The sequence below is a fragment of the Coregonus clupeaformis genome, unplaced genomic scaffold (assembly GCF_020615455.1).
Source record: "Coregonus clupeaformis isolate EN_2021a unplaced genomic scaffold, ASM2061545v1 scaf1329, whole genome shotgun sequence".
Taxonomy (NCBI): Eukaryota; Metazoa; Chordata; class Actinopteri; order Salmoniformes; family Salmonidae; genus Coregonus; species Coregonus clupeaformis.
Genome location: NW_025534783.1, coordinates 33,140 through 153,057, shown reverse-complemented (window position 1 = coordinate 153,057; position 119,918 = coordinate 33,140). Strand labels below are relative to the sequence as shown.

General features: G+C 41.6%; 3 protein-coding genes across 4 annotated transcripts; all 3 read right to left on the bottom strand.

Annotated features, from left to right (window-relative positions):
- Positions 1–33,588: 33,588 nt before the first annotated feature.
- On the bottom strand, positions 33,589–55,653 carry LOC121569463 (insulin-like growth factor 2 mRNA-binding protein 1). 2 transcript variants are annotated; one of them, XM_045218050.1, is made up of 3 exons: positions 54,911–55,653; positions 53,600–53,660; positions 33,589–34,643 (listed from the first exon to the last, which is right to left on the bottom strand). In XM_045218050.1, the coding sequence occupies exons 1-3, from the start codon at positions 55,083–55,085 to the stop codon at positions 34,583–34,585; spliced, it is 297 nt and encodes a 98-aa protein (XP_045073985.1). In that variant the 5' UTR covers positions 55,086–55,653; the 3' UTR covers positions 33,589–34,582. The 2 variants fall into 2 exon arrangements, 1 of the variants encoding a protein (XP_045073985.1); XR_006659547.1 differs by lacking the exon at positions 33,589–34,643 and adding an exon at positions 44,349–44,384.
- Positions 55,654–71,224: 15,571 nt separating this feature from the next.
- On the bottom strand, positions 71,225–86,560 carry LOC121569462 (ubiquitin-conjugating enzyme E2 Z). Its single transcript, XM_041880439.2, has 7 exons — positions 85,789–86,560; positions 83,795–83,867; positions 82,984–83,171; positions 81,752–81,863; positions 81,242–81,354; positions 77,145–77,235; positions 71,225–74,860 (listed from the first exon to the last, which is right to left on the bottom strand). Exons 1-7 carry the CDS (start codon positions 86,223–86,225, stop codon positions 74,684–74,686), a joined length of 1,191 nt encoding a protein of 396 aa, XP_041736373.1. The 5' UTR covers positions 86,226–86,560; the 3' UTR covers positions 71,225–74,683.
- A 6,493-nt stretch (positions 86,561–93,053) lies between these two features.
- LOC121569461 (ATP synthase F(0) complex subunit C3, mitochondrial) lies at positions 93,054–97,505 on the bottom strand. The gene is made up of 5 exons (XM_041880438.2): positions 97,410–97,505; positions 95,821–95,868; positions 95,170–95,250; positions 93,646–93,824; positions 93,054–93,383 (listed from the first exon to the last, which is right to left on the bottom strand). The coding sequence occupies exons 2-5, from the start codon at positions 95,857–95,859 to the stop codon at positions 93,269–93,271; spliced, it is 414 nt and encodes a 137-aa protein (XP_041736372.1). The 5' UTR covers positions 95,860–95,868; positions 97,410–97,505; the 3' UTR covers positions 93,054–93,268.
- Between the last annotated feature and the right edge of the window lie 22,413 nt (positions 97,506–119,918).

Below are 119,918 nucleotides of genomic sequence, written 5' to 3'. Positions count from 1 at the left end.
GGAGAACAAGTATTTGATACACTGCCAATTTTGCAGGTTTTCCTACTTACAAAGCATGTAGAGGTCTGTAATTTTTATCATAGGTACACTTCAACTGTGAGAGACGGAATCTAAAACAAAAATCCAGAAAATCACATTGTATGATTTTTAAGTAATTAATTTTCATTTTATTGCATGACATAAGTATTTGATCACCTACCAACCAGTAAGAATTCCGGCTCTCACAGACCTGTTAGTTTTTCTTTAAGAAGCCCTCCTGTTCTCCACTCATTACCTGTATTAACTGCACCTGTTTGAACTCGTTACCTGTATAAAAGACACCTGTCCACACACTCAATCAAACAGACTCCAACCTCTCCACAATGGCCAAGACCAGAGAGCTGTGTAAGGACATCAGGGATAAAATTGTAGACCTGCACAAGGCTGGGATGGGCTACAGGACAATAGGCAAGCAGCTTGATGAGAAGGCAACAACTGTTGGCGCAATTATTAGAAAATTTAAGAAATTCAAGATGACGTTCAATCACCCTCGGTCTGGGGCTCCATGCAAGATCTCACCTTGTGGTGCATCAATGATCATGAGGAAAGTGAGGGATCAGCCCAGAACTACATGGCAGGACCTGGTCAATGACCTGAAGAGAGCTGGGACCACAGTCTCAAAGAAAACCATTAGTAACACACCACGCCGTCATGGATTAAAATCCTGCAGCGCACGCAAGGTCCCCCTGCTCAAGCCAGTGCATGTCCATGCCCGTCTGAAGTTTGCCAATAACCATCTGGATGATCCAGAGGAGGAATGGTAGTCTCCCGAGTGGCGCAGTGGTCTAAAGCACTGCATCGCAGTGCTAGCTGTGCCACTAGAGATCCTGGTTCGAATCCAGGCTCTGTCGTAGCCGGCCACGACCGGGAGACCCATGGGGCGGCGCACAATTGGCCCAGCGTCGTCCAGGGTAGGGGAGGGAATGGCCGGCAGGGATGTAGAGCATGGCCTTTGCAACGCCAGGGTTGTGGGTTCGATTCCCACGGGGCCAGTATTAAAAAGATAATGTAAGTCGCTCTGGATAAGAGCGTCTGCTAAATGACTAAAATGTAAATGAATGGAAGAAGGTAATGTGGTCTGATGAGACAAAAATATAGCTTTTTGGTCTAAACTCCACTCGCCGTGTTTGGAGGAAGAAGAAGGATGAGTACAACCCCAACAACACCATCCCAACCGTGAAGCATGGAGGTGGAAACATCATTCTTTGGGGATGCTTTTCTGCAAAGGGGACAGGACGACTGCACCGTATTGAGGGGAGGATGGATGGGGCCATGTATCACGAGATCTTGGCCAACAACCTCCTTCCCTCAGTAAGAGCATTGAAGATGGGTCGTGGCTGGGTCTTCCAGCATGACAATGACCCGAAACACACAGCCAGGGCAACTAAGGAGTGGCTCCGTAAAAAGCATCTCAAGGTCCTGGAGTGGCCTAGCCAGTCTCCAGACCTGAACCCAATAGAAAATCTTTGGAGGGAGCTGAAAGTCCGTATTGCCCAGCGACAACCCCGAAACCTGAAGGATCTGGAGGTCTGTATGGAGGAGTGGGCCAAAATCCCTGCTGCAGTGTGTGCAAACCTGGTCAAGACCTACAGGAAACGTATGATCTCTGTAATTGCAAACAAAGGTTTCTGTACCAAATATTAAGTTCTGCTTTTCTGATGTATCAAATACTTATGTCATGCAATAAAATGCAAATTAATTACTTAAAAATCATACAATGTGATTTTCTGAATTTTTGTTTTAGATTCCGTCTCTCACAGTTGAAGTGTACCTATGATAAAAATTACAGACCTCTACATGCTTTGTAAGTAGGAAAACCTGCAAAATCGGCAGTGTATCAAATACTTGTTCTCCCCACTGTATAACGGGGTGGTTCTAATCCTGAATGCTGATTGGTTAAAACCGCATTCCAGCTGGTGTCTATTCCACAAGTTACTACAGGCTAAATCTATGAAGTTAAAATGCCTATTTACTCTGTTCCATCTGACTGCGCAATCCACTGTCTCATCAGCCCAGCCAGGCAAGTTATTATTATAAACTTGATCTCCACTATAAAAAGCATCTAGACATTATCTCACATTTCTTTTAGACTAACATTTAGTTTTCAACAGCAGAGATTTGTATAAACCTTGCTGTCTGTCTCTCTGACATTTGCAACATTGTTTCAATATTCAAATTCTTTCTCCAGCTGTCCCATAGTAATGAACGTTTCTGGAGTCGGGACGAGACAGACAGACAGGCAGGCAGCCAGTCTAAATCATGAATCAGCTGGCATAATTTTTATGGTTATAAACAAATGTCAATTGTAAAACAAAAAGAAGTCCAGCTAGTTTGCAGTCTTTCCAGGTTCAGTTTGAAGTGATTGTGTTAGCTGTGTTGTTGTCTAGCTCAACAGCAGTGTCCTGACGAATGAGCACATTTTCTATGCAAGGCGAAATCGCGCCTCATTATCTCATTGCTATGGATGTCTCCAAATAACTGTCACTAGAAAACAGCTTAACAAATGCAAATGCAGTTACTTTGCTGTTATCTGGCTGCAATTTTTGACGTGACTGTAAGATAACCATAGTTGGCTAGCTAGCAAGCAAGGGATAAGAACGTTGCCAGCCAGTACAGCAATGGAACATTTAGATACAGATCAAAAAGGCTGAACGACTGTGTCACGTCTCTAGCAACCGAACCGCCGGCTTGCTTGGGTAGCAACCCTAGATTTGTGTCAGGACTATATCTTGTGGAAGGATGAAATTGTATGAATAAATAAATCAAAATAACGTTTTTAATGAAAATATGTAAATCATTATTTGAATATGTTGGTAACCCTTTGTAAAAAAGTGATAATGCCCTCAAAGCCGGTGTTTGGACGATATATTGGCACGGTTTGCCGGCCCTCAACGAATATATCCTCCAAACACCGGCTTCTCTGGCATTATCACTTAATTAACCATCCAATTCGGAAACGTTTTTACTGTAAACCTACATGAAAATTGACCAAACTGGGAGCAAAACAATTTTTTTTTGGGGGGTCATTCTTTATTTTATTGAATCAGCAGCATGATTGAGTTCTCTGGTTCGCAGTTCAGCATCATAAAATACCAGTGTATCTCACAGTTTGCCTGCAGTGACAGTGAGAGGAAAGAGCATCGGTGTCACCACTCCATATATTTTATACTAGTTCACAAGTACAATTCCAATACTTTGAGCCTCTCAACTGAGAAGTCTATGACCATAGAAAAACGATGAGCTCCATTGTACTGACCGCCAATGCACCATTGAAAGTTATGACAAGCTGTCAAGACAGATAGACATTTTTAATATTTTAGTCATTTAGCGGACGCTCTTATCCAGAGCGACTTACAGTTAGTGAGTGCATAAATTTTTCATACTGACAGACACACACACACACACACACACGGCTGGCAGTCTTGTGTTTCAGGTCTTAACATCCTGGTTCAGTACACATGAACGATGCTGAAAGTGTGTGTGTGTGTGTGTCTCAGCTCATCAGCATCTGCCAGCTTGCATATCCCGCTGCCTGTTGCTGGCCTGGACTCAGAGAGAGCGAGAGAGAGAGAGAGCTCACAGACATTGCTCCTGCATTTTTCACAAAAAATATAGATTTAGAGTTAGATAAAGTTGGATTTTTTGGCAGGGACATATACAGGATGCTACCCTCCACAACATAACCTTCATTCCAAACCAAAACTCCAAACCTACAACCTGATTTTGGACGGAATTACCTGGAATTACCTGGAAGGCTTTCTACTACCGAGGATTACTATTCCCAAACTATACAGCAAATGCTCTGGCAAACAAACAGAAACCTGAAAACACCATCCAACCTGGAACTGAGTGAGTAATGTTTAGTATGAAGCTATTTTTTACTTTCAAAAACCAAGAAGAAAAATACATTACAATGATATATTTTAATTTATAAGGACTGAATGCTAAGGCTACCAAGCTTGCTAGTACAAAGATGCTTCTGTGGTCCTCTGTAGCTCAGCGGTTAGAGCACGGCGCTTGTAACGCCAAGGTAGTGGGTTCGATCCCCGGGACCACCCATACACAAAAATGTATGCACGCATGACTGTAAGTCGCTTTGGATAAAAGCGTCTGCTAAATGGCATATTATATATTATATTATTATATACAATTTCAATTAGCACTGACGTGTGAAGTGAGAGGTGTCAAAGCCCTTGAGCCCAACAATGGCAGGAGAGTCGCACAGTCTACCCCAAACAAATGGAGAGGCCATAGAAGCACCCCCCCGCTGTTCAGAGGTCATTAAAATACAGTACCCTCTAAATGTAAATCAAATCAAATCAAATCAAATTTTATTGGTCACATGCGCCGAATACAACAGGTGCAGACATTACAGTGAAATGCTTACTTACAGCCCTTAACCAACAGTGCATTTATTTTAAACAAAAAAGTAAGAATAAAACAACAACAAAAAAGTGTTGAGAAAAAAAGAGCAGAAGTAAAAATAAAGTGACAGTAGGGAGGCTATATATACAATAGAATAAAGTGACAGTAGGGAGGCTATATATACAGGGGGGTACCGTTGCATAGTCAATGTGCGGGGGCACCGGCTAGTTGAGGTAGTTGAGGTAATATGTACATGTGGGTAGAGTTAAAGTGACTATGCATAAATACTTAACAGAGTAGCAGCAGCGTAAAAAGTATGGGGTGGGGGCAGTGCAAATAGTCCGGGTAGCCATGATTAGCTGTTCAGGAGTCTTATGGCTTGGGGGTAGAAGCTGTTGAGAAGTCTTTTGGACCTAGACTTGGCACTCCGGTACCGCTTGCCGTGCGGTAGCAGAGAGAACAGTCTATGACTAGGGTGACTGGAGTCTTTGACAATTTTGAGGGCCTTCCTCTGACACCGCCTGGTATAAAGGTCCTGGATGGCAGGGAGCTTTGCCCCTGTGATGTACTGGGCCGTACGCACTACCCTCTGTAGTGCCTTGTGGTCAGAGGCCAAGCAGTTGCCATACCAGGCGGTGATGCAACCAGTCAGGATGCTCTCGATGGTGCAGCTGTAGAATTTTTTGAGGATCTGAGGACCCATGCCAAATCTTTTTAGTCTCCTGAGGGGGAATAGGCTTTGTCGTGCCCTCTTCACGACTGTCTTGGTGTGTTTGGACCATGATAGTTCGTTGGTGATGTGGACACCAAGGAACTTGAAGCTCTCAACCTGTTCCACTACAGCCCCGTCGATGAGAATGGGGGCGTGCTCAGTCCTCTTTTTTTTCCTGTAGTCCACAATCATCTCCTTTGTCTTGGTCACGTTGAGGGAGAGGTTGTTGTCCTGGCACCACACGGCCAGATCTCTGACCTCCTCCCTATAGGCTGTCTCATCGTTGTCGGTGATCAGGCCTACCACTGTTGTGTCGTCGGCAAACTTAATGATGGTGTTGGAGTCGTGCCTGGCCATGCAGTCATGGGTGAACAGAGAGTACAGGAGGGGACTGAGCACGCACCCCTGAGGGGCCCCCGTGTTGAGGATCAGTGTGGCAGATGTGTTGTTACCTACCCTTACCACCTGGGGCGGCCCGTCAGGAAGTCCAGGATCCAGTTGCAGAGGGAGGTGTTTAGTCCCAGGATCCTTAGCTTAGTGATGAGCTTTGAGGGCACTATGGTGTTGAATGCTGAGCTGTAGTCAATGAATAGCATTCTCACGTAGGTGTTCCTCTTGTCCAGGTGGGAAAGGGCAGTGTGGAGTGCGATAGAGATTGCATCATCTGTGGATCTGTTGGGGCGGTATGCAAATTGGAGTGGGTCTAGGGTTTCTGGGATTATGCTGTTGATGTGAGCCATGACCAGTCTTTCAAAGCACTTCATGGCTACAGACGTCAGTGCCACGGGTCGGTAGTCATTTAGGCAGGTTATCTTAGAGTTCTTGGGCACGGGGACTATGGTGGTCTGCTTGAAACATGTTGGTATTACAGACTCAGTCAGGGACATGTTGAAAATGTCAGTGAAGACACTTGCCAGTTGGTCAGCACATGCTCGGAGTACACGTCCTGGTAATCCGTCTGGCCCTGCGGCCTTGTGAATGTTGACCTGCTTAAAAGTCTTACTCACATCGGCTACGGAGAGCGTGATCACATAGTCGTCCGGAACAGCTGGTGCTCTCATGCATGCTTCAGTGTTGCTTGCCTCAGGCGAGCATAGAAGTGGTTTAGCTCGTCTGGTAGGCTTGTGTCACTGGGCAGCTCGCGGCTGTGCTTCCCTTTGTAGTCTGTAATAGTTTTCAAGCCCTGCCACATCCGACGAGCGTCAGAGCCAGTGTAGTATGATTCAATCTTAGACCTGTATTGACTCTTTGCCTGTTTGATGGTTCGTCGGAGGTCATAGCAGGATTTCTTATAAGCGTCCGGGTTAGAGTCCCGTTCCTTGAAAGCGGCAGCTCTACCCTTTAGCTCAGTGCGGATGTTTCCTGTAATCCATGGCTTCTGGTTGGGGTATGTACGTACGGTCACTGTGGGGACGACATCATCGATGATAAGACACGAAAAGAGTACAAAATAAAACTCCTTATGGGAATCAGTAGACACTTTTTGCTGATTTTTATAAAAATGGGAACATAAGCAACCTTATCTTCCACACAGACCATCCCCTGGCATGGCACAGTGCGTGCTATACTAGCACACTACCCCTCTGTTAAGAGGGGGGGTGTTAGCGATGGGTGGAAACTCAGGATACTGGACAACGAGGACTCTGAGTTGTCTAATATAAATCTCTATAAATCTGGAACAGTTTTGGTTCAAGGCAACACCAAACAGTTCCAGCTGGACTTTCACCTAATCAAAGAAATAGCTCAGCAGGAGAAGCTCTCCCTTGAGAAACATACCCCCACCCCGAGCGGGTCAGACCAGACCTCTTCATTAAATAACCCCACAGAGCAACCCCAAGCGGAAAGTCAACTTCCCAGCACAGAGTACTACTCGCTCATTGAAATGAAGGATACATTCACCCAGCTGGAGGTAAGGCATGTGGAGCTGGAACAGCAGGTGAACACACTCCAGTCAGCACAGACCCAGACAACAGTCCAGCACAACAACACCCCCTTAACTAGACCTGGAGAGTTGGAGGTAGAGAGAGACATGTCTGCACTCTGGACTGTGATGAGACAACATCAACAGGAGAAAGAGCAGGAGCAGGAGAAGAACAGAGCACTAGAGGAGAGGATCAGAGTGCTGGAGGAAAAGGTGAGAACGATGACGGGTGACATAGAACAACCCATTAGAGAGCTGGCCACCCCCGCAGAGAAGCCAGCAGAACAGCCCACCTCAGATCCTGGCCAAAGTCACGACACCGCAGCAGAACATGACACCCTAGACCCTGACCATAGCCTTGACATCACAGCCAGACAAATAAATGAAGAACCCCAAGCCCTGGGGACCCCAACCCCTCTGAGCAACCCCCCTGTCAGACACCATGATAGCCCTCATGACGACCCTCCCACACCCACTGAGGACATACACAAGCCACAGATTGTACTCCTTATGGACTCAAATGGGAAATACATACAAGAAAATAAACTTTTTCCAAAACACACAGTGTCTAAACTCTGGTGTCCAAACACCCAGTAAGCCCTAGACCTTCTGCCTGAGGACCGACTAGGATCACCCAGCCACATAATAATACACACAGGCACAAACGACCTGAGAACACAGCAGGAAAGGGTGGCCACAGCACTCAAGGGAGTGATAGAAAAAGCTTCTTCTACTTTCTCCAACGCACAAGTGGTTATCTCAACCCTACTACCATGAAAAGACTTCCACCCTGCTACCATACAGCGGGGTAATGCAAGTATTTCCCGTGACTGTGTATCAAAACCAAATGTCTCCCTGGCCCACCACTCCACCCTTCATGACCAGGTCCACCTATACAAGGCACCAGTTCCCACCTTTGCCCGGACCCTAAAGGATATCGCCCTCAACCGCAGACCCAACACCTCACACAGGAGCAACAGGTCAACAGACACCCCGTCCAGACCAGCGAGACACTCTCCCAGACCTGTGGGACCCCCCCCAGGACCTACACATAGAGGACCCCCGCAGAGAGGACCTACATCCAGACCACAGCACCATCAGCCACATCTACACCCCCACCCCCACCCCCACCAATTATCACCCCCCCAAGTCAACCATGCCCACACCCCATTTAGGCCCCCTCAGATCAGACATATGCCCCTCCTACCCACCCCAAGCCCCCCCCACTCCCACAAAGAGGGCCTCAACATGAAAGTCACACATACGCCCAGGCCGTGAGCAGGCAAACAGGCCCAACACCCACTCTTACACTAGCCCAAGCCAATGGCATGTACCAAATGCTCAGCAGGCTCTGCTCACAATTACTGGCCTGAGGCCAAACCACACAACCAACAACATTAGACACTTTATGGAACACAAAGCCTTCACTATTTCATCCTGGAATATCCAAGGCCTGAGGTCATCGGCCTTTGGCCTAAAGAGCAGGAATCTGGATTTAATAATATAATAATAATATGCCATTTAGCAGACGCTTTTATCCAAAGCGACTTAATAGTCATGTGTGCATACAAAGAAATCAGAAATACAGACATTGTCATCCTACAAGAAACATGTTATAGAGGAGATGGACCCACTGGTTGCCCTCTAGGTTACAGAGAGCTGGTAGTCCCATCCACCAAACTACCAGGTGTGAAACAGGGAAGGGACTCAGGGGGTATCCCCATACTTTAATGAAGACAGCTTCTCCATCCTGGAGGGGGGAATCAATCATTTCCAGACCTAGGGACATGTACTAGTCTGTGGCGACCTAAATGCCAGAACTGGACAAGAACCTGACATCCTCAGCACACAGGGGGACAAACACCTACCTGGAGGTGACAGCATTCCCTCCCCCATATGCCCCCCTAGGCACAACTACGACAACATAACCAACAAAAACGGGTCACAACTCCTGCAGCTCTGTCGCACAATGGGTATGTACATAGTCAATGGTAGGCTTCAAGGGGACTCCTATGGTAGGTACACCTATAGCTCATCTCCTGGCAGTAGTACTGTAGACTACTTTATCACTGACCTCAACCCAGAGTCTCTCAGAGCGTTCACAGTCAGCCCACTGACACCCCTATCAGACCACAGCAAAATCACAGTCTACTTGAACAGAGCAATACTCAATCATGAGGCATCAAAGCCAAAGGAACTGAATAATATTAAGAAATGCTATAGATGGAAGGAAAGTAGTGTCGAAACCTACCAGAAAACTACAAATTCAATCCATTCTAGACAACTTCATGGACAAAACGTTCCACTGTAATAGTGAAGGTGTAAACTTGGCAGTAGAAAACCTAAACAGCATATTTGACCTCTCAGCTTCCCTATCAAATCAAAAAATCTCTAACAGAAAAACGAAGAAAAGTAATAACAGTGATAAATGGTTTGATGAAGAATGCAAAAACCTAAGAAAGAAATTGAGAAACCTATCCAACCAAAAACATAGAGACCCAGAAAACCTGAGCCTACGCCTTCACTATGGTGAATCACTAAAACAATACAGAAATACACTACGGAAAAAGAAGGAACAGCATGTCAGAAATCAGCTCAATGTAATTGAAGAATCCATAGACTCTAAACACTTCTGGGAAAATTGGAAAACACTAAACAAACAACAACACGAAGAGCTACAGTATCTATCCAAAACGGAGATGTATGGGTAAACCACTTCTCCAATATTTTTGGCCCTATAACAGAGAACAAATGCAAATCTTAGAATCAACTATTAAAGACTACCAGAACCTACTGGATTCTCCAATTACATTGAATGAACTACAGGACAAAATACAAACCTTCCAACCCCAAAAGGCCTGTGGTGTTGATGGTATCCTCAATGAAATGATAAAATATACAGACCACAAATTCCAATTAGCTATACTTAAACTCTTTAACATCATCCTTAGCTCTGGCATCTTCCCCAATAATTCCCCAATATTTGGAACCAAGGACTGATCACCCCAATCCACAAAAGTGGAGACAAATTTGACCCCAATAACTACTGTGGGATATGCGTCAACAGCAACCTTGGGAAAATCCTCTGCATTATCATTAACAGCAGACTAGTTAATTTCCTCAGTGAAAACAATGTCCTGAGCAAATGTCAAATTGGCTTTTTACCAAATTACCGTACGACAGATCACGTATTCACCCTGCACACCCTAATTGACAAACAAACAAACAAACAAACAAACCAAAACAAAGGCAAAGTCTTCTCATGCTTTGTTGATTTCAAAAAAGCTTTTGACTCAATTTGGCATGAGGGTCTGCTATACAAATTGAGGTAAAGTGGGGTTGGGGGAAAAACATACAACATTATAAAATCGGAAATGTAAATGTAAATAAAATCCATGTACACAAACAACAAGTGTGCGGTTAAAATTGGTAAAAAAAAACACACACATTTCTTTCCACTGGGCCGTGGGGTGAGACAGGGATGCAGTTTAAGCCCCACCCTCTTCAACATATTTATCAACGAATTGGCGAGGGCACTAGAACAGTCTGCAGCACCTGGCCTCACCCTACTAGAATCTGAAGTCAAATGTCTACTGTTTGCTGATGATCTAGTGCTTCTGTCACCAACCAAGGAGGGCCTACAGCTGCACCTAGATCTTCTGCACAGATTCTGTCAGACATGGGACCTGACAGTAAATCTCAGTAAGACAAAAATAATGGTGTTCCAAAAAAGGTCCAGTTGCCAGGACCACAAATACAAATTCCATCTAGACACCGTTGCCCTAGAGCACACCATTTTGTTTATATACCTCGGCCTAAACATCAGCACCACAGGTAACTTCCACAAAGCTGTGAACGATCTGAGAGACAAGGCAAGAAGGGCCTTCCTTCTATGCCATCAAAAGGAACATCAAATTTGACATACCAATTAGGATCTGGCTAAAAATACTTGAATCAGTTATAGAACCCATTGCCCTTTATGGTTGTGAGGTCTGGGGTCCGCTCACCAACCAAGAATTCACAAAATGTGACAAACACCAAATTGAGACTGCATGCAGAATTCTGCAAAAAATATCCTCTGTGTACAACGAAAAACACCTAATGCATGCAGAGCAGAATTAGGCCAATAGCCGCTAATTATCAAAATCCAGAAAAGAGCTGTTAAATTCTATAACCACTTAAAAGAAAGCGATTCCCAAACCTTCCATAACAAAGCCATCACCTACAAAGAGATGAACTTGGAGAAGAGTCCCCTAAGTAAGCTGGTCCTGGGGCTCTGTTCACAAACACAAACAGACCCCACAGAGCCCCAGGACAACAACAACATAATTAGACCCAACCAAATCATGAGAAAACAAAAAGAGAATTACTTGACACATTGGAAAGAACAAACAAAAAAACAGAGCAAACTTTAATGCTATTTGGCTCTAAACAGAGAATACACAGTGGCAGAATACCTGACCATTGTGACTGACCCAAACTTAAGGAAAGCTTTGACTATGTACAGACTCAGTGAGCATAGCCTTGCTATTGAGAAAGGCCGCCGTAGGCAGACCTGGCTCTCAAGAGAAGACAGGAAAACTGAGCTGCACTTCCTAACCTCCTGCCAAATGTATGACCATATTAGAGACACATATTTCCCTCAGATTACAGCGATCCACAAAGAATTCGAAAACAAACCCAATTTTGATAAACTCCCTTATCTACTGGGTGAAAAACCACAGTGTGCCATCACAGCTGCAAGATTTGTGACCTGTTGCCACAAGAAAAGGGCAACCAGTGAAGAACAAACACCATTGTAAATACAACCCATATTTATGTTTAAACCCATTTGTACTTTAACTATTGTTACAACACTGTATATATACATAATATGACATTTGAAATGTCTTTATTCTTTTGGAACTTCTGAGTGTAATGTTTACTGTTAATATTTATTGTTTATTTCACTTTTGTTTACTATCTACTTCACTTGCTTTGGCAATGTTAACATACATTTCCCATATTGAATTGAGAGAAGAGAGAGAGAGAGAGAGAGAGAGAGAGAGAGAGAGAGAGAGAGAGAGAGAGAGAGAGAGAGAGAGAGAGAGAGAGAGAGAGAGAGAGCGAGAGAGAGAGAGAGAGAGAGAGAGAGAGAGAGAGAGAGAGAGAGAGAGAGAGAGAGAGAGAGAGAGAGAGAGAGAGAGAGAAACCATGAGGGAGTAACCATGAGGGAGTATAGTAGAGGGGGAGAGCGTGTGAGGTTGGCATTAAGCGACAGAGTTGACTGCAGGGGAATGCATGCGAGAAAGGGACAGAGTGTGACAGAGTGCAAATAGGAGTGAGAGAGAAATAACTGGAGCAGGGGGAGGACAATCTCTATAACAACAACATCAAGGTTCTCCAAAATACAAGAATAAACAAACAAGCTGAATAACTTGTATATTGAACCACTCAGTACCAAAGTAGTACTCACAGATGTATTCAAAGATTTGGCCACAGAGAAGGCAAAGTGGAGGAGATCAGGGGAACATAGTGAGGAGAGAATAGAGGATAGGCAAAGGTAGCTGGTAGGTATTAGTAGCCTATCAAATCTTCCTGATTTAACCCCTTAGAATCTCTGGCTGGGAGTAGGATGACATCGCCCCTAGATGTACGGTCAGTTTTCGCATTTCCCACCAGATTTTAGAGGGTAAGCTGATGCTAGATCTGTATGCCTAAGGGCAACTGACACACAGAGCTGGGAATTGGTTGCCAGCGTCCTGATTGAAACTCTAGAGGGAGCTCTAATGATCTATGTGAGAGGTGAGGGGTTGTGTGTGTGTTGTGTGTGTGTGTGTAGAGGAGAGAATGGGCGCCAGGGGTCATAAGGGAGGGGCAGCTCACAACTCTGCTGGTTTGTAAAGGGTTAATATGTGGGAATCCCCTGGTGACCTCTGAACCCTAGTTTCCACACCCAGGAGAGACAAAACCCAATAAAAAATCCCTTGCCTCGCCTCTTGCGCCCTGCGCGACAAAACACATGGAAGGGCCAATCTAAGCTCATGGGCCTCAGGCAAACGGCATTCTATACATATATTACCATAAAGCAACCCAATGCAAACATGTCATGGGTTGTTTTCAAGAGCGGCAACATTCTGAAAGGTTCCAGGACATTTTGGAGATGAGGTTCCCGTTTCCTGTGCAACACTGTTAGATGGTAGTTCAGCAATATGTTGTATGTGCCGTAACAATTAAGGCACTAATTACTCTTTAGCCACATAGAACGATTCAGTCACTCGAAGGCCACCACAAAGTCTTGAAAACAAATCATTTTGGCCATTTTGGGGAAACGTGTGAAAGCCACCAAATCAACAGCCAACATCATGGCTGAGCTTCAGGCTTCAGCACCCACGGTTGGCTATTTGTGAGGGGAGCAAGTGAGGGGGATGGGTGGGCCTTTGAATTGGGGTTGAGATTTAGGCCTGGTTTGATGGGGGGTGTGCTGGTCTGGGGGGTTAGGGGAGAATGTGGGATGGTGCAGTGAGCAGAACTACCAAGGCCACCAAGCTCCTGGGACTTTTCCTCCTCGGCGAAAACCCTTCTTCATCCATCAAAGTCCCTGTCCCGCAAATCAATACATCAATAGACGTAACCATCCACCCAACCCCCACATCTACATCCCCTCCACCCAACACTTAACTCACATTTGCCCCTTCATCCCCCCTCAACCATCGGCCCCACACCCACACCAACTGTGAAATTAAATGAACCCAGACAACACTGACCGCCAACTCCCAGGCATCTCATTGGCTGACGCCATGACGACAGGGGAGGGGAGGATGGATGAGCGGTGAAGAGACAATATGGTTGCACCTGTTCATCTGTTGTTGGTCTTCCCTTCAGGGGTGGTCTTCCCTTCACATGCTCCCAACCTCACATAGCAAATACTCCAAAATGAACAAACATTTACAATTCTTGAAAAACGAAGCTCAGCTGAAGCTTAATGAATGTTTATGTCTGCGTTACGGACTTTGTCCTTGAGGTAGCATCTAACGTATCTAGCGTGTGTTGGTACCAACAGGACAATGGGAGAAAGAAGAGGGGCCTGGTCACTTAGAAGCCTCAAGCCCACAGCTGTGCGCTTGTGGGGTCAAAAGTGAAGGGCCTTTAGACTGATCAGGAGACTCTATTGGTCTGAAGGTGGGGGGGTGAGACCATAGCATTGTCTCATTGGAGGGGCTTGAAGGAGTTAATTTACCATGTGAAAGAATAGAATGGTCAGGGAATATAGGGTGGGGTGGGAGAAGCACAGCAGGTAGGAAGAATAGAGAGAGGGAGAGAGAGAGAGCACACCATAAAGGACAGACATCCCAAACATGGTTGAACATGAGGAAGAGTGAAAGTGTGAGGAAACACGTTTGCACAGACCTGTGAAGGAGAGTGAAGGTGTGTTTGGATGTACGTAAGTGTACACATGTTGTACAGACACTGGTTGGGAAAATGAACTTGCGGGAGGTTTCGAAAGGAGCTAACTGAATGGCTTGACTCTCTGTCCTCCACTATACTCATGTCATCAATTTTGGTTCCCGTGTACCACACCTTTGAAGATCTCTCCCGCAACATTTCACTCAAGGATAGGCCTCCACGGCAGGGGTCCCCAATTACATTCAGCCTTGGGCTGATTTTTCCTTAAGTGGATGGTCGGGGGCCGGAACAAATTGACCGCAAGAATCCTAAAGAGATATAGTATTTTACAAAAACGGAATAATTTCAAACCTTGATAACATTGGGATACGATCACATATGTCTATATTTATGCCTCGGAATACTTAGGAACAGATTTCCTCAATTATAATCACTTTGAACTCACTCTGGATAAGAGCGTCTGCTAAATTACTAAAATGTAAATGTCATTTCCTGGTATTTTATATCCAAGAACGAAAATTATATAGAAAAAAACAATTGCTGCGGATACTTGCTTCCATTCAGCCACAAGAGCATTAGTGATGTCGGGCACTGATGTTGGGCGATTAGGCCTAACTTGCAGTCGGCAAACCAATTAATCCCAAAGGTGTTCATGGTCGAATTGCTGCAAAGAAACCACTACTAAAGTACACCAATAAGAAGAAGAGACTTGGTTGGGCCAAGAAACACGAGCAATGGACATTAGACCGGTGGAAATCTGTCCTTTGGTCCGATGAGTCCAAATTTGAGATTTTGGGTTCCAAATACCGTGTCTTTGTGAGACGCAGAGTAGGTGAACGGTTGATCTCCGCATGTGTGGTTCCCACCGTGAAGCATGGAGGAGGAGGTGTGATGGTGTGGGGGTGCTTTGCTGGTGACACTGTCTGTGATTTATTTAGAATTCAAGGCACACTTAACCAGCATGGCTACCACAGCATTCTGCAGCGATACGCCATCCTGGTTTGCGCTTAGTGGGACTATCATTTGTTTTTCACCAGGACAATGACCCAAAACACACCTCCAGGCTGTGTAAGGGCGCAGTGGTCTAAGGCACTGCATCACAGTGCTAGCTGTGCCACTAGAGATCCTGGTTCGAGTCCAGGCTCTGTCGCAGCCGGCCGCGACCGGGAGACCCATGGGCGGCGCACAATTGGTCCAGCGTCGTCCAAGGTAGGGGAGGGTTTGGCCGGCAGGGCTGTGGGTTTGTTTCCCACGGGGGGCCAGTATGATTAAAAACACACAAAAAAAACATGTATGCATTCACTAACTGTAAGTCGCTCTGGATAAGAGCATCTGCTAAATGACTAAAATGTAAAAAATAAAAAATGTGTAAGGCCTATTTGACCAATGAGAGTGATGGAGTGCTGTATCAGATGAGATGACCTGGCCTCCACCATCACCCGACCTCAACCCAATTGAGATGGTTTGGGATGAGTGATGGAAAAGCAGCCATCAAGTACTCAGCATATGTGGGAACTCCTTCAAGACTGTTGGAAAAGCATTCCTGATGAAGCTGGTTGTGAGAATGCCAAGAGTGTGCAAAGCTGTCATCAAGGCAAAAGGTGGCTACTTTGAAGAATCTCAAATATAAAATATATTTTGATTTGTTTAACACTTTTTTGGTTACTACATGATTCCATGTGTTATTTCATAGTTTTGATGTCTTCACTATTATTCTACAATGTAGAAAATAGTAAAAATAAAGAAAAACCCTTGAATGAGTAGGTGTGTCCAAACCTTTGACTGGTACTGTATATATATTTGTTTATGTATTTTTATTTATTTTTGCTCAGAAAACTTGGGGAGCAAATAAAATCACCCGCGGGCCGCCTATTGGAGAACCCTGCTCTACAGTGTCATCTCACCATTTAATAAACAAAGACAACTACAATACTCAAATCTTTACATTCATACTCTAGCCATTACAAATAAGGAACCACAAATGTATCAAAAAAGCCCTTTCTGTGCCAAGATCAGGCTCAATTGCATAGCACAAACACCCTCAGGTCATTTTACATGGGGGTAAAATGTACACAACCTCACACACGCATACACAGAGGAGGAGCGATTTTCACAGTGAGCTGTTACACAGGCATGCATGTCGCCCTGGGAGGCTCACCTCCCCTTCCCATCATGCCGTCTGTTTAGCATTGGAAAGGTCCCTAGAGCGCCCCCACCGGTGGCTCACCGATGCATGATGGGCCAGTCTCAGCAGAGCTGGAAGACCCGGACGGCCTCCCGGTAGAAGGAAAAACAATGAAGAGCATTCCATAGCCCATAATCATAAACACACACCCAGACGCCCACACGGAGCCCCGCACATAACACACTAAGTCGCACACCCACCAAGCAGATTGAAAACAAACACACCCACTCATCCGCACATGTGCACATTTGAACATACATCAGAATGAGTATTGTAAAAATAAAGTAAATACATAAACACCCATACAGTCATTTAGGCTCCACACATTCACGTTTGAACACACACACACACTATGTGTGTTGAAAACACATACACACCCACAACACACGCATCAAGTGCATACAGACTTTATAGATGCCCCTTGATTTACAAAATACAATCAAAAACACACAAAGGTACACCATCAATTTAGGTCTGAACACACTGGCCAAAATAAAAGGGCACATTGATAAAATACTCATCATCATACTAACATACTGTAAACGCCAACCAACACAAATACACACATACAAACTGTGATTCTGTGATTCACTTTTAAACTTAAATCAGTGGGTGGCCTAAGTAACCCTTACTGTCCTTTTCATTTGAGAGTTTAAGTACAACAGATCATGGAGTTTTGAAAATGGAGGCCAAAATCAGTTTTAGGGAAGATGGCGTAGCCGTAGAATGGCGACAATTACATACCAGCATTACATATACAGTCTACTACGCAAAGGGGCCCACGACAACTTAACCCACTCAGCGGAATGAAAGAAAGAAGTACACACACATGCTAACACACACACACACACACACACACAATGCACCAGGGTAGCTGCAGACCTCCAAATCCCACCAAATGAACAATGTGTAGCCCATGGGCAAGGTGAAAGGTCAAGCAGGAAATGGAGCACACAGGAAGTCTCAGTCATGTAGCACCGCTTTGCTTTTTCTTTTTATCCAGAGCTACTTCCTGTCTAATTTCGCACACTCGTGGGCTTGGCCAATCAGCAACCAAGCTCAGAGAATGATGGGGGAGTGGGGAATGAAATGTATAGAGAGAGAGCGAGCGAGAGAGCGAGAGAGAGAGAGAGATAGAGAGAGAGATAGAGAGGGAGAGAGAGAAGAAAAAAAACCCCAATAGGCTTCAAAGACAGCAGCGCGCATTCTCTCAATTCAATTTTCAATTCAATTTCAATTCAATTTCAATTCCATTTCAATTCAATTTAAGGGCATTATTGGCATCATGGGAAATATATGTTTACATTGCCAAAGCAAGTGAAGTAGATAGTAAACAAAAGTGAAATAAATCTCTCTCCGAGCACTGCGCCCCTCCCCCACATGCACACCCCCCCACTCCCAGCTAACTTCCTCTCAATGCATGTGGAGAGCAGAGGAGAGGGGGGAGAGATGGAGGGGAAGAGAAAGGGCTACTGATTAACGGCTCCCATGTACACTCTTTTTGGTTCCTGGCAGAACTCTTTTGGGTTCCATGTAGAACCCTCTGGGGAAAGGGTTCTACCTGGAACCAAAAAGGTTTCTCAAATGGTTCTCCTATGGGGACAGCCAAATAACCCTTTTAGGTTCTAGATAGCAGCTTTTTTTTCTAAGAGTGTATAGAGCAGTAGGGTAACAAGATTAAGCACCGAACTGCCAAAGCCATGATATATGTTGGCACAGTACTACCGCTACAAAGCACTTCAGTCAAAATGCTCACGTCTTCTTCCTATAAGTTGAATGCACCAATTTGTAAGTCGCTCTGGATAAGAGCGTCTGCTAAATGATGTAAATGTAAAATGTATAGCTGTGATGGACCTTATGTGCGTAGACAACATAACGCATAGATTTTATCTGGTATTTACAGCTTGTTATCTGAAGCTTATTTCACTGCAACTATCCGGTGAATTTGACAATAAAACATTCTTGTTATTCTTATTATTTTATTTTTTATGAATTAATGTTTTGATTTCACATTAAAAAAGACCAGTCTGGCAACATTGACATTGAGAAATTATTTCAACACACATTTATTAAGGCTATACCCACAACCGGTGTGTGTTCGAACGGTGTATTCTACAAATGGTGCATTCAGAATGCCTAACGTTGCAATGTACGTATCAAACATTAAATTCAATACTGTTTTTGTTTTGAGAGATCATGCAACATTTCAGCCAAGCTGAATACACCTCACATCCCTACTAGCCATTCTCTGACGCCTACGCCCTTCAAAAGAGGTAGCAGTTTTTCACAGGGATGCAATGGAACTCTAGCCTGAATCTCAACCATAAAAGAAACCAAATCCACTTTCACCATACAAGGCTCAAAGGCTCCAGATAGTAACTGTTACAACATACAATAGCAAGGAATATAGCCTAGCAGCACCATAGCTTGTGCTCAGAGAGAACTATAGTGCTAATTGCGAATTGCAATCACTTAATTGAAAAGCTAATTCCCATAATTGACCTCAGTCATGGCGTCATGTTAGCTTGCCATACAACGTACACCCCAAAGCCCCACACTCATCTTTCAATTGTCCCAAATTACATCAATTTGGTTGGTAGACACAGTTGTTGCACCTTCATTATGAGATTTTTACACAAAAAGACCAACAACTTGTTAATAGTAATGGAATAGTATGACATGCAGATATTGCTTATTATACAGTCATGCCTTGATATTTGGTAGTATTGATAGTGATACAAACAAATATATCTTTTAAAAAATACTTCAAATCATTAATCTCTTATTTCAGCAAAATTAACAAAGTTTAACATGTTAAAGGAATGTTTTTCTTTTCATGCTGTTTCTCCAATTGATTTAGCAAGCCTCAGGAGAGCACTACAGATGTAGGATCTTAATTTGATCACCATGATGCAGGAGAACTTTCCTGCAATGCAGGACATTTTAAACTTGGAGTGTATTTGAGGTTTAAAAAGTATTCTAAAGTTTGTAATTTCCACTTTGAAATTTCAGACTTGATTTCCCCTTGAGAAAAATGCCGAATGAGAGAGACAGAAAGAGAGAGAGATTATGAGCGGGCTACTGAAGTAAATGAAAAGCCTAGTTAAGGAATTGGATCAGTGTCCACCTTGGTGTTGGTGAAGATGGGAAATGGAGAGCGACCCCACAAAAACAACCACCTTTACATATACGCACACACAGACACACACAGACACACGCACACACACACACACACACACAGAGAAACACACACACACACATCAGATCAAAGTTTATTGGTCGCTTACACTGATTTGCAGATGGTATCGCAGGTGCAGCGAAATTGTTGTATTTCTAGCTCCAACAGTGCAGTAATACCTAGCAATAAATAAAAAATACACACATAATCCCCCAAAATACAAAAAAATAAGTAATAGGATGAGCCATGACTAGAATACAGTATATACATATAAAGTGGGTAAAACAGTATGTAAACATTATTAAAGTGACAAGTGTTCAATGACTCTATGTACATAGGGCAACAGTCTCTTAGGTGTAGGGTAGAGTACTGGGTGGTAGCCGGCTAGAACAGTGACTAAGGTTCAGGGCAGGGTACTGGGCGGAGGCCGGCTAGTGGTGACTGTTTAACAGTCTGATGGCCTGGAGATAGAAGCTGTTTCTCATTCTCTCGGTCCCAGCTTTGATGCACCTGTACTCTCTCTGCCTACCAGATGGTAGCGGGTTGCAGTTGCGGTTGCGGATGGTGCTATTGCCGTACTAGGCGATGATACAGTCCGACAGGATGCTCTCAATGGTGCATCTGTAGAAGTTAGTGAGGGTCTTAGGGGCCAAGCCACATTTCTTCAGCCTCCTGAGGTTGAAGAGGCGCTGTTGCGCCTTCGTCACCATGCTGTCTGTGTGAAGGGACCATTTCAGGTTGTCAGTGATGTGCACGCTGAGGAACATGAAGCTTTTGACCCTCTCCACTGCGGCCCTGTCGATATGGATGGGGCGTGCTCTCGGCCGTCAAGAAGTCCAGCACCCAGTTGCACAAGGAGGGGTTTAGACCCAGGGCCCTGAGCTTAGTGATGAGTTTGAAGGCTGAGCTGTAGTTGATGAACACCATTCTTACATAGTTATTTATCTGGTCCAGGTGGGATAGGGCAGTGTGTGCAGTGCAATGGTGATTGCGACGTCCGTGGATCTGTTGGGGAGATATGCTAATTGTAGTGGGTCTTGGGTGTCGGGTAAGGTGGAAGTGATCTGCCTCTCAAAGCACTTCATGATGACAGAAGTGAGTGCTACGGGGTGAGTGCTACGGGGCGATAGTCATTTAGTACAGTTACCTTCGCTTTTTTCGGTACAAGAACAATGGTGGACATCTTGAAGCAAGTGGGGACAACAGACTGGGATATGGAGAGATTTAATATGTCGATAAACACTCGAGCCAGCTGGTCTGCACATGTTCTGAAATTGCAGCTTGGGAGGCCGTCTGGGCCGGCAGCCTTGCGAGGGTTAACACGCTTAAATGTTTTACTCACGTCAGCCACGGAGAACGAGAGAACACAGTCCTCGTGAGGCTTGATGTTGTTTTCCTCAAGCGGGCGAAAAAAGTGTTTAGCTCGTCTGAGAGTGGCTGGCTTTCCCTTTATAATCTGTTACTGTCTGGAGTCCCTGCCACATACGTCCCACCGCCTGAGCCACTGTGTTTCATTGTTGTCTGTGATGAGGCCGACTATGGTGGTGTCGTCAGCATATTTAAATGTGATGTAAACTGGTTTGTGAAGAGGGAGAAGAGCAGAGGGGACAGCATGCAACCTTGTGGTGCATCAGTACTGAGGGTCAGAGGGCGAGATGTCAGATTGTTTACCTTGACAGTGTGGCTTCTGTTCCTCAGGAAGTCCAGTATCCAGTGGCACATAGCTGGGTTGATGTTAATGTCCTGCAGCTTAGTGAATCGTTTGTGGGGGTTGATGGTATTGAAGGCCGAGCCAAAAGTATATGAACAAGAGGCGTAAGTAGTTGTTAGGTTTCTGCAAGTGTTGCAATGTGTGGTGGAATGCCAGGTTGACAGGGTCTTCAACAGGCCTATTAGATCTCTAGCAAACTGGAGTGGATCCATCAATGGGGATGTGCATGATGTTAAGTAGGCTAGGACATTTTCATGGTTTCATGGCCACAGATGTCAGGGCGACGGGTCTGAAGTGTTTGAGGCAGGGTATTTTGGGTGATTTGGGGACAAGAATGATGGTGGATACTTTGAAGCACTGTGTTACTGTACAATGGCATAAGGAAGTGTTAAAAATGTCAGTGAACACTGGAGCCAGTTGTTCCGCACAGTGTTGGAGCACAGATGTGGCAAGTTGATCCGGCCCTTCGGCTTTACTTATGTTTAGCTTTTTGAAACAGTTCTCACCTCATCTTCCTGTATGGTGAATGGTGGCAGGAGGGGGGGGGTTCCTGAAATGGGGGGGTTGAGTGTCTATGCGCTTGTTTCCTCAAAGCGCGCATAAAACCCATTGAGCTTGTCTGGGAGGTCAGGGTCCTCATTTGAAGGGGGGAGGATCGTTTTTATAATTAATAATTTGTCATCTCCTGTAAGCTTTTGCAGACTGATCTGGAGTCATTGGCAGTGAATTGGGCTTCCAGTTTTTTTTTGTGGGTTGTTTCGGCCTTCCTTATTGCAGAGCGCAGTTCATATTTGGCTGATTTGTATTTTGTTAATAATTAAACAAACCCCTCCGCCTTTCTTTTTCCCTGAGAGTTTTTTCTTCTTGGCCATGAGATGGACGGAGAACCCCAGCTGAATGGACGGGGACAATATATCCGGAGAGAGCCATGATTCTGTAAAACAGAGTATGTTACAGTCCCTGATGTCTCTCTGGAAGGAGATCCTCGCCCTGAGCTCGTCTACTTTATTGTCCAAGGACTGAATGTTAGCGAGTAATATACTCGGAAGCGGTGGATGGTATGCACACCGCCTGAGTCTGACTAGGGACCCACTCCTTCTACCTCTTCTCCAGCATCAGCGTTTTGGTGCAGCCCCCCCAAACAAAGGATCCAGGTCAGGGAAGTCTAATTTATTCTCGAATTTCTGGTGAGTGACCGCCGATCTAATGTCCAAAAGTTATTTCTGGCTGTAGGTAATAATACAAGAAACGTTCTGAGAAAATAATGTATGAAATAACACCAAAAAATATATATACTGCAAAGTTGTCTCGGAGCTAGAGACAGGGTGACCATGGCTGTCGGCGCCATCTTGGCGGAGATTCCATGAGGTCCATACCTGGATGTTGTTGGTGCCCATGACTCCAGGAAGGCATTTCACAAGAGCCATGGAGCTAACTACTCAGAAACAAGTACATTACATTCAGCATCACTCCGTCAAGGGAAATATATCCATGTAAACATGACAGTTTTGAAAACATAGCTAGTCCAAAAATGTGGTCTCTTGGCACAACTTACCCCGGGTATTGGGCGGCAGGACAGAGTAAGTTAAGCCGCCTACAAATTTCTGTACTGAATGAAATATTATCACTAACTTTTTAAAACCATTAAAATCTTTATTTCCCATACACAATTCAACACAATCACAATCACTTTTTTGTCTTTTAATCATTTTAAGCATCTTTTAACACAGGCTTAACACCTAACAAACACTTGGTACTTTTTTAAACACTTTTAACATAGGCCAGGCCCTGTTGTTACTTCATATCCCAGCGATAATGCCTTGCATTACGCCTGGGAAGAAAACACTTCAATTTGGTCAACTTGCCATTGGCTCAACCATTGGCTCACTTACCCAATGGCCATCGGCTCAACTTACCCCAAAGCAAGCATTTTGACTATATTAGCCCACACTGCTACAAGGATGCACTTTCATGCTAGGTTTATGACCTCATATTGAAGCTTATAGAGACCCCAACTGATGTATAGAACAATCTTTAAATTATCTACTTTGGTTTAGATACAAGCATCATGAAACCTATAACGCAATAAATTAATTTGAAATCGTAAATATCAATTTTTTTAAACTAACTTGCTTATCACTTTTTCCATGTGGTTTCTTCCTTCATAGACTCCATGAAATTATGATATCTTCCTAAATATTTGGTCAAATTATTAATTTTGTGTATGGTTTCCTAGAAACAAGGGTGGCTCAACTTATCCCTTTAGCTCAACTTAACCCACTCTCCCCTACACTGTATATTTACGACCCTCCCCCCCCACCTTCCCTTTTTTCCCCCCTCCTCTCTCCACTCCACTCCCTGCCCTTCAACAGGGTGAAAGGTCACTCCGCTAGCCAGGTAATCAGGAGGCGCCGATGCAACATTAACCCTAGACGCGCCATGGACACCGGTGGGGAAGAGCCACCACAAACACAAAGAGGAGGGCCTTTCTGCTGCTATAGCAGGCTGTCTATGTCACTGCCTACGCCTGCCTACCGCTCGTATTCACCTAAATCTACAGTAGAACCTCCTACTAGAATATAAAGCTCTACTCTTTTATTCACTCTTCTCTCTTTGTCCTCGCTCTAATGCAAGTTGCTGTGAGGGGGAAGAAATCTGTTCTTCCATTTTGTCATTTCTCAGAAATCATTCCTATAGCAAACTATAGGGATTTAGTGTCATATGGAAATGCAAAAACAAGACATGCTAACAAAAAACAAACACAGGGAGATCTTGCATAGGTAGAGTCTAATTAGATCAAGGCTGTTGCATGGAGAGAACAGAGAGCAGGTGGAAAGACTGCCACTGTCTATATGATTACAATCTTCACCTGGTTCATTACACTTCAAAAACAGCGGTCAGGAATAGAGGCTCCAAATTTGCCCTTGTGGAGAGAATTGCTGAACATCAAAAGGGGAGAAATAGCATGCAGTAGTCTTATTTTCTCAGAGTGCTCTAAAGGTACGTACATATAGAACGAAATTTGAAAAAAACTACAGAGTGTGGTCCTCTGTATCTCAGCTGGTAGAGCACGGTGCTTGTAACGCCAAGGTAGTGGGTTCGATCCCCGGGACCACCCATACACAAAAATGTATGCACGCATGACTGTAAGTCGCTTTGGATAAAAGCGTCTGCTAAATGGCATATTATTATTATTATTATTAAGACTTGTGGAAATGGTTATCATCCCAAATGCTACAACTGTGAACTGTAGTAGGCCTATTTGAATAAAAGAGACAGTTCCCACTGGGCACAAATTGGTTGAATCAACGTTGTTTCAGTGTAATTTGTCAACGTATTGTGACGTGGCATCTATGTGGAAAATACATAGAATTTGCAAAAAGTAATCAACTGTTGTTTTGAGGGAGAAATTTCAACCACAGAATATGTCATCATGGTAACCAATTTTCAACATTTTATGAAATATGTTGAATTTGTACCTTTGAAACAACATCAGATCTTCAACGTTATATCCACTATCTGTTCACAATGTTAACATCAGCAAACCGCTCGCCCACACGACACCATACACGTGGTCTGCGGTTGTGAGGCCAGTTGGACGTACTGCCAAATTCTCTCAAATGACGTTGGAGTCGGCTTATGATAGAGAAATTAACATTCAGTTCTCTGGCAACAGCTCTGGTGGACATTCCTGCAGTCAGCATGCCAATAGCACGCTCCCTCAAAACTTGAGACATCTGTGGCATTGTGTTATGTGACAAAACTGCACATATTAGAGTGGCCTTTTATTGTCCCCAGCACAAGGTGCACGTGTGTAATGATCTTGCTGTTTAATCAGCTTCTTGTTATGCCACACCTGTCAGGTGGATGGATTATCTTGGCAAAGGAGAAATGCTCACTAACAGGGATGTAAACAACTTTGTGCACACCATTATAGAGAAATAAGCTTTCTGTGGTTATGGAAAATGTCTGGGATCTTTTATTTCATCTCATGAAACATGGGACCAACACTACATGTTGCATTTATATTTTTGTTCAGTGTAGCATATGCGAAGTCATCAACAGCTATTATTTCCATTCAACCCAGGGTTCAGCTAAAAATAGACAATACATATATGACTAGGGTTTCAAGCTTTGGTTGATGTCAAATTTAATCTTCAAGTTAATAATGAATATGTTGGATTCTCGTCTCCATTTCAACCAAACATCTAAGTTAATGAATAGGACTAAATCAAATCAAACTTTATTTAAAGTGCCTTTCAAGTTTGATTTGATTTGATTTTTGGTTGAGATTGGAGACCTGAATCCATCATATCAATTATTAATTTGTAGACAAACTGGAATTAAAATCAGACCAAGTTAGTGGCACAAAATATACATCTCCTTCAAATGTTAAAATGTGGTTGTGTTGAAAACCAAACACAATTCAATACAGTAAATAGCCTATTAACTTGTCGACAAGTTAACAAATGACGTGTCTCCAAATAAACCAAAAATAAATGTTAAAGAATAGCATTAAGCCAGTGGCTCAGATTGAACTATCCAAGCATAACATATATCTCCTTTAAATGTTGATATTTGGTTGCGTTATCAACCTAACACAATTCGATATGACTTTTGTAATACAGTAAATAGCTTAAAGTTAAGGCTATCTTACAAACTAATGTAACAGTTTTTATTCAACCTTAAATGAGTAACTCATCCATGGCCACATTTTGAGGTTACTGTTACTATAAAAGTATTTATGTAATCACAGAAAGTGTGCATGTTCAAGATAGCATGCAAAGGTCGCAGGTCTGTGGAGATCTTCACAATCTGTGCAGAATCTCGAACAGCATTGATCACTTGCACTATGTACTTTTAATGTAACCTCAACTACAATCCAGGTCATTTGGTTTCGCTATTAGATGAAGCACAGTGATAACACATTAAGTTGTTGTATAAATAAAAAATATCTGACATTGTATTCCTATTTGAACTTTGTTGTGCTTTTAAATGGTTGAAAGTGCAGTGATAACACATTTAGATGACAACTAAACCAAAAATCAGACATTGTTTTTCCATTGGAATTTAGTTGTGCTTTTAGACGGTTGAGATGATAGTGATAATACATTGGGAATTCAACAAACTTATGGCTGTCTTTTTGAGTGGGTGAATAAAGGTTGAAATATCATTGATGAATGTCTCAACCAAAAATGTCCCATATTTCCACGTTGAAATGACGTGGTGTGCCCAGTGGGTTGTGTCAGTTCAAAATCACATTCTCTTCACACTATGCCCAAAAGGAAGGAGATGGACACTTTCCAGGTACGAATCTAAGAAAATGGGGAGCCAAATCGAAAGTCGGAAGCAAAACTGGGAAACCCAAAAATCGTCCATCATGTCTAGGCACTCAAACACAATAAATGGTTGGCTTTCACGTCATCACACCAGTCAGTTTCTATCTACAAGCCATCAGACTGCTGAACAGTCGAAGTGGACTGACCACCTGCTCTGATTCTTCGCACCTTAGCACACATGCACTCACTCATGCACACACCCACACAGACATACACACACATACATATACATTCATGCTACACACACGTCACAACTGCTGCTACCATACTCGTATTATACTGTGAAATGTATACACATGCCCCCCTTCCCCAATACACGTGTAAATGTTGGACTATAACTTGTTAACTTGTGCCGTCCTGTATTATACTTATTCTAAAATATTGCCATTTACTTTATGTTCGTATTCTTATATTTTATTATTTCTTATTGTTGTTGCATTTCGAGAAGGAACTTGCAAGTAAGCATTTCATTGGACGATGTATACCATGCGCTTCCTTACACAAAACTTGAAACTGAAACGGACTATTTGAAAGTCCTATTGAGGATGAAATCTCACATTCAAACAACGTTCAGAGCAAAACAATGACACTAAGAGATGATTGGAGCTCTGTGCTCATCAGTAACAGATAAGCTACATGAATGTCAGAGGAGCTGACAACTGTTTTGATTAATCACATTAATGCAATGCATAATTATTTGCATAACAAACAAGGGATTGTACACAAGCTAGATCACACTTCCAACATGGATCCACGGCAACGGCCTGACGTTGTTAACCGACTGAAAACTACACTTGCATGGATTGGTTATGCTCGTAGAAATGTTTCAATGTGCAAATCTTCACAAGGTGCCATAACAGCTTACCAAGACGCTCATTCACATTTTTCAAAGAGCAGAGAACAGAGTGAGGTAGGAAAGGAAAGAAAAAAGGAAGCTAGCAAGTTGACATTTTCCAAAAAATGAAAGACCCACACTGTCTACTATAGGAGCAGCTCTTACGTAGGAGAGAGAAGTAGATAAGTACATATTTAATCGGGACTATCAAGCAAGCATAAAATCAGAGATGAATATTTCATTGTTAATGGGAAGGTGCAAAGGCAACCAAATATCATAACACTGTACGCTGGTTCGACTGAACAAGCTGCTAGAGCCTGAAGTGCCAATATTCCTCAGTGTGTCATTCAAAGACAGACACATGAACCCTTCTGTGGATGTAATACTGTACTTCTTGCTTTAAATAGCTAGAGTGCGCAAGAGAGGGAGGGAGAGAGGGAGGGAGAGAGGGAGGGGGTGGCGAAAGAGAGAGGGAGTGGAGAAGAGCGCAACGTAAGTGGTAGGGGAGAAGAAGTAGGAGGCACAAGCACTTGGTGAGATTTCTTGAAGTCAACTGGCAGCATGCTGTCAACTGGCAGCATGCAGTCGTCAACTGGCAGCATGCAGTCGTCAACTGGCAGCATGGGTGACATGACATGACACGCTACCAGTGTGCACCTACCCAGATATGTATTATATAATGAAAAGACAATGAATTTACCTTACAAAGACACTACAGTAGCAAGAATAGCAGGGAGAGTTCAAAGACTCGGACAACCTCATTGGCCGAGAAAACCTGCTGAGAGGGATGAATCTCTTCCAATCAAAAATGTATTGATATGTCACAATACATTTCCTCTGTGGTCGAACAGTACCGGTGGATGGAGGTGGTCAATGGGTTTGGGAGAGAGAGGGGCTAACAGGGCTACTGTGAGGAGCAGTGGTTGAAGGTAGATGAGTGATTCCCCTGGCACTGACCTGGTCCTGCTCCCTTTCGCATATTAGTATTTCATGATTCATGATTAAAGACAGATCAAGAACAAACAAAACAATATATGAATAACTAATGCGAAATACAGTGCCTTGCAAAAGTATTCAAACCCCTTGGATTTAATTGTCACTTTTTTGTCAACAATCTGCACAAAATACTCTGTAATGTCAAATTGGAAGAAATATTATTTAAATTGTTTAAATTCAAAATAAAAGTAATGACACAAATATAGTTGATGCATAAGTATTCAGCCACTTTGTTTAGGCAAGCCTAAATTAGTTCAGGAGTAGGATTTGGCTTAAAAAATCACATAATAAGTTACATGGACTCACTCTATGTGAAATAATAGGGGTTGACATTATTTTTTAATGACTAACCCTTCCTCTCTCCACCATACATTCAACATTTGTAAGGTCCCTCAGTCAATTATTGAATTTCAAGCACAGATTCAACTACAAAGACCAGGGAGCTTTTTGAAAGCCTCAAAGAAGGGCAGTGATTGGTAGACGGGCAACAATAACAAATCAGACATTGAATATATCTTTAAGCATGGTCAAGTTAATAATTATGCTGTGGATTATATATTAAACCACCTAGACACATCAAAGATACAGTCGTCCTTCTGAACTGAGCTGCAGGACAGGAATGCAACTGCTCAGGGATGTTACCATGAGGCCATTGGTTATTTTAAAACAGCTACAGAGTTCTGTGATGGTAGAAAACGAAGGATGGATGAACAACATTGTAGAGACTCCCCAATAATGACATAAATGACAGAGTGAAAAGATGAATACAAATAAATATACAGAATATTCAAAAACTTGCATCTTGTATGCAACAAGGCACTAAAGTAATACTGCAAAAACAACAGGAATACACTTTTTGGCCTAAATGCAAAGCCGTATGTTTGGGGCAAATCTATCACAACACATCACTGAGTAACTGCCTACTTATTTTCAAGCATGTTGTTGCTGCATCATGGTATGGGTATGCTTGACATCGGCAAATACTGGGGAGGTTTTCAAGATTAAAAGTGTGATGTAGCTAAGCACAGGCAAAATCCTAGAGGAAAATTTGCTTCAGTCTGCTTTACACCAGAGACTGGGAGAGGAATTCACCTTTCAGCAGGACAATAACCTACAACCTACAACAACCTACAAAGCCAAATCTACACTGGAGTTGCTTACTAAGAAGACAGTGAATGCTCCTGATTGGCCAAGTTACAGTTTTGACTTAAATCTGCTTGAAAATCTACAGCAAGACTTGAAAACGCTGCCTAGCCATGATCCCCAACATTTTGACAGAGATTGAAGAATTGTGAAAAGAATACATTTACATTTTAGTCATTTAGCAGACGCTCTTATCCAGAGCGACTTACAGTTAGTCAGTGCATACATTTTTCATACTGGCCCCCCGTGGGAAACGAACCCACAACCCTGGCGTTGCAAGCGCCATGCTCTACCAACTGAGCTACACAGGAATATTAGGCAAATATTGCACAATCCAGGTGTGCAAAGCTCTTATAGACTTACCCAAGAAGACTCACAGCTTTAATCGATGCCAAAGGTGTTTCTAACATGTATTGACGCAGGGAGCTGAATACTTTTTTAAAAATTTAGAATTTTTCTTCCACTTTGACATTAGGCTACAGAGTATTTTGTGTAGATTGTTGACAATAAATTACAATTAAATACATTTTATTCCCACTTTGTAACAAAATAAAATGTGATGAAATCCAAGGGGTCTGAATACTTTTGCAAGGCACTGTAGCTTCCTCTTCTCTGGAGATCCCAAATATGTCATAGCATGATAAGATTTGTTTCTAATCACAATTTTATTGAAACAAAACTCAATCAATTCCAGAAAATGAGCAAATCTTACCTCAAGTAAAGGATGCTATTTTCTTTGCAATCAAGCGTCCATGGCATTCTAGTTTTTTTAATAGCATTGATTGACTGTGTTGATTTGCTCCAGTACAATACAAGACGTTCAATCTAATCAATCATTTTATCTTCGAGTCCCATATATTTCAGAATCATAAAAGCTCATCTTTGAAAACGCATCCATAATAATCAAATATGACTACCATATTTTTGACAATGCCATGAAAACCAAATTGACTAATAAAGCATTCCTAAAACATTCATAAGCACTACAGAAACATAGCAGTTACAGGGTTACATAATACACATATTATTACTCAGATACAGCATGAACATACTAGGCATTAAGGCATTAATACCCTAACACTTCATGACAAGGAAAATCATTAATGCCCAATGGTAGGTTTATAATGTTGCCTACATTATGATTAATATACTGTACATTACTGTTGAGGTAATTTATGTAATTGCTCACTTAACCATTAAATAATGTGTGTGTGTGTGTGTGTGTGTGTGTGTGTGTGTGTGTGTGTGTGTGTGTGTGTGTGTGTGTGTGTGTGAGGTGCGGTCAGTCCTGACAGTTTGAGGCCCCTTGGAGCCTCTGTGTTTATGGTCGCCATCTCTCTCACGCATCACCGTGCTGCACCACACACACATGGATGGACTGAGGAAGAAAAGATCTGCTCAGCTGAGGAATGTGGGGCTTCTGCCATGGCAACCAGCAGGGGAGGGAACACAGGTCCTCTCCTGCATTATCACGTTACGAGCTCCCCCTCCTCTCACTCACTCACTCCTCCCTCTCCCAGACGCCGAATTCCACAGTTCCCGAGCCCCAAAAAAATATGGGTAGGCTTTCGATCCTAGCTCATTCCATCGCAGCAATGGCGGATTGACCCGAACCATACACCGCAACCCTTGACCCCGGAGCGGTTCTGGAATGCTGTATAGTTTAAGAGTTTTGAAAGGGCCACAGGGCAGGCATAGGCAGGGGGTAGCACTAGCAGCAAACAATTGAACTGTGCAGCCGCCATAGCGGGGGATGGGCTTCCCCTGACTTAAAATAGGCTGTGCAGGGTATGTGAAACACTATCAGACAGTCAACTGCACACTACTGCTCATTTTACACAGAGCTTCCTCTGGCTCTCCTCTTACATGACATCATACATATTACTAGGCTACATAGGGATGTCATATGTGAGATTTTACGTAATTGCTTGAATCAAAATGCCACACAAAAACGACAAGTCAACCAACAACCGCACGAAAGCGGGAGATTGATAGCATCTGATATGCAGGCGTGTTGTTGCATTTTCAGAGCAGTTGAGTACCATTTGTGCGTTCGCCACCCTATTACAGAGTTGTGGCGTGCGTATGCTAAACCTATTCTATTGCAAAATGCTGAGGTACAGATGTAGGATTTGATCACTTTTTTGATGCTGAGAATTTTCCTGCATAGTAGGAAATGCAAACTTGTAGTATATTTGAGTTTCAAAAAGGCTCCTAAAGTTTGTAATTTCCACTTAGAAATTTCAGATTTGATTTGCCCTAACGAATAATGTATCAGCCCCTACAAAAATGTCCATTAATTATAATCCACATAATAATTAACATTTCCTGTTTCTGCTCAAATTAAGATCCTACGTCCGTAAATACACTGTGCATATGAATGAATGATGCGAATCGCAGCCAAGAACCCTCTCCTTCACTGTAGAAATGAGCCTCCTCCACAGGTCTGACCTACACAGTAGAGAGCGCATTCGCGCCATTGCCTGGAAGAGGTAGGGTGGTCGTTACGATGGCTGGTATAGGGAGAAGAAGCTGAACCTGCGACAATAACAACTTTGGAGTTCATTAGCAGTGGAGAAGGAGAGACGTTCCTTTAGTCTGGCTCAAAGTTAATGCTTATCTCTACAATGACCCGTTCGCCATGAGAAGATGGCAGCCGCAAGGTCTCCATTTTGTGTGGCACAGTAGCCTAACAGTGCGTAATCTCCACGTTGTAGGTGAGACATTGATTTCCATCAAGTACATTTAGCCAGTGTCACTTTATTAACACATAACTTAATATATATTTTTTGTCATACCATTCTGAGTACTGAAATACACTTATATAGCCTATATTTCCATTCTGATAAGAGCAAGGTTGCGAGAATCTAGCCATAGGCCTACGCATGCAGGGCGATGAGTGCCTTAATTTCATTCCAACATACGATATGGAATAATAAAGAAATATTTATGCATGGCAGTTGTTAATACTATTCCAATGCACGTTTTCTTTATACTGTAGATGTGCTACTGGAGTCTGGTCACTTTATGCCCTGTGCATATGGTTAGTCCCATAGCCTTGCAGTAGGCTATAGGTTGAGGGGTAAAACCGTGAACATAGACCACATTAGGAGAACAGAGAATGAACCTACGTAGTACCACTATGCCTTGATACTGCCTGCGCCCCTCGCTCACCACTCCCTCGTGCGCCATTTTGTGCGCAACAGTGGCCAACATTTTATGCACTTCATGGGTTCGAGAGAAATGCATGTCCACTTCACAGCATATAAAGTAAATTATTCTCCAGTTTTTATTAACTTTGATTGAAATGATTCCATATATTTATAATAGCTCAAGAATAGTCTATAGGCTACTCGTTTAATTACTTATAGTTTTATCATTAGGAAAAGTTGTCGCTCAGATTTGGGTTGAAGTTATTGAGAAGAGGAGGGTCAAATGTATTAATTTTGGTAGGAGCAGGTGGATGACCTTGCATGTGTTTCTCTTCCAAAACGATGATATTTCGTTGTCCCTTCCCCGGTAACCCACCCAATTTGACAGGCCCTATGCCCATATAGACCTATTGATTATATATTTTTATGCAATATTAATGCCCAAATAATTGCCAATTAATTTATATTGATCTAAAAATCAACAATAAACCCTGCAATACAGGTTTAAAACTAATATTCTTTCAACAGTTTATCCAATCAACTGATGGTCAAAAGACAAAAGTCTTTAGAAACCTTTATCCAGTTGTTGTATAGGCATAGGACTACTTATCGCCTAAAATAATCTCGACTGCCCAAAAGACAATAAAGAGAGAAGTAGGCTACTTAACTGAGGCCATAGGCCTCAACATTCCTCATACATTAGGCTATATGGACTATAACCTCATAATCAGAACCGAAGGCTATTTGCCTTATTTGCCTCTCCGTCCATATTCCATATTTGCCATGCAGAACCCAGCGTGTAAACATCTGAATCAGACAGATAAGAAAGCCATTCTTCAAATTAGAAGTAGTCTGGATTGGGATTAATTTGCGGTTAATGAGAATGCATTTGTTTAGAATATAAACAAAACCAAAACACTGCATGTAACTTGCGACGGTGGGAGTTAATAAACACTTACAGGGCTCTTACACACACACATGTCTGTAAAGCCGGATTTTCTAGTTCACTGCGAATGACACCACCCTAGATAAATCTGAACCATGTGAGGCCAGCAAGTAGGCAGCCATCTTTATTTGACAACGCCCAATTACCACAATGAAATACAGTCATGTGGCAGCGCAGAATATACCAGAACATGTAGAAACATCAGTGAGAGCACTATTCATCTGGGCATCACCTATTGAATAAATTGATATGGATGAGTGTCACAGTCAATCACCACGTTGAGAATTGTTGGCTAGGTTCCTGTATGGGCAAAACAAACGCTTATAAAGATAAGATATTATTCATAATTTACACTAAAAACCCTAAACAGCTGCCATTTTATCACTATTGTTTAAAGGTTAAACAATAGGCGTTATATAGGCTATGCAACCATAGTCAAAGAAATGCACAATATTGTAAATGTACATATTATGAATGGACGTCTGGCTATATTTCATTCGAAAGGAAGGACTGTTCATTACATTCTATTGAGAATGCAAACACTCTTGCTTCTCTCTCTGTCTGTCGGTGCGGTGGCTACACACCTCCCCCCATCGCTCAGCTGCTAGCGCTCGCTTTACAGCCTAGCGCTGCTGTTAGGAGGAAAACCTGCCTTCATTCATAAAGTCTGTAAACTACTCGAGAGTACTACAGCATCGTGGAAGAGGCGGTTCTCCGAGTAGCTGCACCGCCCACCTAGAGAAGAGAAAGGGAGGGGAGGGGGAGAAGATAGAAGCAGTCATTGGATAGAAGAAAGGAGGGAGCGTGTGGCTACAATGTATGCCAGAGAGCACGCCTGACGCATACAGTGGATATAGCAAGGCTTTGGCCATGCTGGTGATATCGGGCAGTGGCACATTTCTGATACATATACACTGTTTTCGAAGAGTGCCTTACTTCAGATTAATCATTGCTACAGTTCACGTGGACGATGTGTTTCCCGTCGCTGCACTGTTCAGGAGAAGTCAAGCCTCATAGCCTATAGAATAGAACCACGTAGGCTGCTTGCTATAACGTTTAACATGACTCATGGAACAGATACATAACCCCACATCCTTACATTCGCTTTTAATTTAATGTCGACGTCTGCGGGGTCTAATGAGATCGAGATTAAGGGAGTGTTCAAACGGTTAGGCTACATTTTATATGCATTATAGCCTATACATTAAATAGGATTTATTTTTAAACCATTCATTATCAAAGCCTCATGCGTCCTCATCAACGTGCAGAATGTATTTCTTAATTGCCCATAATACGTCCGAGAAAGAAAAACCAAATCCATTCGGTCACACAAAGTGTGTCAGTTTTAATCAAAGCATGGGAGGAGATAAAACACTGTTTATTCCAAATAGGTAAGAAGTGAGAGGCCTGACAAAACCCCACTAAAAGCTCTACTTGAAATGGATCTAATAACCGAGTTATTTGCGTTGATAGAGAGAAAATAAATATGTAAATGTAAGGATTAACTCACAACTACACTCAAGAGTTTAATGGCTATTGAAATCCCATTATCAAGCACTGAAAAACATCTTATTAAGTTTCATTGAAATCATAATGTAGCATAAAGATGACAACAATATGTTCCATCTGAATCCAAACGTTAGATCTATGTTGTCAAAAGTTAGAGCATTCATATGGGAATCTCATTCATTTCGCATACAAACCACATGCCAATGATTGCAAACAAATAATTCAATACTAAGGGAGAATGCCTACTAGATGAAAGAATTATAGTTAATATCAGTATTATATAAACCCAAATAAAATGCAAAATTCTCAAATGTATCCACATTGTTTTGCCAGAGTAACAACTTTAGTGTAGTCAACACATTGCTTTCCAATGTACACTATGAACAGAACTTCTAAATCTTTAAATTCTAAAATGAGAAATTTACATATTTCAAAACAAAATTCTTTAAGATAAACAATTCTTCCCACAAATAATATAAAGTATTACACCAAAGAAACAATTACATGAAACAAACACTGGTGAACATTTGTATTTTTGCATATCTGCTCATTCTCTTACAGCTCTATGCTCACTCTACCTAGTTGTATATAATGTATGGAAACTTTGTTTAAACTCCACTGTCTGTACTCTGTCTCTAAATGCTGTCTATCACTAGGAGCACCATGTGAACTTCTGAGTATGTGTAGATGTATTTGGCGAATGAAGGTGATTCTGATTCTGAAATAACTGCTATAGGCCTAGGCTTACTGCTATAAATCTGATCTCAATCACTGATAATTGTCTGAACTTAAATCTTAAAAAATTAACTTTGAAAACGGAATAACATTAAAGTTGGTGTAATGTCAAATGGTTATTTTGTTACTTTATTATATATCAAGATACATAATATTTTCAGTTTATCTCTGATGTAAAACAACTATCAAGAGGAACTTTAGGATGCACAGTAAATAAGGAGACAAATATTACTCCTAAATTAGAAAAATTAAAACATTATATTAAGCTAGTTGTCTTAAATCTGATAGTGTTAAAGCCCACATCCCAATGAAATAACAATGTTACCACTGCAATGTTCTGAATTCAATACAACTTGTCTACAAGGAAACATTTACAATTAATTAACATAACATACTTAACAAAGTTATAACATATCTTTTCACATAAATGAACATAATTGAATACCAAAATAATTTCCATAGAGTAATAACATACATTATATTGTATTATACTCAATTATACAGTACTATTTCCAGTTAAACTTATAGGACCCTCTCCAAATGGTCAGTATTGGGGTAAATGCCTGTCCTTTGCCAGATTTGAATGTACAAAAATAAAATTGTGGAAAGAATGTCATTTTCTATCAAGTACACGCCGTGTTAAATGACGTCCAATTGCTCAAAGAGTTTGGTTTTCCAGCACTACAATAGATACTGTTTTCTATTTTCAAAAACATCATTTTTGTTTCTAAATTCTCCAACCACAAAGTTCTATGCCATCAACACCATCATCTTTAGTTAACTATAAACTTGGTCCAAACAGAAGCCTTCTGTGAGTTCCTCTTTAGAAGAATAGAGAAGTTATTCTTCCAGTTTACCTTTAAAAAGGTAAATAAGGATTTGACTAAATAAGATTTTCCTAATTTTAGAGAATTTAGAGTCCTTGAACAAATTGGAACACTTCAAAAGTAACAAAGTGTGAGGTAATCATTCACTACAATGCTCATGTATAGATCTCTGTTTCCCCCAGTCACATATCAACAGATGAACACAAATAAACACTAAAACCTGCCTCTAAAAACAGCTACCAAAATATCCATATTCATCAATATGACCTGGAGGCTCCATTTTAACTGATTCAGAGTCAGAGCTGTGAGACTGAGGGAAAGAGCGAGAAGGAGCAATACAGGGGGAAATAATGGAGGGGAGAAAATGGGTCTTCACTGGGCTCTGTAAGGCCTCATAAGAGAAGAAGAAGAAGAAGAAGAAGAAGAAGAAGAAGAAAGAAGAAGAAGAAGAAGAAGAAGAAGAAGAAGAAGAAATATCATTTCTGTCAAGCATTTTGCTCAATACTTGAACATTGAAGCTAGGGCCCACTTCATCATAAGTCCATTGCATGGTTTCAGATTGCAATCTTTTTTAACATTTACTTGAGGTATCAGAAGTTCTTCTAAGAAATTAGCAAACTGCAGGGATTCTCTGTACAGGTGTGTTTTATCAACATTCAACAAATATATAAAATTTGCGGACTCAAAATATTGACATTTACATTTTAGTTATTCAGCAGATGCTCTTATCCAGAACAACTTACATTTAGTGCATTCATCTTAAGATAGCTAGGTGAGACAACCACATATCACAGTCATAGTAAGTACATTTTCCCTCAATAAAGAAGCTATCAGCAAAGCCTTATAACAGAAAAGTACATTTTCCCTCAATAAAGAAGCTATCAGCAAAGCCTTATAACAGAAGTATTACTAGAAGTGAAGAGCAATTGAAACACATTTAAACTCACTATGCAGAGATCAATCAACACCGTGGTCAATAAACCTACAGGTAACTGCCAAAATAAAGGAAACACCAATAAAGTGTCTCAATAGGGCGTTAGGCCACCACAAGTCACCAGATCAGCTTCAATGCACCTTGGCATAGTGTCTGGAACTCTATTGGAGGGATGCAACACCATTCTTCCACAAGAAATTCCATAATTTGGTGTTTTATTGATGGTGGTGGAAAACGCTGTCTCAGCTGCCGCTCCAGAATCTCCCATAAGTGTTCAATTGGGTTGAGATCTGGTGACTGACACGGCCATGGCATATGGTTTACATCATTTTCATGCTCATCAAACCAATCAGTGACCACTCGTGACCTGTGGATCGGGGCGTTGTCATCCTGGAAGAGGCCACTCCCATCAGGATAGAAATGCGCCACCACAGGTTGAAGGTGATCACACAGAATGGCTGGCTGTGTATTTATTGGCGTTTACCTTGCCTTCTAAGGGGATGAGTGGACCTAAACCATGCCAGGAAAAGGCACCCCACACCATAACAGAGCCGCCAGAACCCTCATTTACTCAAGTGTTTCCTTTATTTTGGCAGCTATCTGTATATGGATAATGAAGACAAGGATTACATGTTGACCCAATGGCATCCCATCATGTCAGTCATTTTAATTACATTTACATTTACATTTTAGTCATTTAGCAGACGCTCTTATCCAGAGCGACTTACAAATTGGTGCATTCACCCTATAGCCAGTGGGATAACCACTTTACAATTTTATTTTATATTTTTTTGGGGGGGGTAGAATGATTAATTTATCCTATCCCAGGTATTCCTTAAAGAGGTGGGGTTTCAAATGTCTCCGGAAGGTGGTGAGTGACTCCGCTGTCCTGGCGTCGTGAGGGAGCTTGTTCCACCATTGGGGTGCCAGAGCAGCGAACAGTTTTGACTGGGCTGAGCGGGAACTATGCTTCCGCAGAGGAAGGGGAGCCAGCAGGCCAGAGGTGGATGAACGCAATGCCCTCGTTTGGGTGTAGGGACCCTTAACTGAAAACCTGACCCTTCATTTAAAACAACATCAGTCAGTGTATTCAATCTCATCCTTTATGTGTGAGACTGAAATGGCGCCTGCAACCACAACCGTTTTCACAACAGTTGTACATTCTCAAATAACAAAGCAACCATCCATGTTTGGCTTTGCCTGCATGCTGGACAAAATAATATCAATATGAAACATATTTCAATAGATTTAGATCTCATCGCTCCTTGATCCATGTGCTCAGCAACTCAGTAAATAATCTTAATCCAGAAATCCAACACCACACTCACATCCATGTGAGCATGTATCCTGTGTGTGATAGGGAACACACTCCCAGTATGATGAAGTGACTAGTATGAGGGGGAGAGGTATGAGGTGGCTCACTCAGGGTATGGGGGAGGGGGGTTGAGCAAGGGTGGAGGCTTGTAAGCTGCCCTCGCTCCCTCTGCCTTGTAGTGTGTGTGTGTGTGTGCAAGGGGATAGCATGGCCATACCAGCACATGCCTGTTTGGCAGACATGTGACCTGGAGGCTCCATTTTAACTGATTCATAGTCAGAGCTATGAGACTGAGGGAAAGAACGAGAAGGAGCGATACAGGGGGAAATAATGGAGGGGAGAAAATGGGTCTTCACTGGGCTCTGTAAGGCCTCATAAGAGAAGAAGAAGAAGAAGAAGAAGAAGAAGAAGAAGAAGAAGGAGAAGAAGAAGAAGAAGAAGAAGAAGAAGAAGAAGAATTTGACACAACCACTTCTTACCACCTTATATCCACATTTGAATTGCAGCAGAGACGTGTCTACATCAAATTACCTAAACACATCTTCATACATCTAAAGTTATCATGCTCACTGATATTATACTATTTCTATATTTTTCCGTTAATGTTGCACTCTAATTATACACATTTTAAAGCTTGACATAGGCTTATTTCTTTATATATATTTGTGTATTTCCTTTATACTGCAGTGGGCTAAATCAGGGTCACACAGAGTGTTTCTTGGCAGTCTTAAACAAATCTACTTTGAAACAAAAGTATACACCTCACACACATGGTTATGGCTTTAAAAAGGAGAAGACACCTGTACAATGTCAGATATAGACTTGGAATGTATAACATTTTGAGTTTGCTTCCCAATATTATGACATAGAAACACTGAATTTTCGGCAGTTAAAAATAATAATATTTATTCATTATGAAGATATTAAAAATATTAATAACATTCCACCCATGAGGCCACTAGGTCATTTGACTGCAGAAAAGGGATACAAAAACCCTCAAACTGTCACCAAGGTCAATGGATCTGGTAAGGGAAACCCAATGAACACATCACTGTTAACAAATATTAAGCCATCCTTGCATGTGCCTCAGATACAACACAACCTTCTTAAATGTATGGGAAGGTTTACATGGAGTAGTCCAGTCCTTCAGTAACTAGTTGGGAAAATGGTGATGACTTCAAGGCACTGATAGAGCATGGTACTACCAAGAGTGTTGACCCATAAAGGCCAGAGCTATTTGGTCACTAAGACATACTTTAAAATACAGATAAATGACCTGTAAACCTATACTCTGTTCAGTCACAATTATTTTCAATCAATTGATCATTTTGGATGTCTAAAATAACAATGCTTTCTCACCTGTGATGCAACAAAATAATTAGTTTATAAACCATAGTTTATTAAGGTTCAGTAACACTTTTATGTGTGATGTCATATTACACACTTTAAAGACATACATTATTTTCCTTTTCAATTCAATACTATGAAAAATGTAAGTAAGATTTAATTCATTCATTTGAAGACAGTTTTCAAAAAGTACTAACAACTTCTCCATTGAGGCCGAACATGTTTACAGCATTAGAGAATTATTCATATGAAAACACTATTTCATAAATCAATATTTATTCATTACAAAAAGGTAAACATTCTGATTAGCGTCTAAGAACCCCATCGTAAGTTAATATAAGAACATAATACAATTATGAATCTTTGGCACACACAACTCCACAATCCTTAGATCATGGTGCTTGCCTACGGAGCTGTGAGGGGAACGGCACCTCCTTACCTTCAGGCTCTGATCAGACCCTACACCCAAAAGAGGGCACTACGTTCATCCACCTCTGACCTGCTAGCTCCCCTACCTCTACAGAAGCACAGTTCCCGCTCAGCCCAGTCAAAGCTATTTGCTGCTCTGGCACCACAATGTTGGAACAAGCTCCCCCACGACGCCATGACAGCGGAGTCACTGACCACCTTCCGGAGACACTTGAAACCCTACATCTTTAAGGAATACCTGGAATAGTATAAAGTAATCCTTCTACCCCCCCACCCCCCTCCCCCCCATAAAAAAATAAGAAAGAAAGTGGTTGTCCCACTTGCTATATCATAAGTTGAATGCACCAATTTGTAAGTCGCTCTGGATAAGAGCGTCTGCTGAATGATGTAAATGTAAATGTAAAAATGCTGCTACTGCTACTACCATGAATCGCATATCATTATGTTCACACTTCAAACTGTCTTTTCAGACAGAAACACTGCAGACAATCTTTCAATAATTTCATTGAACTATTTGAAATGTATTATGAAAATGGAACAAATGCTCAACAGTCCATTAACTTAGAAAACTTAGAAAGCAACTTGCCAAAGTACATGCCGTCTACAAAAGCTTTATCTTTCTCAGCGCTTTGATGACCTACAGTACATAAAATATGTGCACTGGAATTTCATCTGTTGCTTGTCCTTAAAAAGGTTTACAGCACCTATGCTTTCCACACCTGGGATCTGCAAACTCTCCCCCGCTTGTGTCAATGATGAGAGCAAGGCTCTGAGTAGGAATCCACTCATATGAAACAGGATTTGGATGTTGAAGACATGCAAACAATGATTTTTGTTGCTGTTGAAAATGTATAGAAATTGGCAGACAATTTAGAGCTCCGCTACTTTGGAACCCCTGGACTACATCACTGAAAAGTGGGCCAAGGTTTTCTGAAGACAAGCAAAAAATACCCTCTCTCTCCCGAACGAAACCTTCCCCATTCTGGCACTTTTAGGTGCCGAGCCCCACTGTGACACCCACAGAAAGGAGATGGGAAAACGGTCGCAAAATCCACATGAGGAGACACAACACCTCTTAAAGCAGAGCAGAACAGCAAGGGGACTGACTGGGGGAGCTCCGCCCACTAGGCTCTCTGCTCTTTGGTGTCCAAGTATACAGGGAGCACTCTGGAACAAAATCGCTGCTCTGGCTGATCAACCAGGTGGATGATGAAGCACATTCATGACAAGCAACATTTGGGTCCTTGATGAGAAGAGGTGATTAAATGCAACAGAGCTGGTGAAAAGTGACTATTTTACTGCTGTGAACTAACTCTAGGGAGAGAAATACTGTTGACACCACACACATTGTCAACATTGGTGGCTATGAAATGCAAATACATTCAAACGTATCTGTGAACTATGCAAGCAAAAAAATGACACAAATAGTCAACATCAGAATAGCTCAGTCACTTTGAAAGGAATAATCAACATCTTGGCATACAAGATTTAGCCACTCAAACTGTGAAGTCATTCATGTTCAATTTCAACTGTTAAATAACTTAAGAGCAAAGTTATGAGAAAATAAATGCTATGATTTCATTTCAACTTTCAAGAGAAACAAGTGTTTCTGTCTACAACGTGGTTCATAAACTTAATGTCAATTCCATGTGAAGTGTCTAAATGATATTCAGCAATCTTTTGATGATGCCTAAATGTAACTACATTAAAACTTTGTGCAGCACATAAAGTGGTAATAGGATGTTAACAAGATGCTCGTTTCTGAAAACATTACTTGAATATCCTTTGATGTAATAAATAGACTACAGAAATAAAGACCAGTCACACCTTTACAAAAATGTATCCAGTTGGAATTTCCACACAGTGAAATGAAACAAGACATTTAGCAGAAGGTGTAGCTTCTGATCGTCTATCACCCGTTTGTTCTAACGCCCTTCGATTTTCAATGAATCGGTATAGAGAACCAGTCATGTACTGTGACACCCTGGTCTTGCCTTTTGACCCACTGTGGCTTGACTGTGGCCAAAGGTGCTGAGAGACGCAGCATACCATCTAGAGCTGCAGCCCGGAGGCTTATCTTAGCTTCCTTTGGGTTTGCAGATGTAGAATACAGAGGCTCTGTCCTGTTCCCTCTGGCCTTGCTTTTCCATATCAATTCGGATACAAAGGAACAGGCGTGATAGACACAGCAGTGATAGACAATTTCATAACAAGCCGTAACAAGGCAACAAGACAAGCTTGTCTGCATTGAGTTTGGACAACAAAGTCAAGGAAAAATCCAATAAGGACCTCCAGACGGATTCAATTTGATGGGTCAAACTTGCAAAATGAAGAAGATGGCACAAGATGCACACCCATGATGTTATTCATCTTTTAACTTTCTACACATTTAGAGGGGAGATGATATTCAGTGTTAAAGGAGCCTTTGTCCTTGAATACATTTTTACAGTTCGGTCATTTAGCAGACGCACTTATCCAGAGAGACTTACAGTCAGTGCATTCAACTAGGGAAGACAATCACATATATTCCACAGACCACAGTAAACATACTGATAGTGTAATACATTTTAATACAAAGGTACTACATACAGGGATGTCAGTCGGATCTAGCTATTACTGTGTCAGGTTAACTTATTCACAAAAAGCTGCATCATATTGGAGCAGAAGCTATTTGTGACAACTTAAAGAGGGAAAATATCAAATCAAATCAAATTGTATTTGCCACATGCACCGAATACAACAGGTGTAGACCTTACAGTGAAATGCTTAGTTACAAGCCCTTAACCAACAATGCAGTTTTAAGGAAAAAAGTGTTAAGTAAAAAATAGATAAGTAAAACAAGCACTATACACTACCGGTCAAAAGTTTTAGAACACCTACTCATTCACAGGTTTTTCTTTATTTTTACTATTTTCTACATTGTAGAATACATTTACATTTGAGTCATTTAGCAGACACTCTTATCCAGAGCAACTTACAGTTAGTGATAGCATACATTTTTTTTCTTCATAAAAACTATGAAATAACACATATGGAATCATGTAGTAACCAAAAAAGTTTTAAACAAATCAAATATATTTTATATTTGAGATTCTTCAAATAGCCACCCTTTGCCTTGATGACAGCTTTGCACACTCTTGGCATTCTCTCAACCAGCTTCACCTGGAATGCTTTTCCAACAGTCTTGAAGGAGTTCCCACATATGCTGAGCACTTGTTGGCTGCTTTTACTTCACTCTGCGGTCCGACTCATCCCAAACCATCTCAATTTGGTTGAGGTCGGGGGATCGTGGAGGCCAGGTCATCTGATGCAGCACTCCATCACTCTCCTTCTTGGTAAAATAGCCCTTACACAGCCTGGAGGTGTGTTGGGTCATTGTCCTGTTGAAAAACAAATGATAGTCCCACTAAGCCCAAACCAGATGGGATGACGTATTGCTGCAGAATGCTGTGGTAGCCATGCTGGTTAAGTGTGCCTAGAATTGTAAATAAATCACGGACTGTGTCACCAGCAAAGCACCCCCACACCATAACACCTCCTCCTCCATCCTTTACGGTGGGAAATACACATGCGGAGGTCATCCATTCACCCACACCGCGTCTCACAAAGACACGGCGGTTGGAACCAAAAATCTCCAATTTGGACTCCAGACCAAAGGACACATTTCCACCAGTCTAATGTCAATTGCTCGTGTTTCTTGGCCCAAGCAAGTCTCTTCTTCTTATTGGTGTCCTTTAGTAGTGGTTTCATTGCAGCAATTCGACCATGAAGGCCTGATTCACACAGTCTCCTCTGAACAGTTGATGTTGAGATGTGTGAGTTACTTGAACTCTGTGAAACATTTATTTGGTCTGCAATTTCTGAGGCTGGTAACTCTAATGAATTTATCCTCTGCAACAGAGGTAACTCTGGGCCTTCCATTCCTGTGGCGGTCCTCATGAGAGCCAGTTTCATCATAGTGCTTGATCGTTTTTGCGACTGCACTTGAAGAAACTTTCAAAGTTCTTGAAATGTTTCGTATTGACTGACCTTCATGTCTTAAAGTAATGATGGACTGTCATTTCTCTTTGCTTATTTATAATATGGACTTGGTCTTTTGACAAATAGGGCTATCTTCTATATACCCTCCTACCTTGTCACAACACAACTGATTGGCTCAAACGCATTCCAGGTGACTACCTCATGAAGCTGGTTGAGAGAATGCCAAGAGTGTGCAAAGCTGTCATCAAGGCAAAGGATGGCTACTTGAAGAATCTCAAATCAAAATATAATTTTGATTTGTTTAACACTTTTTTGGTTACTGCATGATTCCATATGTGTTATTTCATAGTTTTGATATCTTCACTATTATTCTACAATGTAGAAAGTAGGTGTTCTAAAACCTTTGACTGGTAGTGTATATGTTTTTTGTTTTTTAGGTCCAAGGGGCAGTGCCTGCCATCCCCCTGCCCCTTCATGCACACACACCCCTCCCCTCCTCCCCTTTGCCCCGGGGGAAACTTTGGGAGTGTTTACTGTGTTCCTCACCCAACCGAGCGTCCAGAGAGGCCGGTTCACAAGGCACACAAAGAGAGGTCAGGGGTGAGGGGGGCGGGAGGCCCCTAACACAGGGAAGTAAAAACATTTTTTGGGGGGTGAAGACGTTCTGCTAGACTGAGCGAGGCTGAAGACTTTGTATTCCAGGAACAGTGAGGTAAGTAAGTAAACATCAGTGTGACACAGGGTAAATAAATGTGATAAATAAAAACAAATGAACAAACGCCCTTTAGTCGTGTAAGCTCTTCAGATTCAGGCCAGACATCACAAAAGGACCACTTACTTTCAGTTCTACTCCATTCATAAATGTTATATAAGGCATTTATTTAACCCTATGTTGATGTTTTTATTCAAACCAAATTGAACCATCTGTAAAATATCATAAAGGAGAGTAAAGGAACAGATTTAACTTAACAAAGTACTTTCAAAATGTATGGGCATAACCTAAAGCATGAATCACACCGAAAATCTCCCTGCCGATAGATTGCCGATATATATTTATCACAGTGGGAGGCCGTTCCTTCTCTTGCTAGAAGAAAACTGGTACCTGCTTCGTGCCGACCCAGTAGCAACAAATCTGCCGTTTCTACTTGTAGAATCGCAATGCTCGTCAGTGGCCAACAACTTGACTTTGAGCCAATCAGGGAGCTCAAACCCCCACGTGAGGAAGCCAACAGGAGTGAGAACAAAAATGAAAAAGATAGAGCATTTTACATCCACGGTTAAATGTCATGAGCCAGTCACACTTCATATGCAATGTAGTCTATGGGATGGTAGATAGCGAAGTGCACAGGTGCAATGCGCACAATACAAAATACTTCCTCCAAGCTAGCTAACTAGTATTGACACTATAATTCAATCACAATGGATTAGTTTACATGAAACAGCTGCCTGTGTTAGCTGCCGAGATAGCTGTGCTGTGCTAGCTAGAGAATACGCTAACGTTAGCTAGCTAAACGTTTGGCTATGGGGTGGCACTGGCTGTATGGGATTATGGAGAGTGAATTAAATTGTTTCTTCATCATCTTGCTAGGTAGTTATCTAGCTGTGGCCATCTGGCCAGTATCAACTATGGCTTTCTACAAAATAGCAACATTAGCGCAGCTAGCTATCTAGCTAGCTAACATTGGAATCTAGACCATAAAATAAGCAACACATGCGGACATGCATTGCCAAACAACTCTACTGCCACCTTCTGGTTTGGAGTATTTTAACAAGGCTGAGTGGCTGACGACTTCAAGGTCTTTGCTGGATGAACACAAAAGTGATTGACTGTCGACACTGTTCAGAGGTGCTAAGTACTGTCAGCAGGCAAATGTTTGACAAGCCTACCAGTGTGTCTAAGCTATAAGAAAGTGTTTCTCACACTTCAACTGTTCTTAGGAAACTATATTTAACTTTCAGAATGAATCTAGAGAAAGTTAAATCAAAAGTATATCTAAGATCATTTTGAGACATTGTACCATACACATTTTACAATGCAAGAGAATTGCATCTAGGTTCATAATCATCTAATTGTTTAGATTGTCTTGAATTCATCCACAATAACCTGTCTATTAATCATTGCAAAAAACTGTTAATTTTGTGCTTATCTGCCCCATCAACTGCCCTTTCTATCCAGCTGTTTGGTGCAGAGCCACCCCTGGACACATCCACTCTCCAGGAGGCTTCTTCTGGGTGACGTGCCCTTGGATGGGTGGGGTGGAGTGGAGTGGGATGGTGAGGCGAGCCTCCAAAATGGATGCCCCCCTTCCTCTCTGTCCCCCCACACAGGGACAACTCAACTCTACCCCAGGGCCTCCCTGCTATGTGTGTGTGTGTGTGTGTGTGTGTGTGTGTGTGTGTGTGTGTGTGTGTGTGTGTTTTGTGTGGGAAGGGTTGGTTTCCCTTGCATTTCAATTGCAGCTCGGAAAAGCCTGACTCTCACACATGGAGAGGAATCCATTTGGCCGCACATTGATCCCAGCCGAGTGGATCGCTCCTTTCCCTACTCCACCATCATATAGGCTCTCCCATTCAACACGAAACCCAAAGATCTCCTCTTTTCTTCTGTCCTCTCCCTCTCCTTTTTTTTTCTTTTCACCCTTGGCTTCTTCCAGGTCAACGGTTCACATTTTTACAAAAATTTATGAGACACGTTGCCAATCCCTCTGCATTTTTCCCACAGTATTCATGGTTGGTTGATGTGTGTGTTGGGAGGGGGACAGGGTTGGGGTGGATTTAGAGGTTAGTGGTGTCCATGGCAAGTCCAAAGCTGTGAGAAGATCTGAAGGGAGTGGGACTCAGCCCCTTTAAAAACAGGACAGATGGTTCAAACCAGAGAGGGGGAAGAACGCACATTAGCAAGGGGTTGGGGGTTTCTTAAAGAGACGGTGCACATTTCCCCCCAGCTAGCCCCCTCCAACAGATTCCCTTCACTCTCTCCAATCCATATACACAGAAATGGACACGTCTCTCTCGCCATCTCCACAACCCACACAACCCCCCACTAGATTTTATTTCCTTCTGAAAGCCCATAAGGAAGTCCTTCCATGCAACGCCCCTGCCTCTCCTCCCTCCACTATATTCTGCAACTGAAGCCCCGGAAAGAGAGAGAGCAGCTAATCATATGACCCTGTAGAGGAGCGCGTGTGCATGTTTGCGACGGCTCTCTTTCTTTCTCTCTCTCTTTTTCTCTTGCTTTCTCTCATTCACTCATTCACTCAGCCGCTCGCACGCACGCACACTCATTCTTTCCTCATTCTGCTGGGCTGGCAAAAAGTTATGTATCAGGAATGTAATAGAGCACAGAACATGCCTTTCTGCTGTGGGTGTGTGAGAGGTCGGGTGTGTGTGCCTGCTGTGAGTGGATGTGTGTGTGTGAGAAAGAGCGAGGGAGGGAGCGAGGGACTGCCTTTTTGTGTGCTGCAGCGTCAACGGCCTCTCGGCGCTGCACACAGGTGTTCCAGCCAGCTGATTGGTCGCACCCCCTCTCTCCCAACGCCCCCGCCCTCGCCTTTGGTAGTACAACAATTGTGAGAGGAAGAAACAGTGAGTTTGCTGGCTGCTAGCTTGAGACAGGCAATGGGAGTAATACTACAGCACTACTAGGGGCTTGATTAATGCAGATCAATGACTTTTCATATGTGCCACATATTTCAAGGCAGTTTGTTTGCAATGCGGGAAAGAAAAAAATATATAGGACCTGTTTTGCATACACATTTGGACTCCTTCTTTCAATGTACATTTCAAAGAAATTTCAAGCATTTTCAATGAAACTTTGTGAAACATTATTTGAATAATCATATACTGGGCTTTTCCCTCATAATAAAACCACACTTGTAACGTCCCTGCATCCCACTGGGCATAGACAAGTGGCCTGGCGGCCAGCAAACACTGGTCATGATGTCACAATAGGAAGCCAACCTTTCTTTTTTCATTTCAGGTTCTCTCAGGGTGGTATTGGGTGATACTAGAGGGTGATACTAGAGGGTGATACTAGAGGGTGATACTAGAGGGTGATACTAGAGGGTGATACTAGACGGTGATACTAGAGGGTGAAACTAGGGGGTGATACTAGAGTGTGATACTAGAGGGTGATACTAGAGGGTGATACTAGAGGGTGATACTAGACGGTGATACTAGAGGGTGATACTAGACAGTGATACTAGAGGGTGATACCAGACGGTGATACTAGAGGGTGATACTAGACGGTGATACTAGAGGGTGATACTAGAGGGTGAAACTAGACGGTGATACTAGACGGTGATACTAGAGGGTGATACTAGACGGTGATACTAGAGGGTGAAACTAGAGGGTGATACTAGAGGGGGGTGTGACATGCACCTGGCATTTAAGAGTGGGTCTGGAACTTCCCATTATTTCAACATCTCTCAGAAGTGTAGGCACATCAAAACAGGCCCAACACGGCATTGCAAACAGCCATACTCAAGCTAATTTGGCATTCCTCATTAAGCTTAAAGCAGTGAAGCAGGGCCAGGGGTTCCTGTGCAAGTGTGAGTGGAAGAGGTGTTGTACACACAAAAGCTGTACTCACCCACACCAACACACATATATTAAAAGAGTAGTTCACTATTGTACAACGTGATGTTAGACAGTTCCTCACCCTGAAAGTAGTCTATGGGCTAAGAGAAACTGTAATCCAGGGTTCAGCTTTCTTTAAACAGCCACAACAAACTTCAGCTAACCTTACCCACCACAAGCTAACAATCAATGGAAGTGATTGGGGCATAACATATGTCATTCAGCAGACGTGACTTACAGTCATGCGTGCATACATTTTACATATGGGTGGTGCCAGGAATTGAATCCACTATCCTGCCGTTGCAATCAGCATGCTCTACCAACTGAGCTACAGTGGACCATGTGAGCATGTTCTAAAAAAGTATGTCCAAATCACCTGAAATCAGTTCAAATCAACTCCATATTTGGGTTGATGTTACTTAAAGGTGATTTGGCCATTTTTAAAAGAAATGCTCACATGCTCCCATCACTTCCATTGATCATTAGCTTGTGGTGGCTAAAGTTAGCGGAACTTTGTAGAGGCTTTTTAATAAAGAGAACTGAACCATGGATTACAGTTTCTCCTGGCCCATAGACTACTTTCAGGGAGTGGAACCATCTAACATCAAATTGTAAAATAGTGCACTACTCCGTTAAATCAAAAACATTCACACACAAAAACATAATGTTCCACAGTTGCTTTTTAGAGTAGATAACATTTAAAGCTGCTATAAGTAACTTTTTGGGTGACCCCGCCAAATTCACATAGAAATGTGAGTAACAGATATTTCATTCTCATTGAAAGCAAGTCTAAGATGCGGTAGATCTGTTCTATGTGCGCTATTTCTATGCTTCCTGTTCTTAAGTTTCATTTTTGGATCTTTTACTTTCGGTTTTGTACACCAGCTTCAAGCAGTTGAAAATACAATATTTTTGGTTATGGAAAATATATTTCATAGCGGTTTAGATGGTACAAAGATTCTCTACACTTGCTTTTTTTTGTCACATAAACTGAAATCAGGTGAACTGTTAGAATTTTAGCAACCAGGAAATGCCAGAGCGATTTCTACATATTGCACAATGTCTCCCATTTTTTCTCAAAACATCAGACACAAACTAGGAGTTGTCACAACAGCTTAATTCTAATAGTAAGTAAACATTTAACTGTTAGTCTACACCTGTTGTTTACAAGCATGTGACAAATAGCATTTGATTTGATTTTGTAGGCCATTTCAATGCCCAGGGCCACATCAACAGATTACTTGCAGGGAGGGGTTCTATCCCCTCCCTGCATACATTTCTCATTTATAGTGTATGCACTTATGTCAGCAGGTACAGAGTTATGTCTGCAGATCCTTCCTCTCTCACCCCTCCCCCTCACCCCTCTCTATATCCTACACTAGGTTGTATGTCACTCACAGGCTTTAGCCCACCTCAATATTTAGGAAGCTGCAGAAAGGACACAACTTGTGAAGATATATATATATTTGTATTAATCAACAAGGGTGGCAATGTAAGCCAATACAAAGAAACAATTATAAATATACAATATAGTTTGAATATTGGAGAGTAGGCTAATTTAAGCACTAGTATGCAGAAAACAAACGAGATCAAGAGAAAATGCTGAAGTGATTTCAAATAGCCTACAGTGAGTGGAATGTAGCCTAGATTAGATATATGTTAAAATTAGTGCTTTTACAGTAGGCGAAATAAGATGGAACAATGAGTTGGTGTTGCACTCGAGTCACATGGTTTCTCTAGTAGAGGCATGAGCCAAAGGAGCAAGAGTTTGAACCATTTTCTAATACCTCATAAAATGACCACTTTCTTCAAATGATTTTTTTATTTATTAAACCATCTATGCCTGGGCTTCTCATCAAAATCAAATGAGGCTTTGCGTAGCATATTCATTGAAATCTAAAACAACACAACTCGGCATAGGCTACTGTGGTAGCGTTTACAGAATTCCCAAATAATTGATAGGCCTACTATTTCTATTTTCAGGTGACAACGAGAGAACTATAAAAATGTATTTATGTTAATTTTAATTCCTAATGCTGGTTTTAGCAGAATTTGGCCACTGCTAGTTGAATTGTTGCGGCCATTTTGAGTGTGAGCAAGATATTAGGCCTAGTAGAAACATTAATGTATAGCCTATTTTTAACTTCATGGTAAAGCCTATAAAGGCCTAAGATAAGCGGAAAACAAAACTTCAACAGCTTTGCTACATTAATAGAGAGGAATGAGGGCTTTGCAGCAGTGAATGAACGAAAGAAAAATAACACCCTTTGCCATTCATGATGAGGCTCGCCATTTTTCCCACTCAAGTGACGTTGGATGACTTCTCTCAGTGGGGGCGACCACGTGTTGTGTATTACCAAAGGTAGGCCTCTCCAGTAGCTCTGAAATGTAGGCTATTCCATGGGCGAAAACCTCAACGCAACTATATTTCTCTATGCCATTCAAGGTTGGTAATTTAGGACATATAGCCTCGTTCAAATTACCCATAGGCCTATGCATATCCGTGCATTTGTTATTCAGACAAAGGTTGTAAAAAGGCTTTATGCATCAATTGGTGTTATAATTGTTTTTCACAGTTAGGCATATAATCCATCAATGAATGGCACTTGAATGGTAGGCTACAAAACATATTTATATTATTATTGCAACACAGCCATGACTTTTCCTTGTTAGGGCTACCGTCTATTACAGACTTGTATGTAGTCTATACGCTTACATCAGCCTCCATACATAACACTTTTACAGATAGGGCCTAACATATGTTTGAATATATTTAGTAAGTCAAAATGAATTGCCTTTGATTCAATGTTTTCTTGACAAAAGGCTGGCAAAAATAAATAAAGAAAATACGCCTACACCTGAATTAAAAACTGTTAACCTAATCTCAAACCCGTCCTTTCATAGCCTAATAATTTCAAATAACCTACGTGTGTTAAAAGGTTAATGGTAATTAATATTTTTTAAACTAAGCTAAAATGTCGTAATATTTTTAACTGGGTCAACTGTAATGGAGGGAGGGCGCCATGTCCCCATTTTGTTATAGCGTGTAAATAGACAGGATAAATAACCTAGGCTACTCAAATTATTTTTGACGAACGGTCCATTGAATTGATGTGAGTATTGCATTACATTTCAGCACAATATGTGTTTACTGCCATACACACATACATATGTCTGTTTAATGACAATATACGAATTTCTACAGGCCTACTTCATGATTAATGACCAGAAACAGTATTTTTCACATTTCTAACCCAGAGACCAAATGTATTGCTTATTCAACATTATAAAACAACGCCCAGAAAACACCAAAACAACGTTCGTGTGCAATAAAAGCAAAAACGTAATTAAAAGGTTTCGCTCTTCATAATGAATAATCGCATTGCAACAAATTACTGAAGTTTCAGTAGTTGTCGTGACGTGAATTAAACACATTTCAATCCCACATATTGACATAGCACATCGATTGTCACTAGGCTGTGCATGAAAATATAGTGCCAACATACACGTAACTAATGCCACTAAACTTCATAACATGAAACTTCAAATGTGAAAAGTATCTATGGCCTACACATTTTTTTAAATAAATAAATAAATAATTCTGCACACAGGAAGGCCTAGGCCTATGACCAGGCCTTCGGGAGGTAAAATGAACATGTGGTATTTAAGTGATGACGTTGCAACCAATCTTCTCTTCAATGTGACAAATACGTGTCCCAATAATTAATGGACATCCATCATTTTCGTTTTAAGAGTAGCCTTTAGTGCACACGTAGACAAGACTCGTGACACCACATACTCCACACATGAGTAGGCCACATCGTTTACAGCAATGTAATTAAAGAGTAGCCTAAATACAAAAACTTCATTCAAATATTGGATTTGCGAGTCTTACTACTACATCCACACACCAGGCATATAATTCGACATCTAATGCGTGCATTAAAGTAAATAGCAACATGTCCCTTCTCCAGCAAAATCCAGACATTACCAGATGCAACAATTGAAGTGTTATTGGGGGAGGGGTGCTAAATACCTTTGCTTCTTAGGGACAGAGTGTTCGACCTCAATATGTTTCCCATGGAGCTCCACTTTACCTGTAAAATAAATGTTTATGTTGAAAAAAAAATGAGGCCATGTCCTCCATTACATTTACATTTTAGTCATTTAGCAGACGCTCTTATCCAGAGCCACTTACAGTTAGTGAGTGCATACACTTTTTTTTTCTTCCCCGTGGGAAACGAACCCACAACCCTGGCGTTGCAAGCGCCATGCTCTACCAACTGAGCTACAAGGACCCATTCAGAGTGTAGAAAATGTATTGTATTTATTTGCCATATGGAAATAATATTTACCATGTGACTGAGTTGTGTGTTCCTTAATTGTGTCTTATGTTGTCTTAATGCACTAATAAATGTTCAAGATAAGTAGTTAGGGCCTAATAACGGAATATGCCTGTCATTGAAAGATGAGGGGCAAGAAGTTACCTTCCTGGCTCAACTGGAAAGCCATTCAACAATTGCGTTGTGTATTAACTCATCAACTCCCTAGAGTTCTTAGTGATCTATTTCAGGCTTAACACACGAGCAGCATTGCGACCTTCGTGCTATATAGAACACACATCACATGCTACATATTTAGGAAATCATGAAAATACATTGAAGGAAATCAAGCCCGTTCGTGACTTGTGAGAAGAATGGGAGAGTAATTTGGCAATGTAATGGTCAAGGCAATCAAAGCCATTCATCTATGAAAGAATAGTGTCGATGTATGCTTTTAAACTACACATACAACGCATTTTTATCTTACCTATAGTGGCCTATTCGTCAAAAGGGGGAGGTGTGCGATTTGATTATATAGCTCTACCGAGTACACAGAACCTAGTAATACAAGGCACCAGAGAGCAAGGCTTCGGTAAGTGCAATAAAAGCGTGTGGCCACAAGGCCGAAATATAGGTATCTGGCTATCATATCCAGGACTAAACATGCGTTTAGTATATGTAAATAGACCTCAAATAGAATACGATTCGAGAAATCTGGATATCTTGATGTTCACATTCAAATAGGTAGGCCTATGTGATGGGCCCCCTCTCCCTGTAAAAGTTGAGTATCTTGTTGTTCGGCTAAGCACTTCATAAACCTCTCCTCGATTATTATAGGCCTATGGAATATATTTGCTACGAAGTGTCTCTTAATTCTATCATGTCTTCTACCGGACATGAACATTGGGACGCGTGAGGGAAGTGGGCAAGCCCTAATATATTTGAGCCTAGGTGGTTTCCCCATTGAATTAAATTACATAAAGGTAAGACGCTACTGAAGTGCTCATTTACGTTCAATTACTTACCAGAAAATGCTTCAATGGCTTTCATAGCCCATTGGTCGTCCGGACAATCAACAAACGCGTAGCCAGTTTTCATAAGAAACTGCCCAGAGTATGGAATCTTGTTGTCATCAAAGGTTTTAACCAAGTCCTCTGCGGTCACGTTTTCATTGAGATTTCCAATGTATAGCTTGTTCATGTTGAAAAATAGAGGTCCTCCAATTGAAATGAAAATATTAGAGAAACAAAACTTTTTTTTCTTTGAAAACGCAACAAGATAGATCTACACAGGATGATCACAGGTTGAAAACACTTACAAATGTCCACAAGCAGTAAAAGAAAACGAAATACATTTATTTTCAAAGGAAAACTAAAAGAAAAAGGAAAAAAAGTTCAAAGTAATGGTAATATTGTAGTTTGATTAAGTCCAATACTGAAGTGGAGACACCTTGACTGCAGCAACCCAAGCGAATGTATCGCACAATGTAGAAATTGATCAATTTGAATTAATTTGATGGTGGTTATGGTGGAATAGTGGTAGAAGTATGGCGGGATCTGGAGAAATGTTTTCCTCTCTCTGCCCCTCAACCTCGAGTTGTACCCTGCACTGTCACAGATCCTTCTGCCTGGCGATGGCACCGCCTCTAAACCGACTCGAATTCACTATTTTTTTTGTTTGCAAAGAGGAAACCACGTGGTATCGGAGTAGCTAGAGAAAGGGCCAGCCTCCTGGCCGCGTAGCTCACCAGATGAGTGTACGAAGCGAACCTTCGTGCTATGCCACCGTGCTGTGTGCGTATAGGCTTTATGCATACGTAGCCCACACATGCGCGAGTGTGCTTGGCTTGTGTGCGGAGCACACTCAGTCACCGGGAGGGGAGACTTCCTTCAAGATGCGGATGTGTGTTTTGTCCTTTAAAAAAATATATATAATTTGCAGGTTTTGGATAGGAACACAATGGATGACTATGGTGGCGGACGTGTGCGAGTTGTGATCTACTTAGTTTAATATACGGTTTTAGCTTAAATACCATTTGGTCATGACATTCTCTCTTCAGCCCAGCTCTTGAAGTCATCCCGCCTCTCCAATGAATATGCATTGTGATAAAGAATTTGGTTGCCAGGAGGATGTTACATTAATAAAAAATAATGAACTTCACGTCATTTTTGAAAGGCTCAAACAAAAGGTTGTGACATAGGCAACGAGGCCACCAGCAGTCAATCAATATACATTGTAACAAACTGCCGAGTGTGGAAGGAAATTGTTACATTGTATCATTGTTTAGGTTCAGATCATTGTAGCACTTGTAACATTGTTGCATTCGCCTGCAACTATGAAAAATGTATGCACTCACTAACTGTAAGTCGCTCTGGATAAGAGCGTCTGCTAAATGACTAAAATGTCAATGTAAAATGTAACTAGAAGGCCTCGCTGGAGCAACGAGTCCTTGGTTTGAAGTCATTCTTTGGCCATATAGCCAGCCTTACAAGTTTATTATCGATTTGTATCAATATTCAAGGGGTGAATGACAATAGTCATGGTATGCAATTACGCCCAAGCCTCTTGGGTTAACACAACTCGGCAAAATAGGCCATCAAAGCCAAAGAAGAGCTTGGTTTCTTCCGTTTTCATCATATTTCTGTATAGGGCTTTGGGGAAACTGACAGCTCGTTGCACATGGTGCACACTACTCTACCAGGCAAAAGACGCCCAATCCCCTGATTTAATTTTCAAAATGGAGGATCCAGTGGTGCAGGCCCCAAACGCGCAAAGAACAGCTTTTCATTGAAAGGGAAATGGTAGAGCTTCTGCTGCAGTCAGTTTTCGTAGTGTGCTCCACCGAAAGTCGTGTACTTCATCATGAACAGTCACGAACTTACGTTATAGTTAGTTAAGTGTGTTTAATATAATAATGCAATTATCTCTACAGACAGAACACTTTGTATAAATCATACGACAGTGAAGCTGCATTGAGCCATTCAGTTGACTACTGAGACAGCAGCATATACTGTATTCAACGTGGCATACAGGCAAACTGTATCGCTTAGTTGTAAAATGGCTCGCCTACCTACATTGGAGGGTTAAAAACTCAAAATACGGGATCTTCCAACAATTTCATTATCCATAACACATGGCAACGAATCACGTTATAACACATGTGTTATGGAACTCTTGATTTATTGCGAATTTATTAATTAAAATAACAATAATATCACAATAATCACAATAATGAATGCTATACGAAACATGCAAGTCGTGGGCTTGAGAACCAACAGCAAAATTATTTTTAGGCTAATTAAAAGTTTAACATTTTATCATTAATGACACATTAAGACAAAACCTTACAGTAGGCTAAGTTTCGCTTACATAAAGCTACTCTAGAACCTATTTGATATTAATAACAGAATCTATAGCCTATACCACTTCAGCTTCACACAGTAACTGCAGATAGAACAATGGCCGAATTGTACTGAAAGGAAACTGACCAAATTCTGTTTCAAATTAGCAAATAGTAAGCCTATAGAATAGGTACTGTGTAGGTACATAGTTATTATAACAAGAACTTGAAATTCCATGTAACCACATTATATCTGTTCACTATTTATCTTAAAAAAAACGTTTTGTGAACCCACATATGCACATAATAAAAGTAAGTTATAAGATAAAAAAACGTAAAATACAAAAATAACATACATTTTGAAAGTGCATATGGCCAAAACATACCATAACATTAGAAAAACAACATAGCAAACACTTACAATACATACAGTAATGCACAAAACAACTGAATAATGAACACATTGGGATAATTTAGTTGATCATGAGGACTTGGACTTCACACCAGGTTAAAAAGATTCACAAATACTAATGTAAGGAGGAACTGCCCCAGCCTTTGGCCCACTCTATATAATGTGTTAGTAACAGTGTAATAGTATATGCACTGTTTATGTTGAAGCTATGAACAATGGCACCAATCACTCCAAAAAACTAATGGTAGATGTCACTCAATATTGAGTCAACCCACAAATAACAAGTGCATGTTTTGTGTTGTATCATTGATGTCATTTGTTGGCTGCAAAATGTATTACAGTGCCTTGCAAAAGTATTTATCCCCCTTGGCATTTTCCTATTTTTTTGCAATACAACCTGTAATTTAAATAGATTTTTATTTGGATTTCATGTAATGGACATACACAACATAGTCCAAATTGGTGAAGTGAAATGAAAATTTTTTGTTTAAATTGTTTAAAAAAATTCTAAAAAATAAATTACGGAAAAGTAGTGCATGCATATGTATTTACCCCCTTTGCTATGAAGCCCCAAAATAAGATCTGGTGCAACCAATTACCTTCAGAAGTCACATAATTAGTTAAATAAAGTCCACCTGTGTGCAATCTAAGTGTCACATGATCTGTCACATGATCTCAGTATATATACACCTGTTCTGAAAGGCCCCAGAGTCTGCAACACCACTAAGCAAGGGGCACCACCAAGCAAGCGGCACCATGAAGACCAAGGAGCTCTCCAAACAGGTCAGGGACAAAGTTGTGGAGAAGGACAGATCAGGGTTGGGTTATAAAAAAATATCAGAAACTTTGAACATCCCACGGAGCACAATTAAATACATTATAAAAAAAATGAAAAGAATATGGCACCACAACAAACCTGCCAAGAGAGGGCCCCTCACCAAAACTCACGGATCAGGCAAGGAGGGCATTAATCAGAGACGCAACAAAGAGACCATAGATAACCCTGAAGGAGCTGCAAAGCTCCACAGCAGAGATTGGAGTATCTGTCCATAGGACCACTTTAAGCCGTACACTCCACAGAGCTGGGCTTTACGGAAGAGTGGCCAGAAAAAAACCATTGCTTAAAGAAAAAAATAATCAAACACGTTTGGTGTTCGCCAAAAGCCATGTGGGAGACTCCCCAAACATATGGAAGAAGGTACTCTTCAGATGAGACTAAAATTGAGCTTTTTGGCCATCAAGGAAAACGCTATGTCTGGCACAAACCCATCACCCCGAGAACACCATCCCCACAGTGAAGCATGGTGGTGGCAGCATCATGCTGTGGGGATGTTTTTCATTGGCAGGGACTGGGAAACTGGTCAGAATTGAAGGAATGATGGATGGCGCTAAATACAGGGAAATTCTTGAGGGAAACCTGTTTCAGTCTTCCAGAGATTTGAGACTGGGACAGAGGTTCACCTTCCAGCAGGACAATGACCCTATGCATACTGCTAAAGCAACAAACACTCAAGTGGTTTAAGGGGAAACATTTAAATGTCTTGGAATGGCCTAGTCAAAGCCCAGATCTCAATCCAATTGAGAATCTGTGGTATGACTTAAAGATTGCTGTACACCAGCGGAACCCATCCAACTTGAAGGAGCTGGAGTAGTTTTGCCTTGAAGAATGGGCAAAAATCCCAGTGGCTAGATGTTCCAAGCTTATAGAGACATACCCCAAGAGACGTGCAGCTGTAATTGCTGGGTGGCTCTACAAAGTATTGACTTTGGGGGGGGGGGGGGGGTGAATAGTTATGCACGCTCAAGTTTTCAGTTTTTTTGTCTTATTTCTTGTTTGCTTCACAGTGGTAGGCATGTTGTGTAAATCAAATGATACAAACCCCCCCCAAAATCCATTTTAATTCCAGGTTGTAAGGCAACAAAATAGGAAAAATGCCAAGGGGGGTGAATACTTTCGCAAGCCACTGTACATTCTAGAACAAACTGTCTGTTCAAAGCTTAATTGGTTCAGTGATTCCTATATTCTCATACTTAATGTAAACAGGCTATTCAGTCTGGCACAGTGTGGAAGTATTAGTCACTAGGGAATTGAAGTTGTAACCCGGGAGGTTGCTAGGTCAAATCACAAAACACTTAACATAAATTGCAGAAAATACCCTGAGGACAACAAAATAAATAACTTGAGCTACTTGTAATGGTCTAAATGGAAAGGTTGCAAAGTCATGTTTTTTGTGCTTAGGTCTTACAATGTGTTTTGTATCAATATGTTGCACTCACTAAAACGATCAATGCAGTTATTATGGAGATCCACACACAACTGTGCTTGATAGGGAACTAGTATGTACAGATGTAGGATCTTCATTTGATCACCCTGTTGCAGGAGAACTTTCCTGCAATGCGGAAAATGTCAAATGTGTAGTGTATTTGAGGTTTTAAAAGGCTTCTGAAGTTTGTAATTTCCACTGAAATTTCAGACTTGATTTTCCCTTAAGAAAAATGTATTAACCTCTATAAAAATGTCCATTAATTATAATCCACATAATAATTCAAATTTCCTGTCGTTGCATGATACTTTTTCTGCTGTACCAAACTGGCTCAAATTAAGATCCTACATCTGTATGGGATCACTGGTATGTAAAGCACACACTGGTAATGGAATAGATTGAACCTAGCTAAAAGGTTTGATAACTTAATGAAACAAATGAGGTTCTGATAACTTCATCATCAAATCAAATTTTATTTGTCACATGTGCCAAATACAACAGGTGTAGACTTTACCGTGAAATGCTTATTTACGAGATCTTTCCCAACAACGCAGAGTTAAAAAGTAAAAAAGAATTCTAATAATTAGCAAATAAGAAAAAAAGCAATAAAATAACAATAATGAGGCTGTATACAAGGAGTACCGGTACCGAGTCAATGTGCAGGGGTAGGAGGTCATTGAGGTAATATGTAGGGTAACGTGGCATAACTATCCCCCCAGGGTAGATGTAGTTCTCACAGAAACCACTTTGTCACCTATTATTTTATTTTTTAAACACCTTCCCAGGCTGCCACTACTGTTGCTTAACTAAAAATATTATCTGTCTCATCAAAAAAAGTTAAGTCATTTTAACAAAACGATTCTGAGGAAAATTATTATATATTTGTTTTGGGTCTGTAGGAAATTCTGAGGTAATTTGATCTAATATTTCATCATTTAGAAAAAGTTATATATATAATCTAATTAGGTTAGATCTATACACTTTTATATATACCATTAAGGGAGCCTAAAGATACATAATCCACTTGTTTAGAGATAAAATTGTAATCATCTTTTAATAAAGTAGTCCCCTGTAGCTCAGTTGGTAGAGCATGGCACTTGCAACGCCAGGGTTGTGGGTTCGTTTCCCATGGGGGGCCAGTATGAAAATGTATGCACTCACTAACTGTAAGTCGCTCTGGATAAGAGCGTCTGCTAAATGACTAAAATGTAATGTTAAGGTAAGTGTGTTGGGGCTAACGTCCCCCCACTCCAATGGGGCAACTTGTCCCCCCGGCAATCCAATGCAAGTCAATGGTACATAAATGTGCATTTTCCAAATCATTGATATGATTTGCCGCAAAAATTAAAAGAGGGACCTTACATCAAAACCTCACATCAAAACCTCATCATAGTGAGTATATTAATAGTGAGATGTGCAATGCCTACTTTGACTTTCACCAAATCAGCTCACCTCCCCTTCTTCACTGGTAGTGGTGGTTCTGTGTGTGTGTATGTTTTGGGGGAGGTGCAAAGAAGGAGGTCAAGAGGTTAGGATAAGCAGGGGTTAAATTGGGCGGGAATGCAGAAGTAGAAGAATGGTGTCTCACCACTTTTTGCATGACGGGAAAAACCTGGTAAACACTGGTGATGGAATACCAGACTACATTTTTAAATAGAGCCATTAGTTAGGTTGGGTGCTATACCCTCAAAATACCATGGAATGATTACGTTTATGTTTACGTCATTTAGCAGACGCTCTTATCCAGAGCGACTTACAAATTGGTGCATTCACCCTCTAGCTAGTGGGACAACCACTTTACAATGTTATTTTTTTTGGGGGGTAAGGGGGGGTAAGGGGGGGGGGTAGAAGGATTACTTTATCCTATCCCAGGTATTCCTTAAAGAGGTGGGGTTTCAAATGTCTCCGGAAGGTGATTAGGTGTACTATCCTCAAAATACCATGGAATGATAAGGTGTACTATCCTCAAAATACCATGGAAGGATTAGGTGTACTATCCTCAAAAGTCCATGGTGGAATACCCTCAAAATATCATGGAAATCCCTGTGAATAAGCAACACAAACTTAATATTGTTGAATTAAAAAAGGGTGAGACTCCCATTTCCAAGTTACATTGCCTAACACACAACATATTTGTAGGGAGAACTTTGTGGATGGAAAGAACACGGAAAGGCGATGAAAGAAAGCTCAACTGTATAGATCTAAAATGGTAGCTAGTTTCTTTTGAGTTTGAATTAACTTTATCCTTGTCACTCCACCTGTCTTGAAAAGTGATGTCCTCTCAACCCCTTTCTATGGACCCTTTTCTGATTTCTCTGTATTCTTCATTTTATATCTGAGGGATACAGACATCTAAGTAGGAAACTAAAACCCAAGCTGCATGAAACATATGCAGTGGGTCAGCAACGAGGAAGACTATATGGAGATCAGCAATCGTACAAGGTCTTATGGAGTTCCCACTCTTACACTGGTATAATGGCTGCATGGTACATGAGTAAGAATGTTTCTATTCAATGATTCAATGATGTTGGTGATATTCTATTTACCAAGATGTCCTCTCTTTTTCTTGATACATTCAATGAAAATGTAGCTTCACAAGCTACAGCATAAACCTTTGGGCTCACATAACATAGCCTCAGTGGTGTAAAGTACTTAAGTAAAAATACTTTAAAGTACTACTTAAGTCGTTTTTTGGGGTATCTGTACTTTACATTACTATTTATATTTTTTACAACTTTTACTCCACTACATTCCTAATCAAAATAATGTACTTGTTACTCCCATACATATTCCCTGACACCCAAAAGTACTCGTTACATTTCGAATGCTCAGGCAGGATAGGAACATGGTCCAATTCACACACCTATCAATATAACATGCCATCCCTACTGCCTCTGATCTGGCAGACTCACTAGACACAAATACTGGCTTTTGTAAATTATGTCTGAGTGTTGGAGTGTGCCCCTGGCTGTCTGTAAATTAAAAAAAACTAGAAAAATTATTAATATAAGAAATTTGATGTATAGCATTTTCTTTTACTTTTAATCAAGTATGACTATTGAGTACTTTTCCCACCACTGTACTTAAGTACATTTAAACCAGATCGTTTTATACTTTTACTCAAGTACTATTTTACTGGGTGACTTTCACTTTTACTTGAGTCATTTTCTATTAAGGTATCTTTACTTTTACTCAAGTAGGACAATTTAGTACTTTTCCCACCATTGCATAACCTCTGCATAAAATGGTTCAAAGTACCATTTTCACAGGCATCAAAACACGAGGTGATAGTAGTAGTAGATAAAGTTGAAAAAAGGATAGAATAGTTTAGTTATAAGCAATTCCAGTAAAATAATAGTAGTAATAATATATGTAATGTAGTGCCAGTGTAGTGTTTCCCTCAGTAAAAGCCGCTGCAGTTGATTAACCGGCTACTGATCAAGTTAGTTAAACAAAACACAGCTCAAGAGAATTCAAATGCAATTTTCTCAATGAAGATGAGAAATGAGACTGCATGCCAAACAACAACACTAGGCTACACTGCTGCTGCCGCAGCCAAAGAGGCAATACAGTACGGCCGCCCAAAACGGTTTGACAGTTTGTCTTTAGAGTGTGTTCTACACTTTTGTTTTAGTGGTATAATCATAACAAGAGATTGATACCTAGAAGGAGGAAAGAAACATGTAGTAAACATAGTGAAGCGTTATTGTAAATAGCCAAGAGGGACACCATGTTGACATGCAAGATGCAGTCAAGAGCAGGAAGGGAGGTGGCATACTGCTAACATGGTATTACTACATGTATACATACTATACTACATGGTATTACGTTTGAGAATGTACAATATAGTGTGTGATTTAGGCGGAACACCTGAGGGGAGAACATATTGGTTCTGCATCTATCCAATATTGTCACAGAACACATCATCTTGTATTTATTGTTTCCACCTTTGAAGAAGATACATGACACATCCAATGAGAATGTGCCATATCTACCATCATATTGATTGCTGTTTATGATACCGGTAGAGGTTGACTGACTGACTTTGGAGATGGAGTGTTTGCGTGATGGCATTGCCTACACAGCCAAACTATTCCAAGATAAAAAGACAACTTCATTCATACCGTCTTACTGGCATTGTTAGCTGGATAACTTGATATTGAACCATCTGAATACCCTGGATATTCATATCCACTCTCAACTACAATAGATACATAATACTACAGTATGTAAGGATTCCAAAGGTAGTTTAGACAATGATTGACTGTACACATCAGGTCTATGTCTGTGAATTGGTCCGACCTGCACAAGGTAATGAGGATGTTCATCACTCTCAGTGGGCGTCACAGTCTTGGGCTATGTCCCAAATATTCCCACATAGTGCACTACTTTTGACCAGAGCCATATGGGTCCTGGCCAAAAGTAGTGCACTATATAGGGATTAGGGTGCCATTTGGGATGTATCCTTGGGTTTCCCATAAGGCCAAGTGTATGAGCACCTTTCTGCTGTCTCTGCAGATACATGACATAATCTATTATACTGAGGACCCCCATCCTAATCCAGATGTACTTATCTCAGGGGACAGTAGGACACGTTAGAGTCCCAAAGTGTGCTACCTTTTCAGGGGCTTGTATAGGATATCAGTGGGTCAGGGTGCTGTTTGTTCAGTGTTTTTTTCTGTTTGTGTTTTCCCTCTGGTTGTCAGTCATTCTTACTTCTGCGGTTGTGTGGTACTACACACTTCCTAAAGGAAAGGTTGGCTACATGAATGTATTAGGAATACATGGTACTGTATATGAATGATAGTGTGCTTTCGACAACATTTTTAATGCAGTTTAAATTTCCAAGGTGACTTACCTTTCTACCCATTTAGAGAATTACAGGGTTAAATGAGAATGTGGACAGATTGTGTACATGGTATCTCTTTTCCCAAATTGATTGTAACACAATAAGTCAAATCAAACTGGAAGTGAGAATACTTGTCTAAAAAGTAATAAAACATCAGCTTTAATGTCTGGAAAACAAACTTGTAATGTTGTAAAGTAGTTATGGCTTAAAGGGTATACATTCCTGTTCTTCAATTAGCCTGCAGCAGCCATGGGTGTATAAACACAATTATTCAAAAGTTTGTCTTACTTGATACAGCTTTTGTGGAATTAAACATAAAACGATATATATTTTTGCAAGGCACATATTTAGGAAATTAAGTGCAAGAAGTTCACAGTAAATTCAGACAGAAGTTGAACAACAACAACAACAACAACATTATGAAGGTAAAGCTTCATGCTTGATACATTGATTCGTAGGCTATAAAACATTTACAACCAAATATTTGTGAAAATGTTTAATTCAACCTCAATTTCATGACAGGAAGAACTGTTAAAACTCTATCACCATTTCAGTCATATTGATCCATGTTTGTAACAAAAATACAGAAAAACAAATACTTATGTATGATACTTCATAATTCTGTTCATTACAGAAACAAAGAAAACTTTGGCAGATAAACAGTTACTAAAGAAGTTTTTAGAAACATTAAGGGATGTATTTTGTAATTGAATTGTAATCAAAACAATCATGTTAGAGACTTTACAGGTTATATACTGGATATTTATATTCACCAAATAAATTCTTACACAATTTATATAAATCAAAACATTATATGAGGTTATTGTATTCTCTATGAGAGATGTTAGTCAGTGATCAAAACATTGTTGTATGATCTTTGCGGTAGAAGGACAAGGTAGAAATTACTAGGTTTGCTCATATTAAGTCAAAGGCTACGAAACAGACCCGCGCCCAATTAAAGTAAATAAAAACGTTTCAAAAATTGTACTTATTGAAAATCTTAGTAATTCTTACCATTGACTTGTTCAGAAAATCCTCATGTGTCGTTCTCTGATACGATAGTTTCTGTTGTTTCAGTCAATGCTCAAAATGGAGAGAGAGAGAGAGAAAGAGGGAGGGAGGGAGGGAGAGGGAGAGAGAAGAGAGCGAAGTTATTTCCAACGAGAAAAGCGCCAACAGGAACAAAAAAAATACCACTGAAGAGGATACTGAGTTATTTCCTGAACGAATATTAAAAGAAATAAACGGTGTTAATTTTTTTTCAATATCCTTACGTTTTAGGTAGCCTAATTGCAATAGCCACTTTCAATCAATTATGAACTTGCCTTGCACAAAATGTTCAGGTTTACACGAATGTCTGAAATATTTCTTTGAAAAACACAAATATGATTTGGAATTTTACAGCATGTGATTTTGATTGCTACTTCATTGACCCATAACTTATTGTTTGTTTGTCATAGTATCTCGCAATATCAGTAAATCTGCCCAACATTTCGTTCACTAATGAACTGCTACAGAATATCTTTGAGAAGATAAACAGTTCTGTGTTCAGAATAATTATTGATTAAGAGGTGGTCCTAAATGACGTTTCACCCACCAAGATTGTTCTGCTCGTAGCTACCCCCACCAAGTGGACATGTTGAGATAACGCATCGCATGTGCACATACATGAACTAAAATGGTTCAGATGTATAATAGTTTTCATCAACTCACAACATAGCCCACCGTGAACATTATTTTTTATGTTGTATTATCCTTCATTCAACTGTAATCCGTTAAACAGGCCTGTAAGGGAAATTATAAAATGATCATAGAATGCAGCACTTTATCTTCAAATTAAGATGTGTTTTTTATACTGAATGCAGGCTACTGCAGCTCAGTAAACATTTGAAATATAATACTTTATTATAGCCTACCAAACAATACAAAATTAAACATATACAATACATGCACATATAGGCTACACTGTTAAGTATGCTGGCTAAAGCCAAACTATTCATTCTTCAGCATATCGAAGTAGCCTATATTTTATCAAACATGACAAGAGGCATGCCTGGTGACTACAATGACGTTAGCTTACTTTCACGGGAACATTTCACAACAAATTTGTGAATGAACTGTAGTGAGCTATCTGGTTAAATCCCTTTGTTTTTTAAATGGTAAATTATTCAATTTATTAGAAGAATTACAGAGAATCTTGTTTGAGTCATCGTCAATTATTGTGTAATAAAATTGTTAAATCATGTTTTGGAACGATAGAACAATTCTTCAAATTTCTCATCAAAAGTTGTACTGAAAGCACAAACGAAAAGCTATCGAAAAGGTATATAATTACAAATCAACGCTCACCTTAAACTAAATCAGAACATCACAAGGGCAAAACATTACATGAAATAGCTTTCCAGGTATAAATGTGAACATGTCATTGAATGCACCTTTGTTTTCCTTGATTTTATATTGTATAAATTGTGTAGTAATAATAATGATACTAATATGAATAATAGGATACAAATAATATTAATTATATCAATGAATAATAGGCTACAATAGACATCTGAATTGGTGTCAAGACTGCCTACTAACTATCGATGAATGTTTACAGAGTATATTCCGTTTAAAATCCAACACACATGCCATATGAATAATTACAAAACATCTCAAGAGACTTGATCAGTTACTAAATCGAAAAAAAACAAGGAACTGTATGGAGCGACCTTTGGAAGCCCATCAGAGTCATATTGAATCTTGTAAAAATTTTAAATGACAAAAATATACTGGATCCCTGTATCAAAAATGACTACATTCTTTCAATATACTGTATTTCATACCAATTCACTATGTTGTTGTCGGTTGTGTTGCAGCAACATGTTGAGTTGAAACAAAGCGTCTCCTGCAATAATAGGCTGTGTGTGAGGGAGGGTCGATTGAATTTTGTCCGTGTTCCATGGCATGCATGACAATGAAGTAGCAGCTTTTACTAAACTAACATTGTGACTATTGAACAAGAATACTGTAGAAAACGTATGTCAAAAAGTAGTTTAAAAAATGGATACATTATAAATAATACAAATACTGAGCTACTGTATATTGAATGCTAAAAAAAAGTGAAAATTATATTATTTTATACTAATACAAATGCTCAGATAAAGAGATTTTGTTTAAGAAGTCATATTTTTTATCTAAAAAAGATAGGGGTCAAAATTATTGGCACCCCTGTTTTTGGTACTTTTCAATACCTCACCTTGCGAGGATAAAGATACTGAGCTTTTAACATTTTTTAAAAATGAGATTGGAGAACACATTGGGAGGGAGCTTAGATCATTCCTCAATACAGAATCTTTCCAGATCATTGATATCCTTCTTCTGTGCTTATGGACTGCCCTCTTCAATTCAAACCACAGGTTTTCAATGGTGTTCAAGTCCGGAGACTAAGATGGCCATTGCACAATTAAGATTTTATGGTCAATTAACAATTTCTTGTGGATTTTGATGTGTCCTTGGGGTTATTGTGTTGCCGGAAGATCCACTTGCGGCTAAGTTTCAGCCTCCTGGCAGAGGCAACCAGGTTTTTGGTTAAAATGTCCTGGTACTGGGTAAAGTTCATGATGCCGTTGACCAAAGAAGGGCCCCAGGACTAGTGGAGACAAAATAGCCCCAAAACATCAAAGATCCACCACCATATTTTACAGTAGGTATGGGGTTCTTTTCTGATTATGCATACTTATTTAGATGCCAAACCTACCACTGGTGTGCGTGCAGAGTCCGAACTATACCGTATTTTTTTTACATACATTTTTTTCACGGGACCTCCTACATTTTTATGGGCCTAATAGTGAAAAGGTTAAGGGAAAGGGAAATGAGGATACCTAGTCAGTTGAACAACTAAATGGATTCAACCGAAATGTGACTTCCGCCTTTAACCCCTCGACATCCACGTCATTGGCGCCTGGGGAGCAGTTGTTGTTGGGGGTTAACTGCCTTGGTCAAGGGCAGAACTGCAGATTTTTTCCACCTTGCTGGCTCGGGGATTTGAACCAGCAACCTTTTTATTTGAAATGAAAACAACCAGTCATGATGTTTTCATCTTATTGTGAAACAAAAAGTGTAATGACATTCAGCAATTGTCATTGGGTCTTCAGTCTTGTAGCCTGAATTAATTGATTTGTCTTGCTGACAGAAGGACCTTTTTTGTAGAAAGAAAAGTTGGGACACCTGAAAAGGGGCTGAGATACGGGACTGTTCCGGGTGCAGCCACATGGGGAAAAGGGGCTGAGATACGGGACTGTTCCGGGTGCAGCCACATGGGGAAAACATTGTTTAAACCATGACACAGATGTGGGGGTGTTCATTTAATTTGGAATAAGCTTTTATTTTAATATTTATTTACTGTCGCAGTACAAATTACATTTGAAACAAATAGGAGAATGGTTAAATTAGCATTCATTATTTAGAGATCCCCCCCCCAAAGTTTTTTAGTTGAGTTTTTATCCCCTTTTTTTATCTTGTCTCATCACTGCAACTCCCCCAATGGGCTCAGAAGGCGAAGGTCGAGTCATGTGTCCTCCGAAACCGCGCTTCTTAACACCCGCCCACTTAACCCGGAAGCCAGCTTTACCAATGTGTCAGAGGAAACACCATTCAATTGACGACTGAAGTCAGCCTGCAGGCGCACAAGGAGTTGCTAGAGCAAGGAGTTGCTAGAGCGCGATGAGCCAAGTAAAGCCCCCCAGGCCAAACCCTCCCCTAACCCGGACGATGCTGGGCAAATGGTGCACTGCCCTATGGGACTCCTGATCACAGCCGGTTGTGACACAGCCTGGGATTGAACCTGGGTCTGTAGTGACGCATCAAGCACTGCGATGCAGTGCCTTAGACCGCTGCGCCACTTGGGAGGCCCAACCACCCCCCCAAATTTTGACTTTGTTTTATTTAGGGGGACTCATGTCTCATTCAGGGGTTCTGAGACTCCCTGGAACCCCATAATTCGCACTCTGTGTGCGTGGCCAAAGAGCTCTATCTTCATGTCATCCGCCTGGAGTTTGCTAAACGGCATTGGCACTTGGATTGGAACCGGTGCTATGGTCAGATGACATGAAAATAGAGCTCTTTGGCCATGCACACCAGTGGTGGGTTTGGCGTCGAAATTAGGATGCATAAGCAGGAAAGAACCACATACCTACTGTAAAATATGGTGGTGGATCTTTGATGTTATGGGGCTATTTTTCTTTCACTGGTCCTGGGGCCCTTGTTATGGTCAACGGCATCATTAACTTTACCCAGTACCAGGATATTTTAGCCAAAAACCTGGATGCCTCTTGCTTGATGACTCAAACTGAATTATTCCGCTGCTCTATGATCGCGAATCGTTCGTGGGCGTGGCTGGGCATTTGCCCAGAGCAATGTGGTTGGGTAGCCAGGCAAGGTTGCCTCTGCCAGGAGGCTGAAACTTGGCCGCAAGTGGATCTTCCAGCAAGCCAATAACCTCAAGCACGCATCAAAATCCACAAAGAAACGTTTAATTGACCACAAAATCAACATTATGCAATGTCTCCGGAGGGCAGTGCATAAGCGCAGATGAAAGATAATAAAGGATCTGGAAAGATTCTGTATAAAATCCCTCCCAATGTGTTCTCCAATCTCATAAAACATTCTAGAAATAGGCTCAATACTGTTATCCTTGCAAGGTGAGGTATTGAAAGGTATTTAAAACAGGGGTGCCAATCATTTTGACCCATATCTTTTTGAGAGGAAAAAATATTACTTTAAAAAAAAAAATCTCTTCATCTGAGAAATTGTATTAGTATAAAATGTAATTTGTATTATTTATTTTATAGTATTTTTTGCTAATCTTTATCAAGGGTGCCAACAATTTTGAAAATGATTGTATATGGGGCTTTTTTGTCGTTGTACTTTCACCCCTTTCCGTGATATACAATTTGTAGTTACAGTCTTGTCCCATCACTGCAACTCCCCTATGGACTCGGGAGAGGCGAAGGTCGAGAGCCATGCGTCCTCCGAAACACGACCCTGCCAAGCCGCACTGCTTCTTGACACACTGCTCGCTTAACCAGGAAGCCAGCCGCACCAATGTGTCGGAGGAAACACAGTCCAGCTGGCGACCAGCCTGCCACAAGGAGTCGCTAGAGCGTGTTGGGACAAGGAAGTCCCCCCTGCCAAACCCTCCCCTAACCCGGAAGACGCTGGGCCAATTGTGCACTGCCTCATGGGTCTCCCGGTCACGGCCATGACACAGACGGGGATCGAACCCGGGTCTGTAGAGACGCCACAAGCACTGCGATGCAGTGCCTTAAACCGCTGCGCCACTCGGGAGGCCGGGCTTATGGAACTTGTAGTCCTCCTTGCCATTACCAACGCAACGGTGGCTGGGCTGAAGCTCTCAACGGAATGCCTATAAAATTGTCACTATTAACAATATAACACTTGCACTAAAACAGAATGCCACAGATCAAAATAGCCATTGTTATATTTTATTAGTCTTTTTTTTTTACATAGATAATGAAAACAGAAATGAAGTCAGATGAAAATAGTCTTGCATAAACTTGGCAGTCAAAGTTTTGGGACTAATGCCTTGGCCTGGAACGTTGAATCAAGGCCTAAAATGGGTCCCACATCTTCTGTCAATTGAAACATGTAAACCATTCACTTACCATTAACTGAGACAGAGTGAATGGCCATTAGTGTTGAGAGCCCCTGTGGGAATGTACTGTAGAGCACTTGGTCCTGGGGGCCCCTCCCTGGGTGCACATTTAGCACTACACAGCTGATTCAAATAATCAAAGCTTGATGATGAGTTGGTTATTTGAATCAGCTGTGTAGTGCTAGGGCAAAAACCAAAACGTGCACCGAGGGGGGTGGGGTCACATTCTCATCGCATGAAAAATTACATAGATTGAAGGTCAGGACATACTATGAATGGGACTCAATACAAATGTTACTCATCTCATTGAGAAGGCTGACAGATGAGTTCTCCCTGTTTGTGTATATATATATATATTTTTTTTTACTATGCCATGGCCTTGCCAACATTTATTCTCGAAGTTTCTACGCTTTACATACTTCACTTCCTGAAAACACCTAAATGCAAATCCATACCATTATGGATTGAAGATGCCTTAATAAAAGCGATTCAGATAATACTCTGGGTTGGGGGCACAAACCCAAAATAAACCATCAGACAAGGGACACACTAGAAGGTTCACATCAGAATGCTACATGAATATACACACCAAACCAAAACAAGGCTTCAAACTATTGAGCATGAAGTGTCATCTCATACCTACTCCTTTGCAGCTGGCCAGGAGGATATTTGCTTTAAAGTTTCATTTGTAGTAGATTCATACATTTTAAATATTTTATTTTTCTTCAAACTTTGCAAACAAAGTTAGCAGTATTATCTCAAACATGAGATCTATTAAATCCAACATTATTTCCTGTGAGAGGAAGTCCCAGTCCCTGTCGACTGAGCAGAAATGCACCCAGATGGGAGGGAATAGAAAAACATGTCCATGAGAAGGAAAATAAGGGTGTGGTCGGGTCCTGTTTGGGTGCCACTCTGCACTGGAGCTTGCCTCCTTAATTAGACAGTAGATTGTGGTCCAGACAGGCCATTACAAAGCAAGAGGTTTTGCTGTATCCTGAGTGGGTAGTTTCAAAATGCAATAAGGACCAAAGACAGAAGAGTAGAATTATTCGTTGCTCCAAATGTCACATCTTGCTAGATAGGATTACAAACCAAGTGACATGGTAGAGGTGTTTAGCCCCCTCTACCTTTAAGCAGTTTGATAAAACCAGAAAGATGGAAAGCCTCTACTGAGGCCTCAGTACAGGTTCTTGGTGAGCTGCTCTGGCTGATAGGCACGATGTTTTGTGACACTTTGAAGAGGGACGATTCAAGAGACAAACAATTGTGCCTCGGGCAGAAGTCTCGAAGGGGCATCTGACTTAACGGCTGTCAAAGCAGGAATAACAACTCCACATCAATATGAAAAAAAATTACATCTACCTCTTACAGCAGACAAGACCACTGGTTATAATGGGGCATACAGTTTTTCGTACGTTTTTTAAATCCTCCTTGATCACTTGATGTCCATTTGAAGTTTGTGTTGTCAGTCTGACTGCCAGGTTAGGTTTATATAGAACCTGTACCTAAGACTGTGCCAACCTGTGGAACGCACTTCTGACACCATTTATGTAAGCCAATTTAGAACTTTTAGCGCCAAACCAACATAAAATCATTCTACAAACCAATCTACAGAAACCCATCGCAGGCAAAAACTCAGTTCCCAGAGAAAAACTAAATGACAGAAAGTTGACACTGCATTGAAGCAGGTGTCAGGTATTTTTGTAAAAAAAAAAAAAAAACATTTCCTGTGGCTTGTTTGAAATCTTGGTGGTGGCTTTCAGATGACTGAAAAGGTGACACCATGGAGGTCTAACACAGATCTGTGCCTGTTTGGTACCGGCTGATGCCGCTATATGGACCTGAAGAGGCACCAGTCCACTGCTCCCAATGAAAAATGCTATGGAAAACATGGCAATGGTTAAATGGGACAGGTCAAATGACAAATCCGGCTTTCTAGGTGTTTTCTAGTGAAACCAAACCAAATGTCCATGGACCATTTAGTCTGAATGGAGATATTAGGATCCCTATTACTCCCTACCAGCATTTTAGCATCATAGAAGAAAAACATATCTTGAAGGTTTAATCCACACCACCATAGCTGAATGATAATCATGAACATCAAACATTGATTCAGAGAGCATCGTTTTCATGCAGAAAAAACTGTGTTGCCATGCAGGCTTTAGCATTCAGTCAACATACAATTATTTGAAGACACTGCCCATAGACCATAATTAAATCTCTTGTTGTGCATCATATACATATATATATACATATATACATATATATATATATGCAGTTGCGGACAAATATATTGGCACCCTTGAATGATTCACTATTTCTTCTCAAATAAGTTGGAGAAAAAAACATGTACACACGTGCATTTGTTTGATTTACATCTGCACAGGATCAACAAAAAAACTGATCAAAACTGAAATTTAGATTTTTCCAAGTCAAAATATGGCCTGGACTACATTATCGAAAATCCTAATTAATTTGGATGGAGGCAAGTGATTCACATTTTGTCATAAGTTGCAGGTGCCTACAGGGTAAGAAATAGCCATCCAACCAGTTTTGAAAAGAATAAACATTACAATCTGATCGATTGTAAAGTGCAAAGGTGCCAATATATTTGACCACAACTGTACATATTTTGTACTAGGCATTAACTGAGTTTTTTTTATTTTTACTAATGCAATTCATTATGAATTCATAATGTAATTATGACTCAGTTCATAATTTTATTAAGTACTGTTCAGATTAAGGAAAGAACATCATAAGAGACAATGGGACTTTAGAAGTGGATAGTCTGAGGTATGTGTACCGATGTATGAATGAATAGAAGTTTGGTGATCTGATTAAGAGGATTGATGTGGTTGTACTGACTGTGAATATTGAGAATGGTCAATCTCAGATGTCACCTCTACTTCCTAATCCAGTCGGGCGTGGAAAACAAAGACAACAAAAAGGCAGAGGCTATGACAAATTGCTTTCAAACAAACTGTCCATTTCTACAAGCCAAACTCCCCCAACACCAACTAAGTGTACACTAGCATTGTTTACTTACATCAGTTGAAAATAATCATCAAAAGGCAGTCATTGGGGGAGGGGGGGGGAAGGAAAAAGAACAACCAATCAAAACAGACATTAGCTATCCCATGCCTTTGCATCATAAGTGCTTCCTGAAAATCAGGCCTTTCCCCTCCCCAACATCTCGCTTACGCCAAAAGCATCCTGCAAAAACAGAATGTGGGAAACAGAAAAATAAAAGGTAGTGTGGCGCCATCTGGTGGCTAAGGCTGGGAGCTGCCCTGGCTATCTGGGTCTGTGCCTGAGGAGCTGGTGTCAGAGTCTGAGTGGTCATCGTTGTCCTCCGGTGGGCACTTCTCCCGTATGCGCCTCTGGGTGGCACTCAGGCGTGCCAGTAGGCCCTGGTAGTCGAAGCGACCCCTCTTCTCCCCAAAAGGGTCCTGGAGGTGTGTAAGGAGAGAAAGAGTGTGTGTGGGATGATCTAATATTTCCACATCTCATATTTTCCACTGTTGTGGTACAGGTTTAAAGCATGTGGGAGCAGTGTATACTGTGTTTTTTATTTTTTATTTTGTATATGTGTACAAAGAGACCTTATTTATACATGTATAGATAGCATTTCTTCATATGTGTATTAGAGAACCTTCTGTAAATAAACAAATTATTTTGGCAATGAAGAGTCAGATGAACTTGTGAACAGTGGCGTGTTTTCATGGATGCCAAGGGAAGTCTGGCTTACCAAAAAACTGACCAAGAAAAAAAAATAATAATAAATATTTCCTCTCTGTTTCATAATTTTCCTTCAACTTGCAAGAGCCTGAATGTATCTCACCGGAGAACGCATCCAAGCGAGCAAAACAGTGCCCCTCTTTCTCTGATGCTGTCTGGTCCAAAAGAGTATTACATTGTTGTCGCCCATAGCCTTGAATGCATTTGGCCCCCCTTGATAAAAAAAAAAGGTATAAAATAACAGCCAATCAGCATTTAGATAAACTGAGCGAGCTCAACTGAGAATGGTCCTGGCGCAACTAAAAAAAAAGTGTCAAGGGAAGCCAGTTTGGATTTGGCCTCACTCCTATCAAATCACAGAGCGCATACGTCATTGACAGAAACAACTTGAATTGTTGCATCTGGTTGTGTTGTCGTCCTCCGGTGGCTATCTAGCTAACAAAAATTGGCCCTTTCCTAAATTAGCCATGGATGGAGATAGGGATTTGGACTTGTGGTTTTACTTAATTCTCCTTACTGGCCAATGATTATAACGGTGATTCTGATCCAACCATTCATTCATACATTGTTGTGCCCTGGGCCTGAGAGGATGGAAGTTCAACATGTAGAAGGCTAATGTTAACTAGCTAATGTTGCCCATGAAAGGAAGTTAGGCTAGCGAGCAAGCATTTTAGCCAGGTAGCCTAGGACAAAAATAAATAAAGGTGTGTACTGTATGACAGTGATAGGCCGTTTAGTCAACATGAGAGGAGGAGGGCATTGGTGTTTCTCTACAAGTAGGGCGAGTCAACATGTTTTTCTACTTGCACAAATAGAAATCAGAACCATGGACAACCACATATTTAGCTTACGTTGATTGGAATAAATTGTTTTTGGTCTCTTTTAGAATAAGCATGGGTGATTTAATGATGTTGAAATCTTGCTGGAATAATGGAGGCAAGCTTCTGTTTTCTTTGCGACTTGCGGTAACTCTCCGTGGTTCTAAATCAATAGTTGTTTAGTGGTCCGAAAATGTTGGAAACATTAACATGCTTGACCATGCTGTAGGTCATGTAACTGTTTGTTACACGCAATATGTTTTGTGAACTTCACCGGACAGAGGTTGCTCTCCGGTTTTGTGATGAAACAAAGGTGTGGTTGAATTTATTCTGCCACTGTCTTCTTATTGTCTCGGCCTTAGACCTATATATCATGGTCGCAAGGCATATGAACTAAGAGGTTATAGAGCAAACAACGCAATTATCACAACACATAGGTTGTAATATGGCTCCCCCCCTCTTGCTTCCCCAGTGATTTTACCCACGCATCACTCCTACTCATGGATATCATTATTATGTCTCTGCGTACAGTTTGAAGGAAGTTGCTAACTAGTGTTAGCGCAGTTGCTAACTAGCGTTAGCACAATGACAAGGCATCTACGCTAACAGCTAGCATGCTAGCTGTTACCATTGACATCCAGTCATTGTGCTAATGTTTGTCAGCATTAGCTCGCGAAACTACCTTCAACTTCCTTCATAAAAACATAAAAAAACATACAAATGGTATCCATAAGTTCATCTGACTCTGGGGAAGTAGATAAAGGGCTTAATTGCCAAAATCCTGAAGTATCCCTTTAAATGTTTGGGCATGTAAATCCCTCAGTCTTCCTCTAACCCAGGGTTTCCCAAACTCGGTCCTCAGGAACCCAAGGGGTGCACGTTTTGGTTTTTGCCCTAGCACTACACAGCTGATAAAAATAACCAACTAATCATCAAGCTTTGATAATTTAAATCAGCTGTGTATGCTAGGGCAAAAACCAAAACGTGCACCCATTGGCGTCCCGAGGACCGAGTTTGGGAAACGCTGCCTAACCCCAGGGCAGGTGCAGTGCATTAGTCATCAGGATGTGTGATGCATTATAACCTGTGTGTTCTGCTTCTCCAAGGTGCATAAAGAAACATGTGTACAGTATACACACACACACAAACAGACAGAGAATGAGGTCTCTGGCAATACCTGCATGTTCTGTCCCTGTTGGTGTAGTCTCTCTTTGCAGACCCCCTCGTAGAAGTCATAGTACTCCAGGAATGATTTCTCCATCACACTCCTGCAACACAGGAACATTCATGAGGTCAACCACAAAAACAAATGCTAAACAGCTACAAATGAAATGACTCACCATTGGAAGCTGTGTTCTAAATGTATTGTGGGTCAGTGGCTTTGAACATGTCTCTTGCAAACTATTAAGAAGATTCAACTATGTGCCTCATATAGAATAAGGATATTAGACTTTCAGGCATATACAGCGCCTTTAGAAAGTATTCACACCCCTTGACTTTTTCAACTTTTTTTTGTGTTACAAAGTGGGATTAAAATAGATTTAATTTTCATTTTTGACAACACAAAATACTCAAACTTTTTTAAATTTATTAATGGAAAATAAAACACTAATATATTTTGATTAGATAAGTATTCAACCCCGAGTCAACACGTTAGTCACCTTTGGCAGCGATTACAGCTGTGTCTTTCTGGGTAAGTCTCTAAGAGCTTTGAAAACCTGGATTGTACAATATTTCCCATTATTATTTTTTTAAATCTTCAAGCTCTGTCAAGTTAGATGTTGACCATTGCTAGACAGCCATTTTCAAGTCTTGCCATAGATTCAAGACAATTTAAGTCAAAACTGCAACTAGGCCACTCAGGAACATACAATGTCGTCTTGGTAAGTAATAACTAAACTGGTGTTTTAGGTATTATCCTGCTGAAAGGTGGATTTGTCTCCCAGTGTCTGTAGGAAAGAAGACTGAAATAGGGGTTTCCTTTAGGATTTTGCCTGTTCTTAGCTTTATCCTTTTATTTTTATGCTAAAAAACTCCCTAGTCCCTGCTGATGACAAGCATACCCATAACATGATGCAGCCACCACCATGCTTGAAAATATGGAGTGGTACTCAGTGATGTGTTGGATTTGCCCCAAACATAAAACTTTGTATTCAGGACAAAAAGTTCATTTTTCTTGCCACATTTTTTGCAGTATTACTTTAGTACCTTATTACAAACAGGATGCATGTTTTGGAATATTTTCTATTCTGTACAGGCTTCCTTCTTTTCACTCTGTCATTTAGGTTAGTATTGTGGAGTAACTACAATGTTGTTGATCCATCCTCAGTTGTTTTCTCCTATTACAACCATTTAAGTCTAACTGGTTTAAAAATCACCATTGGCCTCATGGTGAAATCCCTGAGCAGTTTCCTTCCTCTCCGTCAAACGAGTTAGGAAGAACGCCTGTATCTTTGTAGTGAATGGGAGTATCGACACACCATCCAAAGCGTAAATAATAACTTTACCATTGTTGGGTTCTAGCTTGAAATATACTAATTCATGTTACCACACTAGAACGTATTGATTACTTTACATGTATAAGGAATGTATATGTTGGGGTCAATGGAGGGTGAATAAGAACTAGGTGTATGGAAAGTAAGGGGAGTGCAGACAGTTTACATTCTGTCAAAACATGGTATTGTTAAATCTCATGGCTCCTAATGAGGGAGGCAAAAGGCAACAGTTTGGTTTCAGTCACTGATAAAGGACAGTCGTGGGTTAGGGAGGAGCAAGGAATTCTGCCCGAGGTCAGGTCAGATGAAGTGAGAAGGAACAGTCCTATCCTACACACATATACTTCCATGCCCACGAAGGTTCTAGCAGGAGGCAGGGCCATGACTACACGAGTGAGGAACCAATTAAGATCCTGACTTAGCAACAGAGATGTGTTGGCTTTCTAGATGTGCAAGGAATTGACTCCACCTAGGAGGAGGGTATAAATACACTGCTCAAAAAAATAAAGGGAACACTTAAACAACACATCCTAGATCTGAATGAATGAAATAATCTTATTAAATACTTTTTTCTTTACATAGTTGAATGTACTGACAACAAAATCACACAAAAATTATCAATGGAAATCAAATGTATCAACCCATGGAGGTCTGGATTTGGAGTCACCCTCAAAATTAAAGTGGAAAACCACACTACAGGCTGATCCAACTTTGATGTAATGTCCTTAAAACAAGTCAAAATGAGGCTCAGTAGTGTGTGTGGCCTCCACGTGCCTGTATGACCTCCCTACAACGCCCGGGCATGCTCCTGATGAGGTGCCGGATGGTCTCCTGAGGGATCTCCTCCCAGACCTGGACTAAAGCATCCGCCAACTCCTGGACAGTCTGTGGTGCAACGTGACGTTGGTGGATGGAGCGAGACATGATGTCCCAGATGTGCTCAATTGGATTCAGGTCTGGGGAACGGGCGGGCCAGTCCATAGCATCAATGCCTTCCTCTTGCAGGAACTGCTGACACACTCCAGCCACATGAGGTCTAGCATTGTCTTGCATTAGGAAGAACCCAGGGCCAACCGCACCAGCATATGGTCTCACAAGGGGTCTGAGGATCTCATCTCGGTACCTAATGGCAGTCAGGCTACCTCTGGCGAGCACATGGAGGGCTGTGCGGCCCCCCAAAGAAATGCCACCCCACACCATGACTGACCCACCGCCAAACTGGTCATGCTGGAGGATGTTGCAGGCAGCAGAACGTTCTTCACGGCGTCTCCAGACTCTGTCACGTCTGTCACATGTGCTCAGTGTGAACCTGCTTTCATCTGTGAAGAGCACAGGGCGCCAGTGGCGAATTTGCCAATCTTGGTGTTCTCTGGCAAATGCCAAACGTCCTGCACGGTGTTGGGCTGTAAGCACAACCCCCACCTGTGGACGTGGGGCCCTCATACCACCCTCATGGAGTCTGTTTCTGACCGTTTGAGCAGACACATGCACATTTGTGGCCTGCTGGAGGTCATTTTGCAGGGCTCTGGCAGTGCTCCTCCTGCTCCTCCTTGCACAAAGGCGGAGGTAGCGGTCCTGCTGCTGGGTTGTTGCCCTCCTACGGCCTCCTCCACGTCTCCTGATGTACTGGCCTGTCTCCTGGTAGCGCCTCCATGCTCTGGACCCTACGCTGACAGACACAGCAAACCTTCTTGCCACAGCTCGCATTGATGTGCCATCCTGGATGAGCTGCACTACCGGAGCCACTTGTGTGGGTTGTAGACTCTGTCTCATGCTACCACTAGAGTGAAAGCACCGAGAGCATTCAAAAGTGACCAAAACATCAGCCAGGAAGCATAGGAACTGAGAAGTGGTCTGTGGTCACCACCTGCAGAACCACTTCTTTATTGGGGGGTGTCTTGCTAATTGCCTATAATTTCCACCTGTTGTCTATTCCATTTGCACAACAGCATGTGAAATGTATTGTCAATCAGTGTTGCTTCCTAAGTGGACAGTTTGATTTCACAGAAGTGTGATTGACTTGGAGTTACATTGTGTTGTTTAAGTGTTCCCTTTATTTTTTTGAGCAGTGTATATGTGCTTGTGTAAACATGTCTGTCTGTGCAGCTGTATGACCCAGTGGGTGAATAAACTTGGTTTGAGCTTTTTCTAGTTGTCTGTGAGTTTTTACTCTGTTTGTTCAGAACCTAACACCATGCTCAAAGGGGTATTCAATGTCTGCTTTTATATTTTTACCCATCTACCAATAGGTGCTCTTCTTTGCGAGGCATTGGAAAACCTTTCTGGTGTTTGTCGTTTAATCTGTGCTTGAAATTCACTGCTTGACTGAGGGACCTTACAAATAATGGTTTGTGCGGGGTACAGAGATGGGGTAGTCATTTTAAAAATCATGTTAAACACCATTATTGCACACCGAGTTAGTCCATTCAACTTATTATCCAAGTTGTTAAGCAAATTCTTACTCCTGAAGTTATTTAGGCTTGCCATAACAAAGGGGTTGAATACTTATTGACTCAAGACATTTCTAACGGCATAATTCCACTTTGACACTATGGGGTATTGTGTGTAGATCAGTGACACAAAATCTAAATGTAATCCATTTTAAACTCAGGCTGTAACAACAAAATGTGGAGAAAGTCAAGGTGTGGGAATACTTTCTGAAGGCACTGTCGCTGGATCTAGACAATAGATGCCGTGGAACATTGCCTCATCAGTCCACTTTTGAGGTTTGAAAAGACTCAAACTTTTATTTTGGAGTGAACAATCAAGACTAACTCACCACAGGGCTTCTGGACAGGGCACCTTCCCATCCAGCATGTCACAGACAGCCACGCGCATTGTCTCATGGCGGATGCACTCATTGTAGTTCTTGCTGTCCCCCGGGTGTCTCTCCTGGCAAAGGGAGTGTCAGAGGGAGCAGGTGTAAGGGGGTCAATTCTCAAGACACAAAGTGACAAATTCCACACTGATATGGTCAGTCTGTAGCTGATGACAGAAATAAATGATTTTCACACACACGTTTACACAAACATCTGCAAATGGGGAAGAAATGGCAAACAGCGGACTAAATAGACACATAGAACAACGGCTGAAGACTTCTGTAAGTCAGACAACACAATCAGTCATATTTCATCACAATATCATATCCCAAAAACACAGTAGCTTTGTTGATCAAAATGGCTGCATTGCTTCAGTTAACCACATTTCCCATAAGGCAGTGGGATTGAACTACATTCTGGGGATTGTGGATTGGCTTTCCAGCTAAATTAGAGGCCAACTTGCCTCTTACCTGTTCAAAGCCTGGCTCATTGTGGTAGGGGTTCTCAGTCATCAGGGACTGGATGGAGATCAGAACTGAGGAGATGCTTTGGGCCGGGCTCCATGCTGGCCCTGTCCAAGTCCTACACAACAACCCAGAACAAAGAGGAAAGGTTAAAGCACAAAAGATTCAGGATCCCGCGCACCAAGCAAAATATAAAGTTTAAGTTGCATATGAGCTACGGTGCTTCACCCAAAAAAGTATTGAAGACTGAATAGCAGATCCATTTTATTCTTGGGAGTGCAAGCATTTGAACTCCCTGTAGGTTCTCGAGACTGACCAACACTACTATAAAGGTAACGAGAGGAAGTACTTCAAAGCTGCTTCAAGGAGCCATAGGTGCAAAATAGCCTTACGATACATGGGCACGTTATTGCAAGAAAAATAAAAAAAAGTATATTATTGAAACCGGGCAAATGATGGCATCGCATCCTCTGGGCCAAAGTCACCCACACATCGACAGCGAGACCTGGACCGAGTCTGGGAGGAAGTGCTGAAATGCAATGAATTATCTGTGTCTCTACATAGAGAGCTGCCATAAATAGCCATGTTCTGCCAAAGAATGACCGCTACCTGCATCTACCCCTTACAGTTGTGATCAGACCAGGTCAGGCATGAGTAATACTGACTGATTTGCAACTATAGGGCAGCACTGTCTGCTGTTTTTCATTCTCTGTGTTTAATTAAGTGGAATCATGATATTGATTGCAGGTCACATCACACAGTGTCCCAAGTATCTAATTTGTAAGAGCTGCTATTCTGGGCCTGGTTTAATAGGTAGACTTATTATTTTTATTTCACTTCACTTCACCTTTATTTAACCAGGTAAGCCAGTTGAGAACAAGTTCTCATTTACAACTGCGACCTGGCCAAGATATAGCAAAGCAGTGCGATAAAAACACAGAGTTACATATGGGGTAAAACAAAACATAAAGTCAAAAAATACAACAGAAATATATATACAGTGTGTGCAAATGTAGCAAGTTATGGAGGTAAGGCAATAAATAGGCCATAGTGCAAAATAATTACAATTAGTATTAACACTGGAAATGATAGATGTGCAAGAGATGATGACTGATGAATGCCTTGTCCCATTTCGACCCCTAGTCACCCCATACCCTAGTTAGAAAGGGAACTGGGCATAGATGTATGGGTTGCTCAGGTGCAGCAGGTTTCCCCTGAGCTGCAGGACCCTGGCTTACCCGAGGATGCTGAGGCATACTTTGCCGTTACGGTAAAAGTTGGGGTTGAAGCGCACAGTGTTTTGGCCGGTGGTGATGAGCTTGACCCGTGGAGGGTGGATGGGGTAGTCCGGGGGGCAGCGGAACAGAAAGAGGAAGAAGCCTCCCTCGTAGGGCGTGTCGAAGGGTCCTGTGATGAGGGCATGAATCTGAGGAGGAAAGACTAGAGTCAGGACTAATATATAGTGAGGGTGTTGATGCGTTGAATTTCTCCATAATTCTCATGGTTGCCATAATAATCCTCATAATAGTTGTGTGAAGACTAATTCCAAGATGGCTGTGGTTCCTCTTGCCACAGCAAAAGTTATTCAATGGCTGTATTTATTGTTTGTTTAGTAAGTCCAATTTCATTGATTTTTTTTGACCTAGTACAAACATTGAGTCTGTGGGTTATAATTTGGAAGACAAAACAAGGGTAAATTACCTGGTAAATACTTAAGTAAATTGGGGCCTGACTAAATTAATAATGTTCATTTTCTTTCAACTTGAGCCTGGGAAAGGGGTTGCTTAAACTTTAACTCTGCATCAGCATTTGAAGGACAGCCCCTGTCTTTCAAGTCCCAAATAGGATTGTTTCATACGCCAGTCAAATACTTCACATAGTCTGGCTAGCTCCATGTACAACAGTAAGGTCTAAGGCTCATATTTCATCATCATAGCCAAATGACAATGCCCATTCATGAAACCCACACTGCTGTCTGACTTGGTACAGTTGTACCAGAACAGACCCCCATGGACCTAGGGAGTGGTGGTGGAAGTCTGGGAGCTTTACCTTAGTCATGTCGTGAGGGTCAGGAACCACAAACATACCCGGGGGAGGCTCCTTATAGATGGACATGATATCCCTGAGGAGAGAGTAAGAAGACACAAACTTGAGAAAATATGCAAATACACAATGATAGCAGCCTGGTCCCAGATCTGTTTGTGCTCTTGCCAACTTGACATGATAGCACAAGCAGACTGGCACTTGGGGCAAATTTTTTAAAGAGACAGGTGGCACCTTTTATGTCAAATCAAATCAAATTTTATTGGCCACATGAGCCGAATACAACAGGTGCAGACATTACAGTGAAATGCTTACTTACAGCCCTTAACCAACAGTGCATTTATTTTTAATAAAAAATTAAAATAAAACAACAAAAAGTGTTGAGAAAAAAAAGCAGAAGTAAAATAAAATAACAGTAGGGAGGCTATATATACAGGGGGGTACCGGTGTAGAGTCAATGTGCGGGGGCACCGGCTAGTTGAAGTAATATGTACATGTGGGTAGAGTCAAAGAGACTATGCATAAATAATTAACAGAGTATCAGCAGCGTAAAAAGATGGGGTGGGGGGGCAGTGCAAATAGTCCGGGTAGCCATGATTAGCTGTTCAGGAGTCTTATGGCTTGGGGGTAGAAGCTGTTGAGAAGTCTTTTGGACCTAGACTTGGCACTCGGGTCCGCTTTGCCGTGCGGTAGCAGAGAGAACAGTCTATGACTAGGGTGGCTGGAGTCTGACAATTTTGAGGGCCTTCCTCTGACACCGCCTGGTATAGAGGTCCTGGATAGCAGGAAGCTTGGCCCCAGTGATGTACTGGGCCGTACGCACTACCCTCTGTAGTGCCTTGCGGTCGGAGGCCAAGCAGTTGCCATACCAGGCGGTGATGCAACCAGTCAGGATGCTCTCGATGGTGCAGCTGTAGAATTTTTTGAGGATCTGAGGACCCATGCCAAATCTTTTCAGTCTCCTGAGGGGGAATAGGCTTTGTCGTGCCCTCTTCATGACTGTCTTGGTGTGTTTGGACCATGATAGTTTGTTGGTGATGTGGACACCATGTCAACAATGTAACATTGACAATGTTGTGTTTATACGTTTCATAATATATGGTCAATATATTTCTTACAGAGTCACATCATAGTAAAGTAACGTTATGAAATCAGTAACTCTGACCAATTAATACTAACTATTGGCCTAACTAATAGCCTAAGTACCCATTTTCTTAGGGCACATTTTCCTACAGGATGTTTCACCCAAAAGGCTCAGACTTTTCTGTTTCCACCTACGCGGGCCAGCACCAGTGTCTCACTGGGTCATGGCTCCGATGGACCTGCTCTCACTTGGGACCAAAGCCAGGCCTCTTGTACTTTTCAGCTTGCATTTACATAACAATGGCTAACTGTTAACACCTTCTCACAAAGCAACTGTTTTGATTATGCAGAGGTTGTTGATTCTGCTCTTTTCAAATCCTCACTGTCAGCCCTAGCTCTCAAACTCACTGTCAGGCCTAGCTCCCTAGTTTTTAGCCATTACTAGCTTCGCCAAAGACTACCTCTTTTGAACTACAATCCTGACGCTGTGTTTTAACGTTTAGAAACGTCATTAATCATCAATTACGAAAGGGCGTTCGAACCATAAGGCCATTATCTTTCATCAGCGGGAAAGAATCCTTCAAATAAAAAATATATATATACACTTACTGTAGACGTTTTGCTCAGGTCCATATACCTATGGGTGCCTCCATCCGACGAAACTACACTTCTGCTACACTTCCCGAGTTATGCTTAGACACAGGTGTTCGGAGAATGCTATATAGCTAATTAAACAAGCGCTGTAACATTGAGATATGGCCGTGTGGGAACACTAACCCTATGAAGGTGTGTATCAATTTAACCTTTTGTTTTTGGAAATTATTTCCCCGATATGAAAGGTGCTTTTCAGCATTCCATATTCCATATGTTATAACAGGCAAGCCCATAAGGGTATATCTAGATACTCAAATGTTTACCTTTTGATTCGGAGAATGCATTGCTGGGACGTCTTCTCGTTGTCCCAGTCGGTACTTAGTGTTGGGTCCCAGGACGTTGCGTGAATCTGGGACAGGAGGCCCGCTCCGGTCACCCCCAAACCAATACCGCCTGGAAGAGCATTGGTGGCCGAGTAGGGGGGTACTGGAATGGCAGCGCCCACTACCGTGCTAAGAACACCTGCAACTCCAAACCCGCTTCCAGTCCCTACGGTTGATGTGGTTGTGGCTCCAGGGGCCATGACGGCTAGGCCAGTCTCCGCCGCCGCTGCAGGAGGTGGTGAGGCCGGGTTAGCTCCGCTCGTTGAGTGGCCCGGCAGAGAATTACCCAAACTCGGTAACAACGGAGCTCCATTTCCCTGACTACCGACACCTAACCCAATTTCACCATTAACACCCTCTCCTACGCTATCCGCCATTGTAAATTAGCACTTGTTCGGGTTATAGCTAGCTAGCTTGCTAGCTACAGTTATTGACACTTGTCGATACAGTAGTTTCTGGTTTGAGTCCGTCCTCACGCAGTCGGTAAACGAGGAAGACGAGCAAGGAGAGTCGAAGATGAGAAAAAGCGCTCCCTCGGCATTGTATGCCTTTCTTCTCGCCTCCAAAAGTAGCTAATCGTGTTTAGCTATGTCTTATAAAACTACAAACTGTCAGTCTAAAAGTTAATGCTACCCGCCACAAATTCTCAGTTTTACCTGTCTTCAACGCAGTTTGCGGTTTCAGCCTGTTTATCGCTTTGCTTTTTCTTCTGTTTTCCATAACCACTTCCTCTCCACAGAATATCGTTACTGCCACCTGGCGGCGATCATCGGAATTGTAGTTGGACTCAGTGCGTCCATGTTATGAGACTGTCAAATCAAATCAAATTTTATTTTATTTGTCAGGGACAGTAGCAACATACAGCAGTAGGCCTACAAAGTCAGTATTTCACCTTTTCTTTAGAACACCATACCTTGACGTGGATTATAACTTAAATGAGTTGGCTGTAAAAAAATAAAATAATATATAGATATGTTGACTAGTAATTTATGGAAGACTGCTTTAATTTAACTCAGGGTTCTAGAACACATTTAACTGTCTCCTACCAGAAAATCTTTAACAGTTCAATTCTTCCGTTCAGATAGTCACTTTTTCTATTAGTGATTGAAGTTGTATATTACCACCAGTATAGTGAATGCACATAGCAGTTTGACTTGGGAGCACTAGTGCAGGTCAAATAATACATTAAATTGCACATGGTTAAATATGTATCGTGGTTTCAAGTCCAGTGTGCTCAGACTATTGTTACATTTGTATTTGAGGTTCGTGCACCACGAGCAAAATCATTTGTATCATTTTACTTTGTCTGTAAAAACCATTAGCACATGAAAGTCTGAATAGGTTTAGACATTTCTTTCTTAATATGTGGCTGGGCTAAGCTGTAGAACAGCGTCTGCCATAGAAACAAACAGAGTATTGCTTTGTGTCTGTGGTTGCACCTTTAAAATGCAGAAAACCGCTCCTCTGTAGCCCAAACCGTTCAAAACTAAAGACCTACAGTCGTGGTCAAAAGTTTAGAGAATGACACAAGTATTGGTCTTCACAAAGTTCGCTGCTTCAGTGTTATGAGATATTTTTGTCAGATGTTACTATGGTATACTGAAGTATAATTACAAGCATTCCATAAGTGTCAAAGGCTTTTATTGACAATTACATTAAGTTTATGCAAAGAGTCAATATTTGCAGTGTTGACCCTTCCTTTTCAAGACCTCTGCAATCCGCCCTGGCATGCTGTCAATTAACTTCTGGGCCACATCCTGACTGATGGCAGCCCATTCTTGCATAATCGATGCTTGGAGTGTGTCAGAATTTGTGGGTTTTTGTTTGTCCACCCGCCTCTTGAGGATCGACCACAAGTTCTCAATGGGATTAAGGTCTGGGGAGTTTCCTGGCCATGGACCCAACATTTCGATGTTTTGTTCCTGAGCCACTTAGTTATCACTTTTGCCTTATGGCAAGGTGCTCCATCATGCTGGAAAAGGCATTGGTCGTCACCAAACTGTTCTTGGATGGTTGGGAGAAGTAGCTCTCGGAGGATGTGTTGGTACCATTCTTTATTCATGGCTGTGTTCTTAGGCAAAATTGTGAGTGAGCCCACTCCCTTGGCTGAGAAGCAACCCCACACATGAATGGTCTCAGGATGCTTTACTGTTGGCATGACACAGGACTGATGGTAGCGCTCACCTTGTCTTCTCCGGACAAGGTGTTTTCCGGATGCCCCAAACAATTGGAAAGGGGATTCATCAGAGAAAATGACTTTACCCCAGTCCTCCAGAGTCCAATCCCTGTACCTTTTTCAGAATATCAGTCTGTCCCTGATGTTTTTCCTGGAGAGAAGTGGCTTCTTTGCTGCCCTTCTTGACACCAGGCCAACCTCCAAAAGTCTTTGCCTCACTGTGCGTGCAGATGCACTCACATCTGCCTGCTGCCATTCCTGAGCAAGCTCTGCACTGGTGGTGCCCCGATCCCGCAGCTGAATCAACTTTAGGAGACGGTCCTGGCACTTGCTGGACTTTCTTGGGCGCCCTGACGCCTTCTTCACAACAATTGAACCTCTCTCCTTGAAGTTCTTGATGATCCGATAAATGGTTGATTTAGGTGCAATCTTACTAGCAGCAATATCCTTGCCTGTGAAGCACTTTTTGTGCAAAGCAATGATGACGGCACGCGTTTCCTTGCAGGTAACCATGGTTAACAGAGGAAGAACAATGATTTCAAGCACCACCCTCCTTTTAAAGCTTCCAGTCTGTTATTCTAACTCAATCAGCATGACAGAGTGATCTCCAGCCTTGTCCTCGTCAACACTCTCACCTGTGTTAATGAGAGAATCACTGACATGATGGCAGCTGGTCCTTTTGTGGCAGGGCTGAAATGCAGTGGAAATGTTTTTTGGGGATTAAGTTCATTTTCATGGCAAAGAGGGACTTTGCAATTAATTGCAATTCATCTGATCACTCTTCATGACATTCTGGAGTATATGCAAATTGCCATCATCAAAACTGAGGCAGCAGACTTTGTGAAAATTAGTATTTGTGTCATTCTCAAAACTTTTGACTACGACTGTACTTTACCTGAGAAAAAAATAAATAAAGAATCTCTCCCAGATTGGCGGGACACACTTAAACGGCTACACACAAATTAACCTTCATGAGTAAGGAACTATCAAAACTATGAAATATTTATAATAAACCCTATTTAATCTATCAAAAACGTTTGTCACAGAAAATAGTTCATTTGCAGTATGGATCAGATGAGATGGAGGTCATTACATTTACATTTACGTCATTTAGCAGACGCTCTTATCCAGAGCGACTTACAGTTAGTGAATACAATTTTTTTTTTTTATACTGGCCCCCCGTGGGAAACGAACCCACAACCCTGGCGTTGCAAACGCCATGCTCTATCAACTGAGCTACATCCCTGCCGGCCATTCCCTCCCCTACCCTGGACGACGCTGGGCCAATTGTGCGCCGCCCATGAGTCTCCCGGTCGCGGCCGGCTGCGACAGAGCCTGGATTCGAACCAGGATCTCTAGTGGCACAGTTAGCACTGCGATGCAGTGCCTTAGACCACTGCGCCACTCAGGAGTACCTCGGTACCTTGGTATTCATTACCAAGAAATACATTTATAGGGACATTTTTAGGTGTGTCACAGAATTTTACAGCCCATCAAAGTGTGCCACAGTTCAAAAAAAGTTGAGAACTACTGCCGTAGAGAATAAAACTACACCCCCCTCCATATTTATATATACAGTGAAGCTACAACTTTTATCTTGGCTCTATACTCCAGCATTCTGGATTTGAGCTAAAATGTTTTATATGAGGCGACAGTACAGAACTTCACCTTTCATTTGAGGTTATTTTCATACATATGTTTTACAGTTTAGGAATGAAAGCACTTTATGCATCTAGTACCCCCATTTGAAGGTGTCATTTAGTATTTGGACAAATTCACTTAATGTATTAAAGTAGTCAAACGTTTAGTATTTGGTCCCATATTCCTAGCACTCAATGACTACATCAAGCTTGTAACTACAAACTTGTTGGATGCATTTGTAGTTTAGGGGGGAGGGGGACTAGATAATAATATGCCATTTAGCAGACGCTTTTATCCAAAGCGACTTAGTCATGTGTGCATTCATTTTTACGTATGGGTGGTCCCGGGGATCAAACCCACTACCCTGGCGTTACAAGCGCCACGCTCTACCAATTGAGCTACAGAGGACCAGAGTGCTTTCAAGTCTAAACAGTAAAATAGATATGTATGAAAATATCCTTAAATAAAAAGGTGACATTCAGGATTGTTGCCGCATATGAAACATTTGATCTCAAATCCAAAATGCTGGAATATAGAGCCAAATTAAATATTTCAGCTTCACCGTCCAAATAAATGAGGGGAGTGTATAGCCAATTTAAAATGCTCAAAGATGTGGTTCATTCTAGTGACACTGGCCCACCCATAGTTGTCCAGAAATAACACCTAGGCACTGATGTCTGTGCTGAATTCATATTCTCCCCCCAAAGTGTGCCCATTGGCTCCCCCTCATGCATTCAAAAGCAATGGACAGGTCAGGTGTAGGAAATGTGGAAAGTACCTATAGCCTGTGGCTACACCAAGGGTGAATCTCAGAGGTCCTTTGATTCCTTGCGTCCCCTCATTCTATCCTCTTCCAACTCAAAATGTCTGAGGTAAGCATGGTCTACTACTAGACTGCGGGAAGTTAATCTCGCAAAGAATCTACTTAGGAAAACGGATAATTTCCCAACTCAGCTTTTGAATCAAGTCAAAAGTAATTGCGGCAAGCAAGCCTGTATATCAACATTTTGTGCAGACAAAAAATTGTATTACATTGAATATACACCAAATGTACAACGCATGCTCTTTCTATGACAGACTGACCAGATGAAAGCTACAATCCCTTATTGATGTCCTGTTAAATCCACTTTAGTGTAGATAAAGGCAGTGGCGGCTCCTGAAAAAATTCTCAGGGGGGGCAATTTTTCTGATGATTTAGGTGACCTACACACATTTAAAAAAAGATATGTCCAGCAACAACATGAAGACAGGGGCAGCATATAAGTCAATACCAGAAGCATTTATTGACTGATCTCAAAAGTGTTGGCTTACCAGGGTTGGTGGAGCCCTCAGTTTCATCTTTGCCTCGCAAAGCTAACTCAAACACTCCGCAAAACTTCACACACTGGATTAGCCGGCTGAGGATGTGGCGGTTCTTGCTAATGTCGTAGTAAATATATTTGTTATAGTGAATATGGAATATGATATGTTGAGTAAAATGTTGTGCTAAGATCTATTTAGGTCAGGAGCTGGTTATAAGTTCTGTTCCTATCCAATAACAATGGACAAAAAGGGTCCTATCTTGTCAGCCTTGTCAGTTTCAGTTCTCCAGTAAACTTGTGATTATCAACACTAACCTCATCGTTGTGGCGGCGGACAGCTAGCCTGTATCCCTCATCCAGTTGAGTGGGAATGTTCACTCTCCCCAAAGCAGACAATCTCAAACAGCTATCCATGTGGGTCTTTGACAGCTCATGTTTCTTAATCTTTCCTGAAAGATGGTGCATGTCCGTTACACACCAGTCGCTGTCCAAGCGGTGCTGTCTGCCGTGCCGCCTTCAGGGTGAAAGAGTAAGCAGGGGGTAGCAGAAGACTGCATTAGCTACATCGCAGCCTGCTAGCCAGGTTTTTCGTTCGTACCAATTTTTGGAAAATCCTCGGGTGTAGGACTTCCCCCCTTTAGTAGAAACCTGTTGAATTATTAAATTTGGTCTGGGAGGTCCTAATTGTTTCGTTGCCAATTTATCTTCATTTGTTCATCCGACAAAAAGTAACTTATTTCAAAGAGACAATCGAGTTGCACTGAACGCTATAGCCATTTTCACAGTAGTAGTGAATTGATTGATGAGGCTACCCGCTCTTTTTTTAGTTACGTTCATGGTTACGTTACGTATGACGAAAGCGCGTAAGTGCAAGCCCTCAGAAACCCATAGAGATTGTATTGAAAGCTCTGATATTTGAAAAAAATTGATTTTACATTAGAGGCTATGAGAGACTTCTGGGCGATTTTCAACCTGACTGAAATCGCCCCAAAAGGGGGGCATTTGAAGCACGACTTTAGCCTGATTGGACATTTAGTGGCACTGTGGCAGATCAGACGTCTAGATTACAACACTGATAACTACTGTTGCCGTGATATAATTGATTAGGAAAAAAATCCCTTCCTTTTCCCGTTTGGCAGTGCGTCGCCCATATCGCCCTATTGAACACACCGCCCCTGGATAAAGGGGAGGAGACAGGTTAAATAAAGACTTAAGCCTTGAGACATTGTTTGTGTGCACCATTGAGGGTGAATGGGCAAGCCAAAATATTTAAGTGCCTTTGAAGGGAGTATGGTAGGTGCCAGGCGCACCAGTTTGTGTGTGTCTGCAATGCTACTGGGTTTTTCCACGCTCAACAGTTTCCCATGGGTATCAAGAATGGTCCACCACACAAAAATCATCCAGCCAACTGTGGCAAGCAATAGTCAACATCGGCCAGCACCCTGACGAATTGAGGCCGTTCTAAGGGCAAAACTCATTATTAGGAAGGTGTTCCTAATGTTTTGTACACTGTATAAACTAGCAAAGGGATGGGCAACTTTAATTTGGGTGGGGGCCACAATAAAACAGAACTCATGAGGGGCCACAGTGGCTCTTAGGTCTGCGTACCCACATCCATACACCCGTTCCCCCCCACGAGCAAAACATTTTAGCAGCCCCCCTCGTGACAGCACAGACAGTTTCCAAAGGGTGGAAGAAAACGCTTGAAGTTTTTAATATGATAACTGATGATCAAATGGGCCTCACCCCGGTCGGTAATTCGAGCACGCTTACTACAAGTTTACATAGCTGGTCGCTAGACTAATTTACCAATCTTAAAATGCTTTGCTGACTGGCTAATTGAGTGACTGCTGATGCACAACTACATTTAGAAATTGCACCTTGTGTATTCTATTATTCTAACTCTCAACAGTAAGTTGAGACCCCGACTTCATTTCTAAGAAATTCCACCAGTTGCCCATCCCTGTACTAGCACATTTAGCTTATATTGTATTCAATGTGATAATTTTACTAGTACTTTCAGTTTGTATCTTTTACATGTCTTTCAGTCCAGCACCCAAACACCACTGAAAATAAGGACCAACACGTTTATAGTTATCCCAACCATTTATTCAGACAGACCGTCTAAACCAAAGTGAACTCATGTAAAACTTCTGGAAAAAAGGGGAACATAAAAAGGCAGGATTTGTAGTCGTAGATTTTGATTGGAATGGCGGTGCCATGGCCTCGTGAGCTTCGCATCAAGAGTTCCGATTCCCCGGGAGAAGGGAGGTGACAGGGATGGGAACAGGGTGTGACTAAATTACATAGCGAACAGGATGAGGAACGCCACCATGAGACAGAAGAGCCCCATGGCCTCAGACAGGGCAAAGCCCAGGATGGCATAGGAGAAGAGCTGCTGCTTCAGGGAGGGGTTCCTGTCAGAGAGAGAAAGAGGAGAGGACTGAAAGTTAAGATTTAGGCTGGACGACAGCAGCAAATTGTTTGTGAATGATATGAACCCAAATTAAAATGAACCAGCTCACACGCTTCATCAATACTCTTGTGGTAAAATTTGAGCATTTCTTTGCCACCCACATAATCACTGATTACAACGATTATTCTGCTGCATCTGATTTTGCTTCTGAATATGCCCACTTCCACGAACAAAGGAATGAATCCTTTTCGTTAATCAGTTACCTGGCATAACCGATGATCAAGCTGCCGAACACTGTTCCAATTCCAGCCCCTGATCCGGCCACTCCCACTGTGGCGGCTCCAGCACCGATGAACTTGGCGGCAGTGTCGATGTCCCTGGAGACAGCGCTGGTCTTGAACCCTCGGGTCAGAAGAGAGGCCTCACCGACAGGCAACAGGGCCTGGGGAAGATGCAGGGTGCAGAGCGGTCAAAATCAGAACATCGTTCCAGTTCAGCCTCTGAGGCCACCTGACAGGTATATATAGTTTATTATAAACTGGGTGGTTTGAGCCCTGAATGCTGATTGGCCGAAAGCCGTGGTATATCCGACCGTATACCACGGGTATGAGAAAACATTTATTTTTACTGCTCTAATTAGGTTGGTAACCAGTTTATAATAGCAATAAGGCACCTTGGGGGTTTGTGGTATATGGCCAATATACCACGGCTAAGGGCTGTATCCAGGCACTCCGTTTTGCATCGTGCATAAGAACAGCCCTTAGCTGTGGTATATTGGCCATATACAAAAACCCCTCGTGCCTTATTGTTAAATAGCCCACCCTCCCCCTCTAATACGATGGAAGCTCATAGCTCCCGATTGCCTTCACCTTGCCGGTTCTCAGACTACCAGAAGGGTCAAGTAATAACAGATATGGGCTAGGGACACAATCAGTCCAGTGTCGTCCGAGTTACGGGGGGACTTTACTTGGCTCATCGCGCTCTAGCGACTCCTTGTGGCAGGCCAGGTGCCTGCAGGCTGACCTCGGTCGTCAGTTGAACAGTGTTTCCTCCGACACATTGGTGCGGCTGGCTTCCGGGTTAAGCGGGCAGTTGTTAATAAGGATGGTTTGGCGGGTCATGTTTCGGAGGACGCATGAGTCGACCGTCGCCTCCCGAGCCCGTTGGGGAGTTGCAGTGATGAGACAAGATCGAAATTGGGGAGAAAAAAAGGGGTGTAAAATAAAAAAGTGCTGCTCAAAATACCAGTCAAGAAAGGTCAACACAAGAGCAGGGCTCTATGATGATGCATTTATTTTTCACAAGGAGCATGTGTGCACCTAAGTTAAAAAATGTAGGTGCAAGTTGAGGTAACAAAGCTAGAGTCCTTCATTTTTCTAGGCACACTGGTGCTCCTAAATAAAAATTCCAGGTTGCATAACAAAATAGTCAGGCTGATATGCGAGTAAAATGGTCACACTGTAGAGCCCTGAAGGGACCCGTGGAAATGGTCACAAGGACACATAGCCTGGATACCAGTCCTTTTTACGCACTGGCCACATTAGTATTTAGCCAGACAGGGATTTAAAATAGCCTGGTGTTCAGGATGAATACAACTAAAAAGGCAATATGGGTTAGTGATGAGTTGAAAAGAAACAAACTTTATGAACATAAAATTGCCTAATCTAATAGTTTCAGGTTATCACAAAAAGGGGCAATTGACAAAAGGTTTACACACAAACCTAAGCACAGAATTATTAGCAACGTTACCGTCACAGGGTTTACATTTGGTTTGAAGAGAGGCTTACCTGCTGCTCACTTCTGGCTTCAGGTCTGTTGAAGACTGAGACCGAGACTGGCCGGGCGAGGACTCTGGACCCCCCACGCAGCTGCAAGAGACAACTACACATCAGACTCCTAGACAGACTTAAAAGCTTGTAACAAGCTCTAATTATAAATCATTACTAACAAACTGCCAAATGTAGATTACCCTGAGGTGAGTTCTGGAGCACGCCAAGATTATGACCTGACAGAGTTGCATCTAATAGTCTAATGTCTAGGAGGATTACAGAGGCATGAAGACTGGTAGAATGGCAATGTCATGATCAATCCAAATCTTGTCCTTACTAAAGACTGAGTACTGTAGGGTTAGATTAGCCTACAAGGTGAGAGGCTAATAGCCTACATAGTGATGTTTCCCAACTTATTCCCGGCAGACCACTGGTCATACATACAGGTAACACTGTCATAGACTATTCTTTCCCATCAAATTCATTAATCTTTTTTCTAAAAAAACCTAAATGCATTCTCATCACGTGCTACATTCCTTACGAAATATATTAATTTGCTGCACATCTTTTAGCTAAACAAGACGGTGTGTGTAAGAGCTAGATCTAGACTGATAAGGCACAACTGGCAGAGGATCAAACAGTGACATTGTAGTTTCAAAGAATACATACCACAGCAGGTGAGGTGACAAACTTAGCGCAGGCGTACATGGCTTGTGCCTATGGAGAGAGATGACAAATTACGTTTTTTTAACTGCTAATTTGCACCACCATGAAATGCCCCAGCCATTTAACAGGTCTCTTCTTCCAGCACACAATCAGTCGTTTGGACAAGAAAAAAGTGTTTACAATGGAAGGCATGCACAACTCTTAGCTACCGCCCACCACCTAAACCAGCTCTACACTGCTAAAGGTATGACCTGACCTGTAGGGGTAACCAGTCAAGCATTTTCCCATGTGCATCAGGGCAGAGGATGTGCAAAAGGTAGACTAAGGTCCTGTGGTAAAATCTGATTGTAGAATCTCAAGAGGTTACAACTGTGCGCAAATAAAGAATCAAGTTACAATCTTCACACCCAGGTCATACGATTTGTTGATTAAGTGTAATTGCATGAAAAATAGCAAGGCTTGTTTGAATGTGGCAAGATCCCAAAGCAAATGACAGTGCAGCATTAAAGACGATATTTTCAAAACACTAATACTTACTGTAAGTGGGGAGCTAAGCTATGATCAACTTCGATTCCAGATATGTCTAATGCAAGTTAATCCAATTGCATTAGTAGCGAGGTAGTGTAGTTGACAGTGCACATGAAGCCCAGACAGGCAAGCTAGCCTTTAGCGATGCTATGATTGAATAAGTAAAAATCAAACTAGCTACATTCATTGTAAAAGATACCACATGCTTTAGTACATTACACCCTTTCCCCGTGGCAATTCTGCCCCTGGGCAGGTAACGTTAACATTAGCACGAATGACAACTGAAGGATTCACCATGGGAAAATCTAAACTATCCCAAATCAAATGTCCCTGGGTGAATGGGGCTTATTAAACCCATGTCACATGCAGTGAGGGTAGTAGCTATTTGCAAAAAGCCGAAAGCATGAAACGGTAGCTAGTTGGCTAACCTGGGTAGTTTGTTAGCCATAGCTAGCTAAATGTAATATACTTCAGACAGACACTGCTAGCAGATTGGTGGGAGGAGTTGTCTAGCCAGCTCGAGACGTGAAGGTCAAAAATGACCCACAGACACCAATACAGGAATTAAATACAAGGACGCTGCATTTCGTACAGAACGCAAACTATATTTGATAGAAATTATTAAACGTCCTTCTCAATCCTCAGGGACATGAATCCACAATGACTGAAAACATGCACTGGTTCACTAGGCCCGGATATGGACCAGCAAGTCAGACATTTTGCTGAAGAGTCACCGCAGCGATCGGTTGTACACCAACATGCATGGTTTCGCAAATTAACATTTGCATGTTTATTTCCCAGCAGTATACGCGGCTGCCCATGTACACACTTCTCTGTTAAGAATTCTACAGTACGAATACATTCACTGTAAAATGTCATTCTTCGGAAGAAATCATTGAATGGCCGTCCACTTCACCTACAATGTATGGCTGGCTAGCATGCTAACGATTTCTATTCGCCCCCGCAATACAGACAGGACATTTCAAAATATTCACAATGCTATTATAATCATACCGAAATGACAAAATACTATGTCATACTTAAACACCAAACTACTAACTCACCTTAATGTTACAGTACACACGGGGTCCACGATACCTAGCTCACCGCAGCAGTCAATGTACACTGATAGCTCTCACCTTGTTATTTATAAGATTAGTTACTACGTCCTAAACGTCCATTGGACAAAAAAAACCCTCCTTCGGCTATGATTTGCTATTTATCTTGTCACTACTTTTAACCTAGCCTATAATGGAGCTTTTCAATGAACTACAATAATTGCTATTGGTTGACAGTATTTAGGGTGGCCGGGTGACTCGAACACTGAGGTATAATAAGAATGGACTCGAATCCCATTCCTTTTCCCCATTGGACCATATTCCCGTGAACCTTTCAAACTACATCCAGTGTCCTCTATTTCTATTGGACAGTGTATAGGACGTCCTGCCTACTTCTAAAATCTTTGAGTAAAGAAATACGGTCAGCTTCATAAAGACTTCATAAACACTACATAACAGAATAGTTCTTGCTCTAAGCCAATATTTACATTTTTAGTCATTTAGCAGACGCTCTTATCCAGAGCGACTTACAGTTAGTGAGTGCATACATTTTTTCATACTGGCCCCCCGTGGGAAACGAACCCACAACCCTGGCGTTGCAAGCTCCGTGCTCTACCAATATGTATTCCATATACAGTGATTCGCATTGGGGACATTTATTTGACCTTGGAACATGTTTTAAAACCCGAATTTAATGCAAATGTCATTTGAACAAATATGAATTATTGTTCATGTTTAGACAATTATTTTTTTCCATATTTCATGAATGGTTATTGACACTTTTCTACTATAATGTGGGGGACTTTTATTTTGAAAATGTCAGAAATTCTGTGACCTGGAAGTAGTTTTTAGGCTGCATTCCAAACATGTAAAAGACACTCCCTCTCCCCTCAAATTAAGTGGACACTTCTGATGACATATGATGAGTTGACACTTGCAGGGCAAGGGGCGAAGGAATAATTAATTAATTTTAAATGGACCGCCCTTGCCCAGAAATGTGTCAATCGTTCGTTCCACGGTTGTGTTTTCAGTCATCATGGAACCACCGGTAGCGTTTGTGTGTGCTTTATATGCGCTACAGTCAAGTATGATTGCATTTAATATCTTGGCTAGAAGACATCGAATGCTAGCCATCCGACGATATCAGCTAAATCGAAAATTACAATGTGTAAGTGTGATGTCAGGGAAAGTTGTATGCGCTAGATAACGTTTCCAAAAGCCAACCAAACAAAAACATCATTACTTTTACGATATGTGTTTGTGCCGTCATGTGCATTAGTAGCACCATTTCTAACTTATTTACATTTGTTTTTACTTACACTTTTATGTTGACTTCTCCATATTGACGTTGGTTTTAAGTTTTGGCAGACTTCTTAGCGGATGTACAATCATCGTGAATTGAATTATGGGGCGTTTCAAGCCCTGGAGTGAACAGAATTGTACACTCGACCAAGAACGAGGGCTGACCGATTTACGTTGCCAACTTCCCTTGCTTGGCTAATTGTTTGGACAGATAGCAAAAATGGACGCGGGGATTCCCATAGGGCAGGGGTGTCAAATGTACGGCCCGCGGGCCGGATTAGGCCCGCAAACGGGTTTAATCCGGCCCGCGAGATGATTTTGAAAAAAAAGAAAAAATATATATATATATTTTTTTTACAGTATAAAAATGCGCTGCAATTTTTCAATAAAATAAACTGCTGTTCCAATTGCGTCCACTGGATGGCGCAATAGCAATTGTGTTAAGCAAGCAAACTGTTTATACCGGGGCAGAGCAAGTAGGTCAAGCACGTGCAGCCAATGAGCTACTTTGTTTTGCCCGCGATATTTATTACGGCTTCTACTTTTAACATTATGTGTTTTGGCACCCTCATTGCCCCAATATGTCTCTGTGAAAAAAGAGAAAAGTGGACACAGAGTGCAGAGTGTTCCAAGAAAAATGGTAATCCTATTTATTCATGGAATTGAATGGGAAAGCTGTATGTTTGGTGTGTTCAGAGCATGTTGCAGTGCTGAAAGAATATAACCTTCGTCGCCGCTATGTGAGTCTTCATGCCGACAAATATGACAACTTTCAAGGACAGCGGAGATGAGAGAAGGTGAATGAACTGTTGGCGGGTCTGAAGAAACAGCAGTCTGTGTTTACTCACAGCCGAGACATCAGTGACGCTGCAGTGAAAGCTAGCTACCTCATTGCTAATGAAATCGCAGTGGCTTCAAAACCATTTAGTGAGGGGGAATTTGTAAAAACATGCATGATGAAGGCAGCAGAGATTGTGTGCCCTGAAAAGCGGCAGGCTTTTGCAAATATCAGCCTGACAAGAAACACAGTTGCAGACAGGATTTCCGATCTTTCAGTGGATTTGGACAGCCAGTTGAAGCAAAAAGTAAAGTCATTTATTGCGTTTTCGGGTTGCAATTGATGAAAGCACGGACATTACAGATGTTGCACAACTGGCCATTTTCATCCGCGAGTTGATGACACATTGACCGTCACCGAGGAGTTCGTGGAGTTGGTGCCGATGACAGATACAACGACAGCAGCTGATATTTTTACCGCACTCGTCGGCGCGCTGGACAGGGTCGGAGTGGACTGGTCCCGCGCTGTCAGCCTGGCTACAGATGGTGCGCCCTCAATGATCGGGAAAAAAGCAGGCGTTGTGACAAAGTTCAGAGAGAAAGTGCAATCTGCAAATGGAGGACGTGATTTTTTGACTTTTCACTGTATTTTGCACCAGGAGGCTTTGTGTTGCAAGTCATTAAAGATGGATAATGTCATGAAGGTGGTCATCCAAACTGTTAATTTCATCCGATCCAGAAGCCTGAATCACCGTCAGTTTGACAGCCTTCTCAGAGAGAAAGACCACATCTATGGCCTGCCATACCACACTGAGGTAAGATGGTTAAGCCGAGGTGCTGTGCTGAGGCGTTTCTTTGATTTACGAGAAGAAATTGAACAGTTCATGGAAGAAAAGGGCAAACCAGTGTTAGAATGTCATTCCGCAGAATGGATGCAGGACCTTGCATTTATGGTGGATGTTACAGAGCACCTGAATAACTTGAACAAACAGCTGCAAGGGCACAACAAAGTTGTCACGCAGTATTATGACAGCATACGTTCTTTCAAGTTGAAGCTGTCATTGTGGGAGACGCAACTTGCCGGTGGTGATGCAGCTCACTTCCCCTGTCTGAAAAATGTGTGCGCGACCCAACATGTGGCAGACATGAAGTGGTTCAAAGATAAAATAACGGGACTGTTACGGGAGTTTGAGCAACGCTTTCAGATTTATGTCTATGTTTTTATGTTGATGTGCTATTGTTTTTAATTGTTTTTATTTGTATATTTAACCTATTCTTGACTCTGTGGTTCTTGCACTTGTTTGGGGAACAGGATTTCATTATTTTTATCTACATTTCTGCCTGAGAAATGACACCCTGATATAGTTCTGTGATCTGTGATATACTTCTCTGAATCACTGAGGCATTGTGTGTTTGTGTGTTATTTGTCCTCAGAACTTTCAAATAACTTGGTGTTTTATGATTAATAGTGATGTTGTGCTTTTGGACACTGTCCTCAGGCTCCAGCTTTATGTTTATATGTTTTTATGTTGATGTGCTATTGTTTTTAATTGTTTTTATTTTATTTGTATATTTAACCTATTCTTGACTCTGTGGTTCTTGCACTTGTTTGGGGAACAGGATTTCATTATTTGTATCTACATTTCTGCCTGAGAAATGACACCCTGATATAGTTCTGTGATCTGTGAAACAGTTATGTTAATCACTGAGGCATTGTGTGTTTGTGTGTTCTTTTTCTTTAGAATTTTCAAATAAACTTGACGTGTTTTATGATTAATAGTGATGTTGTGCTTGTACTATTTTGGACACACTGTCCTCAGGCTCCAGCTTTATGTTGTATGTTGATCGTATTAAAACAAATAAAACAATCTGAAGTTGTTGTTTTTAAGTTAGATATACACCATGATTTTTCCGGTCCGGCCCACTTGGGAATAGATTTTCCTCCATGTGGCCCCTGAGCTAAAAGGAGTTTGACACCCCTGCCATAGGGCATAAAGCGAGGGTAAGTGGAGGAGGGTGTGTCTTACATGTGTTTGAAACGCAGCCTTAGTGTTGCTGAGAAGACGCTGATCATGTGATGAGTTCGCAAATCAAATGCCCCACTTGTGCTGGCTCTGGACAGCGGAAAACAAGTAAGTTAACCTTTATTTATTGTAATTTAAATTAGTTTGTAGTAGTTAAGTGTTGAGATTAAATACTGTAGCTACCTCAATCGTTATTTCAAATAATTTCAGTGACTTCACAGCAATTGATAGCTAGACAATATTTTGCTAGCTAGCAGGCTTAGCTAAATACAAATCCACCTAGAGACAGCCATGTCTCATAGACACGTCATTAGATTTGTAAATGAAAAAGGAATATAATAATACAAATTAAATGGAGTTTACCATCTTCCCATTTAGAGTTTCTGGCGCAGCACAGAAATGCCCTTATCCAGATGGTGTGACAAAGGCATTTCCTATCAGACCTGCTAACTTTCTTTGTTGTTACTTTAAGGTTGGAACCAACATGCAGTACCTCCAGCAGCAAGAGTGGCAATAACCATTCGTCCGCCAGCTCAGGGACAAGCTACACTATTCACAGCCCTGTGTAATGTTCAATGTAATTTAATTGCTGGAATTGTAGAAACTTAATGTATTTGTATTGTTCTAAAAATGTAAAAATAAAAGGAAGTGTATGGTTTAAGCATGTCTTTAATGTTTATTTGTTTTAGCTGTTAGTGATAATTCCCTAAGCGTTAATACATTCCATCATTAAGCCCTTCTGTATGTGTTATGAATGACCAAAGGTGTCTGACTTTATAGTAAGTAAAGCGTAATATGATGCAAGGCTTTTATGTGTTATAAATAACCAAAGGGGTCTGACTTTAAATTAAGTGCAGCGTCATGCGAGATAGAGCCTTTATGAATGTGTTATGAATGACCAAAGGTGTCTCACTTCAAACTAAGTATTACAGGACACTACGTAAAGTGTCAATAAATAGGTTATTAACATTCTGCTGATTTATGAAGGTTTTCTCATGAGCCACAGGTTACTACTGTGAGAGGTACTTAAATGGGTTGATGGACCTGCAAAGCTTGCGTTTGTGTGTGTGTGTGTGTGTCAGAACCAAGATGATTTGGAGTAGTCCAACCTGAGGCCACCGCACCAGGTATTCCTCTTCTGTTCCCATGCTGGAGACCAGGGCTTGATTACAACCTGTTACAAGGGTGCCAACATTTTGTGGCTGATCTTTAAGCGGGGGAGTGGGTGAACGTGTCAAAGACCTGACTGGGCCCAGCACCGCGCAGTATGGCTAGTTTTTGTTGTGTGCATGTTTTTGTACTGAGGAACATGTAACTTTGTTCCAAAAGAAAGACACTTTCAATTCATTTAGGTTGGGGGCTTTCATCAAGGTAAGTGTTTATTGGTGTAATGTGGCCCCAGGCTATTGCACACACAGCACATATACAGTTGAAGTCTGAAGTTTACATACACCTTAGCCAAATACATTTAAACTCAGTTTTTCACAATTCCTGACATTTAATCCTAGTAAGAAGTCCCTGTCTTAAGTCAGTTAGGATCACCACTTTATTTTAAGAAGGTAAAATGTCAGAATAATAGTAGAGAGAATTATTTATTTCAGCTTTTATTTCTTTCATCACATTCCCAGTGGGTCAGAAGATTACATACACTCTATTAGTGTTTGGTAGCATTGCCTTTAAATTGTTTAACTTGGGTCAAATGTTTCGGGTAGCCTTCCACAAGCTTCCCACAATAAGTGGGTGAATTTTGGCCCATTCCTCCTGACAGAGCTGGTGTAACTGAGTCAGGTTTGTAGGCCTCCTTGCTCGCACACACTTTTTCAGTTCTGCCCACACATTTTCTATAGGATTGAGGTCAGGGCTTTGTGATGGCCACTCCAATACCTTGACTTTGTTGTCCTTAACCCATTTTGCCACAACTTTGGAAGTACGCTTGGGGTCATTGTCCATTTGGAAGACCCATTTGCGACCAAGGTTTAACTTCCTGACTGATGTCTTGAGATGTTGCTTCAATATATCCACATAATTTTCCTTCCTCATGATGCCATCTATTTTGTGAAGTGCACCAGTCCCTCCTGCAGCAAAACACCCCCACAGCATGATGCTGCCACCCCTGTGCTTCACGGTTGGGATGGTGTTCTTCGGCTTGCAAGCAACCCCCTTTTTCCTCCAAACATAACAATGGTCATTATGGCCAAACAGTTCTATTTTTGTTTCATCAGACCAGAGGACATTTCTCCAAAAAGTAAGATCTTTGTCCCCATGTGCAGTTGCAAACCATAGTCTGGCCTTTTTATGGCGGTTTTGGAGCAGTGGCTTCTTCCTTGCTGAGCGGCCTTTCAGGTTATGTCGATATAGGACTTGTTTTACTGTAGATATAGATACTTTTGTACCCGTTTCCTCCAGCATCTTCACAAGGTCCTTTGCTGTTCTGGAATTGATTTGCACTTTTCGCACCAAAGTACGTTCATCTCTAGGAGACAGAACACGTCTCCTTCCTGAGCGGTATGACGGCTGCGTGGTCCCATGGTGTTTATACTTGCGTACTATTGTTTGTACAGATGAACATAGTACCTTCAGGCATTTGGAAATTGCTCCCAATGATGAACCAGACTTGTGGAAGTCTGATTTCTTTTGATTTTCCCATGATGTCAAGCAAAGAGGCACTGAGTTTGAAGGTAGGCCTTGAAATACATCCACAGGAACACCTCCAATTGACTCAAATTATGTCAATTAGCCTATCAGAAGCTTCTGAAGCCATGACATCATTTTCTGGAATTTTCCAAGCTGTTTAAAGGCACAGTCAACTTAGTGTATGTAAACTTCTGACCCACTGGAATTGTGATACAGTAAATTATAAGTGAAATAATCTGTCTGTAAACAATTGTTGGAAAAATTACTCTTGTAATGCACAAAGTAGATGTCCTAACCGACTTGCCAAAACGATCGTTTGTTAACAAGAAATTTGTGGAGTGGTTGAAAAACAAGTTTTAATGACTCCAACCTAAGTGTATGTGAACTTCCGACTTCAACTGTAAGCCTGGGATATCAACCATTCAAAGTTGGCCTTAGTGGGAGTGACCATAGAATTCTATAGGAGTGACCTTACTGAGGAAAGTATTTGACATCGTCACTACTTTAACACAGTCAAAAAGTCATACTTGCCAAGTTTGATGCGTTGGTCCACCAGACCTTCTGCACATTTGGGCGGAAGTGTCTGGGAACAAGATTAGGTGTAATATGACAAAGATGACATCACTTTAGAGCGTATGCCATCCCATCAGCACAACATGTCACCCTTTATAAAGCACATGTTTATATCATATTCGACATAGTGCGTTATGTCACATTTGACATTGGTGATTGTCACAGTTATGCCACATTTATAAACCCTTTATAAAGCATGACATACGGTTATAGATGCTTTGTAACCCATTTATGTAGTGCTTATGAAGGCTTTATGAAGGCTTTATGAAGCCTATATAAGCTGAATTTAATTTAAAGCGGGACCGAAAATTCGACAAATTCTGCTGCATACAAATACATAGGCCTTATGAAATATGTCAAAGAATACATTATTTTCTTTCAGTGCATACATGGGTTATTTAGTTAATTTCAGCAGACCAAATATGGATGGTATATAGCCAACAGAATAGCCTACATTTGAGCAATATCAGGTATGCCTCACCTCATCATGGGATGATAAGAGGGTCTCTGGATCCCCTGGAAACGTTATGACATGAGATGGTTGTCAAATAAACTGTGAATGGCATTGTCATTTCTCATTCTGTAAAATATGGGATGTGCTATTGATATTTTCTTCTTCAAATGTCACACTTACATAAATGACCAATTAAAGACTACTCAACTGAAATGCACGTTTTGTTATTGAAGAAAAGTAGATTAAATTAAAAGCAAAATAATTATTCAAAGGCCATATCAGAATCTCTGGTAGGGGATACACTGGACATGAACAACCACAACTTTTGAAAAGTTCCTATGGCGTGACGTCTGGTGTGTGTAGCCTGAAACCTGCGGTCAGCCTCCAGACTTCCTTGCAGCACCATACACAAGGCAGTGAGCTCCTCGCTGCGGAATCTAGGAGGTCTCACCACCCAATGCAGCTTACCCCTCAACGATCTCGTCCTCCGCGTCCGACATGAGGTCAACTGTCTCCGACCTGCCCATTTTTTTGTTTTACTTTTTTTTAGTCCTTTATTCTTATCCAGAGCGACTTACAGTTAGTGAGTGCATACATTTTCATACTGGCCCCCCGTGGGAATGGAACCCACAACCCTGGTGTTGCAAGCGCCATGCTCTACCAACTGAGCTACACGGGACCCTAGCCCATAGCTCCTTCTCTTCCTCTGCCACCATTGTCAGACATGCATCAAGCAGCTGAAATTCAGACATTAAAAATCTACTTAAAAAGGTACAATCTGCAATATTACTTCAATTTAATGATAGTTTTAATGAATGATACCCATAGATTATTGAATAATATAACCATTATCAATCTTTCATTTTATAAAGGCCTTTTTATATCAGCAGTTGTCACATAGTGCTTTTTACAGTAACCCGGCCTAGACCCTAAGAGCAAGCAAAAGCAGAAATACAGTGGCCAGGAAAAAGTCCCTGGAAGAGAGAAAGTAAGAAACCTAGAGAGGAGCCCGGCTCAGGAGGGGAGGCCCAACCATATTCTGCAAAAATGTAAATGAAACATGTAAAGTGTTGGTCCTATGTTTCATGAGCTGAAATAAAATATCCCAGAAATGTTCCATATGCAGAAAATGCTTATTTCGCTCCTATTTTGTGTACAAATTTGTTTACATCCCTGTTAGTGAGCATTTCTCCTTTGCCAAGATAATCCTTCCACTTGACAGGCGTGGCATACCAAGAAGCTGATTAAACAGCATGATCATTACACAGACCGGTTGGACATACTGGCAAATTCTCTAAAACAAAGTTTGAGACGCTCCCTCAAAACTTGAGACATCTGTGGCATTGTGTTGTGTGACAAAACTGCACATTTTAGAGTGGCCTTTTATTGTCCCCAGCACAAGGTGCACCTGTGTAATGATCATGCTGTTTAATCAGCTTCTTGATATGCCACACCTGTCAGGTGGATGGATTATCTTGGCAAATGAGAAATGCTCACTAACAGGGATGTGAACAAATTTGTGCACAACATGAGAAATAGCATTTTATGCATATGGAACATTTCTCTGATCTTTTATTTCAGCTCATGAGACATGGGACCAACACTTCATATGTTGCTTTTATAGTTTTGTTCATGGTTGTCAACAATCTTAGCCAATCCTGTCTGTTTTGCCCATAGTTGCACACATGTCGGTTTTGTTGCTAAACAACCAACCTGTCTATATGGTAATAGAACAAGAAAAACTATTTACAAATATTTACAATAAGAATAAAAATATTAACATTAAAAATACCTAGAAAATGTTCAGGAATAAATGTTTAAGAGATAAAGAAATATTAAGGCAAATACATATTAAGGCTAATAAATATTTTTAGAACCCTTCTTTCTAAGAGTGTAGGGAATAGGCTGCCATTTTGGCACGCAGTAAAGTTGTGTCTAAAGTGTAGTTTATTTAGGTTTCAACTGTAAACTCAAACCTGTTGTGGGCCATGCTCCTTTTTCCCAGAGCAGCTGGAATGATTTATATGTGGCCATTGTAGTGACCGTACTCCTGTCGTAGGGACCTCTTAGGAACAGCCATTATGCTTATGGCCAGTGTTGGGGAGTAGTGAACTAGACCTACATGTAGTTCAACTACATTTTACAGTAGCTTGGTGGTAGTTGAACTACATTCAAATCTAGATAGTGTTTTCAGTAGTTAATAACTTTTTTGCCATGTAGCGGTGTAGCTAATTATTGGAACTACACACTACTTTTTCTGCAAAAATAAAATAAAATATGAGTGAAGTAGGCAATAAGTTCTATAATTTATGTGTTGACCCCAAAGTGATCTGTTCTTTCAATTTGTAGTCTATGACATATCAGCTTTACCTATGATAATTTTTCGCTAAGTAGTTTGGATGTAGTCAACTACTTTTTCAAAGTAACTTCTGTTAAGTAAACTATAGTTTTCAGAAGGATAGCTTTAGTGTAGCATAACTTATTCCAGTGTAAAGTAATTGGTAGCTTGGTAAACTATATTTTCAGAGTAGCTTCCCCAACACTGCATGTGACCCCTACAAAGAGAGTATGACAAAATACATTAGGTTTCTATGCACATTTCTCTTCCTATTCACACTCTTCACCAAAAGTAATGAGGTCCACATCAAGACAAGTCTTATTTTTTCTTGATGTAGCCAAGTAGGCTGACTGATACACTGTCAGTAAACATTATGCAACCCATAGATTTCATGGCCTTAGCCAATAAGTCACATCACTCTTGTCATTCTTGTCCATATATGCTTTCATCAACAAATACTTCAAGGTAGAAACTGACTGATCCCAGAAACAGTAACTCCATCCACTCAATTGATAAGGGCTTTGTCTCCACCTGTTGGTGACAATCTGCCTGTACACTACTATGAACTTGAGCCACTGGTGGTGTGTGCTTCGTGTATGTGTCCTCATAATTCACCCTCCCTATGCTCTCTGTGCATGAACTGGAGCCTGTTCGAGTGAAAGGTTATTTTGAGCGGGAGTGCAATACCTGCATACTTTCAGCCCTGATGGTGAACTCTGAGTCTCTTTTCCCCAATGACCGGAGCTGTCAGACCTTTCCTTCTCTCCGTGTCAAGATGTCTATATCATTTTAACTGCCGGCCTGAACATGGACCTCGCTGGATTATAGTGAGGGTATAAATCAGCCCCAAAATCTCTCTCCTTCTCCTTCCTACCCCATTTCACCACCACCACCCCTCTGCACCCTCCACCTCCACTTTAAACCAGTTTGACTCCTCTTTCAACGGCCATATTGCTTTCACCTACAGTATCCTGGAGTTTCAGATCAGTGCAGATGAAGAAGAGGAGAGGAAGGAAGGTCACTTAAGTCTATTGAGATGCACCCAGTGTGTCCAATCATCTATCACTTATTGACGCCATGTTGATACACCACAAGTGAGGGTCTTGTAATGAATCAACCTCTCTGCTGCTCCTCTGTGCTTGGTCATGCTCTAATAACCCTATCTTCCATTGGACAATAACAACTGCAGCTGTAAAGTGGCATTGACAAGCTAAAGCTTCTAAAAGAAAGGATTTGGTCAAAATGCCAACTTTATCTCCAAATAGGAACTCCATTACTATTTACAGATGTCAGGAATCTGGATGTATCTTGAAGTAGTTAGATACAGTTCACCATGCAGCAAGATGTAGTGCAGAAAGATGTAGAACTGATTAATGTAAACCCTCATTTGGTGGGAATACTTTGAACAAGCTCAGGTTGACACATAAAAAACGTAAACAGATTCTACATATGATGATATTTAAATCTGAAAAATGTATCCTTTTTGTTAAAGGATTGGTATGAAATCATTGTCTTTTGGATATTCAGTATTTGCAAGACAGGTTGAGAGCTATTGCATAAATGTACTTACTCTTGTATTTTCAAATTATTGAGGACTTATTGTTGAATTTTTGTGAATTATTATGCATTATACCTATCACCAAAGCTCTATAGATACAACCATAAATATGATGGTTTCCTAATATCGAGCCATTCATTGTGCATTGCCTCATTAGTCAGGCTATTTTACAAAGAGTATATTCAAACAAAATGTTATACAAACTGAGAAACATAACTGGGATTATGTTTTTACAACAGAACCTCAAAATAATGACCTACTTTACTTTTCCTCTCATGACTCAATTTTTGTGAGACAGGTAACATTTACGGCAGATAAGAACAAAGGATCGGAACTTTTGAACATTCACCATGAATTATGAATATTCAAAGCTTCTAGATATGGCCATGGCCTGCTTCTCATTCAATGCAGTCTTAACTCTTGTAAGGGGATAGAAGAGTAGATCATCCATAATATATTCCTAAATATACAGAATATCATAAAAACGTAGGCATATATTGGGACCGACATAATTTCTGTCTTCCCTTATTTTTGGGGGTTGTTTTCATCATTTGCGGGGTATGAAGGAGGGGAGGGGGTATGGGTTCCTCCTGCCCTGATACAGCGAGACAAACCCTATTCCTATGCGAAGCTGCTTGACTTCAGCAGGAGGTAGATTTGATATGTTTTACAGATGACAAGAGCAATAAATTATGTCGCCTTTACAAGCTGCAGTGAGAGAAGCACAGTCAGTCTGCATGCTGTTGGGGGGAAGAGGAGCGACATACAAAGGGTGGGGGAATTGCATTTATATGATAGAGATGTAGAAACAATCCTTGAGAATCCATAATAATTCACTAGAATTCAGACTTCAGTAATATCCCATCTAATCCACATTTAATCTCACGTTTTACTATACTATTCTGGTAGTTATTGAGATTCGCTCCATTGCCTTCCAAGCGTCATGATTCTAAAGGGGTGTATGTGCTAATTCAGACCATCAGATGGCACTATCTTCTCAGTGGTCAGGTCTGGTCCTGAAAAATGAATTCTAAATTGCTTTTTCAGTTTCACTTTCATTCTACTTAGTCGTATGAAACCCCTCACTTTTAAACTGAATCTGAATAAAAATGCTCAGCCTCAATCTATTTCAAAATATCAGCTATAAACTATGCATTAACGGGAAAAGCCAGGTGGCAGTTCATTCATCATAGCTCATCATTTAGATGTTTCATATTCATTGCTCATCAATAATCCAACATATTCATCCAGACATTCTCACACACACAGAGTGGACTACCAGGTATTCTACAGCACCGACAATAGCTGTATCCATCCGTAATGCATGATTCAATCATACACATAATGTACTGGATGCAGAGAATTGAGCAGTCAGGTCATGATCTGTCCAGATTTTAGATCTTTAAAACAATTTCAGTTAGATTTATATGAATATTGTAAATGATCCTAGTCACATGGGGTTGTGAGGGAAGTGGGTTTTAAATATACTTTCCTGTAGCTTGTGAATGACAAACCTGCTCACTAGAGCAGAAAATGATACTCCCTCAAGGTGCCATTGACAATTTCAACTTTTGAAACATACACCTTGATTATTGAAGAACATGACTTCAAAACGTGAAATAGCTGAATGGTGGCTTGACAGGACACACTGTATTCAAGCAACTTTACAGCTTAACATTGTAATCCTTTACAACTACAGATATATCTTGGCCACTAAAGGCTACTTGCATGAGGAGATGTTTATGGAATCCAACATCAACTATTTCCTGCCACCCAAATCCTCCAGAGCTGATCCTTTCCCCTCTGATGGCTCGAGGGGGAGCTCTTAACTTTGTGGCTGCAGTCAGATCAGCTTGGGGCTGAACCAGTGTCAAAACTTCCATCCAGCAGCTTTGGCTTCTGTAGGTATCTCACAGCTCTCCACAGTGCCAGCTGACATCAAAGGGTGAGAACTTCACACTAAAGTCAAAGTTAGCGCACCGCACAACAATCACTGCACGGTGTCGCTACTCACTACGCAACTTCATGCGAGTCATTTTAAATTAGAGACAGAATTCAATGAATGTATAAAAAGCATAGAAAAGCCACACCAATCATGTTTTCACAACAGTGGGCACTATTGGTCACTGGGCAGGCATTTGGGGGTTTGTGAGACTCCCCTTTTCCTCTAAACCACCGGCATAGACGTGATAAAAAGTCTAATGGGTCTCCATTGAGGGGCAGTTGGAGGCTCTGAGAGGGTTTTACGGGCTGACGGCTGTTGTCCACACGGATGCCGATAAACCCACACTCAGACGTGTAGAGTTTCCCAACCAGCTTTGTATGTGTGTTTGTGTGTTTTTGTGTTTGCATCTGTGAACGTGTGTGCATGTGTGTGTGTGAAAGAGAGAGAGGTGGAGTGGTTGATGGTGGATGGAGATTGAGGAGATATGGTGAATGTGGGGGGATTTCCGATTCAGTTTTTCCGTGAGGGTAGGGAAGCAGTAAAGGAGGTGGTTTTGTTTTTGGTGTCTTTATATGGTCATGTGGTGATGTGTAGTGTTGTGTTGTGGCCTGTGGGTGTGTGTGTATGAGTGTGTGTGTGTGTGTGTTGGAGGTGGGGGGCTGAGACAGCTGCAGCTAGGGGGACTTTTCCTGTAATCAGAAAGGGGGAGGTGGGGAGGGGTCTCACATGAGGCCAGGGTGTCAAGTTTCAATCAGGCCCACCCTGGTCGCCACACACATGGCAGGACAGACTGAGGCCAGAGGCTGGGAGGCCTGGAAACATAGGCCAAAACCCCTGTGTTTCCTACTGGACCTATACACACACGAAGGCTAAGCCAAGCTGCAAGACTGGAATACCAGACAGCTGACATCAGTGTGTGTGATTGAAAAAAAGGGGGAGAGAAAAATAGTTATTACCTGTCATAGCCAATAAAGGCACAACCTTCAATTATGAGATGGCACACGACATAACCATAAATATTTTAATTATTACCTATTGGGTTGGAATGGCAGCCTTCATTGGTTCTGGTTGAAACTAAAGCCTCCATTGGTTGAAATGGAAGTCTCCATTGGTCCTTTCATGATGCCCACTATGGCTGTTTTAATTACAAATACAATACAGCCCATCCCTCATGAGCCAATACGGTTGTAAGCTGTGTCCAATTTTGGCCAGAGAAGTTTGAGGCTCGTTTACTGTGATCACGCTGCTGCTGCGACCACATGCCCATGATTTCCATGACAAAGCAGTGAACGGAGGATGAAAAACGACATAACACTGACCCTCCTCAGCAAAACAGTTGGGTAGTGAGGTAATCCGTTGGTGAGGTCAAAGGGCAGCCGTGCTTGAAGCCTGGCACCTGAGCCCACAGCGCAGATGGAGACAACAGAGGATGTTGGTAAGCGGCGCATAGGGTATTGGTTGCTATTATGTTGTAACCAATCGCAGTGGGCATCGACTTATGACGCCATCTACGTTTTTAAAAAATCCTCTAAAGCAAAAATATAAAACAGTTTTAATATATCACAGAAAATAATGATTACACAATCATATCACAATTTATAGCAGTAGTGCCAAGCAATTTGTTCCTTTTTATTCCCTCTCAACAGCATAACCATCTCTACGTGTCATAAGCAATGTAAAACTACGGTTGGGATTTTGTCGGTGATGGAACTATACTGAACAAAAATATAAACACATGTAAAGTGTTGGTCCCATGAGCTGAAATAAAAGATCCCAGAAATGTTCGATACGCACAAAAAGCTTATTTCTCTAAAATGTAGTGCACAAATTTGTTTACATCCCTGTTAGTGAGCATTTCTCCTTTGCCAAGATAATCCATCCACCTGACAGGTGTGGCATATCAAGAAACTGATTAAACAGCATGATTATTACACAGGTGCACCTTGTGCTGGGGACAATAAAAGGCCACTCTAAAATGTGCAGTTTTGTCACACAACACAAGGCCACGGATGTCTCAAGTTTTGAGGGAGCGTACAATTGGCATGCTGACTGCAGGAATGTCCACCAGAGCTGTTGCCAGAGAATTTAATGTTCATTTCTCTCCAACGTCGTTTTAGAGAATTTGGCAGTATGTCTAACCGGCCTCATAACCGCAGACCACGTGTAACACGCCAGCCCAGGACCTCCACATCTGGCTTCTTCACCTGCGGGATCATCTGAGACCAGCCACCCGGACAGCTGATGAAACTGAGAAGTATTTCTGTCTGTAATAAAGCCCTTTTGTGGGGAAAAACTAATTCTGATTGGCTGGGCCTGGCTCCCCAGTGGGTGGGCCTATGCCCTCCCAGTCCCACCCATGGCTGAGCCCCTGCCCAGTCATGTGATATCCATAGAATAGGGCCTAATGAATGTATTTAAATTGACTGATTTCCTTATGTGAACTGTAACTCAGTAAAAATCATTGAAATTGTCGCATGTTGCGTTTATATTTTTGTTCAGTATAATTTCCCCAAAATGGATTGGTTTCCCATAATTATTTTGAACGGAAGCCATTTCAACTGCTACTGTATATTGTTTCCTCCCATACCCCTACTCCAATTTAACCCCGTAATCCTCCATAAACTCACAGAGAATCTGCTAAGAGCCTCAGTAAACACTGCAGGTTGTCTGAGGCCTGTAGCCACAGCCATGGCAGCACAATGTGACCTGAGGTATTGGGAAAAGTGGGCCTGGCTGTGAAAATTGTTTTCAGTTGCTTGTGTCAAAGGGCCTTCTGGGTTAGGGCTGAAGTTGCTAATAAATTGCAAGATGTTGTGAGGGAGTAGGGGAGTGGGCGGTGTACTGAATCACATGCAAGCTCTTTAAAGACCACAACAAGCTCCCTCCCTCCCTACCCCGAACACCTCCCCTCACCACCCCTACGCCGCGCACCATCACCAATATGCCTTGACTGTGGCAAGTGTAAAATCAATACACTTTTAACAGGCGACTGAGGCTTATTTCTCTGGGCACGGGCTGTGACAAACGAGAGCATGCTAATTGATTAGCGCTCTGAAACAGGGCAATCTCTCAGCAGGCTGATATTAAAACGCAGTGTGGCCGACTGGCCAGCTGGCCACCGGCTTTGTGTTTGTAGCACCACACAAACACAGAACAGGAACCCTGATCCTGACAGTGGACCATTCATCCACTGGGTGAATGAATGGATGCTTATTGTGCCCATTCACTGTGAATTAATCACCCTGTAGACTACTCTGCCGAACCAACTGCAGAAGGGTTATGATCGTCATCAGGGGCGCAACTTGGGTTTTAGAATTGGGGGGGGGACGGACATCATTTTATTATTATAACTTTTATCCAGTCAGATAAACTCTCCAAACAGCCTACCCGACCACTCGGAGGTGTCCGCATGGTCCTAAAGCACCCCATTTCCCTGTTTTGTATCACATTCCAATTATAAAACTGGGTTGGACAAAAATGCAATTTGAGAATGAGGGGGGGACAAAATACGCCCCTGATCGTCATTATGACTAAGTGCTAACTGCTGATGTGCCGCTGGTTTTATTAGCTGGCTGAGTGAGGAAATTATATTAGAACCAACTCTCTAGGCTATGTTCTACACTCTACCAAAGAGCATGAATCTGCTTCATCAGGCCATTATAGGAAAGGTTGTAAGATCTATAGGGGATTTTAGATCAAGGTTCTAAACACTGTCACAAAGTGTCACAACTTCAAAATATAGACTTTCAGGTATATCCATGATTGCTAGTGTTTTCATGCGATGGCTTTATAGTGAGTGGGGCTTGTCCAGACCTTGACGGACGATGGGGTGGACACTGACCAGCTTTGAGAGGTGGGATACGTGGAGGTTGCTGTGTGGATGAGGGGGAGGGGTCCAGGGTTCTCTCTTCCCCACTGACCATCTGCTGGTGACGTGGCTTTAGACGAGTAAAATGGAAGAAAGGTGGTGCCACAGCTGCCTCTGACAGAGACAGTCATTAAGTTATAATATTCACAAAATACACAATACATAACTGTCCAAAGACAAGCACTGAACATCCACAAAACAACTGGAACAGTTTGTTACTCCATTTATTCAACGGAGGGAAGGGAGGGGAGCTTCTAGCAGACAATGGCAGGCACACACGTTACTGTGAGGCATGGGGAGGTGGTGGTAGGTTACCATAGCTACAACCAAAGCCCCCCCCCCCACACACACACACCTCCTCAGCATTCCTTCCAACAATAACACTGTGATAATGACCACCATCAGAGCGATCGATAGGTGCAAAGTCTGGAGATGGATGAGTCTTTTGAAATTCCCCCACCTCCTGACCACACCACTGTCTCCCAGTGTCAGTAGCATCATACTGGGCCCTGCATGGCGAGAGAGAGGAGAGGAGCGGCCCTATAGCTGCTAGCTGTTTTAATAGGATTAAAGGGACGTAGTAGTAGGGACCTGTCGCCTGAGCACATTATTACACATTCAGCCTTTTCTGTGCTGCCTGCCAGGCCGGTGTCGGACGGACGGACGGACGGAGAAAGATGGATGGCCCAGCTCGCGTGGCAATTAATAATGTTTTTACAAGAGCGATGGAGCCGTGCAGTTACAGCCACAGAGGCACTCGATGGATCTGCAGGGGTATTGAAATGTGCAGGTGAATTGATTGGTCCATCAGACTTCCTGTAGAAATCATTTGGATGAATTTAATGCGTGAAAGGGTGGGGGGAGGTGGAGGAGGGGACCACCTGATTTATAGGCCCTGTTCAGGGCGAGGAAGGAAAATGGCCGCCCAACAGCTAGATATCTGACAGGATCAGTCGGAGGAGAGTACTGATGGGGGGAGGAAGTAGACCGTAGTGGCTATGTCATGTAGGCTGATATCGAAGCCATCCCCATACTTCAGAAGATGGGTGTGCTGTAAATCCAACCAAGCAGTCAGTCACTCAAAGAGCATATGTGTGGCTGAAACAGCACTGACGCAAAGCAGTCCATCCATAGCAGGCCCACCCATTGAGCAGCCACCACCCACCATCCAATGATTCCAACTGGGGCCATGGCCAACTCACAGAAGAGACTGCTGCTGTAGGCTACACTCACACCACTCTGCCCCCTTGGGGTGTTAATGTGTTACTATGATACTGAACATGAAAAAGTGCACTCTGCTAGCTGTTGTGTCCAAATGTATCTCTTCAAGATTATGTCCAAACTACCATTAGTGCTCTATGGGGATATAGCAGGAGAGTGCCCATCCGCCCCTATTCTGAGATCAAATGTCACAACACACATCCACATACAGTAGGTAGGCTTACTAGGTCTTAGGGAGGAAAAGGTGAGACTGATCCAGGGAGCATAATGTGCACGGTGGACTGATGATTGTGTTTAGTTTATCTTGATTTTTGGGATAATCATGGTCTTCAGTCTGGTCAACCAGGGCTGGGGTCAATTCAAATTGAAGGCAGTCAATTCAGGAAGTAAACATGAATATCAATAAATAAATAAAAAACAGCATATATTGTCAATGACTTCTCAATTAACTGAGAAGTAGAAGCTATTTATTTCAAATATTTTTTCATTTTAGAATTTTTAATTAAAATGACTTCCGGAATTGACTGCATTCAATTCAAATTGACCCCAGCCTTCTGGTCAACAGTAAGATAATGATTCAGGTCTGGAACAAAAGCCTGCACATCCAGTAGGCCTATAGCTTTCCATGACCAGTTGAAAGATAGACTCATAGAGAATATAAAAATGGATCTGATGCATTAGGCTACAGCTTAGCTTAGACCGGATAATGTGATTTAACCAAAGATTTTTGGTTTCCATTATTGGGAGTTACAGGTTAGGTACTGGCTGCACAGAGAATTTTCGACTAACCTTAACTTAGCGATACTATTTTCGTTCTCGATTCGGTCAAACGTGTATCCTCTAAAATATCTGTGTCCAGTTGCAGGTGGTGTGTTTGAATTTAGAAAATGCTCCATGAATTAATCCAACAATGTGTACACCGCCATCTTGTCTATTTCAACTCTTCTCTCATTGATTGAGACAGGTGGGTCCACCCCAAAGTGCCGCATGTCATGATGACACTCACCTGTCTCGATCAATGAGAGAAGATTTGAAAGATGGCGGTGTACACATTGTTGAATTACTTAATTACTTCAAATTCAAACGCACCACCTGCAACTGGACACAGACATTTTAGAAGATACATGTTTGGCCGAATCGAGAATGAAGATAGTATCGCCAAATTAATGTTGGTTGAAAATTCTCTGTGCTACACCAAACAGTATCTAACCTGTAACTCCCAGTAATTGACACCAAAAATCTTAACTCACATTATCTGTTGTAACAATCTGTAGCTAGCTACAGCTATAAATCCTGCCAATTTTGGAAATACAATTTATTTAGCATCTTCATAAATAAGATATGCGTATTGTGATGGCGACAGCCTGAAGGGCACACGTTCATATCACACAAGCCCTGCTCACCCTTCTGTGCTGGCACTAAATTATGACATTTTCCAACTTTGTTATGATTTTAAACATGTGTGTGACTATAACATACTCCCCATATGGCTAGCAAGTTATGTGTCACTAATGAAGTTATTTCCTCCAGCTTATGCATTTATTCAGAGTTCTGACTTTGGGTTTGTTCTTGAATCTGTCCAATAGAAATGTTAGTTTTGGAGTAATGATTCCTACACCACAGGGGTATAATCATTAGCCTACGTTTTGCAACTAAAGTTAGTTTTTATTGGACAAATTCAGGTAGGACCCTGCCCGTTTCGTTTGCTTCCGTTTAAGAAACGTTTAGCAAAAGAATGGGCCTAATAAATTCACTAGGAGGTAAAGAGAAACAAACGGAAGCAAACTGAATTAAACTTGTTTTGGTGCAAAACGTTACTAATAGGTCTTTTGACCAATCACATAAGATCTTTCCACAGCAGATCAATGAGTGAAAAAATATCTGAATTGGGCTGCCTGTTTAAACACAGCCTAAGTCCTTTTGTGCCAACATTGTTATTTACCTCTACCACTAGTTTAATAAAACCAAAGTATGCATCTTATCCTTTGCCTCCTGCCCTTAACACTGTAAGACACGTCTACCTTTTCACACCTATAGGCCTACCTTATTGCAGTTTTGCACAGTCGACATTGCCTTCTGCTGCCTACCTGCCAATATGAACATTTCCCTACCCTCCTTTTTCACAATGAAATGTCATGTCACAGAGCCTGTAGGCTTAAATTCAAGTCTGCAACAATTGAATAGCCCCTACATCCAATCAGACTGTAGGAACATTGCCTACCTTTGTAAAATCAGGGTAAGCAGAAGGAGTTTGTAACAACTAGAAGTGAGCTGGCATCAGGCCCCCAGACAGTGTCGCCAACCACAGATACAGTTGCACCTGCTGAGTTAGAAATTCGATCAGTGATGCTGTGTAACCAAAGATTTTCTGCTGTAAAGTCTCCGGTGTAATTTGTCCTCAGGATTCTAGAATGTCCATAGTAACCAATACTACGAGGTTTCTAGTTGGTTGATAGCGCGAGTAAAACGAATGGTATTTGGCGCCTCGATCAAAAGCCTATCGGGTCATAAGAACAGTAAATCTTAGCCAATCAAAAGACTACGTTCCTTCCGTCTCGAGGATCATATCTGCGGACCTGTGATGAAGAATCATTCGGGCCTGACATGATAAAGGTAAGAAAATATTTCAAATTTAAAGCTAACGACAGACAGTCAATAATGACTAGCTAGAATGGGTTGAAGTTGGTCCACAGTGGCACAGTTTGATGTACATCTTGAAATGAGAAACGTTTGTATGTATGCTGTCTACTGTAGGCTAGCTACAGAGTTGTGCCCACACGTTTTCCTCCATTTCCCCCATGCCAATTTGCCTGCAACTTAGTTAGACAGAATTTCAAAGATGAGCTAGCTATGTCATGAAGTTTATGGTTGTAGAGTAGCCTACTGATATGAGTAGGCTATGGTTCTGACAGAATCGTTCTGTCTTTTACAGTAACCCTCTTGGTTAACCTCAGTACTTTGATGAGCCCACACTCATAATCTGAGCTATTTACGGTCTTCCCTACTTAGCTCAGGTGTCCCTGTGGTTAGCCATGTGGGCACTCCTCGCTGTTTACATTCATAGGGGTGTTAGTTAGTAGAATACATCATCGCTACTATTCTACTCCTGGAGGTGAATGTGTTTACTACTGCTATGCTGACATGTTGCCCAGAAGCGGACTCTGTTTCCGGAGCCAGTTGACACTGACACAGCAGTTAACACGGGTAGCAGAGACGTGGTTATTCAGTGTTTATTTAGGGAATTTGTGTTAATTATTAATTCCCAGAACACCCTCAATGCTTTTAATTCAAAGCACATACAATTTCCTACTTTCTCAAATGGGGGGCCAACTAAGATTTTTGATTGTCTTGAATATAAATAGTTTTGAACAAATGCCGAATTTTGATTCATATATATATATATATATATGTATGTATGTATGTATGTATGTATGTATGTATGTATGTATGTATGTATGTATGTATGTATATATGTGTGTATGTGTGTGTATGTATGTATATATATATATATATATATATATATATATATATATATATATATATATATATATATATATATATATGTGTATATGTGTGTGTGTTTATATGCCTATAGATTGATAATTAAATAATGTTTTGCTTCCTCTTCCTCTGTTTTCAATAGGATGAGGCCTCCTGAGGATGTCCTAGACGAGGAGACGTCTCCATCATCATCGTGTGACTCCCCTGGGACCAACAAGGCACAGGGTGGCCAGCAGGGACAAGAGCTCAACACTCCAAATGTTCCTCCACTAGTAGCACTCATCAGGAAGAAGAAGAGGTACCTGAAGGCTCCATTTTCT

Coding starts and splice junctions, on each gene's coding strand:
- LOC121569463 (XM_045218050.1), bottom strand. CDS start 55,085: ATGAACAAGCTATACATTGGAAATCTCAATGAAAACGTGACCGCAGAG. Junction 53,661..54,910: donor AGCCATTGAAGCATTTTCTG/GTAAGTAATTGA, acceptor TTTATTTTACAG/GTAAAGTGGAGCTCCATGGG. Junction 34,644..53,599: donor TCTGTCCCTAAGAAGCAAAG/GTATTTAGCACC, acceptor TCTCTTCTCTAG/GTGGGCGGTGCAGCTACTCG.
- LOC121569462 (XM_041880439.2), bottom strand. CDS start 86,225: ATGGCGGATAGCGTAGGAGAGGGTGTTAATGGTGAAATTGGGTTAGGT. Junction 83,868..85,788: donor TGCATTCTCCGAATCAAAAG/GTAAACATTTGA, acceptor CTCTCTCCTCAG/GGATATCATGTCCATCTATA. Junction 74,861..77,144: donor AACAGGGACAGAACATGCAG/GTATTGCCAGAG, acceptor ACACACCTCCAG/GACCCTTTTGGGGAGAAGAG.
- LOC121569461 (XM_041880438.2), bottom strand. CDS start 95,859: ATGTACGCCTGCGCTAAGTTTGTCACCTCACCTGCTGTG. Junction 95,251..95,820: donor TTGTCACCTCACCTGCTGTG/GTATGTATTCTT, acceptor TGTCTCTTGCAG/CTGCGTGGGGGGTCCAGAGT. Junction 93,384..93,645: donor TTGATCATCGGTTATGCCAG/GTAACTGATTAA, acceptor TCTCTCTGACAG/GAACCCCTCCCTGAAGCAGC.